The following is a 144,179-nucleotide window of genomic DNA, read 5'->3' on the forward strand; positions in this document are numbered from 1 at the left end:
AAATGTAAATCAAAGCTCCAGAAGTATGGCTTTTCAAAATTTATTTTGTAGAAGAAAACTTACATTGTATGTTTGTTGGCAAAGTAGAGAGTATATTCTTATCTTCCATGAAGGCTAATGGCATTTTTAACTGTTTGATCAAGCTTTTCTGGTAAGAAATTTTACTGCTGTTAGTGTAATAATTCACCTGTTTTACAAAAGTTTAAAAATCTTTTAAGGTTATTATAGATGTCTACCCTTCCAAAGAATAACCAGATTGCAACATGGATATTGTATTTTAGTTTTTGGCTGTTTTAAAGCATCCAGATAAGAAAACAAAAGATGGGAAAAATGTTCACTATAAACTTACTTTGAAAAATATACCAATATAACATGTGGACATTTTTGTATGATGTGTGTGTATGTGTGTGTGTGTGTGTGTGTGTGTGTGTGTGTGTGTGTAGAAAGAGACAGAGAGAGAATATTAAATATGTTACATATACTGTATTACCTCATACAAATGCACACAATTAAATTCCTACTGTAAAATGTAGTGACTAGGCTGGGCTTCCTGGCTCACGCCTGTAATCCCAACACTTTGGGAGACCAAGGAGGGTGTATTACTAGGTCAGGAGTTCAAGACCAGCCTGGCCAAGATGGTGAAACCCCATCTCTACTAAAAATACAAAAAGTAGCTGGGCGTGGTCATGGTCACCTGTAATCCCAGCTACTCGGGAGGCTGAGGCAGAGAATTGCTTGAACCGGGAGGCGGAGGTTGCAGTGAGCTGAGAGCGCACCACGGCACTCAAGTCTGAGCGACAAAGTGAGAAATATGTCTCAAAAAAATAAATAAATAAAAATAAAAAATTGTAGAGACTAGCCTGGCCTGTATAGTATTAAGAAAAGATCAGCAAAATTTACTCAGAGCCCTCTATCACAATGATGATCATTTCATTATATGAGCCATTGTCATTATATGCTAAAAATAATATATGCAATATATGCAAACGTTTTAGTCCCCAATTAAATATGTCTCTGAGGCAACATACTATTATTATACAGTATTTCATATTATCTGAACTTCATGATAAACACGTTTGAGATAATGATCTCAAGCTCTGTTTTAACAATTTAGGAATGGAAGGAAAATGCCCAGAAATGGTGATGTTAATAGTTATTCTTAGAATTGTTGAAGTCTGACTTGATGACTTTGAGTGCCACGTTGAATGCAGGTTTTGAGACAACTTTACATTATACTCTCCTCAAAGGATGCTGTGGTGTTTCCATTTCTCAAAGTAGCTACCAAACTTCCCAGGTGAAACAAATACATTGAAAGGACTTCCACACATAGTGAGGTGCTAGTAGATCCACATGGTGCATACCAGACAGTTCCACATTTTTCACACAAGGACTAAGCAGTTTCTAGCCCCTTTGTTTTTCATATTTAAATTGACTAATTTTAAATTGATAAGAGTATAAAATTAGATAATCAAGTGAAAAATTTTGAAGAGTTACAGTGTAATATAAGATGAGCTCCTAGTTTTTGAAAAAGGTATTTATGAGTCGGGTATGATGGCTTATGCTTGTAATCCCAGCACTTTGGGAGGCTGAGGTTGGTGGATAACTTGAGCCTGGAAGTTCGACCAGCCTGGGCAACATGGAGAAACCCTGTCTCTACAAAAAAACAAAAATTAGCTGGATGGTCATGTGTGCCTGTAGTCCCAGCTACTCAGGAGGCTGAGGTAGGAGGACCATCTGAGCCTGGGAGGCAGAGGCTACAGTGAGTCGTGATTGTGCCACTGCACCCCAGCCTGGGCAATGGAGTCAGAGACCCTATCTCAAAAAAAAAGAAAAAAAAAAAAAAAGAAAAAAAAAGAAATGTTTAAAAAGTGTGAATTCAATCTTCAAATAAAACTTAGAAGTCATTATTTGTGTTGGCTTCTGGTTTCAGTTCAGTATTTCTCAATGAGAAAGTTATTCAAAAGCAAAATGAGACATGGTAGCTAAAACATAAAAAATATATTTTTTTCAAAATGATGCTTTACAGTTAGAAAATAATAATAATAAATAGTAAGCTTACATTTTTCGAAATAACTTCTCTTTCAAAATGGGAAACACTGATGGCTCATTAATTTCTCAAAAATTTAAAAAATAACTTCAGAGAAATGTTTACCTGAAATGTATCAGTAGGCCTAGGGCCAAGGTTAGCTGATTTAGTTCTATAATTGATCAAATATTTATAACTAGCTCTTTGAAGGGGAAATTTTCTTATAGAAACATCTTTGTGTTTGAAAGTGTGAATTCTGGAGTGGACTCCCTAGGTTCAAGTCCTACCTCTGCCATTTGCCAAATGTGCCACCTCGGACAAGCTATAGACTTGTTTGTGCCTCAGTTTACTCATCTTAAATATGGGGATAAAAAGGTCTTACCTCAAGTGGTTATTAGGAGTTTGAAATGAGGTTATACATGTAAAATACTTAGAACAACCCCTGGTGCATAGGAAGTTTTGCATAAGGGTTACCTGTTATTACTATTAAAGCACACAGGTTGCAAACTAGCTACCCTCAGCCTGTGAACAACTTTTAAAAAACATTTAAATATCAAGAATATATGAGATATAGATTTTTAACTTCTCTTGATGAATAAAAAATATCTGACTATATGGTAGCAGGATTAGTGGTCATAACACTTCCCCGTTCCTGGGCCTGTTTCTCTTGTTCTGCCCAAAGTTGCCATCCATCCTTGCAGCCCTGGGTGGAGCCACAGACCTTTCAAGGCCAAAAACCTTTATGGAGCAGAACTGAGGGAGACACCAGGAGTTTGGCATTCCTGCTCTTCCCTCATCTGCTGAAATTAAATAGCTAAAAAAAAGTGTAAAAATGCCAAAGTTCAAGGAAAAGTCAGTAAAGACTAAATGACATTACTTCCACAGGATCTGTAGTAAAATGTCTTGAGAATGTCCCTTTCCTTTTTTCCCTTTATAGTAAGCTTTTCAGCTCATTGAGTTTCAACTGTCTTCGCCTTTGGCCCCATCCTGTGGTCATTCCTTCTTGTACACCAAGTATGTGCTTCTATGAGAACAAGATTTAGCTCTTAAACTAACTTTAAGAGTTAGTTTCAGGTGAACTAACAAACACAAGAATGTTCCCTCCCCACCCCTCTATCCATTTTGAATGCTCCCTTTGTTTCTCTACCTTTGCTGTGCTTAATTAAAGTGACAGTTATTGTTTTCAGGTTCTTTTTCTGCAGACAAGAATCATAAGCCAGCTAGTCCAACAGAAAAAGAATAACTGTAAAAATAAATCCTTTCTGGGAAATGAATCTTTTTGATGTTGAAGCATTTCATTTTCACACCATTACAAATGTTGTTTTAGCCCATGATACTCTGAACATCTAGATTCTATAACGATAAGCACACCATTCATTGATCTGACATCATTTAATTTACCTGAACAAATAAGACAATTTTCAGGCACCTTTCTTGTCATCTGATATAATGGAAGAAATAGTTCAAATATTTGTGGTTACATATGCATTAACACCCTGATGTTAAAGTGATAACAAAATTCTCCAATTTGTCTAACCTTATTCTGTGTGCTTCTTTATTATATATATTATAAGATCTTAACAGAGACAGCATTTCCTTTAAATCTGTGACAAAATGTCACTCAGCCTTATAAGGCTGACTCATTTTAAAACTTACTTTACAAATGTGTTACAGTGTTATGCATTAAATTACAGATTTGGAAGATATTCTTTATGGTTTTTCTGAATTGCAGGAAATAGATGTGATAATAAAATGTTATGAATTTCACTATATTCTGCTTCATGTTGTCAGTTGATCATTTAATGGTACAGTTGCGTCCTTCCCTTTGTATGTGATCTTCAGATTAATTTGAAGTTCGTATTTTTGTATTGCATGGAATATCTTCACTGCTTCAGCTTACCATAAATTGTTTCATCCCTTTATAGTATCCTTTAGAAAAAACATTTTGAATTTATAATTCCTGTCCTGAAATATCATAGGAAACTTAATTTGTTTTGACACATAAAAATAGCATCATACTAGAACTTTAATCAGAGGACCACTTCTCCACTGAATCTCTACAATTTTTCAAACTTTGAGACAGGAAGAAAGATAGCGGAAGATATCACCTGTATTGTTTCACTGCTGTTTTTTCAACTAAATTAATATTATTAAGTTTAGTTGTTTTAAATTAATTTTTAAATTAAATCAATTGAATAGGCAATACAATGTTTCTTTTTTTTTTTTTTGAGACGGAGTCTCGCTCTGTCGCCCAGACTGGAGTGCAGTGGCGCGATCTCGGCTCACTGCAAGCTCCGCCTCCCGGGTTCCCGCCATTCTCCTGCCTCAGCCTCCCCAGTAGCTGGGACTACAGGTGCCCGCCACCACGCCCAGCTAATTTTTTGTATTTTTAGTAGAGACGGGATTTCACCTTGTTAGCCAGGATGGTCTTGATCTTGTGACCTCGTGATCCGCCCGCCTCGGCCTTCCAAAGTACCGGGATTACAGTTGTGAGTCACCGCGCCCGGCCTAAAAGATTTTTAAAAATGTAAATATGTGTAGTCTGCAAAGCCGCCCTTTCCTTGTTCTCTTTTTCCTCATTTACCTCCTGTCCCTTTTTCACACATTGGTAACCACTGTAATTAGCTCATTTTGTATTCTTATTCTCCAAGGGTTTCTTTAGGCAAATACAAACCAATAAATGATATATTCTTTCCCTGCCTTTCACAAAACTCTGTCTCCTACCCATTTCCTCCACAAGTTGCTTTGCTAAATTAACAACACAGGTCCCATATACAGTACTATTATTAACTGGACTCATCATGCTGTACAGTAGGCCTCCCAAATTTATTCATCCCATACAACAAACTTTGTGCCCCTTGACCAGGGCCTCCCATTTCTCCCACTTCTCCATCCCTGGTAACCACCATTCAACTCTCTGTTTCTATAAATTCAACTTTTGAAGATTTCACCTATAAGTGAGATTATGCAGCATTTTTTCGCGTGGGTTTATTTCACTTAGCGTAATGTTCCACAGGTTCATCCATATTGTTGCAAATGGGAGGCTTTCTTTTTTAAGACTGAATAATATTTCACTTGTGTGTGTATAATAATTTATTCATATCTTGGTAATTGTGAATAATGCTGTAGTGTACAGCATAATAGTTAATAATACTGTATTGTACAATAGAAATTTGCTAACAGAGTAGACCTTAAGTGTCCTTCCCACTCTCCCACACACAGAGAAAAGACAACTATATGAAAAGATGGATATATTAATTAGCTTGACTGTAGTAATCCACTCACTATGTATATCAAAACACCACATTGTACATCTTGAATATATATAATTTTCATTAAAAAACCTCAAACAAAAAACATACAATGCATTTCACAGGTCTTTACGTATCAGTATATGGAAAGCTTCCTCATTCTTTTTTTACAGCTGCATAGGATGCTATTGTACAGATATACTTTTTAAAATCGGATCCCTGTTGATAATTTAAAATAGTCCAATTTTTTGCTCTCACAGTGCTGCAATGAATATTGTTCGTTTTCCTATGTGTAAGTTTAATATACATTGTCAGAAATAGAACTGCTGAGTAAACAGTTGTAAATATTTGTAATTTAGAAAAAGTTTTCAAGTTGCCTTCTATAGACCTTGTGCCAATTTATATTCTCATCAGCAATAATTGAAAGTATCTGTTTTTCCATTGCCTTGTCAATGGGCTGTTGTCAAAATTTAAGGGTTTTTGTTAATCTATTAGGTGAAACATAGACTTATAGCTTATTCTAAATTAGTATTTCTTCTATTATCCAATTAAAGTTTTTTGTATTTAATTTTCTATAAACAGTTCTATCATTATCAACTGATAATGTATTTTGACGATTATCTTTTGTGTTGCTATATATTCTTGTGGCTTTCTAGTGTTGTTTTTGTGTTATAAAGATTGGGGCTGGGCAAGGTGGCTCATGCATGTAATGCCAGCACTTTGGGAGGCTGAGGCAAGTGGATCAGCTGAGGTCAGGAGTTCGAGATCAGCCTGGCCAACATGGTGAAACCCTGTCTCTACTAAAAATACAAAAATCAGCCAGATGTAGTAGCGCCTGTAATCCCAGCTACTCAGGAGGTTGAGGCAGGAGAATGGCTTGAACGGTTACAGTGAGCCAAGATTGCACCAGCCTGGGAAGCAAGAGTGAAACTCTGTCTCCAAAAAAAAAAAAAAAAAAAAAAAAAGATTGGCTTGTGATATACATTACAGAGATTATCCTTAGTCTGTCATTAGTCTCTTACTTTTCTAATATGCTTTGCTATACTATAGGAATCAAATATATACTATAAATATTAAATATTTTATTTTCCTTTCTCCTCTCCGTTTTCTTCTCCTTCTTTGTAGATAATATAGAATATCTTTATGAACTTGAGGTCAGGAAGGCCTCTTAGACAAGACACAAAAAAGAAAAATCACAAAGAAAAAGAATGACAACTTGTCTCCATCAAAATTAAAAACAGGTGCACATCAGAAGATACCATATATACAATTAAAAGATAAGCAATGATACAGGAGAAACTAATTGCCTCACACAAAGCAAACCTGGATTACTTTCTAGAAAGTAAAAAGGAATCCTAAAATAATCAATATGAAAAAGACAAACAACCAAATAAAACCAAATAAAAAAGTAGACAAAGATTCAAACAGGCAAATTCACAAAAGAGGGAATTCAAATGGTCAATAAACACATTAAAATATATTTAAACTGCAGTAACCAGAGAAATGCAAATGTAAAACCAGGTGCCGTATTTCTACTAATTTGATTTGCAATTATTAAAAGTGTTGAAAGTATCAATTGCTTGGGCATCAAATACCCTCATAGATGGCCAATGATGGAAGTATGTACACGTTGTAAGGTTTTGTTTCTAGCAGTGTTTGGTAAGAGTTGAAACTTTTGCTCTATTTGAAATTTATCTTTGTGTATAGTGTGAAATATGGATTTGATGTAAACATTTTTTGGATGTTTTCCTAGCTGCTTTAACACCATTTATTAAACAGTACCTCTTTTTCATGCTGACTTGAGATGACATCTTTGCCATATACTAAATTCACGTATGTATTTGGGTCAGCTTCTGAATGTACTAATCTGTTCATCCATCTGTCTACTCTTTTCACCTCCTCCTGTTTTAATTATTACAGCTTCACAATATGATTTAATGAATGTATTATAAGAATTACTTTTTTTCTGTTTGATTTTTTTTCTCCTTGGTCACATTTTTCTGCTGTGTTCTTTTTGTTTTTGATATCTTTTTTCTTTATATTGCCTTGTATTAATTTTGTACTGGCATGCTTCATTTTATTGTGCTTTACTTTACTGTGCTTTGCAGATATTGCATTTTTTTCTAGATTGAAGGTTTGTGGCAACCCTGCATCAAGCAAGGCATCAGTTTTTCCAATAGTATGTGCTCACTTATTGTCTGTCACATTTTAGTAATTCGCACAATATTTCAAGGTATTTCATTATTTGTATATCTATTATGGTGATCTGTGATCAGTAACCTTTGATATTACTATTACATTTCAAATGTTTTGGGACACCATGAACTGGACCCATCTTAACAGAACTTAATCTATAAATGTTCTCTATAGAACTTAATGTATAAAAGTTCTTTATTGAACTAATCTATAAATGTGCATGTTCTGATGGTTCCACTAATCAGCTGCTTTCCATCTCTCTCTCTGTCCTCAGGCCTCCCTATTCCCGAGATACAACAATATTAAATTATGCCAATTAATAATGCCACAATGATGGCCTCTAAAAGTTTGAGTGAAATGAAGAGTTGTCTCTCTATCTGTCTGTCTATCTATCTATCTATCTATCTCTATCTATCTATCTATAATCCATCTATAATCTATTTATTTTTGAGATAGAGTGGATAGGTGGGATTACAGGCGCCCACCACTATGCCAACCAATTTTTTTTTTTTTTTTGTATTTCCAGTAGAGACAGGGTTTCACCATGTTGGTCCAGCTGATCTTGAACTCCTGACCTCAAGTGATCTGCCAGTCCTTGACCTCCCAAAGTTCTGAGGTTACAAGTCACTGCGCCTGACCATATCTCTCACTTTAAACGAAAAGCTAGAAATGACTTACATTATAGAGGAAGGCATGTAGAAAGGTGAGATAACTTTGAAAGCGAGGCCTCTCACACCAATTGGTTAGCCAATTTGTGAATTCAAAGGAAGAGTTCTTGAAGGAAATTAAAATGCTACTTCAGTGAACACATGAATAATAAGAAAGTGATACATCCTTATTACTGATATGAAGAAACTTTTTGTGTCTGAATAGAAGATCAAATCGGCCACAACATTTCCTTAAACCAAAGCCTAATCCACAGCAAGTCTCCAACTCTCTTCAATCCCATGAAGGCTGATAGAGGTGAGGAAGCTAGCAAAGATTAAAACTTAGTAGAGGCTACAGAAGAAGCTGTCTCCATAACATAGAAGTGCAAGGTGAAGCAGCAGCTGCTGCTGTGGAAGCTGTAGCAAGCTGTCCAGAAGATTTAGCTAAGATCATTGATGAAGATGGCTACACTAAACAGCAGATTTTCAGTGTAAACAAAGCAGCCTTCTATTGCAAGAAGATGCCATCTAGGACTTTCGAAGCTAGAGAGAAGTCAATGACTGGCTTCAAAGGATGGGCCAACTCTGTTGTTAGGAGCTAATGCAACTGGTGACTTTAAGTTGAAGCCAATGCTCATTGACCATTCTGAAAATCCTAGGGCCTTCAGAATTATGCTGTCTCTACTCTTCCTGTGCTCTATAAATGAAAATATAAACTCTAGATGAGAGCCTATCTGTTTACAGGATGGTTTACTGAATATTTTAAGTCCACTGTTGAGACCTATTTCTCAGAATAAGAGTCTTTTCAAAATATTACTGCTCATTGACAATGCACTTAGTTACTCAAGAGGTCTGATGGAGATGTACAGAAAATTAATGTTGCTTTCATGGATGCTAATGCAGCATCCATTCTGCAGCTCATGGATCAAGAAGTAATTTTGACTTTCAGATCTTTCTATTTAAGAAATAAATTACATAGTGCTCAGCTGCCCTAGTGATTCCTTTGATGAATCTGAGCAAAGTCAATTGAAAGTCTTTTTAAAATGGTTCACCATTCTAGATGCCATTAACAACATTCACAATTCATGGCAGGAGGTCAAAATATCAACATTAACAGAAGTTTGGAAGAAGATGGTTCCAACCCTAACAGACGATTTTGAGGGGTTCAAGACATCAGTGCAATGGAGTAACTGCAGATGTGTTGGAGATGGAAAGAGGACTAGAATTAGAAGCAGAGCCCGAAGTTGGGACTTAATTGGTGCAATCTCAGGATAAAACTTGAACAAACGAAGAGTGGTTTTTATGGATGTGTAAAGAAAGAGGTTTCTTGAGATGGAATCTACTTCTGGTGAAGATGCTGTGAGCATTGTTGAAACGACAACAAAGGACTTAGAATAGTACATAAACTTAGTTGACAGAGCACTGAGTGGCAGGGCTTGAGAGGATTGACTCCAATTTTGAAGGAAGTTCTACTGTGGGTAAAATGCTCAAACAGCATTGCATACTAGAGAAATATTGCATGAAATGAACAATCAATTGATGCAGCAAACTTCATTGTCTTATTTTAAGAAATTGCCATGGATGCTTCAACATTAGGCAACAACCACTGTAGTCAGTCAGCAGCCATTAAAGTAGAGCAAGACCCTCCACCAGCACAAAGCTTACAACTTATTCAAAGCCAAGATGATTATTAGCATTTTTTAGCAATAAATTATTTTTAAATTATGGCATGTACTTTTTTTTTATACATAATGCTACTGGACACTTAATGGTCTACAGTATAGTATAAACATAACATTTATATGCACTGGGATGCCAAAAAATTTCATGTGACTTGCTTTATTGTGATGATCTGGAACCAAACCTGCAATATCTCCGATTTATGCCTGTACTTGTTTCTTTTTTATTAATTTAGTTATTAAATGTATGTATTTTACTAGACCAGATATTTTCTGTAGAGCTCATTACAGTTATGTAGGGAGAGTCATCACCACACAGAATAATTCTCTACATAGAATATTTCTCCACAAGTTTATGCCACAGAAGCAGATAGCTTCCTGCAAATATGGCTTGTTTGTGTGTGTGTTTTTTTTAGAGCCCCTCATTTTTTGCTACTCTAAATCAAACCATTTCCTGCCTTGCTCAATACAGCTCCTACATCCTTGTAAACAAGAATTACAGTTTTTAGATTTCAGAATAGGTCTTCAATTTTTAGAAAGCTGTGTTTTCATTGGTGCTTTTTGGGATTCAAGGCAACAGTGGACAGGTTCCACTTTCTGTGATTTGACTCTTTTTAACTCCCTTATTAACTTCTTCCCAATCTTAATTGTTTTTAGCAACTCATAGTTATATTTAGGTATCTACAGATGATATGTTTTTTGACTTCATTGAAAATGTTTTTATTTAATTCAAATTTTTCTTTCTTCTTGGTTTTGTATACTTTTTGGAAGAGTAGGTTTGGGAGTGGGGAGAATTCCTGACTGATAGCAGTCACATTCTCATTAGAAGTTGAGGACTTCTAATGAATTTTTTTCATGGTTTTTAAAAATATGATGTTTTCCTGTGATTCCTCAAGCTAATGTAAATGTGATTGTCATTCTGACCATGAAATGCTACTGCACATAGTAAGCCCCTTTGGGCTTTGCTTATACCTGAAAAGTCTTTCTGAAAACCTCACCACTGACTTCTTTCACTTAACTTACTCAGACGTGTCCTTGGAGATCTGTATTGAGTATCTCTTCTCTCTAGAAGCTTTCCCTTACACCCCCTGTACTTGCATCCAACACTTGTACTTTTACTTGGATCTCGCCCTGGGATGCTTCCTTTGCTCTTATTTCCCTAGACCACAATGATCTGCTTACTCCTCTATAGATTCTAGAAGGTACTGTACAAAGTATTCTCAGGAGATGCTTCTCAAGATGCTTTGTGGAAACAGTGTGGTATGATCAAATATTTGGGAAATGCTGCATATTATATTCTTAGTCTTAGAGAGTCATGATGTATATATTAGAATTTGCAAAAGGCCTTAAAAAAGAAGCCTGTTTCTAAGCTGAAACTGGATCCTTTCCTTACCCCTTATACGAAAATTAATTCAAGATGGATTAGAGACTTAAATGTTAGACCTAATACCATAAAAACCCTAGAAGAAAATCTAGGTAGTACCATTCAGGACATAGGCATGGGCAAGGACTTCATGTCTAAAACACCAAAAGCAACGGCAGCAAAAGCCAAAATGACACATGGGATCTAATTAAAGTAAAGAGCTTTTGCACAGCTAAAGAAACTACCATCAGAGTGAACAGGCAACCTACAGAATGGGAAAAAATTTTTGCAACCTACTCATCTGACAAAGGGCTAATATCCAGAATCTACAAAGAACTCAAACAAATATACAAGAAAAAAACAAACAACCCTATCAAAAAGTGGGGAAAGGATATGAACAGACATTTCTCAAAAGAAGACATCCATACCGCCAACAGACACATGAAAAAATGCTCATCATCACTCGCCATCAGAGAAATGCAAATCAAAACCACAATGAGATACCATCTCACACCAGTTAGAATGGCAATCATTAAGAAGTCAGGAAACAACAGGTGTTGGAGAGGATGTGGAGAAATAGGAACACTTTTACACTGTTGGTGGGATTGTAAACTAGTTCAACCATTATGGAAAACAGTATGGCAATTCCTCAAGGATCTAGAACTAGATGTACCATATGACCCAGCCATCCCACTACTGGGTATATACCCAAAGGATTATAAATCATGCTGCTATAAAGACACATGCACACGTATGTTTATTGCGGCACTATTCACAATAGCAAAGACTTGGAATCAACCCAAATGTCCATCTGTGACAGACTGGATTAAGAAAATGTGGCACATATACACCATGGAATACTATGCAGCCATCAAAAAGGATGAGTTTGCGTCCTTTGTAGGGACATGGATGCAGCTGGAAACCATCATTCTTAGCAAACTATCACAAGAAGAGAAAACCAAACACCGCATGTTCTCACTCATAGGTGGGAACTGAACAATGAGATCACTTGGACTCGGGAAGGGGAACATCACACACTGGGGCCTATCATGGGGAGGGGGGAGGAGGGAGGGATTGCATTGGGGAGTTATACATGATATAAACGTCATGCACATGTACCCTAGAACTTAAAGTATAATAAAAAAAATAAAAAAAAAAGAAATAAGTAGTGAAATGCAAAAAAAAAATATATATATATATATATATATATATTTGTACAGGCAAAGAAAAACTGCGTGTCATGAACTGGCATCTATATTAATATTACATATGCAAGAAAATGAATTTTTTATTGTTTCTTGGACACCAACCTTTCATGGTCGCCTTATTACATGCCACCTCTGTGTAAATAAAATAAAAGGATATTTAAACAAGTAGAAAAAAAAAAAAAAAAGAAGCCTGTTAATATTGATATAACCCAGAGCATACCAAAAGTAGTTGTTTATGAAACCCCCATTTATGTGTGACACATGTGTTAATACATGCTGAGAAGCTACACAAGAAACACCTCCTTGATGTGACTATGGTAGGATCCTCAGCTCTTAGTACAGTGCCTGGTACATTGGTGCTACTTAATATATGCCTGTTGAATGACTTTATCTTATACACTATCCCAGATGCTTAGTTCTTTACAGAAACATGTTATAAGTTGGTTTGACATAAAAGGGATAATAATGGCATAAACTCTGGAGAGCTGTGTAGGTCTGCTTCAGATAAATAGATTTGGCTCCAGTGTTGAATGTTATTTCTGAATCATGCGGATATTTACTAAGCAAAGGGCATTCAGGGGAGGGTGGCCAGGTTGTTCAAGGGATTTGGAAAACCTTTATGCAGGGAATGACGAAAAGTAGTGAATATATTTAGTTTGGAGAAGATAATGCTAATAAAAAATTTTATCTTTAAATATTGAACAGTGACTAAGATATCCTTTTACCAGTCAAAAATTTCACAGTACAGTAAAAAAAAACCAAACCAAAACAAAACAAAACAAAACTGATTATAGCTGGATGGTGCTAGCTGGGCCATCAGAATGCAGAGTCCAAAAAATACCTGAATTAACAATCTTAGATTTTACAGTAGTGATGTTATCTACAGAAACAACTGGAAAGAAGTTGGGGGGGCGGAGCAAGATGGCCGAATAGGAACAGCTCCAGTCTCCAACTCCCAGTGCGAGCGACACAGAAGACTGGTGATTTCTGCATTTTCAACTGAGAATCCACCTTTGGGGACAGGGCACAGCTAAACAACAACAAAAAAAGCAGCAGAACCCTGTGCAGACGCAAACGACTCTGTCTGACAGCTTTGAAGAGAGCAGTGGATCTCCCAACATGGAGGTTGAGATCTGAGAACGGACAGACTGCCTGCTCAAGTGGGTCCCTGACCCCTGAGTAGCCTAACTGGGAGACATCCCCCACTAGGGGCAGTCTGACACCCCACACCTCACAGGGTGGAGTACACCCCTGAGAGGAAGCTTCCAAAGGAAGAATCAGACAGGTACACTCGCTGTTCAGCAATATTCTATCTTCTGCAACCTCTGCTGCTGATACCCAGGCAAACAGGGTCTGGAGTGGACCTCAAGCAATCTCCAACAAACCTACAGCTGAGGGTCCTGACTGTTAGAAGGAAAACTATCAAACAGGAAGAACGCCTATACCAAAACCCCATCAGTACATCACCATCATCAAAGACCAGAGGCAGATAAAACCACAAAGATGGGGAAAAAGCAGGGCAGAAAAGCTGGAAATTAAAAAAATAAGAGCGCATCTCCCCCTGCAAAGGAGCGCAGCCCATCGCCAGCAACGGATCAAAGCTGGTCAGAGAATGACTTTGACGAGATGAGAGAAGAAGTCTTCAGTCCATCAAACTTCTCAGAGCTAAAGGAGGAATTACGTACCCAGCGCAAAGAAACTAAAAATCTTGAAAAAAGAGTGGAAGAATTGATAGCTAGAATAATTAATGCAGAGAAGGTCATAAACGAAATGACAGAGATGAAAACCATGACACGAGAAATACGTGACAAATCCACAAGCTTCAGTAACCGACTTGATCAACTGGAAGAAAGAGTATCAGTGATTGAGGATCAAATGAATGAAATGAAGCGAGAAGAGAAACCAGAAGAAAAAAGAAGAAAAAGAAATGAACAAAGCCTGCAAGAAGTATGGGATTATGTAAAAAGACCAAATCTACGTCTGATTGGGGTGCCTGAAAGTGAGGGGGAAAATGGAACCAACTTGGAAAACACTCTTCAGGATATCATCCAGGAGAACTTCCCCAACCTAATAGGGCAGGCCAACATTCAAATTCAGGAAATAGAGAGAACACCACAAAGATACTCCTTGAGAAGAGCAACTCCAAGACACATAATTGCCAGATTCACCAAAGTTGAAATGAAGGAAAAAATCGTAAGGGCAGCCAGAGAGAAAGTTCGGGTTACCCACAAAGGGAAGCCCATCATACTTACAGCAGACCTCTGGGCAGAAACTCTACAAGCCAGAAGAGAGTGGGCGCCAATATTCAACATTCTTAAAGAAAAGAATTTTAAACCCAGAATTTCATATCCAGCCAAACTAAGTTTCATCAGTGAAGGAGAAATAAAATCCTTTACAGATAAGCAAATGCTGAGAGATTTTGTCACCACCAGGCCTGCCTTACAAGAGACCCTGAAGGAAGCCCTAAACATGGAAAGGAACAACCGGTACCAGCCATTGCAAAAACATGCCAAAATGTAAAGACCGTTGAGGCTAGGAAGAAACTGCATCAACTAACGAGCAAAATAACCAGTTAATATCATAATGACAGGATCAAGTTCACACATAACAATATTAACCTTAAATGTCAATGGACTAAATGCTCCAATTAAAAGACACAGACTGGCAAACTGGATAAAGAGTCAAGACCCATCAGTCTGCTGTATTCAGGAGACCCATCTCACATGCAGAGACATACATAGGCTCAAAATAAAGGGATGGAGGAAGATCTACCAAGCAAATGGAGAACAAAAAAAAGCAGGGGTTGCAATCCTAGTCTCTGATAAAACAGACTTTAAACCATCAAAGATCAAAAGAGACAAAGAAGGCCATTACATAATGGTAAAGGGATCAATTCAACAGGAAGAGCTAACTCTCCTAAATATATATGCACCCAATACAGGAGCACCCAGATTCATAAAGCAAGTCCTTAGAGACTTACAAAGAGACTTAGACTCCCATACAATAATAATGGGAGACTTCAACACTCCACTGTCAACATTAGACAGATCAACGAGACAGAAAGTTAACAAGGATATCCAGGAATTGAACTCATCTCTGCACCAAGCGGACCTAATAGACATCTATAGAACTCTCCACCCCAAATCAACAGAATAGACATTCTTCTCAGCACCACATCGCACTTATTCCAAAATTGACCACATAATTGGAAGTAAAGCACTCCTCAGCAAATGTACAAGAACAGAAATTATAACAAACTGTCTCTCAGACCACAGTGCAATCAAACTAGAACTCAGGACTAAGAAACTCAATCAAAACCGCTCAACTACATGGAAACTGAACAACCTGCTCCTGAATGACTACTGGGTACATAACGAAATGAAAGCAGAAATAAAGATGTTCTTTGAAACCAATGAGAACAAAGATACAACGTACCAGAATCTCTGGGACACATTTAAAGCAGTGTGTAGAGGGAAATTTATAGCACTAAATGCCCAGAAGAGAAAGCTGGAAAGATGTAAAATTGACACTCTAACATCACAATTAAAAGAACTAGAGAGGCAAGAGCAAACACATTCAAAAGCTAGCAGAAGGCAAGAAATAACTAAGATCAGAGCAGAACTGAAGGAGATAGAGACACAAAAACCCTCCAAAAAATCAATGAATCCAGGAGTTGGTTTTTTGAAAAAATCAACAAAATTGAGAGACCACTAGCAACACTAATAAAGAAGAAAAGAGAGAAGAATCAAATAGACGCAATAAAAATCATAAAGGGGATATCACCACCGACCCCACAGAAATACAAACTACCATCAGAGAATACTATAAACACCTCTATGCAAATCAACTAGAAAATCTAGAAGAAATGGATAATTTCCTGGACACTTACACTCTTCCAAGACTAAACCAGGAAGAAGTTGAATCCCTGAATAGACCAATAGCAGGCTCTGAAATTGAGGCAATAATTAATAGCCCACCAACCAAAAAACGTCCAGGACCAGATGGATTCACAGCTGAATTCTACCAGAGGTACAAGGAGGAGCTGGTATCATTCCTTCTGAAACTATTCCAATCAATTGAAAAAGAGGGAATCCTCCCTAACTCATTTTATGAGGCCAACATCATCCTGATACCAAAGCCTGGCAGACACACAAAAAAAAGAGAATTTTAGACCAATATCCCTGATGAACATCGATGCAAAAATCCTCAATAAAATACTGGCAAACCGGATTCAGCAGCACATCAAAAAGCTTATCCACCATGATCAAGTGGGCTTCATCCCTGGGATGCAAGGCTGGTTCAACATTTGCAAATCAATAAACGTAATCCAACATATAAACAGAACCAAAGACAAGAACCACATGATTATCTCAATAGATGCAGAAAAGGCTTTTGACAAAATTCAACAGCCCTTCATGCCAAAAGCGCTCAATAAATTAGGTATTGATGGAACATACCTCAAAATAATAAGAGCTATTTATGACAAATCCACAGCCAATATCATACTGAATGGACAAAAACTGGAAAAATTCCCTTTGAAAACTGGCACAAGACAGGGATGCCCTCTCTCACCACTCCTATTCAACATAGTGTTGGAAGTTCTGGCTAGGGCAATCAGGCAAGAGAAAGAAATCAAGGGTATTCAGTTAGGAAAAGAAGAAGTCAAGTTGTCCCTGTTTGCAGATGACATGATTGTATATTTAGAAAACCCCATTGTCTCACCCAAAATCTCCTTAAGCTGATAAGCAACTTCGGCAAAGTCTCAGGATACAAAATTAATGTGCAAAAATCACAAGCATTCTTATACACCAGTAACAGACAAACAGAGAGCCAAATCATGAATGAACTTCCATTCACAATTGCTTCAAAGAGAATAAAATACCTAGGAATCCAACTTACAAGGGATGTAAAGGACCTCTTCAAGGAGAACTACAAACCACTGCTCAGTGAAATCAAAGAGGACACAAACAAATGGAAGAACATAGCATGCTCATGGATAGGAAGAATCAATATCGTGAAAATGGCCATACTGCCCAAGGTTATTTATAGATTCAATGCCATCCCCATCAAGCTACCAATGAGTTTCTTCACAGAATTGGAAAAAACTGCTTTAAAGTTCATATGGAACCAAAAAACAGCCCACATTGCCAAGACAATCCTAAGTCAAAAGGACAAAGCTGGAGGCATCACGCTACCTGACTTCAAACTATACTACAAGGCTACAGTAACCAAAACAGCATGGTACTGGTACCAAAACAGAGATATAGACCAATGGAACAGAACAGAGTCCTCAGAAATAATACCACACATCTACAGCCATCTGATCTTTGACAAACCTGAGAGAAACAAGAAATGGGGAAAGGATTCCCTATTTAATAAATGGTGCTGGGAAAATTGGCTAGCCATAAGTAGAAAGCTGAAACTGGATCCTTTCCTTACTCCTTATATGAAAATTAATTCAAGATGGATTAGAGACTTAAATGTTAGACCTAATACCATAAAAACCCTAGAAGAAAACCTAGGTAGTACCATTCAGGACATAGACATGGGCAAGGACTTCATGTCTAAAACACCAAAAGCAACGGCAGCAAAAGCCAAAATTGACAAATGGGATCTAATTAAAGTAAAGAGCTTCCGCACAGCAAAAGAAACTACCATCAGAGTGAACAGGCAACCTACAGAATGGGAGAAAATTTTTGCAATCTACTCATCTGCCAAAGGGCTAATATCCAGAACCTACAAAGAACTCAAACAAATTTACAAGAAAAAAACAAACAACCCCATCAAAAAGTGGGCAAAGGATATGAACAGACATTTCTCCAAAGAAGACATTCATACAGCCAACAGACACATGAAAAAATGCTCATCATCACTCGCCATCAGAGAAATGCAAATCAAAACCACAATGAGATACCATCTCACACCAGTTAGAATGGCAATCATTCAAAAGTCAGGAAACAACAGGTGCTGGAGAGGATATGGAGAAACAGGAACACTTTTACACTGTTGGTGGGATTGTAAACTAGTTCAACCATTATGGAAAACAGTATGGCAATTCCTCAAGGATCTAGAACTAGATGTACCATATGACCCAGCCATCCCACTACTGGGTATATACCCAAAGGATTATAAATCATGCTGCTATAAAGACACATGCACACGTATGTTTATTGTGGTACTATTCACAATAGCAAAGACTTGGAATCAACCCAAATGTCCATCTGTGACAGACTGGATTAAGAAAATGTGGCACATATACACCATGGAATATTACGCAGCCATCAAAAAGGATGAGTTTGCGTCCTTTGTAGGGACATGGATGCAGCTGGAAACCATCATTCTTAGCAAACTATCACAAGAACAGAAAACCAAACACCACATGTTCTCACTCATAGGTGGGAACTGAACAATGAGATCACTTGGACTCGGAAAGGGGAACATCACACATCGGGGCCTATCATGGTGGGGGGGAGGGGGGAGGGATTGTATTGGGAGTTATACCTGATATAAATGACGAATTGATGGGTGCTGACTAGTTGATGGGTGCAGCACACTAACATGGCATAAGTATACATATGTAACAAACCTGCACGTTATGCACATGTACCCTAGAACTTAAAGTATAATTTAAAAAAAAGACTGATTATAACATAATAAAATAAGTGTCCTGGTATAACATCTTCAGCATCAGAGAAAAGAGTGAATATTTTGCTTGGAGGGCTGGGTGTGCGATGGGTAGTCAGGGAGACTTCTCCAAGGGGATAGCATCTGAATATATTGTAAGGGTGAGCATGTGTGGAGTGCTTCATATCACAACACAGTCTACTCCTGAAGAAAGATCTAGGTGAAAGTTTAGAGTTTATTTCTCTTTAATGGAAAACTGTTATGTTTGGACAAGAGAGCTGTTTCTGTCAATTATTCTATTTTGAACACTTCTAAGTTGTGGCATAATGCAGCATGCAGTGGCTGAAAATATATGAAGCACTTTTTGAATTGCTGACTTAAAAGTGAATCACTGAATAATATTTTTCTTAATTGCTAACTTAAAAGTGAATCATTGAATAATATTTTTCTTATTTAGGTTTAAGCTGTTTTTTTTTTTTTTTTTTTTTTTTGATACAGAATCTCGCTCTGTTGCCCAGGCTGGAGTGCAGTGGTATGATTTTGGCTCACTGTAGCCTCTGCCTCTTGGGTTCAAGTGATTCTCCTGCCTCAGCCTCCCAAGTAGCTGGGACTGCATGTGTATGCCACAATGCCCAGCTAATTTTTGTATTTTTAGTAGAGATGGGGTTTCAGCACGTTGGCCAGGCTGGTCTCAAACTCCTGACCTCAAGTGATCCACCTGCCTTGGCCTCCCAAAGTGCTAGAATTACAGGCGTGAGCCACCTTTCCCAGACTAAGATGATTCTATTTATGATGACCTATTCTTGGTAATGGACTTCTTTTTTTAAAGGAGGTGAGAAATTCTGTGGGCTTCAAAGAAGTGTTGATTTTAGGTGGCTCAGCATATGGCTGAAACACTTGTAGTTTACATTGTAAAATATTGACTTTATAAGTAGATCATTCTGTAAGATAATGAATTCAATACTTATCTTTCTACTTATTGTAGATTTCTATAGTTCTATATCATCAGAAGGGCTAAAATATATTCAGAAAATAGACAGTTTGGGCAGGGCGCAGTGGCTCACACCTGTAATCCCGGCACTTTGGGAGGCCGAGGTGGGTGGATCACAAGGTCAAGAGATCGAGATCATCCTGGTTAACATGGTGAAACCCTGTCCCTACTAAAAATACAAAAATTAGCTGGGCATGGTGGCGTGCGCTTGTAGTCCCATCTACTTGGGAGGCTGACGCAGGAGAATTGCTTGAAACTGGGAGGTGGAGATTGCAGTGAGCCAAGATTGCATCACTGCACTCCAGCCTGGTGACAGGGTGAGACTCCATCTCAAAAGAAAAACAAAAACAAAATAGACTGTTTCACAACCTTGGAGGTAGAGATAATTTCATTAATCCAAATGAAAATACAATGATTTAATAGATTTTTTAAATTTTTTTTTATTTTCGAGATGGAGTTTCACTCTTGTTGCCCAGGCTGGAGTGCAGTGGCGTGATCTCAGTTCACTGCAACCTCCACCTCCCAGGTTCAAGTGATTCTCCTGCCTTAACCTCCCAGGTAGCTTGGGTTACAGGCATGCACCACCACACATGGCTAATTTTGTATTTTTAGTAGAGACAGGGTTTCACCATGTTGGCCAGGCTGGTCTTGAACTCTTAACCTCAGGTGATCCACCCACCTTGGCCTCCCAAAGTGTTGGGATTATAGGCATGAGCCACCACACACAGCCTAAGTTAGATTTTTATTAGAAAAAGGAATCAATGTTAAAGTTTATATTTCTAAGAAATGTTTTCATCTATCCAACTCCGTGTTTTTCTTGTTTGCTTATAAGAGTAAAAGAAATGATTTCACTGTTTTATTTCATACTGAACTAACAGGCTTCACTTGTTTCATAATTTTACCATATAAAGCTCTTGGTGTTAGTTTTGTAGACACTGAAAATTATTTTTTAAAATGAAAATAGTTGGTTGCCAAATGAAATTGTGGTTTATGCTTCCCTAAAGATGTTTTTAAAATGCAGTATTTATATTTATTTAAAATATAAAATATATATTTTATATAAAATATAAAAATCATATTTTTAAAGTTGAGAATGATCTACCTGATTCTGAAGATGAGTTAGTTGAACATTCATTCATTCATTCATTCAGGAAATGTTTTTTGAGTGACTATTAGTAATAAGACACTGGGGGTTCTCATTATCTATAAGATGTTATAAATGTGTATACAGAAAAGGGACTAGTTCTTTCAGCATTTGTTAAACAAGTTACCTTAGAAGGCAACCCAATTTAGGAAACAAGGTGTAGGTTTTAGAGGCAGACTGATCTGAGTTTGAATCTAGGTTCTGCTACATACTAGCCATTGTTATTTTTGACAAGTTAATCAGTGTCCCAATTTTCAGTAATAAATAAGATATTTATAGTATTAAAACAATATATCTGAAACAATGTCTGATACAAGTAGGCATTTAACAAATTGTCAACATCATGGCCATGCAAATAGGCACAATCAACTTAAGTACTAGCTCAATTTGCTCCTGTTCTAATAATGATAGGTCTCAGCCCATCTGGTTACTTCCAAGACTGTTTCAGAAACATTATAGAATCTTGGTTGATAAACAATACAATAGAATGATGATGGTTCATAAGTGTTCATATTTAAACAGTTTGAACAAATGTTCATAATTGTTTTGCAGTTTAAAAAGGAAGTTTTTCTGGGTACAAGGAAAGAAGCCTGCTTTTTGACATTGTGGAAGGAAGCTGTGAATAGTATTAAATCCCATTTGCATTTGTATGCTTTAAAAATTTCTTGTATATAAGCCAGTTCTAATAATTCTTTTTTCTTTCTTTCTTTTTTTTTTTTTTTTTGAGACAGAGTCTCGTTCTTGTCGCCCAGGCTGAACTGTAGTAACGCGATCTCGACTCACTGCAACCTCCGCCTCCCTGGTTCAAGCTTTTCTCCTGCCTCAGCCTCCCAAGTAGCTGGGATTACAGGTGCCTGCCACCTCACCTGGCTAATTTTTGTACTTTTAGTAGAGATGGGGTTTCACTATGTTGACCAGGCTGTTTGTGAACTCCTGACCTCAGGTGATCCACCTGCCTTGGCCTCCCAAAGTGCTGGGATTACAGGTGTGAGCCACCGCACCCAGCCCAGTTCTAGTAATTCTTTATTTTCCACTTGTTTAATGTAAGAAATAAAGAAATACAAGTAAGTATAATAGATTTTTTAACTTTCTTTCCTGTTTCCCGAACTTTAAAACCCATCACTCAATTTGAAGACAATGCATTTTCATATGTGTTAGGAATTGACTTCTTCATACTTCTCAGATGCTCAGACATTGTGGACATCATGTCTTTCATCCTTTACCTTTGGAAACAACTTGTATGGGAGAACATCTTATCAGGGATAATTGTGCTGTGGTCACACATGTCCTTTACTCTCCATGTTGAAAATAGAGGTATGATAAGGAAACAATACCTAGACCAATGTTTTTTTGGCCCAAAGGAGGCTAGTGCAGAATCAGATGAGGTTTTTGAAGTGGTCTAAAGATCTTGGACCACCTGGGTCCTGGTCATTTCAAGACTATAGAATCTTAATGTAAATTGGAGAGACATAATTATTGAAAATAAATCCGAGTATACTCTAACACTGACTTGGACTCATTTCAAAGTCTTAACATGATCTTCAGCCTTCCTTTCAGAGAAACCAATTCTCTAAATATGTATTCCTAGACCCACTCTCATTGTCTTTGTACTGAATGATAATTGATAACTTTTTGGATTTCTAGAGACCTCTCCTGATGGAGCAATATCCTGGTCCCTAGGAAGCATTCCCTGTGATTTTGGTTGGTAAGTATGGCGTGTTTCAGCTTCACATTTTCCATTGGTAACATCTGCTTTTCTCATAAGCATTAGTTATATAGAAAAGATCTCTAGAGGATGTCAAATGCCCTTATTCCTTTCCTGTATATTCTTTTAAGTATATTTTCAAACTTCCCTACTAATTAAATTCTTCCTTTTCCCTTTCCTGTTTAAAAATCTCATTGTGTTATGCAAAATAGAGGCCTTGATTTTAGGGAAATGGGTCACATTATCATTTACTTCTTGAATTGTCAAAATAGGAAGTGATTCCACCAAATAAGAAAAGAAAAATGCATAAAAGTTGTGATCTTTTTGAAAATGTCAGCAAAAGTTAGTACTTAGTAGGTTGGAGGTGGTAGAGAGGTGGGAAGGAGACCACAACACAGAAGGCTGTTACTTACATGGAGATGCCTGATCTTTGCCTACTAATTGAAAAAAATCATGATCCATGTAACCCAAACTGAAGATGACAACCTAGATATTTTATCAGTTTTGTGGTCCACTCAATTCATTTACAGTTGAAATGTTTTGAAAACCTCCTAAAAGTTGAGCTGGATCATTTTTGCCTCCCACATTTGCTGCCTAATGCGCTACCCACAATTCTGATGGGTGTTCACAATCATCCAACTTTAGGGTATACAGCCATGTTTCTCCAAATAGTCTAAGGGTTCATGTTCACTGGTCAAGACTGTGTTTTCTTATAATCTTTATCAGTCATTTAAAAGGAAGATCCTCCATTAAAAGGCCATGCCAAATTTTAAGTTTCAGGATCTAAATAAAATTGTTGTTGCATTTGAATGAATGTTCTTTAGAAATAATTCAACCGCATGTCAACTAGAATATGCCTAAAGGGCAACTTCTTTAAATTTAGGTTTGAGAAACAGAACTGACATGATGTCATTTTAATAACAGATTACATTTTAGCCTTAAGAATCACGTGAGGCACCAGTTAGAATGGCAATCATTAAGAAGTCAGGAAACAACAGGTGTTGGAGAGGATGTGGAGAAATAGGAACACTTTTACACTGTTGGTGGGATTGTAAACTAGTTCAACCATTATGGAAAACAGTATGGCGATTCCTCAAGGATCTAGAACTAGATGTACCATATGACCCAGCCATCCCACTACTGGGTATATACCCAAAGGATTATAAATTACTCTACTACAAAGACACATGCACACGTATGTTTATTGCGGCACTATTCACAATAGCAAAGACTTGGAATCAACCCAAATGTCCATCTGTGACAGACTGGATTAAGAAAATGTGGCACATATACACCATGGAATACTATGCAGCCATCAAAAAGGATGAGTTTGTGTCCTTTGTAGGGACATGGATGCAGCTGGAAACCATCATTCTTAGCAAACTATCACAAGAAGAGAAAACCAAACACCGCATGTTCTCACTCATAGGTGGGAACTGAACAATGAGATCACTTGGACTCGGGAAGGGGAACATCACACACTGGGGCCTATCATGGGGAGGGGGGAGGAGGGAGGGATTGCTTTGGGGAGTTATACATGATATAAACGTTATGCACATGTACCCTAGAACTTAAAGTATAATAAAAAATTAAAAAAAAAAAAAAAAAAAAAGAATCACGTGAGGAATTAGCAAAATCCTAGTGAATTTCATTTTGATATATAAAATACATCAATGATATCTGGTTAGAAAGCTAGCTGAGTATACAAACATGCCATCATTCAAAGTATTTATATAATAATGATATGCTCCTAAATTATTTTTAAAATATTTATTTTAAACTATAAATTTTTGCCAGGCACAGTGGCTCATGACTGTAATCCCAGCACTTTGGAAGGCCAAGGTGGGTGGATCACCTGAGGTTAGGAGTTCAAGACTAGTCTGACCAATATGGTCAAACCCTGTTTCTACAAAAAATACAAAAATTAGCCGGTATGATGGTGCGCACCTGCAATCCCAGCTACTCGGGAGGCTGAGGTGGGAGAATTGCTTGAACCTGGGAGGTAGAGGTTGCAGTGAGCCAAGGTTGCATCACTGCACTCCAGGCTGGGTAACAGAGCAAGACTCCATCTCAAAAATAATAAAATAAAATAAGTAAACTATAAATTTTTACTAAATGATAAATGATATTTATAATTTCTAGCAACAATAACACACAGTGTTTTTGAGAACTTACTATTGGCCAAACTATGCTAATTTAGAGCTTACATAGGCCATCTCATTTAACCATCACTAAAATTCTATAAAGCACATTAATATACTACTACCATTTTACATTTGAGAAGAACGAAAATATAGAGAAATAATTTACTTAAAGTTATCTGGACAGCGGTAAGTCTAGGATTCAAACACAAAACAGTCTGAATTTTAAGTCAGCATTCTTATCCATGTTCCTAAAAGTTGCCAAATAGGTAGAGCAGTGTATGTTTATGTCTCAGAGGTATCTTCCAAGACACCCAGTGGATGCCTGAATCCCCAGATAATACTGAACTGTATATGGACTATGTTCAGTCTTATAACTGAGAGGCTACTCAGTGACTAAAGGGCAGTTCGTGTATATAGTATGAATACACTGAACAAAGAGATTATTCATGTCCTGGGTGGGCTGGAGTGAGACAGTGTGAGATTTCATCATGTTTCACAGAATGATGTGCAATTTAAAACTTAGGAATCATTTCTGAAATTTTTTACTCAATATATTTAGACTATGGTTGACCATGGGTAACCGAAACCACAGAAAGTGAAACTGCAAATAAGGATAAACTTCTATACTGGTGTTCATATTTCTTTTTTTGGGGGGGACCTTAGTTAATCATAATTTTTATTTTATAGAATACATGAACTAAACTGCAGTAAACAATTAGAGAGATCTGAGGCTCTGAATGAAAGAAAGAGCCCAATAGGCTCCCAGTAGTTCTATGGAATTGCACCTTTTTGTCACTGGAAAATTTTTTTTTTTAATCTAAAAAATTTGGCAAATAATAATTGTACATATTCATGGGGTACAAAGTGATACTTCATCATATATAATGTATAGTGATCAGAACAGAGTAATTAGCATATCCATAATCTCAAACATGTATCATTTCTTTGTGTAGGGAATGTTCAATATCTTTTTTCTATCTATTCGAAACTATATAATGTATTATTATTAACTATAGTCATGCTACAGTGGTCTAGAATACTAAAACTTATCCTCCTATCTAACTGTAATTTTGTTTTCCTTAACAAATCTCTCTCTACCTCTCCCTTCCCCCTACCGTTTTAAGCCTCTATTAATCTTTGTTCTATTTTGTGCTTCTATGAGATCAATGTTTTTAACTTCCACATATCAGTGAGAACACACAATATTTAACTTTCTGGTTGCTGGCTTATTTCATTTAATATAATGCCCTCTAGTTCCATCCATGTTGTCATAATGACAGGATTTCATTCTTTTTTATGGCTGAATAGTATTCTATTGTGTATGTATATGTTAGATTTTTAAAAAATCCTTGCATCTGTTGCTTGACACCTATGATGATATCTTATCTTGGCTATTGTAAATAGTGCTGTAATAAACACAGGGGTGCCGATGTCCCTTGTGATACAGATTTTTTAGATAAAATATTTTCTTTAGATAAATGCCCAGTAGTGGGATTGCTGGATCATATGGAAATTCTATTTGTAGTTTTTTGAGGAAGCTCCTTTGTAGTCTCCATAGTAGCTGTACTAGTTTACTTCATACCAGCAGTGTGTTAAGAGTTCCCTTTTCTCCACATTCTCACCAGCATTTGTTATTTTTTGTTTTTGATAATAGCCATTCTAACTGGGGTGAGATGATACCCCACAACATTATTGTGGTTTTGTTTTGCATTTTCCTGATTAGTGACGTTAAGCATTTTTTTCAAATATTTGTTCCCCATTTGCATGTCTTCTTTTGAGAAATATCTGTTCAGATTAATTGGTCACTATTTTTCTGCCATTGACATGTTTGAGTTCCTTGTATATTTTGTATATTAATCCCCTGTTGGATGAGTAGTTCGCAAATATTTTCTCCCATTCCATAGGTTGTCTTTTCACTCTACTGATTTTTTTCTTCTGTGCAGAAGCCTCTTAGCTTAATATAATCTCATTTGCTTATATCTTGCTTTTGTTGCCCGTGCTCTAATAAAATCTTTTTTCAGACCCATGTCTTGAAGCATTTCATTAATGTTTTCTTCTAGTAGTTTTACTGTTTTAAGCCTTACATTTAGGTCTTTGATTCATTTAGAGTTTATTTTTGCATATGGGGAGAGGTAGGGGTCTAGTTTCATTCTTCTGTATTTAGATAGTTTTCCCAGCACCATTTATTTAAGAGAATGTCCTTTCCCCAATTAGTATTCTTGGCACCTCCGTCAAAAATCAATTGGCTGTAGATATATGGTTTAACTAATTTTGGGGTTCTTTATTCTGTTCCATTGGTCTATGTGTTTTTATGCCAGTGCCATGCTGGTTTTGTTACTATAGCATTGTAGTATATTTTGAGGTCTGGTAGTGTGATATCTCCTTCTTTGTTCTGTTTGCTCAGGGTTGCTTTGGCCATTCAGAGTCTTTTGTGCTTCTGTACAAGTTTTAGGGGTTTTTTTTTCTATTTCTATGACGAATGTCATTGATATTTTGATAGGAATTGAATTAAATCTATAGATTGTTTTGGTTAGTGTTGTCATTTAACAATATCAGTCCTTCTGATCTATGAGCATGGATCTATTTGCTTGTATCCTGTTCAATTTCTTTCATCAGTGTTTTTCAGTTTTCCTTGTAGAGGTCTTTCACCTCCTTGGTTAAATTGATTCCTAGGTATTTTATTTTATTTTTTGGTAGCTATTGTAAATGGCACTGCCTTCTTGATTTCTTTTTCAGCTAGTTCTTTATTTATGTATAGAAAGATTTCTTTGAATATTAATTTTGAATTTTGTTTTTTGAATATTAATTTTGTATCCAGGAATTTATTGAATTTGCTTATTAGTTCTAAGAGGTTTTTTTTTGTTTTTGTTTTTTGTAGTCTTCAGGTTTTGCTATATATATGATTGCTATATATATTTGCTACATATATATATATGTTGCCTGCACACAGGAACAATTTGACTTCCTCCTTTCAAATTGGATTCTCTTTATTTCTCTCTCTTGCCTAATTGCTCTGACTAGGACTTCCAGTATATGCTAAGAGTGATAAGAGTAGGCATCATTGTCTACTCCCATTTCTTAGGGGAAAACTTTCAGCTTTTTGTCATTGAATAATATGTTGCTGTACTAGATGTGGTTTCATTGCTTGAGCAAATTAATACATCTCCTGGTACCTGGTATGCAGCCATTAACCTGGCAAATGCCTTTTTCTCCATTCCTGTCCATAAGGCCCACCAGAAGCAATTTGCCTTCAGCTGGCAAGGCCAGCAATATACCTTTACTATCCTACCTCAGGGGTATATCAACTCTCTGGCTTTGTGTCATAATCTTATTTGGAGAGATGTTGATAGCTTTTTGCTTCCTCAAGATATCACACTGGTCCATTAAATTGATGGCATTAAGCTGATTGGATTCAGTGAGCAAGAAGTAGCAAACACACTGGACTTATCGGTGAGACATTTGTATGCAAGAGGATGGGAAATGAATCCAACTAAAATTCAAGGATTTACTTCAGTAAAATGTCTAGGGGTCCAGTGGTGTGGGGCCTGTCAAAATATTCCTTCTAAGGTGAAGGATAAGTTGCTGCATTTGGCCCCTCCTACAACTAAGAAAGAGGCACAACCTCTAGTGGGCCTATTTGGATTTTGGAGGCAACACATTCCTCATTTGGGTGTGTTACTCCAGCCCATTTATCAAGTCACCCAAAAGGCTGCCAGTTTTGAGTGGGGTCCAGAACAGGAGAAGGCTCTGTGATAGGTCCAGGCTGCTGTGCAAGCTGCTCTGCCACTTGGGCCATATGACCCAGCAGACCCAATGGTGCTTGAGGTGTCAGTGGCGGATAGGGATGCTGTTTGGAGTCTTTGACAGGCCTCCATAGGTGAATTACAAGGGAGGTCTCTAGAATTTTGGAGCAAGGCCCTGCCATCTTCTGCAGATAACTACTCTCCTTTTGAGAGACAGCTATTGGTCTGTTACTGGGCTTTGGTGGAAACTGAATGTTTGACTATGGATCCTCAAGTCACCATGTGATCTGAATTGCCTATCATGAACTGGGTGTGTTCTGACCTATCTAGCCATAAAGTGGGTCATGCACAGCAGCATTCCATCATCAAATGAAAGTATACGTGATCGGGCTCGAGAAGGTCCTGAAGGCACAAATACCCATGAAGTGCCTTCATGAAGTTACATGAAGAAGTGGCTCAAATGCCCATGGTCTCCACTCTTGCCACCCTGCCTCCTCTCCCCTAGCCTGCACCAGTGGCCTCATGGGGGCGTTCCCTATGATTAGTTGACAGAGGAAGAGAAGACTAAGGCCTGGTTCACAGATGATTCTGCATGATATGCAAGCACTACCCAAAAGTGGACCACTGCATTACAACCCTTTTCTAAGACATCCCTGAAGGACAGTGGTGAAGGGAAATCTTTCCAGTAGGCAGAATTTCGAGCAGTGCACCTGGTTGTGCACTTTGCCTGGAAGGAGAAATGTCCAGATGTGCTATTATATACTGATTCATGAGCTATAGCCAATGGTTTGACTGTATGGTCAGACACTTGGAAGAAGCATGATTGGAAAATTGGTGACAAAGAAATTTGGGGAAGAGATAAGTGGATGGACCTTTCTGAGTGGTTGAAAACTGTGAAGATGATATTTGTATCCCATGTGAGTGCTCACCAACGAGTGACCTCAGCGGAGGAGGATTTTAATAATCAAGTGGATAAGATGACCCATTCTGTGGACATCACTCAGTCTCTTTTCCCAGCCACCTCTCTTATTGCCCAATGGACCCATGAACTAAGTGGCCATGGTGGCAAGAATGGAGGTTACACATGGGCTTAGCAACATGGACTTCCACTCACCAAGGCTGACCTGGCTACCGCCACTGCTGAGTGCTCAATTTGCCAGCAGCAGATACCAACACTGAACCCTCGATATGGCATCATTCCTCAGAGTGATCAGCCAGCTACCTGGTGGCAGGTTGATTATATTGGACCTCTTCCATCATGGCGAGGGCAGAGGTTTGTGCTCACTGGAAAAGACACTTACTCCGGATATGGGTTTGCCAATCCTGCATGCAATGTTTCTGCCAAGACTCCATCCATGGACTCATGGAATGCCTTATCCACCATCATGGTATTCCACACAGTATTGCCTCTGACCAAGGCACTCACTTTACAGCTAAAACAGTGCAGCAGTAGGCTCATGCTCATGGAATTCACTGGTTTTACCATGTTCCCCATCATCCCGAAACCGCTGGATTGACAGAACAGTGGAATGGCCTTTTAAAGTCACAATTACATTGTCAGCAGTGTACACTGACATTACTTTGCAGGGCTGGGGCAAAGCTCTCCAGAAGGCCATGTATGCTCTGAAAAAGTGTCCAATATATGTTACTGTTCCTCCCATAGATAGGATTCATGGATCCAGGAATGAAGGGATGCAAGTGGAAATGGCACCACTCACCATCACCCCTAGTGTTCCAATAGCAAAATTGTTTCCTGTTCCTGCGATACTACATTCTGCTGGTCTAGAGGTCTTAGTTCTAGATGGAGGAATACTGCCACCAGGAGACACGACAATTATTCCATTAAACTGGAAGTTAAGATTGCCACCTGGACACTTTGGGTTCCTCCTACCTTTAAGTCCACAGGCTAAAAAGGGAGTTACAGTGTTGGCTGGGGTGACTGACCCGGACCATCAAGATGAAATTAGTCTACTGCTCCATAACAGAGGTATGCATGGAATACAGGAGATCCATTAGGGCGTCTCTTAGTATTACCATGCCCTGTGATTAAGGTCAATGGGTCAAACTACAATAGCTCAATCCAGGCAGGACTACAAATGGTCCAGACTCCTCAGGAATGAAGGTTTGGGTCACTACACCAGGAAAAAAACATGATCTGCTGAGGTGCTTGCTGAAGGCAAAGGGAATACAGAATGGGTAGTAGAAGAAGGTAGTCATCAATACCAGCTACAACCACATGACCAGCTTCAGAAATGAGGACTGTAACTGTCATGAGTATTTCCTCCTTTTATTAAAATCATGTTTGTATATGTGTACACTACTTAGTACATGTACTAAGAAAATATCTTCATTTTATTTCCTTTGACTTCATCATGTGACATAAGATTTATTGACTCCATATCAGCATTGAAGTATTGTTAACTTTACGTAATAGTATTTGAGTTGGGGATTGGTGCATTTCTGGTTGTACTAAAGATAATTGTATTATGTTAGGTGTAATTATGACCTTATTATTGTCTTTATTTAAAGATTATGTATGATCTCAGGAGATGTGTACGGGTTTAAGTTGACAAAGGTAGACATGTGAAGGTTAATACTGAGTGTCAACTTGATTGAATTGAAGGATGCAAAATATTGATCCTGGGTGTGTCTGTGAGGGTGTTGCCAAAGAAGATTAACATTTAAGTCAGTGGCTTGGGAAGGCAGACTCACCCTGTGGGCACAATGTAATCAGCTGCCGGCGAATATAAAGCAGGCAGAAAAACGTGAAAAAGTGAAACTGGCCTAGCTTCCCAGTCTTCATCTTTCTCCCATGCTGGATGCCTCCTGCCCTCGAATACAGGACTCCAGGCGCCCAGCCGACTTATCCTTTTAATACCTGCATGACATACGATTTTGTGGAAGCACAAGCCTTCTGCTGATGGTATTCATAGTGGCTCTAAAGTATTGGGACCACAACTAATGTGCAGCAGGGCATTTTCAGGGTAATTATTTTAATTTTTAAGATATATGGTACTAAGATGGCTGTCATAAAAGGATAAAATTTATTTTAAAAATGATTTTCCTGTAGCACTGTTCTTCAGACACTTATTTCTTTCTGTTGATGAGCATGTTTGTTTAAATATTATAAGTCCTTCTGAAATCACAAATGCAAGATGCTTATTCTTTATTAACTATCATTTATGAAAGAATAATATTAGAAAACATTTCTAAGATTGAGTTCCTAAAAAAAGTTTTGTTGAGCATGGCTTAGTGTTTTGTAAATGCATCTATTTGGAATTCATATTTTTATTTTTCATGATTCATTCCACTATTTTTCTAAATTTAGAAGTTACGTTAAGGCTACTATTAGAGAAGAAAGAAAAACCTGAAGAGAAGTTAGATTTTCAGGAATGAAAATGTGGAATGCTAAACAGTTAAGCAGCATTTAGTCTACATCTTTCAAATTTTAAATAGCTCTTCATATTTTATTTCACCACATGACATGTATTCAAGTTGGATGAATGTGCCAGATGCTACATTTATACTTAACTGAAAAATTACCCAGTAGCAATTTAGAATTCAGCCGACTTCATCATATTAGTAACTTTTTATTGTTTGTATGAATTAGCTCATACTTCTCTTCCTAAGTGTCATGGCTTCTCTATGATTGAGGCTCAGTCTGTAGCTATTCTTTGTTTTTAATTGGTCATTTAATCAGAATTTAAGCTTTTATTCCTAATCTTTCATGGATTATTTCACTGACTATAAATAATGCTATTTTATCTTTTCCTTTTTTAAAATCATATCACTTTAAGGCACTTAGGCTTACATTAAATTAAGGGAGACATATTTGGACTGATATAAATGGACTAGACATTTATACATGCAAATTGGCTAACTATACTTCTAACATTCATTTATTTCTGTATCTGGCCTAGAATGTGGAAAAAGATGTAGGAGTAATTATCCCAAATGTTTTAAAAAGTTGGATTATATTGGAACAGTGTCTGACAAATCTGGAGAAGACAATGCAGTTGACATTGATTGACACAATCCCTACTTTGAAAATAACCAGCCAATCTACTTAACAGAAATTGCAAAGGAATACTGTTTAAATCCCGTATTTTTTCAAGGACATCCAATTTTATTATTGTAAACTTTAAAAATAAATGTTCTTTTAGAAAATGGAAAACAAGCATAATAAAATATGGCAATTTCACCAGAGGAAAACTATAGTAACCAAATTTGGACATGTACTGGAACATTCTTCTGAACAAAATGAACTCTCTTAAACTTGACAAAGGGTAGGGTGAGAGCATGTAGACTTATTGAGGAAAGATACTAACAAAATTGTTTGCAATATTAAAAAAACTCAATATACCAATAACAAATTTTACAAATCCAGTCATTAAAAGGCTTATATATGGATTTCCATAAGCTTCAGACTTAATCCTCAACATACTTGAAAGTAATAATACTAAACTTCTTAGCGATAGTTTTATCTTCTGCTCCTTGCTTCTAATACTTATTTAAAAAATGGATTTTTCAACATACTTCTGCCATTTTTAATCATCCAACAATGATAAATATTTATTATGTGCTAACTCCTATATGCTGTATACTTGCAGCACTCAAGCTAGATTTACTTTTTGCTGGGGGGGGCAGTAAATGAAAAATTTCAATTCAATATTAATTGAAGTGCAACAAAATACTTGTTGATTTTTTTTTTTTAATTTAAAAGGTGTGACTGTTCTGCCCTTCTACTAATCTCTTACTAATCAGTTTCTACCCTGATAAAAATCACATAATCTTTTAGACCTGCAGTTGCATCATGTAAAAATTTTGGAACACAAATAATCAAATGATAGAGCTGATGTTGAAAAGCATTCTTTCTTTACAAACACATGGAATTACAGAAAACGTATTACCATTTTATAGCTGCATAAAATCACATAGCTGAGTTTCAAAACAAGAAAGTCAAATCTCTAGGAGCTGGAAATAAAGTGGAAACAAGCAATGGCAAGTGGGAATTGAAGCTGTGTGGCCCATTATGGCAAATGCTTTAGAGGCTAGGAATTTTTTGGCAACACAAAACAGGACTTAAAGTTACAAACCATGTACTGGAGGGGCTGGCTATTCCTCAGCTCTTTGCATAAAACCAGGAGCTGCAAACATACATCCCATTGGATACACTCGTCCTTTTTATCCCAGGGAAGGGTATAAATTATGGTCACTCATCCTGTACCACGTATGGAAATACTACTATCAAGAAGCCTCTGACTTTCATGATACTTTTGGAAACGCTCAGCCAAAAAACTAGGTAAAATATGCTCTGTAATTATGAATACTGTATCTCTTAATAGAGCCAACAATAAAATCATCCCAAAGAAAATGCAGTATCTCTAAAAAGACTGATTACCACGGGGGTGTGCTCTTTTACTTATGAATGAGAAACTACTATGGGTCTTCCTCTCTTGACAAAACAACTAGAAAACAGGAAATATAGCTGAAAAACCTATTTTCATAAATTGTTTAACAGGAATCATAGGACTAGGATTCCTAATAGAAGGGAAGCATATAAAATGAAATCTATAGTTGCCCTTAGCTTTCTGCCTAGGAGAATTTCTAGACTGCAGGGAAGGGAGGAGAAATACAAAGCCCTGTGGTCCTAATGGGTTGAAAAAACCAAGACCAGAGATCAAGAAGCTGAGGTGGCTAGAATTTACTGGGAAGATTTCCAGGGAAGAAGTTGCTATGACAAAAAGTGCTCCAGAGATCTATATAAGGTCCTTGAGTCTTTGGCTGAATACAAATCTGTAAACATAATGGTAGAACTTTATTAAGTCAGGTAAAGAAAAACTACCTGGGAGAGAAAAATTAACAGAGAACCAGAAGCTGAATAACTCACAGAACTTACACAGGGCTAGGAATTATTTGAGTTCCTATTAGTCAAAGTGGAGCAATCTCACTGAATACATAATGCAGTCACTAGAAATCCCAAAAAGGTCATGACTTAGTAGTGGGGGCTGTTACCTCAGTGTAAAGGTAATTCTAGACCCACTCTAAAAAAGCTTTAGAATATGCCTGAAAAACATGCTGATCTGCAAGGAATTTAAATGCCTGCCAGAACAAAGTCCACCATTACTTAAATGAAATCCAGCACTTACCAACATAAAATTCATGTCTGACATTCAAAGAATTACTAGACATTTGAAGAAAGCAGGAAAATGTGATCCTTAACCAGAAGAAAAATATGTCAATAAAAACAGACACAGAAATGAGAATGATCATGGAATTAGCAGGCAAGGCTTTAAAATTATTGTATACATGAACACATATGGAATATGTATGTATAGGTATTAAATATTCTCCATGATGTAAAGAAAAATATAAAATTAATGATGGAAAGAACCAAACAGAACTTCTAGAGATGAAACTTTTATAGGATGGAATAACATGCAGGTTAGACACTGAAGAAGCAAAGATTAAAGATTTTGAAGACAAAATAATATAAACATTAAAAATGAAGCAAAAATGACTGAAAAGAAAAATGAACAGAGGCTCAGTGAACTATGGGAAAGCAGTCACATGCATGCACCTGCATGTGTACACACACACACACACACACACACACACACACACATACACTTGAAGTCCCAGAAAAAGAGGAGAAAAGAAAATATGTAAATACCTAGTGGCCAAAAAATATCCAAAAATGATGAAAACTAAATGCCCACAGATCTAAGAAGCTCAAAGAAACTCAAGCAGGATAAATTCAAAGATGCTCACACCAAAACACATTACAAATTGTGCAAAACTAATAATAAAAAGAAAATATTAAAGACCAGAAGAAAAAATAAAAACACATTTATTCACAGAGGAACCAAGAAAAGAATGACTGTGATTCTCACTAGAAACTGATTAAGCCAAGTTATACTGAAATGATATATGAGTGTGAAGGGTGGGGAAGCAGGATATAGAACTCTATATTTAGTACAAAGATTTTTCTGAGGGAGTTGCCAAGATGGTCGAATAGGAACAGCTCGGGTCTGCAGCTCCCAGCATGATCAACACAGAAGATGGTGATTTCTGCATTTCCAACTGAGGTACCTGGTTCATCTCATTGGGACTGGCTGGACAGTGGGTACAGCCCACAGAGGGCGAGTTGAAGCAGGGCAGGGCATTGCCTCACCCAAGAAGCACAAGAGGTCAGGGGATTTCTCTTTCCTAGCCAAGGAAGCTGTGACAGACTACCTGGAAAAACAAGACACTCCTCGCCCAAATACTGCACTTTTCCCAAGGTATTAGCAACTGGCAGACAAGGTGATTCTCTCCCATGCCTGGCTTGGTGGGTCCCACACCCACGGAGCCTTGCTCACTGCTAGCACAACAGTCTGAGATCCATCTGCGAGGGGTGTGCGCCATTGCTGAGGGTTGAGCAGGTAAAAAAAAAAAATGGCTGGGAAGCTCGAACTGGGCAGAGCCAACCGCAGCTCAACTAGATGTACTGCCTCTAGACTCCACCTCTGTGGGCAGGGCACAGCTGAACAAAAGGCAGCAGACAATTTCTGCAGACTTAAACATCCCCGTCTGACAGCTCTGAAGAGAGCAGTGTTTCTCCCAGCACAGCATTTGAGCTCTGAGAATGAATAGACTGTCTCCTCAAGTGAGTCCCTCACCGCCATGTAGACTAACTGGGAGACGCTTCCCAGTAGGGGCCAACAGACACCTCATATAGGCAGTTGCCTCTCTGGGACAAAGCTTCCAGAGGAAGAATCAGGCAGCAGTATTTACTGTCCTGCAATATTTGCTGATCTGCAGCCTCTGCTGGTGATACCCAGGCAAACAGGGTCTGGAGTGGAACTCCAGCAAACTCCAACAGACCTGCAGCTGAGGGACATACAGAAAGGAATAACATCAACATAAACAAAAAGTTCATCTATACCAAAACCCCATCTGTAGGTCACCAACATCAAAGACCAAAGGTAGATAAAACCACAAAGATAGGGAGAAAACAGCAGAAAAGTTGAAAATTCTAAAAATCATAGTGTGTCTTCTCCTCCAAAGGACTGCAGCTCCTCTCCAGCAATGGAACTAAGCTGGACGGAGAATGACTTTGACGAGTTGACAGAAGTAGGCTTCAGAAGGTCAGCAATAACAAACTTCTCCAAGCTAAAGGAGGATGTTTGAACCCATCACAAGGAAGCTAAAAACCTTGAAAAAAGATTAGACGAATGGCTAACTAGAATAAACAGTGTAGAGAAGACCTTAAATGACCTAACGGAGCTGAAAACCATGGCCTGAGAACTTTGTGACGCAAGCACAAGCTTCAATAGCAGATTCAATCAAGTGGAAGAAAGGGTATCAGTGATTGAAGATCAAATTAATGAAATAAAATGAAAAGACAAAGTTAGAAATAAAAAAGTAAAAACAAACAAACAAAGCCTCCAAAATATATGTGACCATGTGAAAAGACCAAATCTATGTTTGATTGGTGTACCTGAAAGTGACAGGGAGAATGGAACCAAGTTGGAAAACATTCTTCAGAAAATTATCCAGGAGAACTTCCCCAATCTAGCAAGGCAGGCCAACATTCAAACTCAGGAAATACAGAGAACACCACAAAGATATTCCTCGAGAAGAGCAACCCCGAGACACATAATTGTCAAATTCACCAAGGTTGAAATGAAGGAAAAAGTGTTAAGCGCAGCCAGAGAGAAAGGTTGAGTTACCCACAAAGGGAAGTCCTTCAGACTAACAGCAGATCTCTTGGCAGAAACCCTACATGCCAGAAGAGAGTGGGGGCCAATATTCAACATTCTTAAAGAATTTTGAACCCAGAATTTCATATCCAGCCAAACTAAGCTTCATAAGTGAAAGAGAAATAAAATCCTTTACAGACAAGCAAATGCTGAGAGATTTTTGTCACCACCAGTCCTGCCTTACAAGAGCTCCTGAAGGAAGCACTAAACATGCAAAGGAAAAACCAGTACCAGCAACTGCAAAAACATGCCAAATTGTAAAGACTATTGATGCTATGAAGAAACTGCATCAATTAACAGGCAAAATAATCAGTGAACATCATAATGACAGGATCAAATCACACACAACAATATTAACCTTAAGTGTAAATGGGCTAAATGACCCATTTAAAAGACACAGACTGGCAAATTGGATAAAGAGTCAAGATCCATCAGTGTGCTGTATTCAGGAGACCCATCTAAAGTGCAAAGATGCACATAGGCTAATAAAAGAGGATGGAGGAAGATCTACCAAGCAAATGGAAGAAAAAAAAAAAAAAAAAAAGCAAGGGTTGCAATCCTAGTCTCTGATAAAACAGACTTTAAACAAACAAAGATCAACAGAGACAAAGAAGGCCATTACATAATGATAATGGGATCAATTCAACAAGAAGAGCTAACTATCCTAAATATATATGCACCCAGATTCATAAAGGAAGTCCTTAGAGACCTACAAAGAGACTTCCACACAATAATAATGGGATACTTTAACACCCCACTGTCAATATTAGACAGATCAATGAGACAGAAGGTTAACAAGGATATCCAGGACCCAAACTCAGTTCTCCAACAAGCAGACCTAATAGAAATCTACAGAACTCTCCACCCCAATTCAACAGTGTATACATTCTTCTCAGCACCATATCACACTTATTCTAAAATTGACCACATGATTGGAAGTAAAACACTCCTCAGCAAATGTAAAAGAACAGAAATCACAATAAACTGTCCCTTAGACCACAGTGCAATCAAATTAGAACTCAGGATTAAGAAACTCACTCAAAACTGCACAACTACATGGAAACTGAACAACTTGCTCCTGGATGACTACTGGATAAATAATGAAATTAAGGAAGAAACAAAGATATTTTTTCAAACCAATGAGAACAAAGACACAACGTACCAGAAGAATCTCTGGGACACATTTAAAGTAGTGTGTAGAGGGAAATTTATATCACTAAATGCCCACAAGAGAAAGCAGGAAAGATCTAAAATCTACACCTTAACATCACAGTTAAAATAACTAGAGAAGTAAGAGCAAACAAATTCAAAAGCTAGCAGAAGGCAAGAAATAACTAAGATCGGAGCAGAACTGAAAGAGATAGAGACACAAAAACCCTTTCAAAAATCAATGAATCCAGGAGCTGTTTTTTGAAAAGATCAACAAAATTAATAGACTGCTAGCAAGACTAATAAAGAAGAAAAGAGAAGAATCAAATAGACACAATAAAAAACGATAAAGGGGATATCGCCACCGATCCTACAAAAATACAAACTACCATCAGAGAATACTATAAACACATCTACGCAAATAAACCAGAAAATCTAGAAGAAATGGATACATTCCTGCACACATCCACTCTCCCAAGACTAAACCAGGAAGAAGTTGAATCTCTGAATAGACCAATAACAGGCTCTGAAATTGAGGAAGTAATTAATAGCCTACCAACCAAAAAAAGTCCAGGACTAGGTGGATTCAGAGTATAATTCTACCAGAGGTACAAAGAGGACCTGGTACCATTCTTTCTGAAACTATTCCAATCAATAGAAAAAGAGGGAATCCATCCTAACTCATTTTATGAGGCCAGCATCATCCTGATACCAAAGTCTGGCAGACACACAACAAAAACCCCCAGAATTTTAGACTAATATCCCTGAATAAAGATCAATGCAAAAATCCTCAATAAAATACGGCAAAACAAATCCAGAAGCACATCAAAAAGCTTATCCACCACGATCAAGTCGGCTTCATTCCTGGAATGCAAGGCTGGTTCAACGTATGCAAATCAATAAATGTAATCCATCACATAAACAGAACCAATGACAAAAACCACATGATAATCTCAATACATGCAGAAAAGGCCTTCAACAAAATTCAACAGCCCTTCATGCTAAAATCTCTCAATAAACTAGGTATTCATGGAATGTATCTCAAAATAGAGTTATTTATAACAAACCCACAGCCAATATCATACTGAATGGGTAAAAACTGGAAGCATTCCCCTTGAAAACCAGCACAAAACAAGGATGCCCTCTCTCACCCCTCCTAGTCAACACAGTGTTGGAAGTTCTGGCCAGGGAAATCAGGCAAGAGAAAGAAATAAAAGGTATTTAGTTAGGAAATGAGGAAGTCAAATTGTCTCTGCTTGCAGATGACATGATTGTATGTTTAGAAAACCCCATTGTCTCAGCCCAAAAATCTCCTTAAGCTGATAAGCAACTTCAGCAAAAGTCTCAGGATACAAAATCAATGTGCAAAAATCACAAGCATTCTTATACACCATTAACAGACAAACACAGAACCTAATCATGAGTGAACTCCCATTTACAATCGCTACAAAGAGAATACAATACCTAGGAATCCAACTTACAAGGGATGTGAACGACCTCTTCCAGGAGAACTGCAAACCACTGCTCAATGAAATAAAAGAGGACACAAACAAATGTAAGAATATTCCATGCTTATGGATAGGAAGAATCAATATTGTGAAAATGGCCATACTGCCCAAAGTAATTTATGGATTCAATGCCATACCCATCAAGCTACCAGTGACTTTCTTCACAGAATTGGAAAAACTACTTTAACGTTCATATGAACCAAAAAAGAGCCTGCATTGCTGAGACAATCATAAGCAAAAAGAACAAAGCTGGAGGCATCACACTACCTGACTTCAAACTACACTACAAGGCTACAGTAACCAAAACAGCATGGTACTGGTACCAAAACAGAGATATAGACCAATGGAACAGAACAGAGGCCTCAGAAAGAATGTCACACATCTACAACCACCTGATCTTTGACATATCTGACAAAAACAAGAAATAGGGAAAGGATTCCCTGTTTAATAAATGGTGCTGGGAAAACTGGCCAGCCATATGTAGAAAGTTGAAATGATCTCTTCCTTATACCTTATACAAAAATTAATTCAAGATGGATTAAATACTTAAATGTTAGACCTAAAACTGTAAAAGCCCTAGAAGAAAATTTTGGCAATACCATTCAGGACATGGGCATGGACAAGGACTTCATGACTAAAACACCAAAGCAATGTCAACAAAAGCCAAAATAGACAAATGGGATCTAATTAAACTAAAGAGCTTCTGCATGGCAAAAGAAACTATCATCAGAGTGAACAGGCAACCTACAGAATGGGAGAAAATTTTTGCAATCTACCCATCTGACAAAGCGCTAATATCCAGAATCTACAAAGAACTGAAACAAATTTACAAGAAAAAACCAATGACCCCATCAAAAAGCGGGCAAAGGATATGAACAGACACTTATCAAAAGAAGATATCTGTGCAGCCATCAGACACATGAAAAAATGCTCATCATCACTGGTCATCAGAGAAATACAAATCAAAACCACAATGAGATACCATCTCACACCAGTTAGAATGGCAATCATTAAAAAGTCAGGAAATAACAGGTGCTGGAGAGGATGTGGAGAAATAGGAACACTTTTACACTGTTGGTGGAAGTGTAAATTAGTTCAACCATTGTGGAAGACAGTGTGGCAATTCTTCAAGGATTTAGAACTAGAATTACCATTTGATCCAGCAATCCCATAACTGGGTATATAACCAAAGGATTATAAATCATGCTGCTATAAAGACACATGCACAAATATGTTTATTGTGGTACTATTCACAATAGCAAAGACTTGAAACCAACCCAAAAGTCCATCAATGATAGACTGGATTAAGAAAATGTGGCACATATACACCATGGAATACTATGCAGCCATAAAAAAGATAAGTCCATGTCCTTTGAAGGGACATGGATGAAGCTGGAAGCCATCATTCTCAGCAAACTATCACAAGGACAGTAAACCAAACACCACATGTTCTCACTCATAGGTGGAAACTGAACAATGAGATCACTTGGACACAGCGTGGGGAACATCATACACTGGCGTCTGTTGGGAGGTGGGGAGGTTTGGGGAGGGATAGCATTGGGAGAAATGCCTAATGTAAATGATGGGTTGATGAGTACAGCAAACCAACATGGCATATGTATACCTACATATCAAATCTGCACGTTGTGCACATGTACCCTAGAACTTAAAGAATAAAAAAAAATTTCATAAAGGAAGGTGAAAAAAATAATTTTTAGACAAAAATAAATCTTGGAAAATTCATTGCCAGAATAACTTCATTACAGGATATGTTGTAGTGAGTTCTTCGGTCAGAAAGAAACAGACATGATATGGAATCTTGGATCTACACAAAACTCAAGAGTACTCAGAATGGAAAACAGGTCTAACGTAGGTCTAAAACATAACAGTGAAATGTTCTGGGGGTTTTGTAACCTTTCCAGAAGTCAAATAGACATAGATCTAAAAAGCAAAATGACAACAGCACAAAGTACAGAAGGGATAGATGAAAATAAACTGTAAGTTTCTTACATGGAAAGCAGTATATTATTTGAAGATACACTATAATAAATTAAAGATGGATACTGATAACAGAAAAAACACTAAGAAATCATAGAAGTAGATATAATAATAAGCTAACTGTAAAAATAAAATGGAGTAATAATAAAATACTCAATCCCCTCCAAAAAGGAAAAAAGGAATAAGAAAAAATGGGACAAATGAGAAAAAAAAGGGAAGATGGTAGATTTAAACCATATTGAGAACTGCATTAAATATAAATGCCTAACTACTTCATGAGACAAAGAACATCTCACAAGGGGAAATAGAAAAAGTTTTGGAAATGAAAATGACATTTCAGAATATAAAAATTAATGAAGCATTTCTAAAATGTTACTTTGAGGAAAATGCATGGATTTAAATGATTGTATTAATAAAAATAAATGTCAAAAAATGACATTTAAATTTGGATTAAGAAATCACAAAAAGGAGAGGGATAGCAGATAAGGTGACAGAGGATAGGAGACAGGATAATGTACCACTCCCACTTGGACAGACATAATAGCATATGGAGAATTACACTATGATATTTTGCTTCAAGAACCATTGCAGGAATGTACCAGGAAAACCAAAATAATTCACAGGTTCTTTGAAAGAAGTGGCACAACAGTGCAAATTCTGCAAAAACAGGTAAAAAACTGAGTTCCCAAAGTGTGAGGCAGGGAAACCTGCCTCCAAACACAAAGTTCCCCTGGGGAATCTGAACATTCAGATCACAGGAGAAGGATTTAACCTTACCTAGAGCTGAAACAGATTTAGGGAGTCGTGTGGAATGTAAAAGTAGAAAGTAATGGGAGGTGCCTGACAGGCACTCCTAGTCTCCAGCTCAAGTTCCCCCAGGGAAGCCATCCCTGACTATACTTCACAGAGGCTCTCAAGGAAGGCAGCAAGTGGAATTGGGGAGGGGTCACAGGGCAAAGGAAGCTTCCAAGTGAAATTGGTAGTGTTTTCAACTGGGCACAATTTTCTTGAGTGGAATTGAGGAGATGAGCAGGAGTTGCTGTAGACACAAATGCAGGAGTGCAGGAGCTGCCACTTGCTTTCTCAGTAGGGAAGCTCAGGGCCTGGGGCAAGGTCTGAGTGGGGCACTGCAGGAGTGAGACTGGCCCGCCAACTGCAGGGGAGCTCTGTGAGGCCTCTTGCTACTGGCTATCCCCCACTTCCCTGGCAAACTATATGATACAGCAGAAGTGACCAAGATCCCTTCTGGAACATAATCTCGTTGACCTGAGAACCACCTTTTATCCCTCACAGTGGCCACGGCAAGCCCTGCCCAAGGAGAGTTTGAGTCCAGACTTGCCTAACCCTGTCTCTACCTGGTAGTATTTCTCTACCTGCGTTGGTAGCCAAACACAAAAGACAGAAACTCTTGGGAGTTTTACGACCCCACCTATCACCTGAGAAACCAACGTACCTCCCCTGGACAACTTAGGGCAAGCTTAGATCCCCCTACTACTACTGCAGCTGGTGTTCTCTTGAAAGTACCACCTCCTGGCTGGAGGCCAACCAACTCAAGCCATTACAGCAACTCATGACAGAATAACCTTGATCCTAGAAAGGAGACGACAACACCTAATTCCACTGCCTGCAACATATTAGCTAACCAGAGGTCCTGAGTGTGTCCATGTGAAAACTTCACTGTTAATATAATCAGCATTTAAGAAAGCCAGCATACTAAATGTATCTATAATCAAGGAGTCTCACTGTCCACTTCATTTCCCTGCCACTTCTACCAGAGCAGGAGCTGGTATCCATAGCTAGGAGACATGAAGAGGGATCACATCATAGGACTGTTTGCAGACATTCCCTAGCAACAGGCTGGAGCCTAGTGGCCTCTCTGGGTGGCTAGACCCAGAAGTGTGATAACAATCTCTGTAGTCCAGCTCTCAGGATGCCCCATTGCTATGGGAAGGGGGAGAACACCACTTCAAAGGATCACCCCATGGGACAAGATAATCTGAACATCAGGCATTGAGTTTCGGACCTCTCCACAGAAATAGTGTACCCAATTGAGAAGAAAACAGAAAAGTAATTCTGTTAATATGACAAAACAGGGTTCTATTAGTATAACACCCCCCAAAAGATTACACTAGCTCCCCAGCTATGGATGTGAACCAAGAAGAAATCTCAGACTTGCCAGATAAAGAATTCAGAAAGTTGATTATCAAGCTACTTAAGGAAATACCAGCGAAAGGTGAAATCAACTTAAGGAAAATTTTTAAAAAATATTGGTTATAGAAGAAAAACTCTCCAGAGAAATAGGTGTCATAAAGAAAAAACAGTCACAACTTCTGGACACAAAAGATACACTTAGAGAAATGCAAAACACACTGAAAAGTTCAACAGTAGAATAGAACAAGTAGAAGAAAGAACATCAGAGCTTGAAGAAAGGGCTTTCAAATTAACCCAATCTAACAAAGACAAAGATAAAAGAATTTTTAAAAAATGAATGAAACCACCAAGAAATTTGAGATTATATTAAACATCCAAACCTGAGACTAATTCATGTTCCTGAGGAGAAAGAGAAATTTAAAAGTTTGGAAAACTTATTTCAGGGAATAATTGAGGAAAACTCCCTGGCCTTGCTAGAGATCTAGACATCCAAATAAAAGAAGCTCAAAAAACACCCAGGAAATTCATCGCAAAAAGATAATCACCTAGGCACATAGTCATAAGGTTATCTAAAGTCTACACGAACAAAAGAATCTTGAGCTATAAGACGAAAGTGCCTGATAACCTCTAAAAGAAAAACTTATCAGATTAACAGCAGATTTCCCAGCAGAAACCTTAAAAGCCAGAAGGAACTGGGGTCCCATCTTTACTCTCCTAAAACAAAACCATTACCAGCCAAGAACTTTGTATTTGGCAAAACTAAGCTTCATAAATGAAGGAGAGATAAAGTCTTTTTCAAACAAACAAATACTGGGAGAATTTGCCACTATCAAGCCAGTACTACAAGAAATGTTAAAAGGAGTTCTAAATTTTTTTTTTTTTTTTTTTTTTTGAGACAGAGTCTCACTCTGTCACCCATACTGGAGTGCAGTGGCACGATCTTGGCTCACTGCAATGTCTGCCTCCTGGGTTCAAGTGATTCTCCTGCCTCAGCCTCCTGAGTAACGGGGACTACAGGTGCATGCCATCATGCCCAACTAGTTTTTGTATTTTTAGTAGAGACAGGATTTTGCCATGTTGGTCAGGCTGGTCTTGAACTCCTGACCTCAAGTGATCCACCTGCCTTGGCCTCCCAAAGTGCTTGGATTACAGATGTGAGCCACCGCACCTGGCCTAGTTCTAAATCTTGAAACAAATGCTGGAAATATACCAAAATAGAACCTGCTTAAAGCATAAATATCACAGGGCCTACAAAACGATAACACAATGAAAAAAATAACAGAAGGTATAAAGGAAACAACTTGCATAACGAATAGAACAATACCTCACATTTCAATACTAATGTTGAATGTAAATGGCCTAAATGCTCCACTTAAAAGATACAAAATGGATAAATATCAACCAACCAAGTATCTGCTGTCTTCAAGAGACTCACCTAAAACATAAGCACTCACATAAACTTAAGGTATAGGGGTGGAAAAAGATATTCCATGCAAATGGAAACCAGAAGCAAGCAGGAGTAGCTATTCTTCAATTCTTATATCAAACAAAACAGACTTTAAAGCAACAACAGTAAAAAAATAAATAAATAAAAAATAAAAAAAAGACAAAGAGGGACATTAATAATAAAATGACTAGTCCGACAGGAAAATATCACATCCTAAATGTATATGCACCTAACACTGGCACTCCCAAATTTATAAAACGATTACTACTCATCCTAAGAAATGAGATAGATGGCAGCACAGAAATAGTGGGGGACTTCAATGCTCTACTGACAGCACTAGACAGGTGATTAAGACAGAAAGTCAACAAAGAAACAATGGACTTAACAGATATTTACAGAACATTCTATCTAACAACTGCAGAGTATACATTCTTTTCTTCAGCACATGGAACATTCTCCAAGATAGACCATACAATAGGTCACAAAACAAGCCTCAATACATTTAAGAAAATCAAAATTATATAAAGTATCCTCTCAGACCATAGTGGAAAAAACCTGGAAATTAACTCCAAAAGGAACTCTTAAAACTATACAAATACATGGAAATTAAATATTTTCTCTTGAATGATCTTTGGGTCAACAATGAAATCAAGATGGAAATTTAAAAATTCTCTGAGTTGAAGAAATAGTGATACAATGTATCAAAACCTCTGGGATACAGTAAAAGCTGTGCTAAGAGGAAAGTTTATCACATTAAAAGCCCACATCACAAAGTCTGAAACAGTGCAAACAGACAATCTCAACCTCAAGCTCACACCTCAAGGAAGTAGAGAAACAAGAACAAAGCAAACCCAAACCCAGCAGAATAGAAGAAATAATAAAGACCAGAGCAGAACTAAATGAAATTGAAACAAATACAAATACAAAAGACAAATGACACAAAAAGTTGTTTCTTTGGAAAGATAAGCAAAATTTATACACCAATAGTGAGATTAACCAAGAAAAGAAGAGAGAAGATCCAAGAAAACTCAATTAGAAATAAAAGGGAGATATTACAACTGATACCACAGAAATACAAAAGACTATTCAAGGCTGCTATAAATACCTTTACACACAGAAACTAGGGAATCTAGAGGAGATGGATACATTTCTGAAAATATACAACCCTCTTAGATTAAATCAGGAAGAAATAGAAGCTCTGAACAGACCAACAACAAGTAGCAAGACTGAAACAATAATTTAAAAATTGCCAACAAAAAATGTCCAGGACCAGATGGATTCATGGCTGAGTTCTATCCAACATTCAAAGAAGAAATGGTACCAATCTTACTGAAACTACTCCAAAAGATGGAGAGCAAGGCAATCCTCCCTAAATAATTCTATGAAACCAGTGTCATGTTAATACCCAAACCAACAAAGGACATAACAAAAAAGAAAACTACAGACCAATACTGTGATGAACATAGATCCGAAAATCCTCAAGAAAATACTAGCTAACTTAATCCAACAGCATATCAAAAAGATAATACACCATCATCAAGTGGGTTTTATACCAGGGATCAGGGATAGTTTAACAATAAATGTGATACACCATATAAACAGTATTAAAAACAAAAATCATATCATCTCAATAGATACACAAAAAGCATTTGACAAAATCCAGTATCCTTTATGATTGAAACCCTCAGCAAAATTGGCATTGAAGGGACATATCTCAAGATCATAAAAGCCATTTATGACAAACTTATGACCAATATTATATGGAATGGGAAAAGGTTGAAAGCGTTTGCCCTGAGAACTGGGACAAGACAAGGATACCCACTTTCACCACTCGTGTTTAATAGTACGGGAAATCCTAGACAGAGCATCAGATGAGAAAAAGAAATAAAGTTCATTCAAATCAGTAAAGAGGAAGTCAAGCTGCTGCTTTTTACTGATGATATGATCGTATACCTAGAAATCTCTACTCAATGAAAAAGCTCCTACATCTGATAAATGAATTCAGCAAAGTATCAGGATACAAAAATCAATGTAAACAAATCAGCAGCACAGCTATGCACCAACACAAATCAAGCTGAGAAAAAAATCAAGAACTCAACCCCCTTTTACAATATCTGCAAAACAAACAAACAAACAAACAAAAACAACTTAGAAGATGCCAACTGGGAAGGGAAGGGGCCAATACGGCCAAGTAGAAACAGCTCCGGTCTGCAGCTCCCACCGAGAGGAACGTAAACAGCAAGCGAATTCTGCATTTCTAAATGAGATACTGAGATTCTCTCATTGGGACTGACTAGGTGGTTGGTGCGACCCATGGAGTGCAAGGAAAAGCAGGGTAGGGTGATGGTTTACTCAGAAGCTTCATGGGGCAAAGGGACCTCCCTCCCCTAGTGAGGGATTGTGCTACCCACCTGGAGAAGGATGCTTTTCCCACGGAGATTTTCAATCCATGGATTGGAAGATTCCCTCATGTTCCCACATTACCAGAGCCCTGGGACCCAAGAACAAAGCTGTGCAGACCCATGGCAGCTGCTAGGGTAGGCAGCCACTTGGGGCAGGCATTGAGCTGCATTTTTTGCATACTTTGGCAGCTCCTGGAACTCCAGTGAGGCAGGAGATCCATCCACTCTTGTGGAAAGGGGGCTGAAGTTAGGGAGCAAAGCAGACTCACTTAGCAGGTCCCACTTCCACAGAACCCTGCAAGCGAAGACTACTGGCTTGGAATCTCCTCTGGCCAGCACAGCAACCTAGAGTTGGCCTAAGATGACAGAGTTCCCGAGGGGAGGAAGGGGTAACTGCCATTACTGTGGATCTAGTCAGCGGCTTTCCCTTGCCAGTGCTAGGGAGACTGTGAGGTTCGGACTGAGCAGAATTTCCCACAGCGCAGTGCAGTGGCTATGGCAAATCATGGCGGGACTGCTTCTTTAGGTGGGAACCAGATCCATATCTCCTCACTGGGCAGGGCCTCTCTGCAGGAATTCCAGCAACTCCAGTCAGGGGTTTATTAGACAGAACGTTCATCTCCCCAGGTCAGAGGACTTGAGGGGAGGGATGGCCGTGATCTCAGGTTCAGCAGACTTAATCTTTCCTGCCTGCTGGCATTGAAGAGTCCAGGCAATCTGGACTAGGGGGATTCCCCCCGACGCAGTGAAGCCACACTGTTAAGGGGCAGCTAGACTGCCTCCTTAAGTGGGTCCCTGATACTGTGCCTCCTGACTAGGTGAGATCTCCCAAGAGAGGTTGCCAGACACTTCATACAGGAGAGTTCTGGCTGGCATCAGGTCAGTGCCCCTTTGGGATGAAGCTTCCAGATGAAGGAGCAGGCAGCAATCTTTACTGTTCTGCAGCCTCCACCAGTGATACCCAGGAAAACAAAGTTTGGAGTGGACCTTCAGCAAACTGCAACAGACCTGCAGAAGAGGGGCCTGTTAAAAGGAAAACAAACAGCAACGACAACACCACCACCAAGAAAAAAGATGCCACAAAAACACCATCCAAAGGTGAACGCTTCAAAGATCAAAGGTAGATAAATCCACAAAGATGAAGAAAAACCTATATGAAAATGCTGAAAATTCCAAAGGCCAGAATGTCTCTTTTCCTCCAAATGATCACAACACCTCTCCAGCAAGGGCACAGAACGGGGCTGAAGCTGAAATGGATGAACTGACAGAAGCAGGCTTCAGAAAGCAAGTAATAATGAACTTCGCTGAGCTAAAGGATTATCTTCAAACTCAATGCAAAGAAGCTAAGAACCATGATAAAAGATGACAAGAGCTGTTAACTAGAATAACCAGTTTATAGAGGAACATAAATGACCTAATGGAGCTGAAAAACACAGCATGAGAACTTCATGATACAAATGCAAGTACCAATAGCTGAATCAAACAAGTGGAGGAGAGAGTGTCAGAGCTTGAAGACTATCTTTCTGAAATAAGGCAAACAGACAAGATTAGAGAGAAAAGAATGAAAAGGAACAAACCAAAGCTATGAGAACTATAGGAGTATATAAAAAGACCAAACCTATGACTGATTGGAGTACCTGAAAGAGATAGGGAGAATGGAACCAAGATGGAAGACACACTTCAACTATCATCCAGGAGAACTCCCCCAACCTAGCAAGACAGGCCAACATTCAAATCCAGGAAATCCAGAGAACCCCAATAAGATACTCCATGAGAATAACCCCAAGACACATAATCGTCAGGTTCTCCAAGGTTGAAATGAAGGAAAAAATGTTACAGGCACCCAGAGAGAAATGCAAATTCACCTACAAAGGAAAGCCCTTTAGACTAACAATGGACTTCTCAGCAGAAACCCTGTAAGCCAGAAGAGATTGGAGGCCAATATTCAACATTCTTAAGAAAAGGATTTCCAACCCGGAATTTCACATCCAGCCAAACTAAGCTTCATAAGTGAAGGAGAAATAAAATCCTTTATAGACAAGCAAATGCTGAGGAATTTCATCACCACCAGGCCTGCCTTGCAAGAGCCCCTGAAGGAATCACTAAACATGGAAAGGAAAAACCGTTACCAGCCACTACAAAAACACACCAAAGTACATAGACCAATGACACTATGAAGCAACTACATTAACAAGCCTGCAAAATTAACCAGCCAGCATCATGATGACAGGAATGAATTAACACATAACAATATTAACCTTAAATTTAAATGTGCTAAATTCTACAATTAAAAGACAGAGAGTGGAAAAATGGATAAAAAAGACAATACCCATCAGTGTGCTATATTAAAGAGACACATCTGATGTGCAAAGACACACATAGGCTCAGAATAAAGGGAAAATTTACCAAGGAGGTAATTTCCAAAGGAGGAAAATTTACTAAGCCAATGGAAAGCAGAAAAAAGCAGGGGTTGAAATTCTAGATTCTGACAAAACAGACTTCAAGCCAACAAAAGTCAAGAAAGATGAAGAAGGGCATTACATAATGGTAAAGGGCTGAATTCAACAAGAAGAGCTAACTGTCCTAAATATATATGTACCCAATACAGGAGAACACAGATTCATAATACAAATTCTTAAAGACCTTCAAAAGAGACTTAGACTCCCACACAATAACAGTGGGAGACTTTAATGCCCCACTGCCAATATTAGATAGATCATCAAGACAGAAAATTAACAAAGATATTCAGGACTTAACAGCCTGGATCAATGGACCTGAGAGAGATCTACAGAACTCTCCACCCCAAAACAACGGAATATACATTTTTTTCTCAGTGTCACATGACACTGACTCTAAAATCACATAATTGGAAGTAAAACACTCCTCAGCAAACTCAAAAGAACTGAAATCATAACAGTCTCTCAGATTATAGCACAATCAAATTAGAACTCAAGATTAAGAAACTCACTGAAAACCACACAAGTACATGAAAACTGAACAACCTACTTCTGAATGACTCCTGGGTAAATTAATGAAATTAAGGCTGAAATCAATAAGTACTTTGAAACTGATAAGAACAAAGAGACAATGAACCAGAATCTCTGGGATGCAGCTAAAAGAGTGTTAAAAGGGAAATTTATAGCAGTAAATGTTCACATAAAAAAGCTAGAAAGATTCATATCGACATCCTAACATTACAATGAAAAGAACTAGAGAAACAAGAGAAACAAACCCCAGAGCTAGCAAAAGACAAGAAATAACCAAGCTCAGAGTGGAACTGAAGGAGACAGAGACATGAAAAACCCTTCAAGAAACAAAAATAGATGAATCCAGGAGCCAGTTTTTAAAAAATCAATAAAATAGATCAACCACTAGCTAGACTAATAAAGAAGAAAAAAAGAGAAAATATAAATAAACACAATCAGAAATGATAAGGGGGAATGCCACCACTGACCCCATAGAAATACAAACAACCATCAGAGAATACTATAAACAACTCTTTGCATATAAACCAGAAAATCTAGAAGAAATGGATAAATTCCTGGACACCTATGCCCTCTTAAGACTGAACCAGGATGAACTTGAATCCCTGAATAGACCAATAACAGTTCTGAAATTGAGGCAGTAATAAATAGCCCACCGACCAAAAAAGTCCAGGACCAGATGAATTTACAGCTGAATTATTCCAATGGTGCATTTATCTGAAACTATTCCAAACAACTGAAAAGGAGAGACTCCTCCCTAACTCATCTTATGAGGCCAGCTTTATCCTGATACCAAAACTTGGCAGAGATACAACAAAAAAAGAAAAGTTCAGGCCAATATCCCTGATGAACATTGATGCAAAAATAATCAATAAAATACTCACAATCCTCGAAATGATAAAAGCCATTTATGTCAAACCTACAGTCAATATCATACTGAATGGGCAAAAGCTTGAAGCATTCCCCTTGAAAACTGGCACAAGACAAGGATGCCCTCTCTCACCACTTCTATTCAAAATAGTATTGGAAGTTCTGGCCAGGGAAATCAGGCAAGAGAAAGAAATGAAGGGTATTTAAATAGGAAGAGAGGAAGTCAAATTGTCTTTGCTTGCAGATGACATGTTCCTATATCTAGAAAACCACATCAACTCAGCTGCAAAGCTTCTTAAGCTGATAAGCAACTTCAGCAAAGTCTCAGGATACAAAATCAGTGTGCAAAAATCACAAGCATTCCTATACACCAAAAACAGACAAGCAGAGAGCCAAATCATGAATTAACGCTCATTCACAATTGCCACAAAGAGAATAAAATACCTAGGAATACAACTAACAAGGGAAGTGAAGGACATCTTCAAGAATAACTACAAACCACTGATCAAGAAAATCAGAGAAGACACAAACAGATGAAAAAACATTCCATGCTTATAAATATGAATATCAATATAATGAAAATGGCCATACTCCCCAAAGCAACTTATAGATTCAATGCTATTCTCATTAAACTACCATCGATATTCCTCACAGAATCAGAATGAACTATTTTAAAATTCATGTGGAACCAAAAAAGAGCTCATATAGCCAGGACAATCCTAAGCAAAAAGAACAAGGCTGGAGGCATCACGCTACCCAACTTCAAACTATACCTAAAGGCTACAGTAACCAAAATAGCATGGTACTGGTACAAAAACAGGCACATAGACCAGTGGAACAGAACAGAGAACTCAGAAATAAAACTGCACATCTACAACCATCTGATGTTTGACAAACCTGACAAAAACAAGCAATGGGAAAAGAATTCCCTATTTTATAAATTGTGCTGGGAGAACTGGCTAGCCATATGCAGAAAATTGAAACTGGACCCCTTCCTTACACTTTATACAAAAATTAACCCAAGATGTATTAAGAACTTAACTGTAAAACCCAAAACTATAAAAACCCTAGAAGAAAATCTAGGCAATACTATTGGGGGAAACCTCACCCCCGATATTCAACATGGGTTCTTTTCTATTTCCCTAAGTGTTGGCTGTTCTGAGAAATAAAGGGAAAGAGTACAAACGAGAGAAATTTTAAAGCTGGGTGTCCAGGGGAGACATCACATGTCAGCAGGTTCCATGATGCCCCTGAGCCGTAAAACCAGCAAGTTTTTATTAGCGGTTTTCAAAAAGGGAGGAAGTATATGAATAGGGTGTGGGTCAAGAGATCACATGCTTCACAAGATAATAAAATATCATAAAGCAAATGCAGGCAGGGTGAGATCACAGTACCACAGGATGGGGTGAAATTAAAATTACTAATGAAGTTTTGGGCATGCATTGTCATTGATCACATCTTATCAGGAGATGGGGTTTGAGAGCAGACAACAGATCCTACCAAAGTCTATTAGGCGGGAATTTCTTTGTCCTAATAAGCCTGGGAGAGCTACAGGAGACCAGGACTTATTACATCCCTTTGGCTTCTACCATAAAAGACAGCTACCCCTAAAGGGCCATTTCAGAGGACTACCCTCAGGGGTCATTCTCTTTCTCAGGGATGTTCCTTGCTGAGAAAAAGAATTCAGCGATATTTCTCCTATTTGCTTTTGAAAGAGAAACATGACTCTGTTCCGCCCGGCTCATTGGCAGTCAGCGTTTAAGGTTATCTCCCTTGTTCCCTGAACATTGCTGTTATCCTGTTCTTTATTCAAGGTGCCCAGATTTCATATTGTTCAAACACACCTGCTGTACAAACAATTTGTGCAGTTAACGCAATCATCACAGGGTCCTGAGGTGACATACATCCTCCTCAGCTTACAAGGATGACGGGGATTAAGAGATTAAAGTAAAGACAGGCATAGGAAATCACAAGGTTATTGACTGGGGAAATGATAAGTGTCTATGAAATCTTCACAATTTATGTTCAGAGATTGCAGTAAAGATAGGCATAAGAAATTATAAAAGTATTAATTTGGGGAACTAATAAATGTCCATGAAATCTTCACAATTTATGTTCTTCTGCCATGGCTTCAGCTGGTCCCTCCGTTTGGGGTCCCTGACTTCCTGCAACACAATACCACATAGGCATGAGCAAAGATTTTCTGATGAAATCACCAAAAGCATTTGCAACAGGCTGGGCATGGTGGGTCACGCCTATAATACAAGCACTTTGGGAGGCTAAGGTTGACAGATCACTTGAGCTCAGGAGTCTGAGACCAGCCTGGCCAACATGGCAAAACCCTATCTCTACTAAAAACACAAAATTAGCTGGGCATGTTGATGCATGCTTGTAATTTCAGTTACTTGGGAGGCTGAGGCACAAGAATAGCTTGAACTCAGGAAGTGGAGGTTGTAGTGAGCTGAGATCATGCGACTGCACCCCAGCCTGGGGGATGGAGTTACTCTGCCTAAGAAAAACCCAACAATAACAACAATAATAAAAAGCAAGCAATTGGGAAAGGATTCCCTGTTTAATAAATGGTGCTGTGAGAACTGGCTAGCCATATGCCGAAAATTGAAACTGGACCTCTTCCTTATACCTTATACAAAAATTAACTCAAGATAGATTAAAGACTTAAATGTAAAGACCAAAACTATAAAAACTCTAGAAGAAAATACAGGCAATACCATTCAGGACATAGGCATGGGCAAAGATTTTGTGATGAACCTGTCAAAAGCAATTGCAACAAAAGGAAAAATTGACAAATGGAATCTAATTAAAGAGCTTCTGCACAGCAAAAGAAACTATCATTAGAGGGAACAGACAATCTACAGAATGGTAGATATTTTTTTCAATGTATCCATCTGACAAAGGTCTAATATCCAGAATCTACAAGGAACTTAAACAAATTTGTAAGAAAACAACAAATAACCCCATTAAAAAGTGTGCAAAGGACATGAACACACTTCTCAAAAAAAAAAAAAGACATACATGGGGCCAACAAACATGAAAAAATGCCTGACATCACTAATCATCAGGGAAATGCAAATCAAAACCTTGTTCCAGACAGAATAATGATTATTAAAAGTCAAGAAACAACAGATGCTGTCAAGGCTGTGGAGAAATAGGAGTTCTTCTACACTGCTTGTGGGAGTGTAAATTAGTTCAACCATTGTGGAAGACAGTGTGGTAATTCCTCAAAAATCTAGAGTCAGAGATAGCATTTGACCCACCAATCCCATTATTGGGTATGTACCCAAAGGAATAAAATAATTCTATTATAAATATGCACACATGCATTATGTTTATTGCAGCACCATTCACAATAGCAAAGATATAGTATCAACCTAAATGCCCACCAGTGATAGACTGGATAAAGAAAATTTGGTACATATACACCATGAAATACTATACAGCCATAAAAGGAAATGAAATATTGCATAGTATTTCATGGTGTATATGTACCAAATGCAGGGACATGCAGGGACATGGATGAAGCTGCAAGCCATTATTCTCAGCAAACTAATGCAGGAACAGAATACCAAACACCGCTTGGTCTCACTTATAAGTGAAAGCTGAACAATTAGAACACATGGACACAGGGAGGGGAACACCACACACTGGGACCTGTTGGAAGAGGACGGGGGTAGCGAGAGCATCAAGAAAAATAGCTAATGCATGCCAGGCTTAATACCTAGGTGATGGGTTGATAGGTACAGCAAACCACCATGGCACACGTTTACCTATGTAACAAACCTGAACATCCTGCACATGTACCCTGGAACTTAAAAATTAAAAACAAAAACAAACAAACAAACAAAAAACCTTAGGAATATACCTAGTCAAGGAGGTGAAAGATCTCTATAAGGAAAACTACAAAGCACTGCTGAAAGAAATAATTGACAACACAAACAAATGCTCATGGATGGGTAGAATCAATACTGTGAAAATAACTACACTGCCAAAAGCAATCTACAGATTCAATGCAATTCCCATCAAAGTACCATTATCATTCTTCACATCACTAACAATCCTAAAATTCATATGGAACCAAAGCTGAGCCTGCGTGGTGAAAGCAAGACTAAGCAAAAAGAACAAATCTGGGGGCATCACATTACGTGACTTAAAACTATACTACAAGGATATCGTCACCAAAACAGCATGGTACTGGTATAAAAATAGTCATGTAGACCAATGGAACAGAATACAGAACCAAGAAATAAAGCCAAGTGTTTACAGTCAACTGATCCTCAACAAAGCAAACAAAACATAAGTATGGAAAGGACACCCTATTCAACAAAAGGTGCTAAGATAATCGGCAAGCCACATGTAGAAGAATGAAACTGGATCCTCATCTCTCATCTTATACAAAAATCAACTCAAGATGCATCAAATACTTAAGTATAAGACCCAAATCGATAAAAATTCTAGGAGCTGGCATCAGAAAAACTCTTCGAGACATTAGCTTAGGCAAAAAGTTCATGACCAAGAATGCAAAAGCAATGCAACAAAAACAAAAACAAATATATGGGACCTAATTAAACTATAAAGCTCCTGTACAGCAAAAGAAACAATCCACAGAGTAAATGGACAACCCACAGAATGGGGAGAAAATATTAGCAAACTATGCATTTGACAAAGGACTAATATCCAGAATCTACAAGGAACTCAAACAAATCATCAAGAAAAAAAACAAAAAACAAATAATCCCATCAAAAAGGGGCTAAAGACATGAATAGACAATTCTCAAAACAATATATACAAGTGACCAACAAACATAAAAAATGCTCATTATCACTAATTATCAGGGAAATACAAACTGAAACCACAATGAGATACCACTTTACTCCTGCAAGAATGGTCATGATTAAAAAATAAAAAAATAATAGATGTTGGTGTGGAGGGAACACATCCCATGCTCATGGATGAGTAGAATCAATATTGTGAAAATAACTGTTACACTGCTGGTGGGAATGTAAACTACTATAACCACTATGGAAAACAGTATATTGATTCCTTAAAGAACTAAAAGTAGAACTACCATTTGACTCATCAATGCCGTGTTAGCGGTGTCAGATCTGTATGGGTCTGCAGCACCCTCAGTTCTTGCCTCCTCAGAAGAAAGAATTTGACTGAGCAGCATAAGGCAGAAGGAGAGACTGATGCAAGTTTAGAGCAGGAGCAAAAGTTTACTAAAAAGCTTTAGAGCAGGAACAAAAGGAAAGAAAGTATACTTGAAAGAGGGCCAAGAAAGCGACTAGAAAGACAAGAGCATGGTTTGACTTTTTGACTTGGGGTTTTATATGTTGGCATACTTCCAGGGTCTTCTGTTTCTTCTTCCTTGATTCTTCCCTTGGGGTGGGCTGCCTGCATGTGCAGTGGTCTGCTAGCACTTGAGAGGTGAGCATGTGCGGTGTGTTTACTGGAGTCAAATGCATGCTCACTTGAGGTGTTCTTTCCTTACTGGCGGAATGTCTCTGAGTCATATACAGTTAAACTCTACCATTTTGCCTCTTAACTACACACACTCAAGCCCACTCATCCAACTCCTGAGATATTATTGGAGAGCTGCTGATCACCACTTTCAGATTTTTTTCTATCTATAGGGAGACTGGCTTTCCCTGGTGCTGGCTGTGACCAATTATTATTTTCGAGAGATGGTTAACAACTGCCTGACCATCACCTGATGGTCACTTGATATTCCTGGTGGGGTTGCAGGAGCCCTCTCCTGCGCTGCTCATGCCTGTCCCTAGCTACCTACTATAACACCACTACTGGGTATCTACCTAGAGGAAAAGAAGTTATTATATGAAAACGACACTTCAAGATGCATATTTATAGCAGCACAATCTGCAATTGCACAAATATGGAACCAGCCTAAATGCCTATCAACCAATGAGTAGATAAAGAAAATGTGGCATTTATACAATATAAAATACTACTCAGCCATGAAAAGGAACAAAATAATGTCATTTGCAGCAACCTGGATGGAGTTGGAGACCATTATTCTAAGTGAAGTAACTCAGGAATGGAAACCCAAATATCATATGTTCTTACTTATAAGTGGAAGCTAAGCTATATGAATGCAAAGGCATAATAATGGTATAACGAACTTTAGGTACTCAAAGGGAAGGTTGGGAGGAGGGTGAGGGATAAAAGACTACACATTGTGTATCGTTTACATTGCTCAGGTGACAGGTGCACCAAAATATCAGAAATTACCACTGAAGAACTTATCTATGTAACCAAAAACCACCTCTTTTCCAAATAAAAAATACTGAAAAAAAAAAAAGATGTCGACATCTGCCACTGACTCCACTGCTAGATTTCTGTGAATAGATAATGTTTCTGTTACATCTGAGTCAAATCCCTCCCTATTTAATAGTGTGGTGGGTTGAATTGTGTCCATGAAAGACACGTTGAAGTCCTAACTCCTGGTACTTCTGAATGTAGGTCTGCAAATAGGGTCTTTGCAGATGTTATCAAATCAAGATGAAGTTATCTGGATTAGGATGTCACCCAGAGACTGGGATCTTTATCAGAGAAAGGAGAAGGATATTTGGAAACAGAGACAGAGAGACATACAGAAGGAAGAGGGCTATGTGACCACCGAGGTAGAAATTGGAGTGATTTCAGGAGCCATCAGAAATTAGATGTCAAAGAAAAATGCTTCTTTAGAACCTTCAGAGGGAGTACAACACTGCTGACACCTTTACTTTGGACTTACAACCTCCAAAACTGTGAGATCATAAATTTCTGTTGTCCTAAAATAATTAAAAAGAAATCACAAAATGAAAATCAAATTAAATCCAGAGTAAGAAGAAAGAATAAAAATAAAGGAATGGATCTATGAAATTAATAGCAGGAAAATATTAGAGAAAGTTAATGAAGCCAAAACCTGGTTTCCGGAAAAATAGTGAAATTGGTAAATCTTTACTTGTATTGATCAAGAAAAAATCCTGAAAGGAACTAAATTGCCAATATCAGGAATTTTACCCCAAAAAAGGTGGATTAAAGGCTTTTAGCATAGCTTGTCTACTTGCAAATAGCAAAATAGTGCATATAAATTAACACTGTGAGGATTTACTCAAGAAGAAATATTGAGAACTCACCAAAAAAATGAAGGATACCTCAGACACTTGGGAAAGAGAAGTTAGGCAAGCAGCCTGTGTGACAGTGCTTGGCTGAGGAAAGTGAGTGAAGAGAGAGGCAGAGTTTTCCTCTGTGACTCACCTTTCCACTGGCTGTTTATGTAACCCAGGCTATGGGAGAGCACCTTGTCTCTCCCAAACCCTGAAGCTAACTTGGGGAGAGTCTGGGAGACTGTGAGAGAAAAAGGACACTGGAAAAAGCTGCAGGCATTTTCCCAGACCTAGAACTGAGAGGAAGCTTCCGTTTTCAAACTGGGCTCATACTAAGTCAGTCATTATTTGATAACCTGGCAGCGGTGGCCGCTAAAGGCATTTTAGTCTCTGGCCAGAGATTGTAGTACTTGGTTTGCGAAAGGAGACCAGAAGGAGTATGGAATGTACTCCAGCCATTGCAGCTGGAACTGGACTCTCACATCACAGGACTGAAGTGGGAGGAGATTTGCTGAAGCTGCAGTTTCTCCCAGGCAGTCAGATTTGCAGCCAGGTACATCTTTGTGACCTGGGACTAGTCTGCGTGTGACATTGCTGGGTGCCCCAGCCTGCTGCCTTAGTCATTTGAGGGAGTGAGTCCTACTGGTTCTGAGGAGAGGGAGGGAGGTGGTTCCCACTCCACAGACTGGATTGGGAACATGGGCCACCCCTCCGTTCCTGTGCAAAGAGTATAGTGCAGAGGTGGCTTCTCTACTCCTTGCCTGATTATATCTCCAGGCATTTGGTGTACCTGCCCTCACCCCTGCAGGGTTACTTGCCCTCTCTCCAGACTTGATCTGAGGTGGTGGGCACCATACTGGTCCCACTCACTGTGGGACTCTGTCCTGCCTGGGCAGTCTTAGTCCTTGTATTTTTGCATCACGCAATCCCAAACAGACATTCACCAGAGTGTGCTCAGACTGCTCAATTCTGACAACCATAAGAGGCTGACAAGATTCAGGGGAGCTGCAGAATTCCTGGAGGTCTAACAATTAGGGCAGATTGTCCATAGGGGAAGGAAGAGTACAGCACAACAAAGCACCTCTTGGGAAAAAGGAGATCAGAGTGGCACTCTCCTGTGCTCTAAAGCTACTTGCTTGGGAACTGAAAGTGATTTCATACCTCCCAGCAGAGATGCAGGTGCAGCACTGGGCTCTGTATGGGAGGAGCATGGTTCTATCTCAGTGGCCAGGTGGCACCAGTGCTCAGAAACAGATATGAAGAGGGGAACTTCTCCTCCCAGCTTCCCCCACCCACTGCTGCACACATAGCCTTGGCTATTCTTATGAGAGGTTGGCCACCTGTGGATGGCCATTCCAAGGCTATAATGGGCACTGCAACCCTATGGGTGTTGTGCCCACCGGGCTGGGCTTACACAGTGGGCAGGGCCCTTCTCCCTCTCTACATGGAGCGGCTGCAGGAATGCTGATCAGATGAGCTGCAAAGCTATCTATGTTGTGCTGAGGGAAAAGGTCTTTCCTGAGGCCAATCTGGTGGAGAGCCACGGTACAGGTATTTTTCATGACCCTCAGCTGCATGGCAGCCTGGAGATAAATGACAGTGTCTATCTGAACTGAAAGTGACAAGCCCCAGGATAGCGGTGGAGCTGGTACAGCAACGTGCCCCTCATCCCACACCCCCCACGACATACATTGTGGACCTATATCTACTCATATTTGTCCCCCATTCCAGGGCCGGCATGGAATTCAGGGAACTGGGCGTTTCACAGACCACTGCCTGAGATAACAGAGAGCCTCTTCCAGTAAAGAAAGATCAAGCATAGACCCATCAATTTCTGCTGCGACTGGGATAACTGGCTAGCCATATGCAGAAGATTGAAACTAGACCCCTTTCTTATACCATATACAAAAATTAACTCAAGAAGGATTAAAGACTTAAATGTAAAACCCAAAATCTATAAAAACCCTGGATGACCATGTATGCAATACCATTCAGGACATAGGCATGGGCAATGATTTCATGACAAAGACGCCAAAAACAATTGCAACAAAAGCAAAAATTGACAAATGGGATCTAATTAAACTAAAGAGCTTCTGCAATGCAAAAGAAAGTATCAACAGAGTAAACAGACAACCTACAGAATGGGAGAAAATTTTTGCAAACTATGCATCTGACAAAGGCCTAATATCCAGCGTCTATAAGGAACTTAAACACATTTACAAGAGAAAAAACAAACAATCCCATTAAAAAGGGGGCAAATGACATGAACAGACACTTCTCAAAAGAAGACATACATGCTGCCAGCAATCATATGAAAAAAGCTCAACATCACTGATCATTAGGGAAATGCAAATCAAAACCACAGTGAGACAGCCACTGACTGGTGTGAGATAGTATTACTAAAAAGTCAAAAAGTAACAAATGCTGGTGAGGTTGCAGAGAAAAAGGAACTCTTACACACTGTTGGTGGGAGTGTAAATTAGTTCAACCATTGTGGAAGACCATGTGGTGATTCCTTAAAGACCTAAAGACAGAAATGCCATTTGACCCAGCAATCCCATTATCAATGGTTTTGTAGGATGGGATAAGGGACAGCAAGAGATCAAGAAAAAAACTTTTTTGGGGTACTGAAAATGTTCTACATATTAGTTGTCTGGTACTTTTTCCTTTACATAAATTACATCTCGATAGTATTGATTATGGAAAATAAAAAAATATAATTACTGCAGAAGATGTGTTCACAGAAAAAATGTTGCAAAGACTGAAATAAGTCAAATGCCATGAAAGACAGCCAGTAGATGTAAGATGTAGAGTAAATTACACACAATCTCAAACAAATTAGGGATTAGACTGGGTATATGTTATCATTCTGTGGAGTAGAGATTTAAAATTCATTTTTTAAATCTATTAAATTATTTGTCAGCTTTATTTGAGCAAATATGTGTATTTTAGTGGCTTTTGGAACATATGCTCTCTTGAAAAATCTGCTTATGAAACAGAATATAGCATGAGGTTACTTCAAGCATAACTGATAATATGTTTATGTGCCATCCATGCATGTTGGAAAGCTAGGTGTACAACCACTTCATGAACAAATATTGAAGGACATTTTAATGTGTAACATGCCCTCATAAGTAGTTTGGAATAGTAAAAAAATTATGTGGACTTTGCTCTTAAGCAGCGTTTAAGGTTAGTTAAAAACACCAGATTAAAAAAAATACCAAAGATATATTTTGTGTGCAGAATGCATGGGATGTACATGTGACAAAAGTTATAGAAGTTCAGGAAAAGAGAGATCACTAGATGACTGTTTCCCAGAGTGTGAGACATGCACACTGGTGGTTCTCTGGATGAATTTATTTATATAATTTTTTTTAAAGAAACATAGTCTTGCTGTGTCACCCAGGCTAGAGTGTAGTGGCATGATTATAGCTCACTGCAGACTCAGACTCCTGGGCTAAAGCGATCCTCTTGCCTCAGCCTCCGGGATGACAGGGATGAACCACCACGCCCTGCTAATTTTTATTTTTATTTTTTAGATGGGGAGGGGCATCTCAATATGTTGCCCAATGCTGGTCTCAAACTCCTGGCCTCAAATGATTATCCCACCTTGGCCTCCAAAACTGCTGGGATTCTAGGCATGAGCCACCATGCCCAGCTCCCCTGGATGATTTTAGTTGTTTCAACAAATAAGTTTCAAACCAAAGAAGTCATTCCTTTGGTCAATTCTCTTCTAATTCCCCGAAAATATGCCAAGGAAAAAGTCCAAATTTAATGCAATCACACCTTTTACACATCCTTAATATTTTTAAACTTTTTCCTTCTTCTTTCTCTTTTTACAATGAAAAAGCAGAATTAGGATCATGGCCTTTAGTAAGATGTAGTATGTAACAAGAATTTAAGAAAAATAGTTTGCATCTTATTCTCTTTAGAGTTATTTTTTCATTTTTTATCAAATAATTGTTTTTCAGTCACTGTGTTTGTGTCTCATGTATAAACCACCTACTATGTTTTACTTCTTCCTCCTTTCAAAAATCTGTGAGGCCACAAACCAAAGCAGAATTATACAAGAACAACAAAACCAAAACCAAAACTGCCTCAGCAGCTCTTTATAAAAGAAAAACATTATTTGCAGGATTTAAAATCCGTAACTTTAGCATTCTCCAATTTTTATACTGCTTTTATAAAAATGAAGCAAAATGGAACACGAACACACACACACACACACACACACACACAAACACAATGCTTCAGCAAAACAAAAACTCTTCCAACTTCTGCTTTAAAAATACTGACTATACTGGTTTGAGTCTGACTCATTGCTGATATTTTAAATTTAGGAAGTTGAACTTCTTTTGAAATAGTAGGAAAAGGTCAGTTTTTATCTTTGGCAGATTCTGATGTCACTAGGGTTAAATGTCTAAAATTCAAGTATTCATATTAAAGTTATTCAAATTGTAAGAAAAAGAACTAAATGGAACAAGTAGAGTTAATAAATAATATTAAAAGACAGATTACTAAAACCTTGAGAATAAATTACTTTTAAAGTGACCTGTAATTTTTAATATGAATAGTTTATTATAATGGTGATATCTATTTCACTTTTCTCTTTATTCCAAGAAAGTAGTTTTCAAAACCTAATATACTATTATATACTTAATGATGCCTCATAAATATATTTGGTAAAGAAGTGAGATAGTTTCAGAAATTGATAAAGAGTTTTAGGAAATGTAGCTTGGCCCACAAAATATAGCTTTACACTTGTCTCTGAATTCATCTTAGTAGCATTTTTCAAACAAGTCATCCATACAATATTCATTAATATTGTGTTCTATGATATGTACGCCTAACTAGAAACTTTGAGAAATTTCCTCCATTACGTAGTTTAGCTTTCACTTACTATATAAGTTTGAGAAAGAAGGTTCTGATTTAGTAACTTACATTATTAAAAACTTACTTTAATTCCTTGGAAAGATCTTGCTCCTTCTGTTCTGTTCTATGAAAAGTTGTGGATGGGTGTGGATGTCTTCCTCTTCTTTACTCAGCACGATCTTACTTTTCTAATACTTTCTAATGTTTAATTCAATCATTATCCAGGAGAGTTTCTCCCTTCCTGCCACCGGCACCTAACAGGTGAATTTTTCTGGAGAACTTTTTTTGTGGATTTATCTGCATCCATGGGGTAAAGATTTTGTCATAATAAGTTTCAAGAAGAGAAATAGCTCTTATAACTCTAATAACTTTTAGTCTAAAATCAAAGTCTAATAAGAAAGTATTTTAATGCACAAACAAAACTATTTTAGCTCATTTTAGAACAGTCATTGTTACGTTGCCATGTATAATATTGTGCTCACAAATCAGGCATGGTGGCTCATGCGTGTGATACCTGCATTTTGGAGGCCAAGGCAAGAGTATTACTTAAACCCAGAAGTTCAAGTTCAAGTTATGAAGAGATATTGTTCTTTTTTTTTGTATTTAGGTGAGGTATAGTTAATTTCATTGAGAGGCAAATAAACTGAAGAACTTACAGAAGTTAGAGAATCACTTTTTGATTACCAATGAGGACAAATTCAGAAAAAATTTCTTTAAATAGTTGAATAACAGAGTTGGATAGAGTATAAGAAATAATATTTATCAATAATAATTTTCAAAATAAAAATGCTAAATTTTGCTTTATCGTTCCAGGAGGTATTTAAAGTTGTTTTTCTCCTTGAAGGTGAGAATAAACGTTATATACCCCTCTAGGTTTCTATCTAGTTTGCTTGTTAATTTCCTTGTAATTTAATATCCTAATGAAATTGGAAATACAAAGAAGGAAAGGCATAAATCTGATTAACATTAATCATACTTTAAAGGACAATTGTTGAACAAACATAATTACATTTTAAAGCTCAGATGAAAGTGTTTTTATATAGTCTTTATACACCAAATTGAATCCTATACTTTAAAAAACTAGCTTATGCTTTTGACAATTATGTTTTACATTTTTGTATTTTTAGCGACGTATTTTTAGCTTTAAAGGAACATTCTTTTACATGAAGATAAGTAAAACTATTATAAAATGTTTATATATAAAAAACTAGAGAGTAAAAGAAAGTATTTATATATATAAAAGTTATTTAGTTAAAATTTATGCATTGTAATAAATAGTCCCCATAAGTTTTTTGGTAATGTTACATTGTAAGAAAAATAATTTTTATTATTGTGTATTATTTTGCAATGTTCAATTGTATAATGAATCCTGAAATACATTTTAGAATGAAACACCACAAGGTGGCAGTGTTTACTAAGAAATTGCTGAAGTATGGGGTCATCACAGGGTTGAATGTCCTCTATGCTGCTGTACCCTTTTGTGTCTGTAAAATTGGTCGTCTATTTCAACTGTTAAAAATGAATACTGGATTCTTAAAGGTGGAAATGGTAGATATTTTTTATTTATAAACTGTTTTATGTATTCAAAGCCTAGTGTGGTACCTTTCATAGCAGTGAAAAAACATAGACAACATTGGATTTAGTTTGCTGATTTGTATTTTGTACATGTGCTTACAGATAAAAAACAAACAAACAAACAAACACCAGAAGAAAGTGAAGAATAAGTATTAGCTAGAGGTTAGAATTTGCCACCAAGGTGTATTCTAAATATTCAGAACAGTGGTTAGGTGAACAGCAGTGGGATGAACAGCCCAATGAGTATTTTAAAATGGGAAGCCATTTAAGCATGAATATAGAGGACTGATACCCACAAGCCACCGAAAGCTGAAGGATGAGACTGAGGAAATGATGACACAGAACCTCTCTCCTCCTTTCTTGACTATTACACTCCCATCTTTGCCAAATACCCATCACTGAATATTTCCTTGCCTGTTGAAATAATGAGTTCAACTGTTGAGACCTCAAAATGCACATATATTTGGAAACATTTTCTTCGTTTTTCACTTGGTTCTGTAGTAGGATAGCTTATACACCTATCTTGCACAAAGCTGTGACTAAATTGCTACTAGGTTTTCTGATCTTCAGACTCTTAAAATAATGCAAATAATGCCCTTCTGCATTTATGTCATTTGTGCATTTAATTCATCCATAAAACCAGTTACGAACTGCTAGATTTGTTTTAAGAAAAGGCAATTTTTACAAGTAATATAAAATTACTTCTGTGTGAAGGAATTACAGGTGAATGCCCTGGTGGCTAGTACGCAAACTCCAACAGGTCAGGGATCTTCATTTGTTGGGTTCACTGATGTATCCAAGCACCTACAAAGTGTTTGATGTGAAGCAGGTACTCAATAGATATCATGAGTAAATGAAACAGAAATCTGTGAACTTCTAGCAAAGTAACCAAATCAAAAAGCTTTTTTTTGGATGAGGAATATAATGAAAGATGGCATGACATTGAAATAGGACCTAGAAGAATGAATAAATAATTCATTTCATTTATAAAATATAATTCCAATTTCTGGGTCTTCAGTAAATAGAAAACAAAAATTTGTTATAAAATTTTAAAGTCACATAGAGTAGGAGTTAACTGGAAATTGTAATTCAATAATCATCATATGTAAAATAAAGATATTGATCATAACCTCTGTGAAGTTATATTGTAAGAATTATTTGGAGAATTTTTTTTTTTTTTTGCACAAAGAAATAAAGAACAGTACAAGGTTATGGGTAGGAATGAAGAGTGAGTGAATTTTGAACATTAATATTAATATGACCTGAATTGTGCCTTCTGGCTGTTAGAGCTTAAGGACTTGAATGCCCTTACTTCAGTGTTGTTGGACTGATGCCAGTGATAAATGCTGGCATAATACTTAGGGGCTAACTAATGAAAATGTATTGACTTACTTAACTTTAATTATTTACCTTTTATTATTTACTCTATTTTGGTTGCTGTTCAGTTAGGCAGCTGTTTATTTTTATTATTTTTCTCTTTGATGATAAAACCCTCTCACTAATGAATCCCTCTCACTTGGATGGATATACGGAAGCTTTTTGCAAGTGGGTAGGGACAAAAAATTATAGTTTCCAGTCTCTGGCATGATAGTTATAGGTGAGGAGCACGCACACACTTCTTCCTGTTTGCTTTCCCATCCGTTTCTTTCTTTGTCCATTGGTCTCTGTTGACCTCTTGTTCTCATCCACCTCTATAAGCTGGCTCTCATATTCTTCTCCCTTCTTCCTTAGAAATGATAGATTCCAAGGCAGCCTCATTTGAACAATAGCCTTTACATCTTAATGGTAGGAATTCCAAAAACAAAAAGAATAAAATTCTTGTGAGACATACTGCTTAAGAGCACAGACTCGAGCTAACTTTCTGGACTGGACATCCAACTCTACCACTGCCAGCTGTGTAATTTTAGGTAAATTACTTAACCTCTTTGTGCCTTGGTTTTCTCATGTGTAAAATAGTAGCTAACTGATGGCAGAATTGAATGAATTGTATAGGTAAAACTTCTAGAGCAGTGCCTGGTGCATAGCTAGCATTATTTGATTGTTGGCTTTGTTTGGGGCAGGATTTTTAGTACCATTGTGTGGGAGAGGTTGTAAGGACCTTAGAGTTTCCTAACATTTGTGACTTTATATCACTAATAAGGTACTTGCTTTATCTGAGAATATGGCCTCAGGACTATACAAGTATTTGAAAGATTTTTTTTTTCCACAAAGAAATGAGAAGCAGTATAAAGTCATGGTAGGAATGAAGAATCAGTAACTTTTGAACACTAATATTAATATAACCTGAATTGTGCCTTCTGACTTTGGGAGCTAGAGGATTTTGATACTCTGACTCAGTTATCATTTGAATGATGCCAGCAATAAATTCTGGGGTAATACTAAGGGGTTAACTATGCAACTATAACCTGGGTTGGGTTATTATTACTTGCTCTTTCTGGTTTTGAAAGAGTTTAAGAGGTAACAGGTTTTTGGCCAGAAAACTTCCTTTAATTCACAGAAATGAATGTTGTAAAAGTGTTTAAAGTTTTATTATACTGAAGCAATTTCTAATACTAAGAAATTAATCATATATTACTCCTCAAAATATTTTTCTAATAAGCAGTCACAAAATTTGCTACAGATAGATATATACTCACATATGTTTCTGATATTTAAACATAATGCTACAACTTCTCTAGAACATACTGGTGATCAAATATGAATTTTTCTTTTAGGAGAAAAATTGATGCTTAATCTTATTATTCTTATTTGTATTTTTTCTATATTAAAAAAATTTAACTATTTTCAGTTGACATTAACTTGGCCTTTCTGCAAAATATGTTCTGTATTATTAAGATTATTTTATGTCAATTTGCTTATATATATAGTTGCTAAATCTGTAACTTTCTAGTGCTTTTTTTTTTTTTTTTGCAAGAAAAGAGGGTCATGATTCAGGATCTGGGTGAAATTAGAGCAATAATATTCATGGAGAATGTGAAATAGTAGAAAAATAGAGAACAAGGACTTATGCTTATCTATATCCTGGTGGCAAACTAAAACACGGAGACTGTGTCGTAAGTCATAGCCAATCTTCTTCTCAGGACTAATTACATGATTTCTGGGGCCCAGTTCAAAATAAAAATGTAGTGTCCCTTGTTATTGAATTACTAAGAGTTTCAAGATGGCAATGTCAGAGCATTAAGCTCAGTACAGAACAAACATCCATAAAGATGGCCCTTGTCTTCATATTGTACCTGGAAAGTGTGGTAGACTTTGAATTGCTCTTCCTTGCTCCTTCCTCTCAGAGAACAAATATCTTCAAAAATAAATGAGGTTTATTTAAACCAAAGTTTAAAGAAAGTAGACACTGAGAACCTAATCTGTGATTACTTCCTTTGTGGTTTTAAAGTATGTTCTTAATACCAAATAGATGGTGTCTATTTATATTTGAGTAGATTCTGACAATACTCCAAATATTAAGTGTCTGCCATTCAAAAGGGCTTGGGAAAACTAGGAGTTTATTATTTCCTTAACTAACTCATTCACTTCTGTGAATCAGTAAAATGTTGCAGACTACTTACAATTTCATGAAAACATAAACAGTATGGCTAATACTCCAAATCATGAGGCGACCTGTTTTGATTGCTAACAGTTTTATCTGTGCTCTTCATGCCATAGACCAGGCTGTTAGCCATACATGGAAAAGCATATATAAAACTCAAAGTGCTATCTATTTTGGAATTCTTTCAGTGCTATTTTTCTCCATAGGAAACATACTTTCTTCCTTCTTTGCCAAATAGGGAGTATGCTATATCCAGTTGCTTTTTTTGTAGTAACATATTGAACTCATGAACTTTGGAATCATTTCATTAATATAGGCTGAGTGTTATTGGAACTGAAATACATTAAACACAGGAAATGCTGTGTTGTATTTTCAGCATTATTGGTATAAATGAAAACCTTGGTTCTATAGCTTCTCATTTCCATTTTTTCTCATCTTGCTTAATTTCACATGCAAAATGAGAAAATGTAAATTTTTTGTATTATGTAAAAGTTAAAGTACCATTTAATTGTATGCTCATTTATGAATTAATGGTTGTGAATTTAAATCCATACATTATAATTCTGGCTTATAAATAATGATCTCAGATAGAGGTTAGATGCCCCACTTAGGTGGCATGTGTTCTGGACACATTGGATGGACTAGTTCTATGCCAATACCAAGTCATCTCCAGGTGGACTCCTGTGGATATGCATTAAGGCATCCAGGTGGCCAGTGTAATAACTTAGTCCAGAATTGATGTGGGTCACTAAATCAGATAAGAATGACATAAAAGTTGGAAGATTAGAGTTCAGCAAATATAAAGCCCTAGGGAGATCTATCTATCTATCTATCTATCTATCTATCTATCTATCTCAGTCACTTTAGAGAATGATTAACAAATAAATCATAAATGTTTATGATCATGTCCAAATGTACTCTCTCTACTCTGAATGTGTTACAATATTTGTGCTTAATAATTTAATGCAGAAGCAACAGAAACTTTGTAACTAGTAATCTACACAACAGCTTCTATTAATTAAATTATCCATTAACATTTGTGTCATTATTAGAAACTGGAAAATTAAATTAAAGCCAGCAATTTTTAATTGGTACCCCAGGTAAAGTATGTTTGGACTTGTGTTTAATAGGGCAGGGAGAATGAGGTATGCATAACACAAATTAAACAATTGTGCAGTTATTAGGCTAATATGAAGCAAAAGAGTTAATAATAAATACTAGTTTGGGACACTGGTTAATGTTTAGTTCCATGTAAGACAAGAAAAACACAGAGTTGAAATTTGAAAGTAATGCCACATTGTATCTGGTTCACAGTGACCACTTAATACATATTTGTTAAATCTGATGACAGACAAGAATTTCTGAGGTTTTGGTTCACATTTTAAGAGTTAACCAGCAAAATCTCCCTCTTTCCTGCTGTATATTCCCTTACTTACACTAATGCCCCCTCTTTACTTTAATTCTATCAGATTCTAAATTTAATAATTATACATATTAATTTTCACTATATCCATCACAAGGCTTAAAACACAGTTGAGGCTGGGCGTGGTGGTTCACACCTGCAATTCCAACACTTTGGGAGGCTGAGGTGGGTGGATCATTTGAGGTCATGAGTTTGAGACTGGCTTGGCCAACATGGTGAAACCCTGTCTCTACTAAAAATACAAAAAAATTACCTGGGTATGGTGGTGGGCACCTGTAGTCCCATCTATTCATGAGGTTAAGGCAGGAGAATCACTTGAACCCAGGAGGCAGACATTGCAGTGAGCCAAGATTGCGCCATTGCACTCCAGCCTGGGTGACAGAGAGACTCTGCCTCAAAAAACAAAACAAAACAAAACAAAACAAAAAACAAACAAAAAACAACACACACACACACACACACACACACACACACACACACACACAAAACCCAGAAAACCACCACACACAATTGAGTTCCATTCTTAACATTAACTGACAAAATGACCTGAGAAGTTAACCTTTTAGGAGCTTAGGCTGGTAATGAGAAAGTTTTGTGACTCCAATCAGAATATATTACTCATTGTTCATACCACCTTCTTAAGCTATCATAATAGAGTGAATCTCTAAATTTGCCAAAAGGTAAACACAAAACATGAAAAGCATTGAATATTAGGGAAATCTTTGAATCTAACATTTGTTCCTAGATATTTATCATTTTTCACCTGTAAATACCTCAGTTGACTTACTTCATTATGTCTACTTTTTTCCCTAAAAATTAACAGTTTACATTTTTGAGTATTTAGCAGTTTTCATAGAGTAATTAAAATTTATTTATCGGAGAAGAAGATTCACTTTTCTTAACCCCACATTTGTCAAAATGAAGACTTAAAAACTAGCACATAAGTAAATAATGCAACTACATGAAAGTCTCTCTTCCAACTGCCAATTTATAGATTATGGGTTAACTAACACTCCTCAGCTTCCTTATAAAACAAGCTTGACTAATACTCAGGACAAGCAAAATGAGAATAATTAATAGCTACTCCTTTGTAAGTTTATATTTTCTGCTAGCCCCAGTTGTGCTATGAGTCAAATTTGAAGTCACTTATTAATTTGTGAACCAAGAAACATCCACACACAAAAGGAAAGCTATTATTTTTATTAAAATAATTTGAATGTTTTGGAAAACAAGCAATACAAATTGGATGAAAAAATGCTATTGATTTAAGTATGGGAAAACAACTGTAAGGGGTGGGGAAAAATCTGGAAATCTAGAATTTGGAACTCTAATTTTGTGGATTTTTTTCCCCCAAAGTTCTCCTTTCATTTTAAGGAAGCTAAAATTGGAAAACACAGATATGGTGTTATGGCTGTGGAAAAATACAAGAAAAACATTACAGAATTATAATCAGTGGACACATCCTCTAAGGTTCTTCCTTCTCTCTAGCTTTTGGGATCTTAATCTGTTAGAGTGGATACTGTTGTAGAGGGCAGAATAAAACAGTTTTGTCTGACAAATATCCTTTCCAATCTTTTTTTACTATACCTCTGTTAAAGCCTTTCATCTTTAGGGGTTGTACCTGATTGTCTCATAAATATTCTATGTATATATGAAAAATGCATATTCTCTGTTCAAAGGATGAAAAATTCTCTGTATTAAATCAAACTTATTGATTGACTTATTATATTACTCATGACTGTACCCTTTTTTGTTTTCCGCTAGATTTGTTGCATTCTGAAAAGAGTACATTAATCACTATACATTTTGTTTTTAAAAGCAATATATTTAGATTATCTGTTTTATGTTCTATACAAATTTAAGACAAATTGTATTTGCTATTACTACCCAATGTCGCTCTCTCTCTCTCTCTTTTTTCCTGATTACTGGTTTTATTATTTATAAAAGGAAAATTGTGCCCAGCTTGGTCCATGTAAGGTCATTCAAAATCTCTTTCTAGAAAGAAATTTGCATTCTTGAAAATGCTTAAGCAATTTTCTGACAAGTTTTAATAAGATTAAGATCCCTTCTTGAAAACGAATGACCCATGGACCTGGCTGACTGTCCGTCAGGACCCTCACCATCATCAACCAGGTGTTGCTTTCCTTTCTCCCTGTTCCTTCTTTTTCTTTCTTTCTTTTTTTTTTTTTTGAGACGGAGTCTCGCTCTGCCACCCAGACTGGACCTTCTTTTTCTTTCATCATATATGACTCAGTATTTAACCACTCCTTTTTTTTTTCTTAAAAAAGTAAATATCTGTACCAAATAAGAAGTGTTTTAATTGGCCTGTTTTAGGTCTCCTTCCTTATAGAAAGTTTGAGATAAAACTTTGACAAATACTCATATCAAGTTTTCTGAAAAGATTTTTACCGGTTTAAAAGATACCATATCTGATTTTCATATAACCATGCCTGTTGTCTTTTTTTTTTTTTTCCCCATTTGGCTCATAATTATTTGCTCAATGTTTTGTTTTCAATCATTTAAAAATAAATTTAAGTGCCTTATTTTGGTATATAGCTTTTATAGCTGGCATTAGGTTTTGTAGTTTCTGATGGTCTTTGCTGTTAATGTCACATAAATATGTTAATGTTTAGTATTATAACTGATATACTTGATTGTATTCCTTCTATTCTAATTTGTATTTATTTTTTCCTTTTTTTCTTTTTTAGAAAAACTGTCCTTAGAAAAAGATCTGAAAATATGACAAAGGGATTGCTGTGTCCTGTCCATTCTGTGGAGTCTTGAGCCATGTTCTAGCTGGCCCAATCTGCAATTGTCAGCCTCTCTAGGGATGCCATACTTGAATCTCCTTGAGTGCCCTAATGATTTTTCTATTACAGTTGCCACCTATCTCTTTTGGCAGGTCTACGGGCTGGCCATGTGTTCTTTTTGCTCTGACTCTCTAGCACACTCTGGCTGCTAGCTCATTGGTTGGATTGCTATTTTTTCTTTGCTGACTTTTTGGTTGATGAACTTCAAGCACTGGGTGTCCTACAAGTGGTAAGAGGTGAAGTGACCTTCTGCCAAGAGATGGTGGCAGGGAGTCCACTGAGGCATCCCTCTATTCCCTGATCTCTTCATACCTGCTCAGCCTTAGGGAAGCAAAGATTCAGCCAACCCATTGCTCAGTCAACCCACCCATAGATCTCCATAGATTAAACTATTTCACGGGTCTGTTGCTTTGTGATCCTCACTCTCAGGTTTCAAGACTCTTTAGGTGTTCAGTGAGTCACCAGGGCGTGGGGGCAGTAAGGAATACAGCCAATTTTCTTCCACAGGGAGCTCCTCAGAGCCCACAACTTCATTTCATTTCAGCTCTTACAAAACCCAACCGGTTTTTTTTGTTTGTTTTTTTGTAACTGGTCAAAGGTAGATAATTCAGAGCTAGTGCTAGAAACTTGCACTAGAGGCTAGAGGTTTCTAGAGACTTGTTTGGGTCATTATCTTTTCAGAATTTCCTTCTGTACTCAGGTTTTGATTTTAAAAGCCAAGATTTTAGATTATTTTGTTCTCTAGTTTACCTACTGACAATACTCAAACAATAGGTGCCCTCTTGTTCCAAGTTGGTGGAGGGCTACCAGAGAAACAGAAAGGAAAAAATAAGAAGCATATTAATGAACACTTTATAATTAATGAACACTTACTGCCCTGGCATTAATGAATAAATAGGCTGGGGATATTGAGGGATACATTAAAGCAAGGAAAAATAGAACATATAGCTGTAAAGTCAAATGGCAATCAAGAAAAGTGGGAAGATTGTTTTCATCATAGCATTTGGGGAACTCCATTAATCAGTAGAGTGACATCTCCAGAAACTCTGATGGTTATCTGATACCTAAAATCCTAAACTCTGTTTCAGCTCAGCCACAAGCGAACTGGGTGATTTGGGAGTAGATATTTGAAGTTTTTGGTTTAATATTCCATCTCCAAAATAAGGTATTTAATCATATTAGCCTTTGAAATTCTAGCTAAGTCCAAATTCAATGACAATTCTTGATAGATCATATATTCACACACATGGGGAGATGCACGCACACATTTTTCTTTCCTCTGCAACTCAGCTTCCCTGTTGGGGGTGGATTGGTTTCTGGACTGGAAGTGATAAAAAGGAGGTACCCTTCTGGCTCAATATAGTCTAGCTATATATAACTGTACAACAATACATCTAGTAGCACTCCCAAGTGTGAAACAAGCTGCCTCTGGATACACACCTGACCTGTAAAAAAGAGGTCATCATATGTTTATCTGGTGGCAGCATTTTTCACACTTGGGAATGCTGCCAGCTGCTTTTACTGAGTGACATAAACACTGCCAGCTTTGAGTGGGATTCAGAGCAAAGAAGTGCTCTGTAATAGGTCCAGGGTAAGGTGCAAGCAGCCTTGATGTGTGGGCCATATCGCCTGACAGATCCGGTGCTATTAGAGGAACCTGTGGTAGGAAAAGATGCCGTGTAAAATTGCTGGCTAGATCTTGTAGGATAACTGCAATAGACCCCCAGGGTTCAGGAGCAAGGCCATGCTATCTACAGTAGACAGTTATACAGCTTTCAAAAGTATAGTTCCTGTTGTGTTGCTGGACCCTAGTTGAAACAGTACTCCTGACAATGGGACACCAAGTGACCCTATGACCAGAGCTTCCCATTATAAGCTGGTTTCTGTTAGACCCTCTATATGATGAACTGTCAGCATTTTATCCTCAGAAGGAAGCGGTACGTCTGGAGTCAGTCATAAGCAGGGCCAGAGTTCATAAGATGTTTGAATGACTGGCCCAGCCATCCATGATATCCATTGCTGTTCCACTGATGCTTCTCCTTCAATTAACTATTGCAGCTGCTGTACCAGTTAAAGCAGTCTATGACCACTTACACAGAAGGGAGCAGGTGAAGCTTGGTTCATAGATGGACTTACTTATTACGTGGTGCAAGCTAGAAATATATTACCATTGCATTACAAACATATCTGGGGGAGGCCCTGAAATACAGTGAGGGCATGGAAAATTCTCCCAATGAACAAAGCTGTGGGCTTGAGTAAAATATATATGTGAACTCATTAACAGAGGTGAATAGTTTGGCTGTCTGGTCAGGGGCATAGAAAATGGAATATTGGGCTGGAAGCATGTGGCTAGACCTAAGAAACCTTAGAGAGTTTGAGTGTAAATTGTGAAGATCTTTGTATCAAATGGTTGTAATAATCCATCATGGAATAAGCACTAAACAATCAAGCAGATGAACCAGCCATCTTTTTCATCCACCAACCATGTGCTGGCACAATGGACAGCATGAACAATGAACAGCATGACCACGGCAGCAGGGATGAAAGCTATGCATGGGCTCAACAGTGTGGCCTCCCTCTTACCAAGACTGATCTAGCTCCTACTATTGCTGAAGATTCAATCTGCTGGCAACCGAGACCAAAGGTGATTCCCTACTATGGCACCATCTTTCAAGGGGAGATAGCAGTCGCTGGTGTCAACTTAATATATTAGACCCCTTGTATCCTGGAAGGAGAATGAATCATCTTGACAGAAATAGACACATATTATGGTTTTTCGTTCCAGTCTGCAGGACTTCAACCAGAGTCACTCTCTGAGAGTAGGCAGAGTGTTTATTCCATGGCTCAGAATATAGCATGATATTCAAGGATGCACTTTACAGAAGGAAGTGTGACCTTGGGAATATAAACATGGAGTCTACTAGCCCCATCACATACTACTCCGTAGAGAAGCTGATGGCCAGATAGAGTGATAGAATTGTCTTTAAAAAAGTTTTATCAAGAAATAATTCATGTATCATTAAATTCACTCATTTTAAATGTACAATTCAATGAATTTTAGCATATTTATAGGTTATATAACTATGACCACAATCCAATTTAGAATATTTCTATCACTCCAACAAGAAACCTCTTGCTCACTTATAGTCACTACCCATTCCATCCCTGGAAATGCTTTCTGGAGGAATTGTTGATACGTCAGTTTAGTGATGATACCTTGCCCTTGCAAAGATAAGATGTCATTCTCTTAGATGCAGAATACACTCTAAATCAATGACCATGTGTTCTCAGTGGGTATAATACATAGATCTTGGAATCAATGGGTGGAAGTAGGAGTGGATCATATGACCAGCATCTTAGTAATCTACCTGGGAAATTTGTGCTTTCTCTCACTATAACACTAGATTGTATGTTTCTATAAATTTTGGTTCCAAGAAGTGGAATGCTTTCACCAGGAAATACATAAAGATTCTCAGCAAACTTTGAGCTATGGCTGTTATTCTGTTACTTTGGGTGCCTTTTTTTTTTTTCCCCCCCCACCAAACTGGTAGGGCAAATGGACTTGAAAAATCAGGAAGTAGGACTGTTCTTATATAATGGGATCAGTAGAGAATATGATTTAGATCCAAGTGATCCTCTGGGGTACCTATTGGTAGTAATGCCAAATTTTGACAGTAAGTGGACATGTCCAGCAGCCATGACATGAGAACAGCATAATTCCTAGGATTTCAGTTCCCTCAGAGATGAAAGTCTTGGTCATTCCACTAGGTAAGCCACCTAGAACAGCAGAGGCATTTGCTGAGGATGTGATCAACATGGAATGACTACTGCAGGAAGAATGGTGATTACTAGTTGACCCTGAAACTAGCTGAAGCCATGCAGACTATAGTTTGTCCTATTATCATTTTTATTATAATTTTTTTCAGGAAATAGGACCAATCAGAACCATGGAAAACCTGTCTGGAGTAAACTTATATGAAGCAAGTGAATCCAAAAGGGACAATGGTGAACTGCAGTGGATGCTGTAGCTCATTACCCAGAGTCTACCTTCTGGGACAGCAGTCCCTAGCTGCTGGGAATATTGCCTGCTGATGGCTCACAGTTGAATCACTCCCCTGCAATTGCCTTTGAAAGGGAACTGCCATGACCATGGTTATGCTCCATTTCTAGCGGGGAATTTCATATCCAATCAGTGGTCTGTGTGTAGGCACAAAGGTCCAGTCACCTCTACCAATTCAGGATATCTCTGAAACATTATCTCAGCTCTAGAGCTCTCCATGGGAGTGACTGAGACCTCATAACACAGGATAGGTGCTCCCTTTGCCTAATCCTGCTTCCCTCACTTCACTGGAGGTGTTGTTCCCAAGAGGATTTCCATAAAAACATTTGCACTCAATCTCTGATTCAGAGTCTGTTTTCTACAGATCCTGACCATGTATAATAATTAATTTGACTTTTAAAATACCAGGGTATGTTAAAACTCGCTCTACCTAAAAAATTGAAGTGAGCAATTGATTAGTAAATGTAATTATAGTAAGCAGTTGAGTTTATTTAGTCCCTCTAGTCTCCCTTGCTTTTTTTTTTTTAACCTAAGCAAGAGTTCTTTCTTCAAAATATTTTTTAAAAAATGACACATAATAGTTGTACACATTTATGGGGTACACGGTGATGTTGTGATACATATACTGTATAGTGATCAGATCAGGATAATCAGCTATCCATCATCTCAAAAATTTATAATTTCTTTTTGTTGGGAACATTCAATATCCTTCTTTTAGTTATTTGAAACTATACAATATATTCTTGTTAACTATACTTACCTTATACTACTATAGAACACTAGAACTTATTTCTCCTATCTAGTTTTTTTTTTTTTTTTTTTTTTTTTTTACATAGAGTGTTGCTCTGTTGCCCAGGCTGGAGTGCAGTGGTGCAGTCTTGGCTCACTGCCACTTCTGCCTCCCAGGTTCAAGTGATTCTCCTACCTCAGCTTCCCAAACAGCTGAGACTACAGGCATGTGCCACTGTGCGTAATTTTTGTATTTTTCGTGGAGATGAAGTTTCACTATGTTGGCCAGGCTGGTCTCAAACTCCTGACCTCAACGTGATCCATCCAAATCAGCCTCCTAAAGTGCTGGGATTACAAGTGTGAGCCACTGTGCCCAGCCTCCTTTCCTGATTTATTAAAAAATTGACTCAGTTTTCTAAATCCAAACCTACAAAAAAGTGCTTTTCAGATTGGATGTCTTTTACCTAAGAATCCCAATTATCTTATTTTATTATTAGAATTGACACACCACTAGTAGAACATGGGATCATTAGTGGATTGCAATATTTTATATACTGTTGCAAGTTAAAATCTTTTCCATCAAGGTCAGCAGTATAATCAATTATGTGGGCAGTTGCTTTTATTCAGTAGATATATGGCTAGATTTGTTATAAGGGACAAATGTCATCAGTTAACTGGATAAGAAGAAGTCTGCCTCACAAAGAATGTTGTTAGCATTGTGTTCAGAAAAGCTTACAATAGCTGGTCTTACTATTAGGAATCTATTACATTATATGTTTATATGTGGAAGTCCAGCACTCAAAAGTTACTTTCTTCTTCTATATGTATCTTTAAATTTGTTAAAACCATGTGATCTGGCACCTTGATTAGTTCATAATTAAGTTAGTAGTCCATGATTTAAAAAATAAAGCTCATGTAACTCTGTGAAACAGTCACACACATGCACAAACACGCAAATACACATGCACATCCAAACCGCACATGCTCACATTCACCACAGAATTCCTTATCTAAACACACTAACATCATAACTACAAACAAAATGCTTATTAGTATACCTATAAAACATAACAAAGACAGTGTGAGTTTGCTACACAAATAAACTGCAAATGGAACAGGATAAAGTTCAGAAACAGACCACAGTATGTATGTTCAACTGAGTTATGAAAAAAGAACACTGCATATATGGGAAATAATGCTTTATCTTTTCATTAAATGATGCTGGGTTTAATAGATAGCTATAAAAATAAGGACCTTGACTCCTATCTCACCCCATATACAAGAGTCAATTCTAGATTGATTACTGGGCTAAATGTGTAAAGCAAACAAAGGGAATTTTAGAACAAAATATAGGTGTACGTTTTCTGTGGCCTTGGAATAGGCAAAGAAATATTGAATAGAACATAAAAAGCATTAAGGATAAAAGGAAGAATTGAAAACCTGGATTATATTAAGAATTTCTGTTTGCCAAAGACACCGTAAAGTGGATTAAGGGGAAAGATGTGGACTGGAAGAAAATATTCACGCTCCATATATATGACGAAAGACTTCTGTCAAGAATATATAAAGAGAAGGGCTGCAAAGGGGCAGACCAGAGGCATCTGGTGGATGCCTCCTCCAGAAAGAGGAACCAAAATAGCAAGTAAATAATCACACATCGAATAGAGAATCTAAGAGAGAAAACTGGCGTTTAACAGAAGTGACAGGAAACACATGAGACACAGAAGGAGAGGGAAGTGAGGCAGCCAGCTCAGTCAGGGTTGTCTGGGAATCCAGAGAGACTTCCCAGTGTGGGGAAAGGGTAAGTGACAGATCTCAACTGGTTCACATTCCCACAGCAAACTCCTGCAAACCCAGCCATGGGAGAAACACACATGGCCCCTGAGAATAGTATAAGGATCTGTCTGGAGACCACATGACAGCATTGCTCCAGAGAAGGCACTCATGCCAGGTCCCACACACCCTGAATCCTAGGCAGCTGCAGCATGGTGCCATTCTGAGAGCCCAGCCCCCACCAGATTACATCCTTTTCTAGGGCCTAATATTTCCCACATTTCCACAACCCTAGAGCCCTACTGACATACCCCACATCTATTGGGGGGCTCAACAGCCAAAATCATTCTGAGCAAAAAGAACAAAGCTAGAACTTCACATTAACTGACTTCAAACTGTATTACAAGGCTAAAATAAGCAAAACGGCATGGTTTGTGTTAAAAATAGACACACAGATCAACGGAACAAAATAGAGGATCCAGAAATAAATGTATGTATTTATAGTCAATTACTTTTCAACAAAGGTGGCAAGAACATACCTTGGGGAAATGGATGAACTTTTCAATAAATGGTGCTGGGAAAACCGAATTTCTAGATGCAGAAGAATGAACCCAGAACCCTATCTCTCACCATAAAGAAAAATCAACTCAAGACAGATTAAAGACTTAAACATAGGACCCAAAACCATAAAGCTGCCAGAAGAAACACAGAGGAAATAATCCAGAACATTCGTGTAGGCAAATATTTTATGGCTAAGACTTCAAAAGCACAGGCAACAAAAACAAAAATAGAAAAATGGGACTATATTAAACTAAGACGCCTCTGCACAGCACAGGAAACCATCAACAGAGTGGAGACACAACCTATTGGATCAGATAAAATATTTGCCAATTATTCATCTGACAAGGGGTGGATATCCAGATTATACAAGGAACTCAACTAAACAAACAAACAAACAAACAAAAACTAATAATTTCAATAGAAAGTGGGCAAAGGATATAAATAGAAGATTCTCAAAAGAGGGCATACATGTGGCTAACAGTTATATTAAAAAAATACTCAATGTCACTAATCATCAGAAAAATGGAAATCAAACCATGACAGGATACTATCTTACTCCTTTTAGAATGGCTATTATTAAAAACACAAAAATAAGAGGTGCTCATGAGGATGCAGAGAAAAGAGAAATTTCTCTTATACACCGTTGGCTGGAATGTAAATTAGTGTAGCTACTATGGAGAACAGTATGGAGATTTCTCAAAAATCTAAAAATAGAATTACAATATGATCTAGCATTATCACTACTGGGAATTTATTCAAAGGGAAGGAAACAAATTATATTAAAGCAATACTAGCACCCCTATGTTTATTGCAGCACTAGTCACAATAACAAAGATATGGAATCAACCTGTGCCCATCAATGGATGAATAAATAAAGAAAATGGGCATATAAAGAGTGGAATACTATTCAATCATTAAAAAAAGAATGAAATCATTTTTGTAGCAACCTGGATGGAATTGGAGGTCATTATGTAAAGTGATATAAGCCAGACACAGAAAGACAAACTTTACATGTTCTTACTCATATGTGGAAGCTAAAGGAGTTGACCTCATGGAGTTAGGGTAGATTGATAGACGAGAGGCTAGGCAGGTTGTGTGTGTGTTTGTGGGTAGGAGGGATGAAGAGAAGTTGGTTAATGGGTATGAACGTAGAGTTAAACAGAAGGAATAAACTCCAATCTTAGCAGAGTAGAGTTACTGTAATTAACAACAATATATTGAATATTTCAAAAGAGCTAGAAGAGAAAACTTTAAATATTCCCAACACATATAAATTGTAAATACTTGGGGTGATGGATACTCTAAATATTCTAATTTGATCATTATGTGTTCTATACACTTAGTAAAATACCACATGTAGTGCATAAAAATGAACAAATATTATATATCAATAAAAATAATATATATATATAAGAACCTCCACAAATCAATAAGAAAAAGACAGATGACTTAATTGAAAAATGGACAGCATATGAAGAGACTTCATGAATAAGGATATCCCTATGCTGGGTAAACCTATAAATAGATGCTTAAATTCATTATTTATAAAAGAAAGGTGAATTAAATCCAGAATATGGTACAATAATACTTCACACTCATTAGCATGATTAAAAAAGGAAATGTTGGTAAAGGCACAGAGAAACTGGAACTCTCTCATATACTGCTGATGGAACTGTAAATTAGTCCAATAACTCTGTAATAAACAAATACTCTGGTAACAAGTAATTTAACTTCTAGGTTTATTTAATAAAAACTAACAGAAATCAATGCTAAGAAATTCACTCAAAACTACACAATTACATAACAATTGAACAACTTGTTCCTGAATGACTTCTGGGAAAATAATGAAATTAAGGCAGAAATCAAGAAATTCTTTGAAACTAATGAGAACAAAGATACAACATTCCAAAATCTCTGGGACACAGCCAAAGCAGTGTTAAGAGAGAAGTTTATAGAACTACACATCCACATCAAAAAGTTAGAAAGATATTACTTTAACAACCTAATATCATAATTAGAGGAACTAGAGAAACAAAAGCAAACCAACTCCAACTCTAGCAGAAGATAAGAAATAACCAAAATTAGAGCTGAACTGAAGGAAACTGAGACATGAAAAACCATACAAACGATCAATGAATCCAGGAACTGGTTCTCTAAAATAATTAATAAAATAAATTACTAGCTAGACTAATAAAGAAAAAAAGAGAGAAATCTAAATAAATACAATCATAAATGACAAAGGGGACATTACCACTGACCCTACAGAAATACAAAGAACCCTCAGAGACTATTAGGAACACCTCTATGCACACAAGCTAAAACACCTAGAAGAAATGGATAAATTTTTGGATATATACAACATCCCAAGAATGAACCAGGAAGAGATTAAATTCCTGAACAGATCAATAATGAGTTCTAAGATTCAATCAGTAACAAGCCCACCAACCAGAAAAATCCCAGGACCAGATTGATTCACAGTCAAATACTACCAGATATGTAAGGAAGAGCTGGTACCATTCCTTCTGAAACTATTCCAAAAAATTGAGGAGAGGGACTCTTGCCTAAATTATTCTATGAGGACAGCATAATCCTGTTACCAAAGCCTGGCAGAGATAAAACAACAACAAAAAGAAAACTTCAGGTCAATATCCTTGATGAACATAGATGCAAAAATCTCTACAAAATACTAGCAAACTGAATCCAGCAGCTCATCAAAAAGTTAACCCATCATAATCAACTAGGCTTTATCCCTGGGATGCAAGATTGGTTCAACATATGCAAATCAATAAATGTGATTTTTCACATAAACAGAACTAAAAACAGAAACCACATGATCATCTTGATAGATGCAGAAAAGGCTTCCAATAAAAATTCAATATCCCTTCATGTTAAAGGCCCTCAACAAACTAGGCATTGAAGGAACATACCTCAAAATAATAAGAGCCATCTATGACAAATTCACATCCAGCATAATACTGAATGGCAAAAAGCTTGAAGCATTCCCCTTAATGCCAGAACAAGACAAGGATACCCTCTTTCATCACTCCTATTCAACATAGTCCTGGAAGTCCTAGACAGAGCAATCAGGCAGGAGAAAAAAAAGGCATCCAGATAGGAAGAGAGGAAGACAAACTATCCTTGTTTGCAGATGAGAGGATTCTATACCTAGAAAATCCCATAGTATCTGCCCAAGAGCTCCTTGACCTAATAAACAACTACAGCAAAATTTCAGGATACAAAGTCAATGTACAAAAATTAGTAGCATTCCTATACAATAACAACATCCAAGCTTACAGCCAAATCAAGAACTCAACCCCATTCATGATAACTTCAAAAAGAATAGAATACCTAGGAATACCTAACCAAGGAGGTGAAAGACTTCTACAACAAGAATTACAAAACACTGCTCAAATAAATCAAAGAATACACAAATAAAAAACATTTCATGCTCATGGTTAGGAATAATCAATATTGTTACAATGGCCATACTGTTCAAAGCAATGTACAGATACAATGCTATTCCTATCAAACTGCCAATGGTCTTCTTCATGGAGCTAGAAAAAAACGATTTTAAAGTTCATATGGAATCAAAAAAGAGCCTGAATAGCCAAGGCAATCCTAAGCAAAAAGAACAAAGTAGGAAGCATTATATTACCCAGCTTCAAACTATCCTACAGGGCTACAGTAACCACAACAGCATTGTGCTGGTACAAAAACAGACACATAGACAATTGGTACAGAGTAGAGAACCCAGAAATAACGCTGCACACCTACAACCACCTGATCCTCAACAAAGTTGACAAAAACAAACAATACAGTGCTGGGATAACTGGCTAGCAATATGCAAAAGACTGAAATTGGACCTCTTCCTTACACCATATACAAAAATCAACTCAACGTGGATTAAAGACTTAAATGTGAAACCTAAAACTATAAAAAATCTCTGAAAGATAACCTAGGAACTACAATAGGGATGTAGGACTGACAAAGATTTCATGATGAAGACGCCAAAAGCAATGGCAACGAAACCAAAAATTGACAAATGGAGCCTAATTTAACTAAAGAGATTCTGAACAGCAAAAGAAACTATCAACAGAGTAAACAGACAAGCCACAGAATGGGAGAAAATATTTGTAAACTATGCATCCGACAAAGGTCTAATATCCAGAATCTATAAGGAACTTAATTTATAAGAAAAAAAAAACTCTGTTAAAAAGTGGGCAAAATATAAACAGACACTTTTCAAAAGAAGACACACATGTGGCCAACAAACATGAAAAAATGCTTAACATCACTAATCATTAAAGAAATGCAAATCAACACCACAATGAAATACCATTTCACATTAGTAAGAATGGCTATTATTACAAAGTTAAAATATAAGAGATTATAGCGAGATTGTGGAGAAAGGGGAATGCTTATACACTGCTGGTAGGAATGCAAATTAGTTCAGTCACTGCAAAAAGCAGTTTGGAGATTTCTCAAAGAACTTAAAACAGAATGGACTACCACTTACTTGACTTAGCAATCCCATTACTGGGTATGTGTCCAAAGGAATATAAATTGCTCTACCATAAAGACACATGCATGCATATGTTTATCCCAACACTCTTCACAATAGCAAATACATGGAATCAACCTAAATGCCCATCAGTAGTAGATGGGATAAAGAAAATGTGGTACATATACACCATGCAGCCATAAAAAAGAAGAAGATCATGTTCTCTGCAGCAACATGGATGGAGCTAGAGGCCATTATCCCAAGCAAACTAACCCAGCAGCAGAAAACTAAAAACCACATATTCTCACTTATAAGTGGGAGCTAAACTTTGAGCACATATGGACACAAAGAAGAGAACAACAGACACTGGAGCCTACTTGAGGGTGGAGGATGGTAGGAGGGAGAGGATCAAAAAATACCTATCAGGTGCTATGGTTATTACCTAGGTGACAAAAAAATCTGTATACCAATCCCCTGTGACGTGCAATTTACCTACATGACAAACGTTCACATGTACTACTGAACCTAAAATAAAAATTTCAAAAAAGTATACATGTTTTCCAAAATACACATATTAGAATGTTCACAGCATACTATTCATAGTAATCAAAAACAGTAAATGACCAAAATCCCACTCAATAATAGAATTGTGTATTATATGTCAATAAAAATAGAAAATGACAGTTTCTGATCTTTTGAAGAAAAACGTGTTAGGTATATTTCAGTGACACTTTGACTAATTATTAGATGATATCAATTATCTTTTGCCTATCTTTAGCCTTATTGGAATACTTTAGAACACTTCTTGCTCTTACCTTACTGGCAGAATATATAAATATTAGTCCATGTTCATACTACTATAAAGAACTTCCTGAGACTGGGTAGTCTATAAAGGGAAGAGGTTTATTTGGCTCACAGTTCAGCATGGTTAGGGAGGCCTCAGGAAACTTAAAATCATGGTGGAAGGCAAAGGGAAAGCAAGACACCTTCACAAGGTGGCAGGAAGGAGAAGTGCTGAGCAAAGCAGGAAGAGCCCCTTATAAAACCATTAGATTTCATGTGATCTCATTCACTGTAATGAGAACAGAATGGGGGAAACCGCCCCCATCATTCAATTACCTCCACCTGGTCTGTCCCTTGACATGTGGGGATTATAATTCAAGGTGAGATTTGGGTAGTGACACAAAACCTAACCATATCACAAATATTTCTGGGACTTTGCATACAGTATTTCAGGTTAACATGGCCTCAAAATCTTTCTCATTCTCCTCAGTACTTAGCCGTCTGTTCTAAAACGGAGATACTCAGACCTAGGTGTGCATCAGATTCACCTCCAGGTAGTCTGATTTGGTAGGTGTAGGTTGAAGTCTCCAAGGGTCCCTGGTACATCTGATAGGAATCTGGTCGTGGAATCACTGAACTAGACTGTCAAAGATAGCATTAGCATACCTCTATAGCAGTCTTGACAGCAGGAAAGTTAGGGATCGGAATTTTAAAAGTTGGGCCATCTATACTATAATTACTTCCTGCCCCCTGCCCCCACCATGCTCTGATTCATTGCATCTGATTTCATGTGGGCAGTCAGAAATCTAGGTTTTTAAAGCATCACAGATGATTCTTTTATTCACTAACGTTTGAGAAACATTGCTTTTATGCCTATAAACTTCCTCCTTGCTAAAGAGGAAAAATAAATCATTATAGCACATAGAAATGCCATATTTTTGTTTCAAAATACTTTCTCCCAATTTTCCAGAATCTCCTTCCTCTAAGTTATATATCAAGTTGCTACAATTTAGAAAGCATAACTGAGACTATTAGGGATTTAAGTAAAATAGTTACCTAGTAGTTCCTTAGCAATTTGTAATTTACTCAATGTACTTCTGACTAGCTCTTTTCAGTATAAGCAAAAACAAACAAGAAAACATTGGTATGTCTTACCAGAAAATGTAACATCATTTTAAAATAGAGATACAAAATGGCGGTAGCACACACCCAATGCTGTTCTATAGTCAGTAAGCATGAATTACACTCTATGACTGAATGGCAATTTACTTTCCTAAACATCTTTTTATAGGCTGACAATTTATAATAGATGAGAGAAACAAACAAATGCTTTTCCCTCCCTCTTATCAACTATATTTTCATGAAAAATATTTGCTAGCTATTCATAGTCAAATTAGACCAAAATAATTTAAATTTTATAGAGATAAAGAATCTGTATTTTATTTAAGGACTCCTTGTAGTATATAGTAAATGTTTCAAAAAAGGCCCTTACATACAATACTTATTAATGAAATGCCTTGTAATCACTTCTGAAGATACAAGGGTAGAATTTCCAGCCTCATTCTGCTAGACCCAAACATTATAGCTGATAAGGGGCTATACTACTTTAAGGGGGCTTGTAACATGGATAATAAAGCTTGGTTCTTTTCCTGGATTTATGGCAAGGCATTATCTTTACTGTTGAAGGTTTTTTTCCCCCTCATGTTTTGCTTATACAATAAAAAGGAAGCTTAAAAAAACAGCTGCTTGCAACCACCTCCTCTAATGAGAAGATGAGTGAAAATGATTATTCAAGACAGTTTTAACAGTGGACAAAAGATTTTTCAAGTGAAACTCTCCAGTTTCCCAGATAAAAGCTGACTATTGTTTTAATGACTTTGATCTAATACTAATTATTAAATACATAAAACAAATCACCTTCAAAGCAATCCAAGTTTCAGGCTTATGCAAGTTTTTTTTCTTTTTTTCTTTTTTTGGCAAGATATACAAGGTATGCTGTCCAAAGATAACTATGCATTTTATTTTTATCATCATAACCTTCACTTAGATAACTAATCATAACAAATAAGGGTTGCATAGGGTGTGTATGGAACATAAGTGTATATCTCTTTCTTGAAACTCAGGAGTAAATGAAAAAATAAGTATATAAATAACAATTAAAATTTTAACCACCCACTCCCCAAAACCTAAGTGTATATCCCTAAAAATGTCTAAGAATCAGTCAAGTTGATCAACTTGGAGCAGAATTCCATATCATTTAGGGTGTAATTTGAAAACCACTAACATCAAATTCCTTTAATATAGTATTAATAATTGATGACATTTTGGCTGGGCACAGTCACTCAAGCCTGTAATCCCAAGACTTTGGGAGGCCGAGGCAGGTAAATCACTTGAGCCCAGGAATTTAAGACCAGTCTGGCCAACACGGCGAAACCCTGTCTCTACAAAAAATTACAAAAATTAGAGAGGCTTGGCGGTACACACCTGTAATCCCAGCTACTCGGGAGGCTGACGCAGGAGAATTGCTTGAATCCAGGAAGCAGAGGTGGCAGTGAGAGTGAGCCAAGATCGCACCATTGCACTCCAGCCTGGATGACAGAACAAGACTCTGTCTCAAATAATAGAAATAATGGATGATATTTTATTTTATTCCTTTCGTAGAAGAGGATTCTGTTTCTTTTTCTCTGTGTGTGTATAAATGAAATATATAGATATTATATTTATATATTTATGTAAGGGGGGAAACGTGGAAGAAAAATTTTCTAAATGAAATAATGTCGTATGAAGTCCTCAAAGAAACAGGCCATAGCTAAAAACCACTGAATTTATGAGAGGGGAAACTGAGCCACTTTCAGCAGAGACAGAAATAACAGCATGAAGTAAATTTTCTACAGGAATCAATACTTGGGTCTTTTCCCTTTGTGAGACTATGTTTGTCACAGCAGACGAAAGAATAGAAATTTGTCTACATAATACATGATGTTTTTCTTTTTTTTTAAACTATGTACTCTAATTATGAAGATGGAGGTGTCCTTTGACAGATCTTTTAATAAAGACAGTTTAGCAACACTTGAGCTATTCTGTATGCTTGTTAGAAATATTAACACATTTAAATCAAGATCCTAATATAGATTTTGCTGCTGTGTGATCACTTTTTTATTATATTAGTTTTATCTAGGTTAACAGATAACAGGGTAGTATTGAGAGAAGAGAGACAGACGCTCTCATATTGTTTTCTACTCAGAAAAGGAAAGAGAAGCAAAACAAAAGGCAGGTAGCCCAGCACCTAGGAATCAGACCCGAACCAAAGGAACCAGACCCTAAACCAGGCCTGGGCCTGCCTGACCTAAGCATGGCAGTTAAAATTCGACCCCTTACCTAGCAACTGATGTTATCTATAGATTATAGAAAGACATTGTAAAACTTCCCGGTCTGTTCTGTTTCACTCTGACCACCGGTGCATGCAGCGCCTGTCACATACCCTCTGCTTGCTCAATCGATCACGACCCTCTCACACGGACCCTTTCAGAGTTGTGAGCCCTTAAAAAGGACAGGAATTGCTCACGTGGGGAGCTCGGCTCTTGAAACAGGAGTCCTGCCGATGATCCCGGCCGAATAAACCTCTTCCTTCTTTAACTTGGTGTCTGGGGAGTTTTGTCTGCAGCTTGTCCTGCTACAGTATACTCTACAGTATCACCATGGTATTACAAATTATTTCTTCTAAGAAAATAATTATAGAAATCATTTGGGAACAGACTAGCTTTTTAATAAACTAACTTGAGGAAATCTCAAGGTATTGGCAAGTCAGGAATTGTCCAAGTCAGGAAGTTATAACTTTAATGTTTTTAAAGAAGGACAGACGAAAGAACCCCCCCGCCCCCCGGAGTCTATGAAGCGGGGAGGGAGAGGGCAAGAGAGAGAGTGATAAGGAGAGAGAAAGAGAGAGATTTAGAGAGAGGGAGAGAGATGAGAGAGAGAGAGGGAGTGAGCTGACTCACTTGAAGAAGGCTGCTCAGGATGGACAGTGGCTTGGGACTAAGGAATGTGAGTTCAAATGCTGTTTCTGCTGTAAACCAGCGAGGAATGACAACATCCTATCACTCTGGGTTTCAGCATCCTCATCAAGAAAAAGAGATCGTTAATCTTTAAAGTTTCCTCCTCATTTAGAGTCTACTTTTGTAAGACTGTATAAAATTAAGATGTAAGGTTTTTTTACTTTGGTCTCTGTGTGAGGAAAGAGATAATAAGTTATTATGTGATTACCTTTTTGGGCTTGCTAGTTTTGGGAATTCTTTTGTCAAGATTGCAAAAATTCAAGACTAGTGAAGATTTCTGTGTCCTTAATACCTAAAGTGGCAGAAGCTCATGAAATTTAATAAGATACTGGTGACTCTGTGGTAGAGAGCTGAAATCATTTTTTGTTGACCAGAGCATGGATTTTTCAGACTAGTGAAGATTAAAAAGTATGTTTATTAACTTTTAGGTTATTTCTAGGGAATTTTAAATGTCATATTGGCACCATCTATAGCTATTTAAGGTGAAGTGCACCTATGATTTTTTCATATTCTGATAATCTATCGCTCTCTTTTATTTAAGCTAAGTAATATCAGTTTCAGTTAATCGGCAGATATACTCAACTGTTCATTTGAGTCAGTCACAGCTAGCATTTGTCTGCTTGGGCTACAAACCATTCAGGAAGATATTATTCTTTTTATCAATTTATATTCTAGACACATAATATCTATGCTTTTAGTCTTTTTAGAATTTCTACAGCTTCTATAAATATTTAAGCTTCATTTTTAATGATGAGTAGTCAAAGCTCCACCAAGGATATTTTAAGAGTTTTGCATGAGGAATTGTTTTGTTCTTAGTAAAGTTTTGAATTTTTCAATGCTCAGATATTACGTGGACATCATGAGGCACAAAATAAAAAAAAATCAGTTTAAAATAGTGATCTTATTAATGTACAGGAAAAGATATATTGTTTAATCTTTGTTTTGTGGTATTATGTTTCTCAGTAATCCAATTTTTCCAGGTATAATTATTGAATTAATTTGAGTGCATAACAAAGAGCACATTTGTCAAAACATTTTGGTGAAAGTGGAGAATGCTGAGTACCATGGCATACACCTGTGGTCCCAGCTATTCGAGAGGCCGAGGCTGGAGGAACCCTTGAGCCCAGGACTTCCTGGCAGCCTGGGGAACAAAGTGAGACCTCATCTCTAAAAGTGAATAACGACAATTTGCTGTAAACTGAATTTGGAAACGAATGGACAACTCTCAAAAACAAAAGCAAAGTACCTGGACCCATTCTTCTTGCTCTTTCATTTACTAACCCTTTCTTTTATTATTTTACCTGGTTTAAATAGTTACTTTGGAAGAAAAGCAATGAATCACATAATAGCTTTATAAATATTTGTTTCTCTGATAACTGTTTTAGGCTCTGTTGGCTAGTAAACCCTCAAATGTTTTGGGTTTTATTTCTCCTAAATAGACACTTCAGTATTCATGAACTGTGAGAAACTCACATCCATGTAAATGGCTTAAATATTTTTTGGATGCTTCCAAAATAACAAAAAATATAGAAAGGCTTTTCATTGATTTCTATAGTAATTATATTATGCTAAATACGTTGAGCCAGTCAGAAGAAGCCTGGCAACTGAGGCATTCTGATTAATTACATTTTTCTGTTTAACTGAATTTGTGTCTCCAACTCTTTCTGGTTCCTACTCTCACAAAAAATAAAATACAATAATTAATTTTTAGTAAGCAATCTATATTAGATGTTGAAGTAGGGATAGATATTTAGACTAAATATATACTAATTCTCAGATGTGTTCCATTTATTTGTATAAATTCATGATCCTAAAATATGAGCTTATTTTATTAGGCTCTGCTTGTCTTTTCTCGAAGTAACATGTTCACTATTATCATTGTTAAAATTTTAAATTAAGTCTTACAGATACTTTCATCAATAAATAAAAGTGATTTACAAGTATGCTATCAATTGTTTTGCATTCATAATGCGGATTTTTAAAACGTAAAAGATTCTTGAAAGTGTGTATTTATTTAAATACAATGTTCTATAATTTTATTTGAACTACTGACTTATCAAGTGGTCTCTTTAAAATGTGAAACCAACTTTAAAGCTTTAAAATAATAAATCTTGGAAAATTTACTTATAGGCCTAGTTATAGTAAGTCCTAAGTTCTGTTGAAATGATTACAAATGATAAATTTCAGTATTTTTTAAAAATAAGGCCTTACTATTCTGTTCTTAGTAATCTATTTATATGGAATCATGTACATAATATTCCAGTTCTTTTGAATGCTGATGGCAAACAAGCCAGTAAATTGTCTTTCAAAATACAGCATCTCTACTCACATGAGAGATTTCCAGCATTCTTCTAAAAGGCACAATTATATTAGCTGAAGTCCACGTAGGTTTCTGTGGAGGTGGGAAGGAAGACTGGAAGTGAGTTTGACAGGCTTGGGTTTGCAAAGGTCTAGATCAATGCTTTTTGGAACTAGGTAAAGGCTGTCCCCCAGGGGGCAGGTTAAGCGCATCAGGATGCGAATTCTCTTTCCTTTCCTCTACTCTGCTCTCTGTCATCACACATTTATCTACATTTTTTCTTTCTGTACACTCATTTATTGACCAGTAATATATTTTGCTGGAGAATGCAGTATTTTGTGGAAATGGATATCAGGTTCAGACCAACTGGCAGTATCCTCTGAAAATCTCCTAGATGGAGATTTCGTATTAGATTATTCTCATTTAGCACTACTTTTATATATTTGTGTCGCACCAGGAAAAATGAGAAAGATAATTCAATAAAAAAAAAATGTTATTGAGTCATCCAGTGGAGAATTGGATTCCAAACACTTGTTTTAAATGCTAAAACTAAATTTAAAATATTATCATTAAAAAAAGTACTTATATCTTCATTATAGTAACTGTGCTTAATCCCTCCAAAATTTATTCATATATTCCTCTGAATTGGCATTATTATCGTTATCTTGTATATGCCATTCTGTTACAATCTTTTGATGAATTACATTTCCAATTAATTAATTAAGACTTTCTGCATTATCAATTTTTTTCACAGTCTACAAAAGCTGGTACTAGCTGATCAATTATTGCATTTAAAATCCTAAGCTAACCTTATTACATATATTTTCTCATTTGTACAACATAGGTGAGTGATGATTATTATTATACCATTAACTGAGGATTGCAACAAGTAGGTAATTCATCTGATATCACATAGGTAGCAAGTGATGGGTTGAGGATTTATAAGCACATAGTTTAACCTAAGAACTTAGCCTTTAATCAATATGCTGTGCCACTTCTCACAAACAAAAATGCATGCTAAAGTAATAAGGACTGGATAATGTGAAGAAGTACAGTTTTGCAGAATTTATGTTAGAGGTTAAATCAATTTTTTTAACCTGATTACTCTCTGTGATTCTCCCTCCACCCCACCTCAAACTAAGAAATTGCTTTGGGGATGTGGTTTAGTATTCCAGAGCTCTTAGAAGAAATATTCTTGTCTCTGGGTTTGAGAAAACACTAGATAAAAGTAAACCAGATTTAGCTCTATATAAGGCCAGGAATCCAGGACAGATATAGGGAATATTTGTGGGTGAATCTTCAAAACACGCTTAAGTCCATGAAGCTAAATAAATCTACCATACGGTAAGCCAGATTTATAAAAGAAACTAGTGAAAACTGTGGGTGTTAGATATGAAGATAGGAAGGAATTTCATTTTAATAGCAAAAATAACCTATAAGAAAAAACAGAAAATTATTTCAAAATACATCTTTGGAAGACTTCTTTGGCCCTTAGAAAAAGGCAGCTTTCATTTTGAAAGAAATTATTTCCCTAGTCAAAAATGTTTTTATTTCTTCCTAGAGCTTTTTTCTCCCAAACTTTTAAACAGAGAGGAAGCTCAGGTTCTAGTATATGGTAATAAATACATCAAACTAGGGCTATCTAACAAAATAGGTAAATAAAATAGGATTTATCACCTGGGAGTTTAATAAACAGAAAGCAGCCTTAGTTTAAAAAAACAGAAACAAAACTTAGAAAGGGTTCCGAGTACCAATGTTTTGACTACGTTGACAGAAATGGTAGTCTACCTCACCCAAGCAGAAATCTGTAATTAGAGGTGTCTGAGATTGTATGAAGATCCTAAAACAGTTGCTTTAGAGTGACTGAATCCACAGTCTGAAATAAGAATGTGTGTATTTTTTATGCAATTTCCATAAGTGAAATTGTGTACAATAAAGCCTTCCCTTGTGTTTGGGCCCTATAGATGGCTGGTTAATCAAAAGCTTTTTTAAAGTCAGGATTACCTTAACATTTTGTAACTTAAATCATTCACATATGTATGCATTAGCCAACCCTTAGTTGTAAGCTGAGGCCCTTTTCTGTGAGCATATGTCCACTCTTTGGAGTTCTGCCTCTTCTTTCTTGAATAAGCATACCTATAATGCATCTTTAAACATTTCTAGTTTCAGTGTCTTTAATGTGTAGAAAAATCTTCCAGGTACTTGTGAAGCTGAGTGCAGAATCATGATATATATTCATGAATCCCTCATCTCCTATTATTTTTATAATAGTTCTACTCTCAATTCAATGGCTTCTCTTTTTTTTGTCTTAGACTTTATGAAGCCTTTCCAAAGCATTTACCTTAATTTGCATGTGAGTATGAAATGTGAGTATGAAAGAAACAATGACTTTCTTTCATACTCACATTTTTCAATTAATGGAAAATTTATCAAATTATATAATTATAAAGATAATTACACAGTAGGATATAGATTAAAGCTAAAATAACATTGGCCTAGAGAAGAAAGAATTTTTATCTTTCTGACAGAAAAATCTGGAAAGAGATGTGTATTATATAATATATTTCTTTTCTTTCTTTCTTTCTCTTGTTTTTTGAGACAGAGTTTCACTCTTGTTGCCCAGGGTGGAGTGCAATGGAGTGATTTCAGCTCACTGCAACCTCCATCTCCTGGGTTCAAGCGATTCTCCTGCCTCAGCCTCCTGAGTAGCTGAGATTACAGGCACTCGCCATCACACCTGGCTAATATTTTTCTATTTGAGTAGAGATGGGGTTTCACCATGTTGGTCAGGCTGGTCTTGAACTCTTGACTTCAGGTGATCCGCTCACCTCAGTCTCCCAAAGTGATGACATTACAGGTATGAACTACGGCGACTGGCCCTGGTTAGATATTTTTAAGTCTGATATTTTTAATGATAGCTCAACAATAATTAGGGGTAGAACCTACAGCTAACTAGTTGCTCTAGTCATCCAACTAATGTTACAAAATGACTGCTGCCACTCCTGCAATTGCATTCATAATACCAGTCAGCAGCAAAAGGGGAAAGAGGGAGGAAGAATAGGCTCTTCCACTTTAATGGTATGATCCATAATTTGCACACATCACCTCAGAACACTTAGTCACACTGTCATACCTATGTGCAAAGGAAGCTTGGAAATGTAGCCTGTAGCTAGATGACCATGTGCTCACTAAAATGTTTATTGTATATAAGCAGGGGAGAATAGATATTGAGGAACATTGAGCAGTCTCTGATTTATTCAGATCTATTCTTTTGAAACCAGGCAAATGCTTTAGTAGGTTTTGTTTTGAACTTCTCTGGTTATGCCTCTCTACATGTGGTGGGGATTCCACAGAGCCAAGGGGTCTTGCCTAACCAGAATCCATGCCCTTCTTTTAACCTGGCTACTCAAAAGTCTAAAACTCCCTGTCTGAACAGCCTTGGACCTGTATCCAGTGCCTCTTGGGTCCTCTGGATGGTGAACTACATGTACTTCAGGAGTATGAATAGAGGTTGGGTGAGCAGGATGGGAATTCTCACACGTATGTTTGAGGTCCCTTATAGTATCCACAGAGCCAAAGGTGGTAAGAGAATAGAAGAATATATGAGTCATGTTTCCCGGCATTGGAAACTTCTAATGGAGAATTCAGAAGAGCTTGAAATGTATAAAATGGAATTTGGCCTTTCAGCTCATTATGTAGGTATATTTGCCAAAGTAGGAAGATGGTATCATTTATCTGTGTCTATATAACAAACCACACCAAAACTTTATGGTTTAAGACAACAATCATTTTACTGTCCCTGTGGAAACTGTTCCTTAAGTTGTAGGCTGAGGCTGGAGGATGCAAGAAGGCTTAATTCACGTGTTTGGAACTTTGATGCTGTCTGCCAATTATGGTGCCTTTGGTCATCTCTACATTGCCTCTCTTTCCATGTGTTTTCTTCTCATCAAAGAGTTCATTATGGGTTTCTTCGCATGGCAGTTGTCTTCCATTATGGGTAAAAATAGGAAGTTGCAGGCCTTAAAGCCTAGTCACAAAAATCACACTTCTACCATATTCTAGTACTCAAAGTAAGTAATAGAATCAGCCCAGGTAAAAAAGAGGGCAAATAAGTTTAAGCCCTTAATGGAGTGGCAAAGTTACATTGCAAAAAGCCATGCAAGATGGGAGGGATGGCCATTTGAGAAACAATCTATGACAAACATTTTCCATTTAATAGCTTGATATTACGCCTCCGTTTGTATTCTTGTCTCGGGCCCTGCAAATATTAAACATGTGTCTGTTTTTGTTCATCCATTATCCACTTATTCCTGCACATAAATTCCCTTTTCCATACATAAAACACTCTATCCCTAATGAAGACATCCACCAAATCCCATCCACTTCCTTCGTTCAAGTCCAAAGTCTCTGGGTGATGTTCAGTCCTTTCCAACTAGTGTAAAGGTGATGATTAATTGTGTTCTGTTGACCTATAAACTAAAAGGCCAGTTATACTTCTTCCTTTGCGTGTATTATACAATGGTGGATTAGAGTAGGTTCACTTTTCTAGGCATTGAGAAGGATAGAAATTGTTTCTTTTCAAGAAATCTGCTATTATAGTGAATGAAATAAGGGGTATACACTGTCATTATAATATTGTTTCTCAATCTATTCAGTATAATAGAAATTTCCATACAGAACAGGGAAGAGTGGAAAACACATGGAAATTGGGAAGACAAACTCTCAGGGCAATTAAGTAAATTTCTTGGTCAGTCTAGCTGGACGTTAAGGTTTTGTTCCCTGGGAGAATGGCCCTGTCTATTGTTCTCCATGGCCCTGAGCCTTATATCTTATTAATTATTTTTTTAGGAAGTGGGTGATGAATCATGTGCTTTTTGTTTGTTGTCAAACAGACTTTGTGGTCTCCTTGTTGCTGGTGCAAGGGATTTGGGGTTTCAGGGATTGCTGTAAGGTTCAAAAAGTCATGGGAATTTCATTGCTAAAAAGACTACAAGGTCATTTTGCCATCATTCAATTTCCTAAAAATTCTAGTGGTCTCTGATCTTTTTGTTTCTGGTTATTGCCATGTAGTGGTAACCACAGCCAAAGATCTAGACATGGCTTATAAGCTTGGAAAGTCCAGATTTTTATTAACTGGCCTCTGTGCTCTGTCTGTCCTTCCTGCTTCAACATAAGGGTGGTAAATTTGGGACCATCTTCGAGAAGAGTCATGGGTGGGGTGACAATAGGCTTAATCTGGTCTTTGCTGCTGAAGCATTCAGCATACTTTGGGCGTTAGTCATTGTGCTTTATAGAGGAAGTGAGAGTGTAGGCTAATCTGGTGAGTTAGTTGACTGAAGCTTGGCTATGAAATTTCCTTTTACAGAATAAACTGAAAGTAATATAAATGGGTTTCAGACTCTAACTTCCTATTCTTCTTTATTATTTGGTGAAACTATTACCCTGGAGTGGCTGAGACAAATATATCTGTTATGACTAGTTCCAGATATATGTAGTTTTCTTTCTCAAGCATCTACTTCTCACTTTTGTCTTATTTCACTCTGCATTTAGTAAATTAAAGTTCAGATTTTAGATGCAGGATTTTAAACAATTGTAATAATGAGGATTTTTTTTTGTACCTCCAATGCCTTTCCATTGATGCCTCAAAACAGTTTCTCTCTATTTGTGTTACATTTCTGCTCTATGTCCATTTTATTATTTAACGTCTCTTTTGCTTTCAAGGCTCTTTCCCTTGCATGACTTTTCTAAATCAGCACTGGTCAAGAGATATATAACGTAATCCACACATAGAATTAATAAGTGTTCTAGTACCTTATTATAAAGCATAAAAAGAAACAGAGGAAATTAATTTTAATATATCTTTTAAAACTCAACATCAAAATTATTATTTCATGTAACCAATATAATATTATTGAGATATTTTGTTCAAAATCTGGTGTATATCTTATCCTCAAAACACAGGAAGATTTGAATTAGCAATATTTCAACGGCTTAATATATATACAGTGTAGCTCTTGATCTTTGCACTACCTTGGGATGTAACTAGGAAATATTCATTATCAAATGCTCTTTTCTAGGCATTGTGAAGTATACCAGTTGTTTCTTTTAAAGAAATCTGCTATTTAGTGAATGAAATGGAGGGTACACTCCCATATGAATATAATATTGTTTCTCAAACCATACTGTTCTGGAAAACATGAATTTGGGTCATTTTTGTTAGAAATACATAAGTCTCCTTCAATTTTTTCTTTTTCTAAACAGGGAGGCAATATAGGGTAATTATGTTTTTTTCATTTGGAAAAATAACAGCAGATTCATTGAAAAGTCCACCCAGATATTATAGGTACAACTTTCCATCATTTGCAGAGAGTTTTGCTATCCTGAGAGGGGCAGTCCAAGCCAGGTCAGTCTTCTGCTATGTATATCTCTGATGTGAAATTATGTTAGGAAAGGCTAAACGTTAGTCTTAGAAAAAAAAAAATCCTCTCATCTATAATGAACTGAAGTTAAATACTACCCTTGGTTTACTTCCTTGCAGTAAAGCATTTACACCTCTGGGGCTATAATCAGGAAGTCAATAGTCCAAGTCCCTACTTCAAAAAGTATTTGATACTTATATGAGGGTAAGCAAAATGTCTACCTCCTGGAATTCATCAAGTCCTCCAGTTTTTGGAGCTATCTTTTATTCTAACATTTAAATAAAATGGCTCAAATTTCTTTTTATAAAATAGCACTACCTAGCTTCAATCAACTTCATTCTTTTGAGGGCTAACTTTCCCTAAAATACTTGAAAAAAAATCAAGGTTGCTTGAAGTTTGCTCCTTTACTGTCATCTCCAGACCCATTATCATATCTCCTGCTGAGCGTCAGGCTTCTGTTTACTTTGTGGCTGGTCCCCCCAACTTTAGAACTTTGCTTCTCTTTCTCCATTCCCCAAGGTACCATTAATATTAATGACTGAAATTCTGGGCCAAACAGATTTCTGTTGAAGACTTGCAATAAATAGAATTTCCTTACATTGAGAAAACAATTCTCTGCCCTTCCTAAAACGATGTTCCTGAGGGTCCTATCTCTCTAGACCAGAGTTGTTTAACAAAACTTTCTGCACTGTTCAATACAGTAGCCACTGGACACATGTGGCTATTGAGCACTTGAAATGTGGTGAGGCTGAGAAACTAAATATTAAATGTTATTTAAACGTAAACTTAGTCACGTGACTAGTGGCTATCATGTTGCACAACAAAGGTCTGTTCAACTTACTGTGAAGATTGATTCCCTTTCTTTTTCCAAGGTTCTCATCCCATTTGCCAACTACCATTTTGTAGTTATTAGTAAATAATTACAAAATTCCTGTTACTCTATTTCACAGGAGAGATTTCACTCAATTTCCCACACTTGGATTTATCTATCTAGATTATCGTGGGAGCCCCCATTATCTTGTACAATAAAAATGTCTCTTGTGGCCCATCAAGATAATTTCCTAGAAACAAAGAACCATTTATCTTGGTAAATGCTTACACCAAGGATGATTTAAGTAGTTGCAAACCATATTATGTTTTCAAAATCAATATTTTCATTAGGTTACACCTTTCCTTCAGCAAAATATTTTCTGTAGCTGGAAAAGAAAGTTGTCCATAAATTCTTTCCATAGGTCATGTTCTGGAAAAGATAAAAACATATTATCTAATATCTTCTGGACACTTATTTCAGGCTACTCAATCCGTATGACATGCAGACATAGTATGAGAAACTGTTTCAGGCAGAGCTCTCCAAAACTGGAGGAAATCTCTTAAAAATTTGCATAATTGGGGAATGAGAATGAACAGCTGTCTCTCAAGCATGAGGAAATGGGTGTGGTGAGAATATCAACATTATTCTCTATCCTGAGGCTTCAGTCTCTGATTTATAGTTTTGAAAGACATCGCTCATTGCCAAGGTTTTGTCCCTTTGAGAATGGTATGCTCCTGTTTCCATTAAAATAATATTTCCTCCCATTCCTGCTCCTTACGATGGGATTCAGAAAACAGTAAGTTGACCCTGTATCAACTCCCCTTTAAAGTCATATACTGCCTGTGCTTGGCACGACACTCCACCTAGAAATTTGCCTGTTTCCCAAGCCTCTCTATAAAAGGGAAGAGAGCTCTATAGTCAACTAAGCATATTTGCTCATGGGATCTAGAAAGCCCCATTCCTCTTGAAATTTTCTGTAATCTCACTTGTTGCCAGAACGTTTCCAGAAAAGCCTTACTTTCCATTTCATTGAGGGTGGCTTTTTGGTGTGCTTAGTGCTTACAAAGTGCCCGTTCTCACAATCCTAGCTAAGGGGTGGTATTTCCATTTCATGGAATCATGGGTCACGACCCTGGAAATAACTACCACCCTGAGCTTCGCAAGGCCTCTGTGATAGCATTGCACTCCAATTCTTAGACAATCGTTAGAATTGCTTAGTTTCAGATAGCATTTATCTCTACAACCATATGCCTTTCCATGATTTGCTTCATATAGACAGAATGCAGTTTTTGACAAACTGGGTCAAATATATCCTATTTATGTTCATCTGTTCCAAATTGGTAGTAGAATGGTGATATTTATGGTCACTGGCCTACAGTCCTCTAACTAGAAGGAAAAGTACTACCTGCTCCTACTCCCTCAAGCCTTGAATAATAAAATCCCGAAACCAAATTTTGCTGACAACAACTGCTACTACCCAGGTCTGAGCTGGTACTTCCTATACTAGTTTTGTTACATTGAAGGTTTTCTATTGTTTTCCAATTCTACCTTTCTTCCTCCTTATGAATTATTCATATAATTGAGAGGCCCTATTTACTCTGAGATATCACAAATAACATTTTCACTATGAATAAATGTACTATTTATTTTTTCCAATTAAACCCAGTTTATTCTGGTTTAATAAGTACTGCTTTTTGAAATAACATGCCTAACCTAAACTGATTAATGTACTTTTGCCATAAAAATTTATTGAGCATATAGTATGTGATGATATAGTTCTAGATGCTGGCCATATAGCAATGGGAAAAACCCACACAAATCCCTGCTCTCATAGAGTTCATGTTCTAGTTAACTAAGACAGAAAATAAACAAACACATAAAACATGTAGTATGTCAGATGTTACAAGTTCAGTAAGAAAAGTAAAGCATGACAAGGGGGATACTGGAGAGAATTGGTGGGGATAGTTACTATTTTAAATTAGCTAGGCAGGGAGGAACTCACTCATAAGTTAACATTTAACCATAGACTTAAAGGAGACAAGGGAGTGAGCTACGTAGGGATCTAGGGAAGAGTTCTACAGAAAGAAGGAAATAGCAACTGCAAAGCCCTGACATGTACAAGAAATAGCAAGATGGTCAGTGTATCTGGAAGCAAGCTAAGAGGGAGAGCCATAGAAGCTGAAGTCAGTGAGGGTATGGAGCACGAGACTACATTGTCTTGTAGATACATGGGCTTTGCCTTTAATTCTGAATGAGAGCAGACATCATAGGTGAGTTTGGGACAGAAGAATGATTCATATAAACACATATATTTTTCTTTCTTCTTTGTCAAGCATGCTTAAAAATTAAACATCAGAATTATGACCACTCTACAAATTTGTCAAGACCAGCTCCTGTGTAGTATGCGTATGTGGACATGGAGCAAACAGCCATATAGTCAAGGAATTTCCTAACTTCCTTATATCCATAAATTGCCACGGGTATTCATGGATGTTATGTTTGGGATACAATTTGCAAAATTTCAGATGAGTCACCAGTTCCAGGCAAGGAAAGGGAAATACGGTGGAATCGTCACTGAAAGATCTTACAAGCCCACATAAATGAGCAGAAAAGAAGCAGACACGCTTATATCTTGACATACTAGGAAACATCCTTGGGGAAAAATAGTTTAAACCACATTTAGAGGATGATGAACCTGGGGAAAAAAGTATCCAAATATGTAAGAACGACATCTGTGCTTTCCACCATTTTTCAGATGTGAGTGTTAATGGCATATAATTAACTACAATTAATTGAGCTGAAGTTTGGCCACACATCCTGTTTCTGTTACCACACCCAGTACAACCTCCACACATCTGTGGGCCATCATTATGATCACCCTCTTCCAGGAATATTAAGCAATTTGTTAGAGAACGGACATCTGGAAATAAACCTATGTTAGCTTGAGCATGGCCTTTTAGTTCTATAAACCATACTTGTCTTTCTCCAGAAATAATGATGCTGGTCCAATTCCTGTATCTTTTGAAGGAAAACAACATGAGAATAGCATCTTCAAGTTTCAAACACAACACTAACTTCACTGTGAATTTGTAGTGAATAAGGACTACTTTTTAGGATACATTATTCTAGAGTACCAATATTAAATTTTAACACATACTTACAATAAAATAAAAGAGACATAACACTCATTCTAGCTTCCAGCTCTTTACAAAGAAAGCAGTGAAGCTTTAAATCTTTTAGAAATGAAATTTAAATATACATAATATGTGTTTATTGAATTAATTTAACTATAATCCTACACTGCCTAAAATCACTCATTATTTTGATGTGTTTTCTTTTTGTTCAATCTTTTTTGACTTTTGTTTCTGACAATATTGAAAACATCATATTTATAATTTATATATGCACATAATTTTACTTTGCCATTTTACTTAACATGATGTCAAAGCATTCTCCTTGTTGTTTTATAAACTCATGAAAATATTATTTCAGTTTGACATTTCTAAAATACGATATGATCATAAACTTCACTAAAATTCTTTACTATCGCCCCATCTCAAGTATAAAGTTCCAAAATCTTTAGTGAAGGATATTAGGCTGGTTATGATCTGTCCCTTTCTGACTCTGTAGTTTTTGCCTTTTCTCTAATTTCCCAGTCACACTTTTACCACTAGCAATTAGGAATGCCTTTTTGTTTTTCAGTCAATGACCTTTTCTCATTTTTGGCATAATTTCACTATTATTTATGATTTTACTGTTATTACTTGGTATAACAATTCCTACTTATTTTTAAATATTGAAGTTTAAAATCTGCTTTTCTGGGCAGCCATTTTTGACACCCTTCACCCAAACCTCACCAGTTGCACATTTGGTTCTCCCTCCTCTGAGCCCCACAACACCACCAAATTATAAGAAAAACCGGTTTCCTCCTCTAGATCAGGAGCTATGTAAGGGCAGAAGTCTTCTCTTTTTCATATTTATATGAATGGTTCTTAGCATAGCTCCTGGCACATAAGGGGAATTAACTTAATGTATATCAAATGAATTACTAAGTGACCATAAATTACTTCTCTTCTTTTCTCTGTCTTTCATTACTGAGGACTTGTCTTTCCCAATATAAAGACCTTGTCTTCCAAATTCTAAACTGTCCTTATCCACTGCCAATAGTATCCAAGTTAATATGTTTATTGATTCATTCACTTTGGTCACTTTGGGTCTTAGAACTTAGAGTTCCTTGTCTGTACTTTGGAGGGTAAATTGTGCTAATAAAGCTACAAAAAAAATCCACTAAAATAAAATTGAAATTTAAAAAGGACAAAATGCTATTGCGAATAACTCTAAATCTACAAATTAAGTACTGGTATTGAATTTCACATCTGACAAATATTGAAACCTGAATGATGGTATCCATTTCTAATGTGACTACAGTTATAAACTGGGTGGCAGATGTACAGGTTCCCCATGTTTGTTTCTATAATACAAACTGAGGATTGCTGGAGCTACCTCTTAGGAACACAGTAATTATGTATAATTAAACACAGTAATTAAAGTTACAATGAAACATCCTCTTCATTGTAACTTTTCTCTTTGTGGTACTGAATCAGGAGAGGATAGACTTTATATGGATGTGTATTTCGTTTCAGATTCATGAACTTGGGCACGTTATTTAACCTAAGATTCAACTCCATCATCTGTAAAAGGGACAGATTAATAAAGTCTAACTCATGAGACTTTGGGGATTAAATATGCAACTTCATTTAAAAAAACTCTGTATAGTATCAGGCTTATAGTAATACGTATTTTGTGACTTTGGGTCTAGATACCTGAGCAGCCATTTGAGTGTAATCTTTACCTGTTATGCTCCTCCTTTTCATCTAAAGGAATCTATTCTCTTTTTTGTTCCAGTTTTCTTCTAATCACTATTCTCCAAAATGCATAAACTGGGCTAATTTGGCAATCTGTTTCATGATTCAAACTAAAAATTTTCTCTTTCCCTCAAGTCGAGAGGTCTGCATATTCTTAAAATTATGGCCAACTCCATTAGTCTGTATTGGAGGTTAGAGAGGGGTTTTGCTTATTCTTGAATAGTTAAGTACTCAGTTACCTATCCACACATAAATTGTGTGGGGTTGCTACTTACATACTCACCAACACTATCACCTGACATTTGAATATTGCCAATTAACCTATACTTTTTCATGAAATTCAATCTCCTTTTGTAACACAGATTATATGGTTGAAAGCATTTCAGAATAATTCTTTACATTTGAATTCTTCCATGTATTTTGATTTTCATTGAAGTGTCTTAAATTTACTGAAAAAAATAAGTATTTTATAAGATATTTTAACACTTACAATGTGTAAATTACTGTATTAATGTTCCTAGAATGAATATTAATTAATGTTCCTAGAAAAATGCAAACATAAATAAATAATGATTTTTTTTCTCCTCAAATTTCTTACCGCCTAATGTGGAAAAAACACACATGAACATATAACTATAATTTCATTTTAATCTAAGATTTCTAAATAAAAAGATAATAAGAATAGAATTTTATTTCAAGTTTTACATTTTAAAGGTCAGAATGATAAAACACTTTATTTTGAAATGTAAACAGCTTCAAATTATCAGGTTGTAGAAGGGTATGGTGAGCTACTATTTCTAAGAATTATTGGGATATTTTTTGCAATTCTATTATATTTATAGAGTTGAATTTTGTGAAGTCTTATTTTTTTGAAAGTTTGTTTATCTGGGTGGCAGAACATGCTAGTATTGTGGCTAATTTACAGCCTCCTGCAGCTTTTAATTGTACCCTGTTTGATTCACTGGTTTTGCAGAATAGTTTATAGATTTGGTTTTATAAACAGTCATTTTTACTCTCTCTTTCCATTTTAAAATTACCATGTGTAAACTCCTTCAAGTTTAAGAAATAGATTATTGTAAAACTTAGAGTTGGATTTAAATTGGCCTTTTTTTTTTTTTTTAAATAAAGTAAACCAATCTCTTCACATGGTATGTTATTATTACCTTCACTGTGATTATGTTTCCTGGCCAAAGAGATACAGAGATTATTTTGAGAACGTATCCCCTAAATATACAAAAATACCACACTTAAAATTCCTAATCAAATACACCAACATTTAGGATGCCAGAAAATACCTATGTCCAGTGAGAATTCTCTAGTCTCCTTGCCCACTCACTTGGCCAGAAGAGCAAGGGCTGTGCAGTAGTAGGAAAGATGGAATTTCTAGACTGAGAATTGGATGCCAGGAGGAGAGATGAGATGGTCATTGGCATATTGGGGAATGTAGGGCTGGTTGATCAGGGGCACATGAGAAAGTTCCTATCCTCTCTCCTGACCTCCTTTAGTGTTTCTCTATGTCTACTCCACTGAAGACATAAGAACTCTGCTCCTGGAACAAATTAAAACTCCTTCCCCTCTCTCAGTACCACGGAAGAAACAATGGTGTCAAAATGAGAACAGGAAGAAAATGAAGAAGAAGCATTAGAATTGTGAACATTGGTAAAGGTTCATTTTGAGAAATCTCATAATAAAAGGTATTATTGAGAGTCACTGAAAACTAAATAGAGCCAGGCTCTGGCATTTGCCTAGACTTTCCCACCTGTTGTTCTCTTGCACAATTTTAGTCACATGAGCTTCTTTCTTCTCTGTGAGGACACCTAGAATCTGCATTTTTAGATTCCAATAATAAGGTAAAATTTATTTACTATACATGGATCTAATCAGATCTCTGCACTCCTTTTTTTATTCTTATCCCTCTCACAAGGACATACCTGAAATACGTTTCATAGTCCATGGCCGACTGTCAGAAGAGTATGGTTGAGCATGGTTTTGAAGCAATAAATTTGTCCCCTACTGATAGTACGCTACCTTTCATAAATCTCAGTGTCCTTATCAGCAAAAAGAGATGATGACAGTACACTGCCTCCTAAAGTCACTGTGAAAATAAAGTGTGGGTTGGGCACGGTGGCTCACACCTGTAATCCCAGCACTATGGGTGGGTGGATCATTTGAGGTCAGGAGTTTCAGACCAGCCTAACCAATATGGTGAAACCACGTCTCTACTAAATACAAAAAATTAGCCAGGTGTGGTGGCGCATGCCTGTAATCCCAACTACCTGGGAGGCTAAGGCAGGAGAATCGCTTTAACCCGGGAGGTGGAGATTGCAGTAAGTCAAGATTGCTCCACTGCACTCTAGCCTGGGCAACAAGAGTGAAAACTCTATCTCTAAATAAATAAGTAAATAAATAAATATAAAATGTGGCAAGGTATGAGAAGAGCTGAACACAGAACCTAGCACAAGAGAAGCGCTTAATATATGTATTAATATATTGTTTTTACTGAGTCCCCTTCTTTTCTTTTTTCCATGTTTTTCCTTTCATCTTTCCCTTTCTTCACCACTATTGATGTTGCAATCACCACAGCTTTGTCAGTGGCAGTGCAAGGCGCTGAAGTGAGAAGCTGTATATGGAACACATGAGGCAGTTGGATCTGTGACCATGAACTCCATTCACTGAGACCAGACTGCTTTGTGTATCTAAATAAACAGGCATTGGAAAAGGATTGATAAGATACACTTGCAACCATATTTTTCCATTGTTAGCTTCTGATCAACTTCCATTCCAAGTGGACAATTTACCAGAGTGGTTTGTAGTTATGAAGATGAGTGAATTCTTCAATTCATTTTCTTATATGAAACTCTCTGACTGTGGGTTGAATTTGTTTAAAGGAACTTACCTGAGCTTGACAACTAATCACATGTACATTTTTATTTTAAATATTTCATTAAGGACCTTACATGATGGAGTCTCCTATTTTAAGGTGCTTTAGAGCAGCTGTCTCTTTTGAGAAAGGAAAAGAAACATTTAAAATTAAATTTTTAAAATTTACATGAACTGATGAGTTATAACTCAGAATGAAATGCTAATTTGGAGAGAGCAAGAAGAATTAAGTACATTGATAATTTTATTGTATAATTAATTTATCCTTTCTAATAAAATCAGCACAATATAGGAAAAGCTTAGAGAAACACAGAAAGACTTATTATTAACAACATATCTGGTGTGCATTTTACATATTGTTTTCTGGCCTTTGCACATATATTTTTTAAAAATATGATTGTGGTCAGGTGAGGTGGCTCATGCTTGTAATCTCAGCACTTTAGGAGGCCAAGGCAGGAGAATCACTTTAGTCTGGGAGGTCAAGGCTACAACAAGCCATGATCAAATCATTGCATACCAGACTGGTGACACAATGAGACTGTATCTCAAAAAAAAATAAGAATAAAAAAAAGAATTGACTTGTTTTTCTTAATTTTGCTCTTTTCATTTAATACTAATTTTTGCTTAAAAACAATATTCTTAATGATTGCTTAATATTCCATTGCATGAATGTAAAATAATTTTTCTACTTCTGCTAGTAGAAGCATTTATCTCCTTGTCAGTTGGACATTTACTTTGTTTCCAGTCTCATAGTATTATAAATAAAGTGATACTGAACATCTTTAAACCTAATATTTATCTTTGTATGGAGGAGTGCTTTAATGGAAAGAATAATGGTGCCAATGATTTTAAATGTAACTTTTATAGTATTCTTTAATTTTAATTTTTGAATTCAGCAGAAAAGCATGAGTTTTGAAATAAAGTGGAGAAGGATCTGCTTAAAAATAGGTGGCTGGTAAAATAGTTGTAACCTCAGCATAACTTTGAGAAAAATTGAACCAAAGGTTTAGCTAAGGAGGAAAAACAAAGGAAAGATATGATATAGAAAGGACAGTATTATAATATGAAATAAGGAAAGGACCAAGAAGTTAGAATCAGCATGTCTGTAAGATTCTAAATTAGAATTTCAGAAGTAATAATGCTACAAACTTTTATAAAAAGAAAAGATGAGAAACTTTGTTTACGTATTAAGTTTTAAGAAATTATTTGACATTCAGTTACATATATTTGCATGAGTGATACTGAATTTTAGAATGGATTAAGAAGAAAATTAAATTAAAGGCCGGGCGCGGTGGCTCAAGCCTGTAATCCCAGCACTTTGGGAGGCCGAGACGGGCGGATCACGAGGTCAGGAGATCGAGACCATCCTGGCTAACACGGTGAAACCCCCTCTCTACTAAAAAATACAAAAAACTAGCCGGGCGAGGTGGCGGGCGCCTGTAGTCCCAGCTACTCGGGAGGCTGAGGCAGGAGAATGGCGTAAACCCTGGAGGCGGAGCTTGCAGTGAGCTGAGATCCGGCCACTGCACTCCAACCTGGGCGACAGAGCAAGACTCTGTGTCAAAAAAAAAAAAAAAAAAAAAAGAAAATTAAATTAAATTAAAATCCATCATTATATAGACGGTTATTGAAATAGTGAGACTGACAAAGATGGATTCATTTAACACACATCCATACAGCATCCACTCTACAGAAAATGATGTGATAGATGTTCAAAGGAGTAGGAAAATGAAACTTCAGGGGCAAATGATGAGGTGGTGGATAAATATAAATACTTTCACCAGAAAAATGAATTTATTTAAACTATATTTGAACATACTTTAGTTTTAGTCATGGCTATAAAGTAAAACATAAGAATGGGAAATCAAATATTGTCAGCCATCTCTTGTAATAATTAAAAAAGGAGAATAACCATGAGGTGGTGCTATTCAACAAGAAATCAGAAATCACAGCCTAAGCATTTTGATGTTTACATTGGCTTACTAATACTCTAGAAAGGCACACTGAAATTGTTAAATCTTCAGGAAACAAACACTGGGAATTTAAAGGGACAAATTACTAACTGCTCCATCTAACTCATTTCCTTAGGCCATTTGAATTTTTGGAAATATTGCAAATAAACGAATCTGTGGTTTTCTGGAATTGGAACAAGAGCAAGGCTCAAAGACACTCAGACAGAATGCTTCCTGCCTTGGATAAGCGCCTGCCGTGAGGCCATGGGCAGGTTGAAAGGCAGCACACAAGGAATAAGAGAACAAAGGCCCTTCTATTTTCTTGAGTTTACATTTGTCAGTTTCTCCAGAGTGCCAGACACCTCCATGTGTTTGGCAAAGAGTGGTTTTGGACTGAACCATATGGAATCTTTCCTGAGACAGGCATTAGTTGACTTACGTTAATATAAAAGCAAATGATTTCAAAAAAATATAAAATGGGGCAGTGACACTGAAAAAAGAATAGTTGCACTTCAGTAATTCACAGTACTTTTTTTTTTTTTTGAAAAAGCCATTTTGAAATAAGCACCCAATGTGTTGTATTTTTTTCAAAAACTGTAGCTTATAAATTAGATTAACTATATATTTCATAAGACTTATATAAGGCTGAATATGGTCTAAACTAGTATTTAAATTCTACTCTTCCCCTCCTAGACAATTCTTATGGTTTCTTAAATATTACATGTGGCCTCCAGAATTAAACCAACTTACTTTACATTTGAAAATGGGGGTTAGGGAGGGAAGGCCCCATGATAAAGTTTTTCAACTTAGTAAAAAAGTTTACAATGTCAGTTGGAATTTTTCAAAACATTTGGGAAATATCCAACAGAAAGATAGAGGCCAAGAAAATAAATAAAGACTTATAGAAGTAAAAATAAATCAAAATAAGAAAAATGGAAGTGCTTTAGGCTCGCTGCATGTTTGGGTGAAGAATTCTGTGAAGTTTAGTGGCTCTTTTGAATTTAAGAGGGATATTACTATTTGGGTATATTGGGAAAATATAGTTTTCTCTGTAGCTGGCACATCTCTCTCCCCTCAACCCGTAAACTGTCAAACCTGTCTTGACTGTTGCGGACTGCTGGGTTTGTCTAGTGCTGGTAGAATCTCAATCTTTCTTACCTAGACCTCAGAAGGGAAGCACTTACAAGGCAAGGCTAAATCTGAAAAGTGGACAAGGGGATCAAGAAAGAGGAAAAATAAAAAAAATAGGGAGTTAGGATCAAAGACAGATTTTTGCCCCTCTCTGGTCCTTAATCAGGGAACAGAAAGCAGAACTTCCCAGAGACAGAGACATTTCTGGATTCTGGCACTTTTTCAAGCCGCAGGCGGTATCGTGCTCTTTCCTTCACTGCTAACTGCTAGTGATGTACCATTTTCCCTTTACTTTTTTTTTTTCTTCCAGCTTTTGTACTCTGGTTTCCCAATTCAATATGCTGCAATAAGGTCATCAGATGTCTCCAAATTATCCAGTTAAGTGGTAATTTTTTTCAGTCATCTTATTTGATATCTGGTTCAATCGTTCATTGAAATTTGACTTCCTTTGGGTTCTATGAGTAGCTCTCTTCTGTCTCTCTTCCTGACTACCTGAATATTCTCTGTTTCCTCCTCAACTCTTGCTACTTGAATGTCGACTTTTCTGGATTTTCAATTTCAGGCTTTTCCCCTCCAGTTCAACCTACTTTTACAGGATGAGCTACTTATCCTGGGCTCATCTTCTAATTCTTTGTTGATAAATCTCAAATCCATGCCCAGCACAAGTCTTTTCCAGAGTTGCAGATATCAATATTTAATTTCCTAGATGTTTTATGAACATCTTCATAAAAATGTCTGCAGGCACTTCAAACTCAGAAAGTCCCATACAGATATCTGGCCTTTGCTGCCAAATCTTCCATCTCTGTTTGATTTTATTAATAAAGAGAGCTTTACAACTTCCCTAGATAGAAACCTTGGGTTCATCCATGAGTCTTTTGTCTCTTGTAGCCTCCATCTCATATCCATCAGAAGTCTTTGAAATTACATGTTTAAATATATCATAGATTTGTGCCTTATTTATCTTTGTCCATATTTTATTTTACTGCTTTCCTGAACCATTGCAATAGCTTCATAACTTGATTCTTTTCTAGTCTCCATTTGGTCCTTCATACAAACTAGTACGAGACCTAACATTCCAGAAGACAAATCAGATCACAAGTCACACTTGCATTCTTATAAACTTTCTATGGTTTCCCATTTCCCATGATTCATTGATTAAAATTGAAATTTTCTCACATCACACTTAAGATTATTCGTAGTTGGGCCTTAACATACTTTGTGTCTTATGCCTCCTTCCCATACATGTAAGCCACCCAAAATTACTCTTCATCATGCAAATTCTAATATCTCTGCCTCAAAGATCTCTTTCCCCATTTTCCACATTACATCGATCAAGACTCAGATCAAATATCAATTCCTCCATGACATATATTTTTCTAGTGCCTAATAATAATTCTGTGTTTGTTATTTTTCTAAAACTGTAAGTCTGAGACTTATAAAGCATTTTAAGTAATTAATTAAATCACTCATTTATTTTGTATCAACATTTATGAGTAATTAATTTGTGTCAGCTCCCAAGATGGGCCATAGGAAGACAAAAATGGAGACTCAATCTCTGCCCTTGAAGAACTTACAGTGTATTAGGTAATGAAGAATAAGAAATGCATTTTTATGATGCAATTATCCACCTCAGTACATCTTGTCCACCCTTTTGCCTCCATGAATGACTGAAACATTATTTTCTGTTTGGTGCCAAATGTAAATTATGTGCACATGAAACGGGTCTCTTCTCTTAGGCCTCAGGTACATGTATAAGACTCAGCCAACTCCTAGTGTTCTTCTTCTTCTTTTTTTTTTTTTCTTTTTTGCAGCATAAGCAGGGCTTGCAGTACTAAATTTGTTTTCCTCTCTCCTCTAAAACTGCCATACTGTCATTTGATTTACTTGGGCCTGACTTGTTTAACTTTTTTTAAAGAAAATTAAAGACTTTTGTGGGTACATAGTAGGTGCATATATTTATGGGTTACATGAGATGTTTTGATATAGACATGCAATGTGAAGTAAGCACATTATGGGGAATGGGGTATCTGTCCCCTCAAGCATTTATCCTTTGAGTTATAAACAATCTAATTACATGCTTTAAGTTATTTTAAGATGTAACATTAAGTTATTATTGACTTAAGTCACCCTATTGTGCTATCAAATAGTAGGTCTTACTCATTTTTTTTTTTTCTGGACCCTTGCTTTTATTTCTTGTAAACACAAGCAAACAGGTGCTTTCATCAGGTAAGTTTTACTATAATGTGATCACAACTGGGAAACATAGTAGAGAATAAAAATAATACTCAGAGATTATACCAAGTTTAACAGGATCTTCCAAAATTAGTGTTTTGCATATTGTTGGCAAAGTAGCTGGGTGTCCCATTGGTTTTCTGCTTTGTGCTCTTATTCCAAAAAGTAAACTCACCACACTTCCTCCTTCTTTCTAATTCTCATTAAACGGCTTGCTTACCCCATTCTCATTGGAGGTCTCTTTCCAAACAAGGAGGCTGGGAAGATCTACCAGAATAGTATAAAGAGAGCTAAGCTAATCATCAACTGAGGTGCCCCTTCAAATTAAGGAGGTGATTAACATCTCTGTCCATCTTTAGACACAAAGACATCTGAGTCTCTGTGTCCCCCGCCTCACATAAGATGGTTCTTCTTTTGTCTCTACCTGACTGAAACTTATTCTAGTGGTTCAGTTTACACTTTTTCTACCCTAACTTCCTGTCTTATTCTCCCTGGGAACTAACAGTAACCACCTTCCCTCCCCTCTTCCCTTCCTTCATCCCATTTTTAAAAAACTGCTTTATTGAAGTATAATTGATGCACAGAAACGGCACACCAAACTTGGTGAATTTGGACATATAGAAACACCTATGCAACAATCACCACAACCAAGGTAATAGACATATCCATCACCTCCAAAAGTTTCCTTGTGTCTCATTTTTGTTCTTATTGTGAGAATACATGAGGATCTACTCTCTTATTTATTTATTTTTTTTTTTCTGAGATGGAGTCTCACTCTATTGCCAGGCTGGAGTGCAGTGGCACGATCTCAGCTCACTGCAACCTCCGACACTGTGGTTCAAGCGATTCTCCTCCCTCAGCCTCCCGAGTAGCTGGGATTACAGGCACGTGCCACAATGCCCAGCTAATTTTTGTATTTTTAGTAGAGCCAGGGTTTCACCATGTTAGCCAGGATGGTCTCGATCTCCTGACCTCGTGATTCACCTGCTTCGGCCTTCCAAAGTGCTGGGATTACAGGCACCAGCCACCATGCATGGCCCACTCTCTTAAATTTTTAAGTGCACAATACAGTCTTGTTCTCTGTACTTACTATGTTGTGCAACATATCTCTATAAATTATTAATCTTGCATAATTGAAATTTTATATTCAGTGAACAACTTACCTTTTCCCTCTACTCCCAGGTCCTTGTAACTACAATTCTATTACCTGCCTCTGTGGGTTTGACTATATTAGATACCTCATATAAGTGGAATCATGAACTATTTGTCATTCTGTGACTGGTTTATTTTATTTAGCATAACGTCCTCAAGGGTTCTTATTTTAAAGGCTGAATAATATTCCATTTTATGAATATACCATATTTTCTTTATCTATTTATCTGTTGATGTTAGACATTTGGGTAGTTTCCACATTTTTGTTATTGTGAATAGTGCTGCATTGAATATGGGGTGCAGTTGCTCCAAGATCCTGATTTCAATTCCTGTGGCTATATCCCAGAAGTTGAATTGTTGTATAATATGGTAGTTCTAATTTTACTGTCCTGAGGAATCTTCATTTTTCATATAGCTGTACCATTTTTTATTCCTGCTAAACAGTGTACAAGGGTTCCTATTTCTTCACAACCTTGCCAACATACCATCTTGGATGTCCTCAATCTTCTCTGATTTTGGAAACTTCTATAGTTTGAATGTATATGTCCCTCCAAAAATTATATATTGTAACTTAAACCTCAAAATGATGGTATTAAGAGGCGGGGCCCTTGGGAGGTAGTTAGGCCACTAGGACTCTGCTCTCATGGGTGGGATTATAAAAGAAATTGAGGGTGCAAGTTTGTTTCTTTTTGCTCTTCTGCCATGTGAGGACACAGCTACCATGTAAGGATGCAGCAATAAGGTGCCCTCTTGGAAGTAGAGAGAAAGCCCTTACAGACATGAAATCTTGACCTTGGACTTCCCAGCCTCCAGAACTATGAGAAATACATTTCTATTATTTATAAATCATCCAGTCTAAAGTATTCTGTTATAGCAGCACAAGCAGACTAAGACAGAAGCTAAGAAGGGTACGATCTGGTTAGTGCTTAGATAAGAGCAGGCATTTTCTTTTATTGGTACACTATTTTTTTGCATGCCTGAAAGTTTATTGAAAAATGGTCATGGGGAGAGCCGTGGATCTCCTAACGCGGAGGTTGAGATCTGAGAACGGACAGACTGCCTGCTCAGGTGGGTCCCTGACCCCTGAGTAGCCTAGATGGGAGACATCCCCTACTAGGGGCAGTCTGACACCCCACACCTCACAGGGTGGAGTCACCCCGAGAGGAAACTTCCAAAGAAAGAATCAGACAGGTACACTCGCTGTTCAGCAATATTCTATCTTCGGCAACCTCTGCTGCTGATACCCAGGCAAACAGGGTCTGGAGTGGACCTCAAGCAATCTCCAACAGACCAACAGACAGTCCTTCTGACTGTCAGATGGAAAACTATCAAACAGGAAGGACACCTATACCAAAACCCCATCAGTACGTCACCATCATCAAAGACCAGAGACAGATAAAACCACAAAGATGGGGAAGAAGCAGGGCAGAAAAGCTGGAAATTCAAAAAATAAGAGGGCATCTCCCCCTGCAAAGGAGCGCAGCCCATCGCCAGCAACGGATCAAAGCTGGTCAGAGAATGACTTTGACGAGATGAGAGAAGAAGGCTTCAGTCCATCAAACTCTCAGAGCTAAAGAGGAATTACGTACCCAGCGCAAAGAAACTAAAAATCTTGAAAAAAAAGTGGAAGAATTGACAGCTAGACTAATTAATGCAGAGAAGATCATAAACGAAATGACAGAGATGAAAACCATGACACGAGAAATACGTGACAAATGCACAAGCTTCAGTAACGACTCGATCAACTGGAAGAAAGAGTATCAGCGATTGAGGATCAAATGAATGAAATGAAGCGAGAAGAGAAACCAAAAGAAAAAAGAAGAAAAAGAAATGAACAAAGCCTGCAAGAAGTATGGGATTATGTAAAAAGACCAAATCTACGTCTGATTGGGGTGCCTGAAAGTGAGGGGGAAAATGGAACCAACTTGGAAAACACTCTTCAGGATATCATCCAGGAGAACTTCCCCACCTAGTAGGGCAGGCCAACATTCAAATTCAGGAAATACAGAGAATGCCACAAAGATACTCCTCCAGAAGAGCAACTCCAAGACACATAATTGCCAGATTCACCAAAGTTGAAATGAAGGAAAAAATCTTAAGGGCAGCCAGAGAGAAAGGTCGGGTTACCCACAAAGGGAAGCCCATCAGAATAACAGCAGATCTCTCGGCAGAAACTCTACAAGCCAGAAGAGAGTGGGGGCCAATATTCAACGTTCTTAAAGAAAAGAATTTTAAACCCAGAATTTCATATCCAGCCAAACTAAGCTTCATCAGTGAAGGAGAAATAAAATCCTTTACAGATAAACAAATGCTTAGAGATTTTGTCACCACCAGGCCTGCCTTACAAGAGACCCTGAAGGAAGCCCTAAACATGGAAAGGAGCAACCGGTACCAGCCATTGCAAAAACATGCCAAAATATAAAGACCATCGAGGCTAGGAAGAAACTGCATCAACTAACGAGCAAAATAACCAGTTAATATCATAATGACAGGATCAAGTTCACACATAACAATATTAACCTTAAATGTAAATGGACTAAATGCTCCAACTAAAAGACATAGACTGGCAAACTGGATAAAGAGTCAAGACCCATCAGTCTGCTGTATTCAGGAGACACATCTCACATGCAGAGACATACATAGGCTCAAAATAAAGGGATGGAGGAAGATCTACCAAGCAAATGGAGAACAAAAAAAAGCAGGGGTTGCAATCCTAGTCTCTGATAAAACAGACTTTAAACCATCAAAGATCAAAAGAGACAAAGAAGGCCATTACATAATGGTAAAGGGATCAATTCAACAGGAAGAGCTAACTCTCCTAAATATCTATGCACCCAATACAGGAGCACCCAGATTCATAAAGCAAGTCCTTAGAGACCTACAAAGAGACTTAGACTCCCATACAATAATAATGGGAGACTTCAACACTCCACTGTCAACATTAGACAGATCAACGAGACAGAAAGTTAACAAGGATATCCAGGAATTGAACTCATCTCTGCACCAAGCGGACCTAATAGACATCTATAGAACTCTCCACCCCAAATCAACAGAATAGACATTCTTCTCAGCACCACATCGCACTTATTCCAAAATTGACCACATAATTGGAAGTAAAGCACTCCTCAGCAAATGTACAAGAACAGAAATTATAACAAACTGTCTCTCAGACCACAGTGCAATCAAACTAGAACTCAGGACTAAGAAACTCAATCAAAACCACTCAACTACATGGAAACTGAACAACCTGCTCCTGAATGACTACTGGGTACATAACGAAATGAAAGCAGAAATAAAGATGTTCTTTGAAACCAATGAGAACAAAGATACAACATACCAGAATCTCTGGGACACATTTAAAGCAGTGTGTAGAGGAAATTTATAGCACTAAATGCCCACAAGAGAAAGCAGGAGAGATCTAAAATTGACACTCTAACATCACAATTAAAAGAACTAGAGAGGCAAGAGCAAACACATTCAAAAGCTAGCAGAAGGCAAGAAATAACTAAGTTCAGAGCAGAACTGAAGGAGATAGAGACACAAAAAACCCTCCAAAAAATCAATGAATCCAGGAGTTGGTTTTTTGAAAAGATCAACAAAATTGACAGACCGCTAGCTAGACTAATAAAGAAGAAAAGAGAGAGGAATCAAATAGACGCAATAAAAAATGATAAAGGGGATATCACCACCGACCCCACAGAAATACAAACAACCATCAGAGAATACTATAAATGCCTCTACGCAAATCAACTAGAAAATCTAGAAGAAATGGATAATTTCCTGGACACTTACACTCTCCCAAGACTAAACCGGGAAGAAGTTGAATCCCTGAATAGACCAATAGCAGGCTCTGAAATTGAGGCAACAATTAATAGCCTACCCACCAAAAAAAGTCCAGGACCAGATGGATTCACAGCTGAATTCTACCAGAGGTACAAGGAGGAGCTGGTACCATTCCTTCTGAAACTATTTCAATCAATAGAAAAAGAGGGAATCCTCCCTAACTCTTTTTATGAGGCCAACATCATCCTGATACCAAAGCCTGGCAGAGACACAACAAAAAAAGAGAATTTTAGACCAATATCCCTGATGAACATCGATGCAAAAATCCTCAATAAAATACTGGCAAACCGGATTCAGCAGCACATCAAAAAGCTTATCACCATGATCAAGTGGGCTTCATCCCTGGGATGCAAGGCTGGTTCAACATTCGCAAATCAATAAACGTAATCCAGCATATAAACAGAGCCAAGGACAAGAACCACATGATTATCTCAATAGATGCAGAAAAGGCTTTTGACAAAATTCAACAGCCCTTTATGCTAAAAACGCTCAATAAATTCGGTATTGATGGAATGTACCTCAAAATAATAAGAGCTATTTATGACAAACCCACAGCTAATATCATACTGAATGGGCAAAAACTGGAAAAATTCCCTTTGAAAACTGGCACAAGACAGGGATGCCCTCTCTCACCACTCCTATTCAACATAGTGTTGGAAGTTCTGGCTAGGGCAATCAGGCAAGAAAAGAAATAAAGGGTATTCAATTAGGAAAATAAGAAGTCAAATTGTCCCTGTTTGCAGATGACATGATTGTATATTTAGAAAACCCCATTGTCTCAGCCCAAAATCTCCTTAAGCTGATAAGCAACTTCGGCAAAGTCTCAGGATACAAAATTAATGTGCAAAAATCACAAGCATTCTTATACACCAGTAACAGACAAGCAGAGAGCCAAATCAGGAATGAACTTCCATTCACAATTGCTTCAAAGAGAATAAAATACCTAGGAATCCAGCTTACAAGGGATGTAAAGGACCTCTTCAAGGAGAACTACAAACCACTGCTCAGTGAAATCAAAGAGGACACAAACAAATGGAAGAACATACCATGCTCATCGATAGGAAGAATCAATATCGTGAAAATGGCCATACTGCCCAAGGTGATTTATAGATTCAATGCCATCCCCATCAAGCTACCAATGACTTTCTTCACAGAATTGGAAAAAACGGCTTTAAAGTTCATATGGAACCAAAAAAGAGCCCGCATTGCCAAGACAATCCTAAGTCAAAAGGACAAAGCTGGAGGCGTCACGCTACCTGACTTCAACTATACTACAAGGCTACAGTAACCAAAACAGCATGGTACTGGTACCACAACAGAGATATAGACCAATGGAACAGAACAGAGTCCTCAGAAATAATACCACACATCTACAGCCATCTGATCTTTGACAAACCTGAGAGAAACAAGAAATGGGGAAAGGATTCCCTATTTAATCAATGGTGCTGGGAAAATTGGCTAGCCATAAGTAGAAAGCTGAAACTGGATCCTTTCCTTACCCCTTATACGAAAATTAATTCAAGATGGATTAGAGACTTAAATGTTAGACCTAATACCATAAAAACCCTAGAAGAAAATCTAGGTAGTACCATTCAGGACATAGGCATGGGCAAGGACTTCATGTCTAAAACACCAAAAGCAATGGCAGCAAAAGCAAAAATTGACACATGGGATCTAATTAAACTAAAGAGCTTTTGCACAGCTAAAGAAACTACCATCAGAGTGAACAGGCAACCTACAGAATGGGAGAAAATTTTTGCAACCTACTCATCTGACAAGGGCTAATATCCAGAATCTACGAAGAACTCAAACAAATATACAAGAAAAAAACAAACAACCCCATCAAAAAGTGGGGAAAGGATATGAACAGACATTTCTCAAAAGAAGACATCCATACAGCCAACAGACACATGAAAAAATGCTCATCATCACTGGCCATCAGAGAAATGCAAATCAAAACCACAATGAGATACCATCTCACACCAGTTAGAATGGCAATCATTAAGAAGTCAGGAAACAACAGGTGTTGGAGAGGATGTGGAGAAATAGGAACACTTTTACACTGTTGGTGGGATTGTAAACTAGTTCAACCATTATGGAAAACAGTATGGCGATTCCTCAAGGATCTAGACTAGATGTACCATATGACCCAGCCATCCCACTACTGGGTATATACCCAAGGATTATAAATTACTCTACTACAAAGACACATGCACACGTATGTTTATTGTGGCACTATTCACAATAGCAAAGACTTGGAATCAACCCAAATGTCCATCTGTGACAGACTGGATTAAGAAAATGTGGCACATATACACCATGGAATACTATGCAGCCATCAAAAAGGATGAGTTTGCGTCCTTTGTAGGGACATGGATGCAGCTGGAAACCATCATTCTTAGCAAACTATCACAAGAAGAGAAACCAAACACCGCATGTTCTCACTCATAGGTGGGAACTGAACAATGAGATCACTTGGACTCGGGAAGGGGAACATCACACACTGGGGCCTATCATGGGGAGGGGGGAGGAGGGAGGTATTGCATTGGGGAGTTATACATGATATAAACGTCATGCACATGTACCCTAGAACTTAAAGTATAATAAAAAAAAAAAATAAAGAAAAAAATGCATTTTAAAGCAAATTTAAAAAAAAAAAAAAGAAAAAGAAAAAGAAACAGAAACCTACAATGCAGTGGATGATTTTAAAGGCAAGATTCCAAACAGAAAAAAAAAGTCATATTTTTTTTTTTTTTAGCATTTCCTAAAATATTTAAAGCAAAAGTACCTGAAATAAATTAAGTCATTCACCTGCTTGTAGTTTATATAAATGAGTACGTATTCGACTAAGCTGTCCAACATCCAATCAAAATTAGAGCACAAATAAATCTTAAGGATTACAATTCAAATTTAGACACCAACATTGCCAAATTTAAACATAACATGAATACACTAGTCATGTCTTTATCAGCAATGATAAAGTTTTGAATTATAGAAATTCAGGTAGAGAAAATGTACTTGAACCGAGAAACTCTGGTCTTCAGTCAAGGTTGTATTTGGAGCACATGAACTCCTTAGATAGGTCTAGAGATCTCTTGTTAAGTGTTCTTATCACTCAAAGCATGTTTGAAAATTTACTATCTGAAGGAATACATTTATTCAAGCCCTCAAAAATAGGCATAACTACTTTAAATGTATGTTTATATCCACAGAGTAGAAAGATCTCTGGCGCTAAAGGTAAGGCATTCTCTGGGAAACTGATATTAGAGAGATGTCATGTTTATTTATAGAGTATGGAACTTAATATCATGTTATTTTCTCAAATGGTACAATTTTAGACAGCTTGTTAATAAATCCTAGCCACCAAACAAAAAAAAAAAAAAAAAAAAAAAGAAAAATGGTCAAATACTTTAAGGCCAAGAAAGCACAAGACTTGTTAAACAGTAAACTCTAGCAGAAAAGTATTTTTTTCTTTGCTCATAATATTTTGTTGTCTGACTTGTAACTCATGCCTAGAATAATGCCTGGTAAGTATAAGCAAATATTTTTAAAAGAATAAGGACATTTTGTTTTAGTGTGCTTACCTGTGATAATTATAAACTAATTGAATGAAAAATGCATTTTAAAATATTTTAAAATAAAAAATCTCACGAATAATATTGATAACAGAACTCATATTTTTGACTTTCCTAGATGCAGTTAAAGAAAATCATTTCTACAGCTTCAGCTTTTTAAATACAGATAATATAATCAAAATAATTTATCCTATGTTGTCAGTGGTGGTTATTTTGTAACAATGATTTAAGTATCTAACTTCTGTACCAAATTACATATTGTTCATAACTATTGTTTTTATAAGAAAACTTCATCTAGTGAGCTGGTGGGTAGAAGTTAATATTTTTAATCAATGGAGATTAAATTAGTGTAGTTGTTTTTGAGTACTTAAAGATAGTCATTCTAAGTCAGTGCTTGTGCTTAGTTATTGTAAGTTCTATGTTCTTATAAAAACAAAGACAAAATTATAACAACAGCATGAATGCAACACCACAAATTTACTCTTGTTTCCTATTTTTTAGGAAACATTCTCAAACACTAATTGTAAGAATCAAGTGGCATACTTAGTTAAGTCTTGGGTAGGGCTCAAGAATCTGGTTTGGGTGGGTGGTCTATAATTTGAGTGTCTTATTTTCAGGGTCACATTTGCCACATTTGTAATGGGACTATAGTATAGTCATTATCTTTAAAAATGAGTATACATTTTCTTATTAGCTAGTTCTTATATGTAATTGAATATATTATACTTAACATCCAGTTATTTAATTTAATTAATTCTCTTTTAGCATATATTTTCATTTGGAATACGAGCTCTGTATCCAGGCTGTGTGGATTCAAATTTTCACTCTACATTATGTAGTTTTGTGACTCTAGCCACATTTCTTAGCCTCTCTGGGTCACAATTTACCAATTTGTAAGTTGGAAATAGTAATAGCTCCTTACTTGATAAGATTGATGCCAGGATTAAATGAACATTTGGGACATAGTAAACACCAAAAATGTTAGCTATGATTATTTTGATTGCTTCATGGATTATATGAATTTAAATAATTTTCTATTTTTATTTTTATTGTACATACAAATCATAGTATGTATATGTTAAAGTTTGCCCATTGAATTCCCAATGTATGCCCATTGTCCAGGAGTTCTCTTTGTTTTAGCATTTGTCCTGGGCAAAATGTGTCAAGGTTTGGATGATAAACTGTATGGTCACCTTAAGTATGTATAATGAAATCATATATTTTGAGAGCACAAAACTCTTAACTAAATACGTATCAACCAATTATACATAATGGCTACTTTTTTTTTTTTTTCTGTGAGCAGTGTTTTCTTTTTTTCCTTTAGACATGATAAGTTTTGTGGGTATAGTTTTTTGTGTACTATCTGCTAATCTGACCCCTATTAACTGTTTTCATTTCCAGTAGTATCTGAATTAAGCTAAATGTCTCAGAAGGCACTCTACCAGTGAAGTGGATGTGCTTGCCAGTTACTAAGCCCTGCCGCCCTTGAACTCACTCAAGGTTAGGTTTATGAATCAAAGTTAATGATATTACTTGCTCTATCAATGGGATTTGTGACATCTTTCACTTAGAGCCAATCAATTCTGCTAAACAAGTTTCAAGAATTCTATCTGAATTAATTTCAAAAAGTGAGTTTCTCTATCCTTTGACTCTCTGTTTCAGTTTCCTACAAATAATTTAAATAACTACATCTCATATATACCTCATCTAAATGTACCAACTTTTTTTTAATAATAAGCATATTTTAGAATATGTTACCTGAATCTAATCAGAGAGGAGAGGAGATACTCTGACCAATAATTGATAATTCAGGCTCTTAAATTTCTGGTGCAAATCTGTGCAGAGAGTTGATTCCAGTGTAGCAGAAGAGTTCAAATAAATAAGTTTTATTCTTTTTTTTGTTCTTTTTTTTTTTTTGAGGCGGAGTCTCGCTCTGTCGCCCAGGCTGGAGTGCAGTGGCCGGATCTCAGCTCACTGCAAGCTCCATCTCCCGGGTTTACGCCATTCTCCTGCCTCAGCCTCCCGAGTAGCTGGGACTACAGGCGCCCGCCACGTCGCCCGGCTAGTTTTTTGTATTTTTTAGTAGAGACGGGGTTTCACCAGGTTAGCCAGGATGGTCTCGATATCCTGACCTCGTGATCCGCCCGCCTCGGCCTCCCAAAGTGCTGGGATTACAGGCTTGAGCCACCGCGCCCGGCCAATAAGTTTTATTCTTACACACTGCTCCTATTTTCCCAGTTTTTGGCAGAATTACATTTCCCTCTTCTCTTCTCTTCTTTTCTTTCTTTTTTTGAGACAAAGTCTCACTCTATTGCCCAGGCTGGAAAGCAGTGGTGCGATCTCGGCTCACCGCAACCTCCGCCTCCTGGGTTCAAGTGATTCTCCTGCCTCAGCCTCCCGAGTAGCTGGGACTACAGGTGCCCACCACCATGTCTGGCTAATTTTTGTATTTTTTGTAGAGGTGGGGTTTCACCATGTTGGCCAGGCTCGTCTGGAACTCCTGACCTCAGATAATTCACCCACCTTGGCCTCCCGAAGTGCTGGGATTACAGGCGTGAGCCACCACACCCAGCCTCTCTCTTTTTGTGAGCCAAGTTGAAGTTCCAAATGATTGGTTTCTCCTGGAACTGTGGATGTAATAAAGTATGTCAAGGAGCAGATACAGATTTTTCTGCCTGACCCAAAAATGTCAGTGTGTCATGCAACATCAAACAACTTGACTCCGTAAACAGTACACAACATTCTTTTGCCTTTAGAACCTGTGTATATAACCTACAACATAAAATATTTTCTTTATTTAAAAAATTATAGATATTTAACATATGCCAACTGAATCTGATCTATTTTTTATAAGAAGTTGTTTGGGGAACTGAGCGGTGATTTAAAGAGAGAGTACATACATATGCATGAATGCAAACACATTTAATTACAAACAGGCCAAAGCAAGTTTTGGAAATCCTGCAGTCTTCTACTTTTCTTGAAATAAATTTGCATGTAACATCCCAAATCTGTGCATGCTCATTAGTGTTTTGCTTCTTTTCCAGAAACCCTTTGAGGTTCAATTAAAGTTTAATTTTGGGTTATTAACAAATAATTTTTAGTATAAGTATATCCATAAAATATTTAGGATAGAGATTCTGATACATTGTATCTTTGTTATTAGTTTCAAAGAACTTCTTGATTTCTGCCCTAATTTTGTTATTTACCCAGAAGTCATTTAGGAGCAGGTTATTCAGTTTCCATGTAATTGTATAGTTTTGAGTGAATTTCTTAGTCTTGATTTTGAATTTGATTGCCATGTGGTCTAAGAGACTGTTTGTTATGCCTTCAGTTCTTCTGCATTTGCTGAGGAGTGTTTTACTTCCAATTTTGTCATCGATTTTAGGGTGGAGGGTGGGCGGAGGGAGAGGATCAGGAAAAATAACTAACGGGTTCTAGGCTTAATACCTCAGTGATGAAATAATTGGTACAATGAATCCCCATGATACAAATTTACCTAAGTAACAAACCTGCCCTTTTACCCCTTGGACTTAAAAGTTAAAAAAAAGAAAAAAAATTAGGACATATTTATATTAAAAACTATTAAACACTTATTTAAATTTGAATTGCACATAAACAATACTTTAGTATATGTATATCCTAAATATAGATTACACTTGTAAAAAAAACTTTTGATTATCTGAAATTTGAATTTAACTGGGTGTTCTGTATTTTTATTGGCTAAATCTGACAACATTAAACTAAATCTATCTATCTCTTTTAAAATTATACTTTAAGTTCTGGGATACATGTGCAGAATGTGCAGGTCTGTTACATAGGTATACATGTGCCATGGTGGTTTGCTGCACCCATCAACCCGTCATCTAGGTTTTAAGCCCTGTGTGCATTAAGTATTTCTCCTAATGTACTCCCTCCCCTTCTCCCCCACCCCCTAACAGGCCCTGGTGTGTAATGTTCCCCTCCCTGTGTCCTTGTGTTCTCATTGTTCAACTCCCACGAATGAGTGAGAACATGCAGTGTTTGCTTTTCTGTTCCCGTGTTAGTTTACTGAGAATGATGGTTTCCAGCTACATTGATGTCCCTGCAAAGGACATGAATTCATTCTTTTTTACGGCTGCATAGTATTCCATGGTGTATATGTGCCACAGTTTCTTTATCCAGTCTATCATTGATGGGCATTTGGGTTGCTTCCAAGTCTTTGCTATTGTAAATAGTGCTTCAATAAACATATGTGTGCATGTGTCTTTATAGTAGAATGATTTATAATCCTTTGCATATATACCTAGTAATGGGATTGCTGGGTCAAATGGTATTTCTGGTTCTAGATCCTTTAGGAATCACTACACTGTCTTCCACAATGATTGAACAAATTTACACTCCCACCAACAGTGTAAAAGCATTCCTATTTCAACACATCCTCTCCAGCGTCTGTTATTTCCTGACTTTTTAATGATCACCATTCTAAGTGGCATGGGATGGTATCTCATTGTGGTTTTGATTTGCATTTCTCTAATGACCAGTGATGATGAGCTTTTTTTCATATGTTTGTTGGCTGTATAAATGTCTTCTTTTGAGAAGTGTCTTTTCATATATTTTGCCTACTTTTTGATGGGGTTGTTCTTTCTTGTAAATTTGTTTAAGTTCGTTGTAGATTCAGGATATTAGACTTTTGTCAGATGGATAGATTGCAAAAATTTTCTCCCATTCTGTAGGTTGCCTGTTCACTCTGATGAACTAAATCTATCTTTCAACTGAGTCCTTATACTTTAGAAAGGAGGCTAGCTATGGTTTAGCACATTCAGCAATAACGGAGAGAAAATTAAGGGTATTTGGCTGATTAAAGTGATAAAGCAGGACTTGTGGCCTCTTCATACGAGTAATACTGAATCCTGTGTAATGAAACTTTAATACAGTGAAAAAGTGTGGATACCTCTTTAAATTCATTATAATGGAGTTTAGGAATAATGTGTTGACTGTTATTAGCAGTTGTACCTTAGGTAACATGTGAGTAAAATATATTGCATAAAGATCTGCACAGTCCGGCCATGTGAGAGGTCATTTGGTATTGACGAGAGTGCTTTGAGTGATTAAATGGAAATAATGCTCATAAAATGTTTTTTTGCCTACAGGTTCATTAGAGGTCTGGAGAATGGCAGCAAAATGAACAATACGGGAATTAAGAATACAATGGCAACTTGAAAAAGAAAGGATATAGGACACAGTTAAAAATGGAGGATGTAGGATCATTCTATTAGAAGAATAAAATAGTTTGCAAATATACAAGAACATGCAGGCAGATGTACCTAGAAGGGACCTGAGAACCCAAAATGAGAGACCAGTAATGTAAATTTATTTGAAGAGCAAAAAGATGTGTGAAAAAATAAGTGAAACATGGATGAACAGAAATCCTCCTATCTTAATCAGCTTTAATTGATGTCAGAGGAGGACTATGTGCTAAAAATGATAAATTAAGGAAAACTGAAAGAAGGAATGTGATGAAGAGACAACAACATAAATGAGATGGAAAACTGGCAATGAGGAAGAGTAAAGAAATGGTAATGATTTGAACAGTAGGAAAAAAGGCTTCAGAGATATTTACTTACCAAACGAGATTATTAAGAAAATGGAAATTACTCCCACAGAGCCTTACTTTCTTACCACAACATGTCAAGGGAAGGTTTTCTCATGCCTGTTACTTGAGTCATTTTCTGTCAACTTTGTGGGAATAGAGGAGCTCAAATTGATATGCCTTGATGGCCTATGGGCTACTCAGCTATGAATTACCCAACAGGGAGTAATATTCTCATGCTTTTTGGGGTTGGCTTTCTCTATGCACATGTTTGGTCTTCCCTTACTCATCTTAACATAATTAATTTTATTGAACATGTACTGAATTCTATGCTGGGTGCGATGAATATAAAAATGTATAAGTCACACAATCTTTGACCTTGAGGAGTTTACAGCTATAAGTGTGAATGTGTGAGTGTGTGAGTGTGTATGTGTGTGCTGAGAGTGATTTTAAGTAATCTGATATTTCTGAACTATAAATTTTACAGTGGGAGAATTTAAATAAAACACAGGTGTAAGAAGAATACATATTAGTACTCAAAATGAAGACACTAAAATGCATACTAAGTATATAAGTAGAGAGAACAATAGTATGCTAAATGATAGTCCAGAACCTGAGTTTGTTTTTCTCCATCACCTAAGAGACTTCTTTACTAGCAGAAAACATTAAAAAATTCTATATTCTATGCCTCTATGTGTATATGTATGAGAGAGAGGAGGGAAGGTTGACTCATAGTCAGTACTAAAACAATGAAGGAAGGAAAGAGAAATGTTCCTGAAAGTCTTTAAACTGTTGGATGTCATCCCTTTTATGCAGTCCACAAATGCAGCAGATTCTTGTGAGCTCAGGGCAACTTACAACCTTATCCATTCTTTGGATTCCTTACAACTAGATTCTTGTGAGCTCAGGTTCCTTACAACCTAATCCATTCTATGGATTCCCCGTCCACCAAGCTTCTTCTCCTTCTCCTTCTCCTTCTCCTTCTCCTTCTCCTTCTTTCTCCTTCTCCTTCTCCCTCTCCCTCTCCCTCTCCTCTCCCTCTCCCTCTCCCTCTCCCTCTCCCTCTCCCTCTCCCTCTCCCTCTCCCTCTCCCTCTTCTTCTTTCTTCTTTCTTCTTTCTTCTTTCTTCTTAAGACAGAGTCTTACTCTGTCACCCAGGCTGGAGTGCAGTGGCATGATCTCGGCTCACTATAACGTCTGCCTTCCAGGTTCAAGTGATTCTACTGCCTCAGCCTCCCGAGTAGCTGGGACTATAGGCATGTACAACCATGCCCAGCTAATTTTTTTGTGTTTTCAGTAAAGATGGGGTTTCACCATGTTGGCCAGGCTGGTCTCGAACTTCTGACCTCAAGCCATCCACCCCTTCATCCTCCTAGAGTGCTGGGATTACAGGTGGGAGCCACCACCACATCTGGGCCATTATTAATTTCCTATTTCTTTTCCTGTTTTTGCTCCTTTAGTTTGATGCAGTTAGTCAGTTTCTTCTAGCTTCTTGACCTCAATTTTTTTTCCTGGTAATATTTCTCTCTTGTGCTAGTCATTGGAAATGTCCTTCTTGCTTCAGTCCAGTCCATAGAACACCTCCTTATGGGGTTGTTTCCACCTATCATGAGGGTTATGAATTGGGATTTGGTTTGAGTCTCAGGCCTCAGTTTATCCACATAGAGACAAAGCCAGGTGAATAAAGAGTTTGGTTCCAAATTATGATGCTATGTTACATAGGATAAGGCTGAGCCATGAGGCTACATCTAGGGGTTACCATGGGTTCCTAGTATCCTGCCTCTAGGCGCACCCCTTTCAGAAATACTCTGAAAGTTAGGACACACAATGTAAGAACAAATAGAACAAGGAAGAGTGAGGAAGAGTTTTTGTCTTTAGGCCTATGGTCTTCTCAGACCATCTGTCCAAATAGAGCTCCTTCTTTTAGGGTCTATTGCCATAAGCAGCCTCATGAAATGAGAAAAAGGAAAATAGGCATCCCTAAGGAAAGAGGGGTCAAATAGAAAAAACCTGTCATACAGACTTAGAAGGGCAGCTCTAGCGCATTGGCTCAATAAGCATCTGTAAGTCCTCACCCATCAATTTCTGTCCTCTTTCTTTTTGGGCATGAAATAACAGGCTATGTAGGAGAAAATACAGATGTGCCAACAACAATAAACTGGAAGAGTTCTGAGCACTTTATAATTCATATACCAAGTTACCAGGGCATTCATGCATCATTTTTCAAAGAGAGCGTGCTATATGGCAGAAATTGTTCTAGGCACTCTCATGGAGTGTGTATTCTAGATCTAGGGTTGTCTTATGGTTATTTTTACAGTACTGCCAGCCAGATGAAGAATATTGAGTCCTTATATGCTCTGATCTTATCATCCTCAGCTCCAGGAGCTGAATTCCCTCATTCTCCTCCAAACACAGAAAAGGTATTGGCTACACTTTTGCTGTGTCTTATGGACTGCTTGTATTAGTGATGCAGTTTACTTATCTGGACTTTAAAAATACTAAACTCCCAATTATTTTTTTTCTTGATGAACTCCTACTCAAAATTAAAACTTCTTTTATGAAGTTTTTCTTCAAACACCTTCCTCTAACAAAATACAATATGCAAAACAGGCAGAAAGCCACTTGTTCTACCAGGAGGTTGAGTCAACAATGAAATCAAAAATAAAATATTTGTAGATATAAAAGGAAAGATAATTAGAAATGACAAAAACATTGAAAAAATATTATCTTGCAAGATGGGCATACCCTGAACAGAATTGGTGTTCAACAGGGTCAAAATGATTGAATAAATACATTACTAAGTGAATAACTCTTGAGTAGATGAGATTTGTCAATGAATGAGTGCAAAAGCACTTTCAGTTATACAGTGGTTATTGTATTTCTATTGCAGTGAATAATTAGTAAAATTATGTCAGCATGTAGTTTCCACATGCTAAAAAACTGCATAAAGTAGGGGCTTGGGTATTTTTATGCACTATTAACTGTAGTAAATGACAAATTGCAGTCAAAGAAATGCTTAAGTCAGAACCCTGATGAAGTACTGAGCAGGATGAGAGCCAATATGAAAGGTTTTAATACATTTGTAAAGATTGTAAAATTAGCCTGAATGTTGACTCATGTTTTACAGGAGAGAAATATTCTCCAAATGTCTTTGAAATACACATCAAACACATTGAAAATGGAATATAAAGTTTATAATTAGCATACAAAAATTTCAAGTGATATTAGTTGCACACTGTAACAGAATTACCACCCACATAAATGTTTCAATGCCAAATACAGATCTTATTTAATTCCTAATAATATTAAACTTCTTGGCTGGGTGGAGTGGATTACGACTGTAATCCCAGCACTTTGGGTGTCTGGGGGGGGTGGATCACCTAAGGTCAGGAGTTCAAGACCAGCCTGGCCAACATGCTGAAACTCTGCCTCTAATAAAAATGCAAAAATTAGCTGGGCATGTTGGCACATGCCTGTAATCCCAGTTACTTGGGAGGCTGAGGCAGGAGGATCACTTGAACCCAGGAGGCAGAGGTTGCAGTGAGCTGAGATCACGCCATTGTACTCCAGCCTGGGTGACAGAGTGAGACTCCATCTCAACAACAACAACAAAAACGTCTTAACTTTCCGTTATAGAAAATTTGCTCTCCTTGTGTATTAGATTGTTGACAAGTTGGTAAGTCAGTAATGATTCAGACATTTTAGCATCATGGTTAGCCTTTTATTTCTCTTGTCCCAACCTCAACTAACTCTTAGATCCAGGTGACGTAGACACAGTATAGTGTACTGAGTGGAAAGAGCGGGACAGCCCAATGTTCCCATTTCCTCACTCTGTGACCCTGGGACTCTTATCAGTCTAGATTTCCTCATCCATAAAATAGGGCATTACTGTGGAGAGATTTAAATGAAATTATACGTGTAAAATTTTGAGCCCAGTACTAGTTCGTAGGAGGCATTCAATAAATGTGAATTCTTTTGTTTTTGCTCAAACTTGGAATTGGAAGCAGAAGGAAAGAAGAAAGGAAAAGTAGATGGATGCTGCATGATCAATACCTTGATCCCTCCAATACCTCCTGCACATCTTGCATAGAGATAGTGCAAGGAAAAGGCCAACAAATGAGAAATGATGTGGCTGGGGAGTGGGAAAGGCAATGACCACAGTTATAACCTCTGCTCTGAAGGAGAACACTCAATTCCTTAGGAAACTCTGGTTGTGGCAGAAGGAACAGCCTGTATTGATCTCATCTGTGGGAGACCCTACTAAGTACTCAATCAGAAGCCTAATTCTGCCTTTGTATCCAATGTTAATAGTTATAAGTTTTCCAACTATTTTTGTCTTTAACCTTCTAATTCCTAGAAGCCAAGTAGGTGAATCACAGTAATAAATTCAGGGTTTGAATTCTGAATATGTTTTTATACAAGTTCATTGACTTCATTAAAATATCTTTGAAACGGTAAATGTAGAAGCCTAAAATAGATTATTTTATTTAAATATGTCACTTCTCTTGTTGGAGGGGAGCAGAAGGAGGCAATTTGAGAAGACTTTGTCACTTTGATAATTAGGATCTGAGATTTTGACATCAGAAAGGGCAAAACTGTGGCATATCACCATCCTTGCTTAATATAAATCATTTCACTAATTGGGAAACAAATTCTGCTGTGGAAAAATTCAAAATCATTTTTTCCTTTAAAGAAATAGTACAAAATACTATTCTTTAAAAGAAATTATTGCCACACCTCACGGAAGAAAATACTACTTCTATATAGTATTTCCTATAGCCCTAGTAAGTGCTTGAGTAGCCACTTTATACAATTCTTTAAATTTTACAAATAAATCCTGGTTATGCTTCAGAAATGGAAGCAACTATCACAGACTTTATGGCAATGACGAGAGAGGGGACAGAAGCAATAAAAGTTATATAATTTACTAAGTCTCAATTTTGATCAGAAAAAGAAGCAAGGCAGCAAGATGTGTCACTTTATGTAACCCAATTCAATCATTATCAAACATATCTTGAAGTCCTTGTCAATTTTTATAAAAACCCCTGCTCTCTGTCAATATTTCTTACTTCTTCGACTTATCAAACATCTTCTGACTTTTATCACTTTATAAGGTTTTGAAGATTCCTTTTTATTTTGAACAAGATGTCACTGACAATTTGTTGACAGAAGTTGTCAGCCTCTGAAAAGTGTGTTCTCATCTGAAATGCTATTATCCTGTTCTTCTGCTCTCACCGATTACCTGATGCTCTTTGCAAATACTGATTATAAATGTCATTAGCTTTAGTGACTCACCTTCAGTTTGTAATGCTCAAGGAATGGATCATTAACTCATTTTAAAAATTTCCCAAAAAGGTTGTTTCTACCCATTTGTCCTTCATTTAATTACCAGCCTGCAAAAGGGAAGAAATAGAAACCCTGCTAAATGACATCCTGGACCAGAAAAAAGAATCAGGTTGCTAATAGAGCATATTTAAAAGGATGATTAATTTGTCTGAATTTGATAGTCAAAACATTTTGACACGAACTGGCAGTTTTAATGATTACTATAATTTAGCTGATGGGCTCATTAATAAAACTCCAGGACTTCTTTATAACATTTAACACAGTGATCACTACAGTTAAGGTTACAGAGAACAAAGAAGCAGTTCCTTAGGACCTGCATAACATGCTCTCAGTAATCTGGGCAGGAGACTGTGAATAATGATTTCCAGCAAACAAGTAACCAGGAGACTTATCTTGTCTGCTAGTAGTAGCCCCTGGTCTTATCTTACAGGTGAAATATCTGTAGATTTCTCAAATGATTCACTTGCCAAGAGCTTACTCTATAAATTTTAGTTTCCTAGAAAGGAAATTAAAAGATAAGCATTATCAAATCTACAAAGCATAGTAATCCTTTAAAACAAATTAGAGAAATGGGGACTCAATATTGTTGGTTTTGGTGCAGTAATGTAGAATGGTCTGGTCCATCACTTTGGAAGTAAAGTTCAAGAAGCTTCTGTGAGATGGATGTTTCATCTGTGAGACTTTGAGTTTTGTGAGTTATGATTAGTTCATCTCTCTCAAGTAAAAAGTAAGGTCATACACAAAATAACATTCAATTGAATTGACCAGTACCCCACTAACTCTCTGGTGATTTTAGACAACTCCAAGAGTATCAGTTGGACATAAGGAATTCAGTCATTATTACTTTATCAAGATCAGGGTACAGTTTATATAGTGTTCAGGGACTGATAAAGGCTGTAATATCCAAAATCTTAATATGTAGCTAACCAGTCATTGGGACAAAGTAGCCAGTTTGTCTGGATGTGGGAGAACTGGCAAATGATGTAAAAGGGAATAGTAATAACAATAATAGTAAATATTTGTTGAGTGAATGTAGTGTGCTGATTACCTTATATGTAACATCATGGACAAGGTCTGAAATACAAAGAGGTAAAACAAAAGGTAGTAAGTCCATATCCATTTTTCTCTCTGTTTACAGCAATAGAATTTGAAGCTTGAAACATGATATACCAGGATGAAGAATACATTTCCTAGCCTCTCTTTGGTCACAGAACTAGGCTATGGGAGGCAAGTGGAAGTGTTAGGTGACATCTTCTGGAAGCCTTCCCAGGGAGACAATGCTCATGTAATGTTTGTGCTGTGCTTCTTTGTTCTTTACCCTATCCTGCTTCTTGGAATGCACATTACTATTTTGGACCTTGAGATTGAAGCTACATGTGACAGAGAAACAAGACAGAAGGATATATGTTCTCTAACAATGTGAAGTGCTGTTCAGCCCAGGATTGCCTGCCTGGACTTATTTATAAGAAAAAGGAGTAGGCTTAAAAATAGTTTCTAGTACAACTATCATAATTTTTGTCTGCTATTTATAAGTAAACAGAATCCTGAACCACATAAAAACAAATAGGGGCCAATTCCAAATCTGTGCTTAATAACCCTTTATTCTATATGATACATCAGTAAATGGCAGGTTCTATTTATGATTTTTACTTTTTATTTCTGACTTGTATTCTACTTACTGCTTCTATCTGCCTCCCAGCTCCTCAGTTTCCATACAAAGAGTGAGAAAGCACATTTCCATTCCTCTAAAGCAGGCAGTTCCATTCCTCTAAAGCACACGTGCATGCGCACACATAGACACACACACACACACACACACACAAACTACAGAGGGATTCTCTTATTCAACAACATTCAATAAGTGTTTATTCATCATTTACTATTTTTCCAGCTCTTTTGCTCTGTATTGAGATTACTGAGATAAGTGACACTGTGAACCCAATGCCTTCTAATGGATGCATTAATAGAAGTATGTCCTTGGGACAATGGTATAATAGATGAAGCAGTAACTAATTCTAAATAATTAATTAACTATTTCTAAGAGATTAATTCCAATATTTGATGAGAGGTTTAGTGGTTCTTTTGGGGCGGGGTAAGGGGATTACTGAGATCTAGGAAGGAGACAGAATTTCTGGAATCTTCAGCATTTAGGTAAAAGTAGAAGTCATGGAGTATGTCAAGTTTCAGGGAGAATACATAGAGTGGCAGGATACAGGGTTAGGAACAAAACCCTGTGATACCGGTGGAGAAAGAAAGAGCTGCTAAGGAGGTTTTAGGGTAGCAGATAAATTGACAGAGTAATCAAGAAAGCCAAGAAAAAGAGAGAAGAGGCAGTTTGGGGTAAAATGGTAATGATTTATGACATCTGATTAAAACCTGTCTTCCCTATTAGACTGTAGGCATCAGTATGTTTTGTTCACCATTTTATCTTGAGCTTTTAAATGAAGTTCAGTGCCAAACATATTGTAGTTGCTTGTTCAATATGTGCTGAATAAATAGCTTCCCAATTTAGAGACTGAGGCCTAGAAAGAACTTAGAGATAAATTTTTGGGAGGGATTATACCAAGCACAATCCAATGTTAAAAAGAAACAACAAGACTAAAGTTTAACATTTGTGTCCTACCTCTGCTTTATGCAGAGTGGCTCAATTGCATTTGAGACTTCCATCCAGAGATAATGCAGATTTTGTGTCATTATCAGAACACTCGATTTGTCAAATTACACACCCTAATTCTTAGTTCAGAAGCCCTGATCACCTCACCCATAGGGGCAGATTTCTAGAGGAGGCAGAACATGTGACTACCATAGGCAGCGAGAACACCTTGATGAGGAGACTGGAAAGGAATACCCTGTTTAATCTTCAAAACTCCGTTGAAGCAACAGAAAACTGTAAACATGTAAAAAATCAAACACGCTGATGAAACCAAAATATTGTATCTGAGTGGAGAATTACAGTTTAGGGAAGTGGGTTTACATCCTGGGGTATAGAAACATAGGCCCCTTGTGAACATTTGTGCCAAGAAGTACAGAGAGAGAACTGAGATGAAGAAAATGTTCATATGAACTCATGTAGAGATATTATAGAAACAAAAAAATAAACAAATTGAGACTATAAATGTCAGATTTACTGTTACTGAAATCTTTGTTATGAAACTTATTCTATGCCAAAAGATAAAACAATAGTTGAACATTTTTAGGGTGATAAAGGCTTAAAAATTAAATTGCTAGGCATGGAATGTAGAATAAGCATATTTTCATTTAGTTTTTAATTTCTCCCACATAAGTGATCCTCAGATCCAGAGAGTTTTGGAATAAATAAAGCAAAGTGTGTTTATTAAAGTTAGAAAGGTTTTTATTTTCATGCAGTTTTATTTTCATTCTTATTTGCTTAAGCATGCAAGGCCACAAAACTATGTTCAATTTGACCTTCTATAGTTAGATTCATAAAAGTAATGAAATCACAAAATGAAAGTTTTATAGAAAATCTGTTGTTTACTATTTAACAGGGACAGAACATACTATGCTCCAGGCCTACTGAATTATTGATGCTAGGGCTTTCCTTTCTCACATTTACTACCCCTCTGGGAGTCAAAAACCCCATCTGCCTATTCAGGAGCCCTATGAATGCCATTTATGTGATGCTTAATTCTTTTTTTATTTTAAGTTTTGTAGAGATGAGGTCTTGCTGTGCTGCCAGGGCTGGTCTCAAACTCCTGGGTTCACGCAATCCTCCCAGTTTGGCTTTTCAAAGTGCTGAGATTACAGGCATGAGCCACCATGCCCAGCCTGTGATGGTTTACTTTATATGTTAACCTGACTGGGCCATGAGATGTCCAGACAGTTGGCTAAACGTTATTTGAGTGTATCCATGAAGGAGATTTGGAAGAGACTAACATTTAAATTAGTGGACTCAGGAAAGCAGATTGTTCTCTCTAATGTGGGTGACTCTCATCCAATCTGCCAAGGGTTTGAATAGAAAAAAAGACTTACTAAGGGAGTATTTTCTCTTTCTTCCTGTCTTTACACTGTGATATCAGTTTTCCTTACCTTTGGACTTGGACTTAGACTGGAACTTTTGCCATTGGCTCTCCTGATTATCAGGCCTTTGGACTTGAACAGGAGTTTACGCCATCAGTTCTCCTGGGTCTCTAGCTTGCTGACCACAGATCTTGAGACTTGTCAGCTTCTATAACCATGTGAGCCAATTCTTTATAATAAATATCTTTCTGTCTATATATATTATGTTGCTTCTGTTTCTCTGAAGAACCCAGACAAATACAAAACTTAGTGCTAAGAAGTCAGGTGCAACTGTAACAAATACCTAAATATGAACATGGCTTTGAAACTGGGTAATGGGTAGAGGCTGGAAGAGATTTGAAGTACGTATTAGAAATACGGGTATTCAAGGCAATTCTGATGAAAACTCAGATTGGAGTGAGGAACACCAATAATTGGAAACTGGACAAAAAATCCTTACACTTGGCTGAGCTGTGTTTTAGTGTTTCATAGAAGGTAGAACTTGTGAGTGACGAAATTAGATATTTAGCTGAGGAGATTTCTGAGGACGGTGTTGAAATTTCCTCTTGAATGCTTCCAGTAAAATGCAAAAGAAGAGAGATTAATTGATGAAATAATTGTTAATCAAAAAGGAATCAGAACTGGAAGATGTGGAAAATTCTCAGTTTGTTACATAACATAAAAATGGGAAAGATTTTTCTGAAGAGAATGCTAAAGGTGTGACAGAATAACCACTTGGTAAAAGATCATGTTTGGGACTCGTAGACTTAATCAGCCATTTCAACAGAAGCCAGGAATAGAGATGGGATTAATCCAGCAAGAACAGTTTCAAGTAAAGGGAACAGAAAAAGTGAGATAAAATAAAGGAAGGCTGTAAGAAATGCTGGATTTGACAGGACCAGACAACAAAGTATTTGGCTGCAAATTTGCTCTGTTCTACAAGAACAGTGAAAAATGACCCTGAAGTTCATCCAGAGATCAGCAGTGCTACTTTCTCAGTTGCACTGGGATAGACAGCTTCTACAGGAAGCCATGGAGGCCAGAGTACCCTGCAGAGTCACAGAAGCAGAACCACTGCCCCAGTGGGTCCAGAGGCAGAGAATGGATCCAAACAAGTTTATCCTCAGGTTTTAAGATTTGATGGAATTTGTCTTTCTAACTTTCGGACTTGTTTGGTGGCCATCAACTGTTTCTTCTTTCCTATTCTCACTTTTGGAATTGGAATATCTATCTTATGCTCACTTTTGGAATTGGAATATCTATCTTATGCCTGTCCCACCATTGCATTTTGGGAGCACATACTTGTCTGGTTATCTGCTCACCTCAATTTTTCTTCCTTAGCTCATAGATGGAGAAGAATTTTGCATCAAGTTTTAACCATATGTGATTTATATAATATTTAGATGAGACTTTAAAGTTTAGACTTTAGAGTTGGTGCCAGAATGAGTTAAGACTTTGGGGGCTGTTGGAATGTAATCAATGTATTTTGCATGCAAGAAGGACATGGATGTTAGGAGGTCAGGGAATAATGTTATACACTGAATTACATTCCCCTAAAATTCATACATTGAAGCCCCAACTCTCTATTCTGAAATGTGATGGCATTTGGAGATGAAGCCTTTAGAGGTAATCAGGTTTAGGTGAGGTCATGAGGGTGGGGCTCTGATAATAGGATTAGTCCCCTTTTAAGAAGAGATATCAGAGAGCTTACTCTGTCTCTCTATCATGTGAAGATACAGTGAGAAGTTGGCTATAAGACAGGAAGAGAGCCATTCCTGAACTGAAGCAGCCAGTACCTTGATCTTGGACTTCCCAGCCTTCATCACTGTGAGAAATAAATTCCCATTTGTTTAATCTGCCCAGTCTGTGACATTTTGTATTTTCTGAACAGACAAATACAGCTCATACAATTTTGGAGTAAGTGGCAGGAGTATTTATGCTAGAAGTTCTGTCTATAGATGGAAATCCTATTCCACCAACAGAGACATCTTGCTGTGTCCAGATGCTGAGTAGTCTCTACTTGTTGACTTTATTTCCATGTGTTGACTTGATTCCCTGCTGCTGGCCAGTAAGGGTGATGGGCAATCTCCCTATGAGGACACAATATCCCTCCATGCAGTTATTCATCCCCCATGTCTGCCTTTCTCATTGTGTACTCCCTAACTTGCTGTAAGGGTTTGTCCCACCTAGCTCCTCTTTCCCATCTCCCTCTCTTCTCCTCTCCAGCCTAGATGAACCTGTTTTCACTTTGTGTGTGCATGCATATGAAGTGGTGTGTTTCTTCACTATTCTTCATTCTGTTTAACTATTATAGCATAAACTTTATATCCTGCTTCCTTCAGGGCTTCCTTCTGTATTGACTACTTACTGCTTGTTTCATTCATATCCTAAAAATTCCTACTTTGCTTGGAGGCAATATAAACACCTCCGACTCACTGGTGGAAAAATTTTACATAGAGAGGTGAGGAAAACCAAACACAAAGATTAATATTTCAAGATATTACCCTGCAGATGGTAATATAAATGCTATTTATATTTAATACACAAACATGCCTCATATAGATTTTAGATCTCAAGTCTGCATATATATTGAATATGAAAAGTGAGCACTGTGTATAGTCTCTTGGATCTCTCCATATATATTGCTCTCTATATATGTATACACATATCTGTATCTATCTGCTACAAGTCTCAGTCTCTGTTTTCACACTTTCAAACTCTTAAATGAGAAACCTTATTTAACTTCTGTTTTTTTAAGCCAGACAATAAAAGTCGTAATTGCTGGCTAGCTGTGGACATGTCACTTTGTATTAGATTCTCATTCTGGTTTAATTAGGTTGTGAAGTGACATAGTATAAAAGGTGGCAGTCTCAGTAGGGGCTGTCAGTCTGGTAACAATCGACATCTCTGATATAACATTTATCACACTTACCCATATCTTTTAATTCTGATTATTCCCATACCAATTGGAGACTTGGTATATCCTCTTGATTATTATTATAACCTATTAATTGCCCACCCCAACCCCCCATTAGTCTTAGTCTGTTTCATCCATATAGCACATAGCCATGAGATTTTATCTTCCTAAACTCTATGTTTCTCTTGTATTTTTTAGCCTAAACATTTAACTGGGGCTCGTGATTGACCATACTTCCAAAGTATGTTCTACAGGATACAAATAGGGATTTATACACAGAAAAAATTTATTCTGTCTTTAAGTATGATTGGTAAACACAGATTTGACTAATTATCACCAAGTATATTTTCTCAGGATTCCTGAGAGATGTAAGTATGCTAACATGTGTTATAATACTTTCACAGAGAGATATAAGCTGTAGTATTTCTCAAATATATTTAAATAAACCTTTTTCTTTATGAGTCATTAAGTCTTCCTGGAGTACACCTTGGAAGAACATTGGACAACAGCATAAAATAAAAATGTATTACCTGGTGCATATAGACTTTTCACAACCTGCATTCTAAAATTATATGCCTTATATGACCTTTCTGTTTAGTTATATAAAAGAATGTTTTAGCCATATTGCTTTGTCTTTGTTCATATTTTTACTCTGCCATCCATTTCTGCCCTTAAAGGGTCATAAAACGAAAGTGCTGTAACATCTCTATATCTGTCTGTCATCTTTCTTCCTGCTTTTCTCTTTCTAGGCCTCTCTCTGTCTTATTCTCCCACTGTTTCTCTCTTCCTCTCTTCTTTCCATCCTCTTGTCCTTCTACTCTTTTCTTCCCTACTTATCTTACAAAATTGGTCATTTTCTTATATAATCAATGTCTTAGTCCATTTAGGCTGCTATACTAAAATATCTTAGGCTGAGTAATTTATGAACAACAGAAATTTATTATTTTCATTTCTGGAGACTGGGAAGTCCAAGATCAAGGTGCTAGCAGATTTGGTGTTTGGTGAGGACATGCTCCTCACAGATGGTGACTTCTGTGTCCTCACATGGAGGAAGTAGGGAAGGGAGCTCATTTGAGTTTCTTTTAATAAGGACACTAATCTCATTTATTAGGGTTTCACCCTTATAACTTAATAATTTTCTGGTATGATTTGAATATGTGTCCTCTGAAAACACATGTGTTGAATGAACGACTGTACTCCAATAAATGAAAAACTCCTAGGCAAAAATGATACATTCCTAGACTCATAAGACTACCAAGACTGAACCATGAAGAAATGTGAAACCTGAACAGGCCAATAATGAGTAATGAGAAATAAGCAATAGTAAAACATTTCCCATCAAAGAAAATCCCAGGACCTAATGGCTTCATTGCTGGATTCTACCAAATATTTAAAGGCTAACTAATATCAATTTTACTAAAACTCTTTTAAAAATTGAAGTGGAGTTAATACTTCCAAGCTCATTCTACAATTACAGCATTGCCCTCATACCAAAACCAGACAAAGACAAAACAAAACAAAACAAAAATTAAACTATGTCAATATTCTTGATGAATATAGATGCAAAAATCCTCAGCAAAATATGTCAAACTTAATTAAAAAACATGGTGAAGATCACATGTACAAGTGATATTCATCCCAGATATGCAAGAATGGTTCAACATACACAAATAAATAAATATCATATTACTAGAATTAAGGACAAAAACGAAATGATCATGCCAATAGATTATGGAAAAGCATCTATTCAACATCAGTAAAGTTACATGTTGCTTCATGATAAAAACTCTCAAGAAACTGGGTTATAGAAGGAACATGACTCAAAACAATAAAAGCCAAATGTGATAAACCCACAGCTAGCATCATAATGAAGGGGAAAATGGAAAACTTTTCTGCTAAGGACTGAAACAAGACAAAGATGTCCAGTTCTACCACTAATATTCAACGTAGTAATGGAAATCTTGGGGCAATTAGATAAGAGAAAGATATAAAGGGCATCCAAATTGGAAAGGAAGAAGTCAAATTGTTCTTGTTTGCAGATGACATTGTCTTATATTTAGAAAAGCCTAAAGACTCCACCAAAAAACTGTTAGAATGGATATATGAATTCAGTTAAGTTGCAGGACACAAAATCAACATACGAAAATCAGTGATATTTCTATATACCAAAACTGAACAATCTGAAAAAGAAATCAAATAAGTGATCACATTTAAAATAGTTAACAAAAACAATAAACTTGATGAAGGAAGTGAAAGATCTCTATAATAAAAACCATAAAACATTGATGAAAGAAATTGAGGAAGACACAAAAATGAAAAGGTAGCCCGTGTTCATGGATTGGAAGAATTAATATTGTTAAAATGTCCATACTCCCCCAGAGTTATACACATATGTAATGCAGTTCCTATAAAAATATCAATGACATTCTTTACAGCAATAGAAAAAAAAATACTAAAATTTGCAAGGGATCACAAAAGACCTTGAATAGTCAGAGCAATCTTCAGCAGGAAGAACAAAGCTGGAGGCACACATTACCTAATTTCAAAATAAAAATACAGATGCATAGATCAATGGAACAGAATAAAGAAAGCCAAAATAAATTCACATACAGCCAATTCCCTTTTGATAAAGGTGTTAAGAACGTACATTGAGGAAAGGACAGTCTCTTCAATAAATGATGCTGGAAAACTGGGTATCCATATGCAGAAGAATAAAAATAACTCCAATTTCTCACTATATAAAAAAATCAACCCAAAATAGATTAAAAACTTAAATGTAAGACCCCAAATTATAAATCTGCTACAAGAAAGCATTGGGGAAGTGCTTCAGTACACTGGTCTGAACAAATATTTCTTGAGTACTACCCCATAAGCACAGGTAACCAAAGCAAAGTTGTCAAATGGGATTACATCAAGCCAAAAAGCTTCTGCACAGCAAAGAAAACAATCATCAACAAAGTAAAGAGATAACCTACAGAATGGACAAAAATCTTTGCAAACTATTTATTCCATGGGGATTAATAACCAGAATATACAAGGAACTCAAGCAATTCAATGGCAAAAATACAAATAACCCAATTTTAAAATGGGAAAGCTAGGTGTAATGGTGTGTACCATTAGTTCCAACAACAAAGTGACTGAGACAGGAGGATTGCTTTGGTCCAGGAGTATGTGACTGTAGTATCCTAGGATTGCACCTATGAATAACCACCACACTCCAGCTTGGGCAACATAGTAAGATCTCATTACTAAAAGAAAGCAGGGTGGTAAAAGATCTAAATAGACATCTCTCAGAAGACAACATACAAATAGCCAACAGGTATAAGAAAAATGTTCAAAATCATTAAAAATCATCAAGGAAATGCAAGTCAACACCACATTGATATATAGTCTCACCCTAGGGACATTCCAAGATGGCCGAATAGGAACAGTTTTGGTCTGCAGCTCCCAGAGTGATTGATGCAGAAGATGGATGATTTCTGCTTTTCCAACTGAGGTACCTGGTTCATCTCATTGGGACTGGTTGGACAGTGGGTGCAGCCCACAAAGGGCAAGCCAAAGCAGGGCAGGACATTGCCTCACCTGGGAAGTGAAAGGGGTTGGGTGATTTCCCTTTCCCAGCCAAGGGAAGGTGTGACAGACTACCTGGAAAAAAACAGGACACTCCCGCCCAAATACTGTGCATTTCCCAAGTTCTTAGCAATCAGCAGACAAGGCGATTCTCTCCCGTGCATGCCCATGGAGCCTTGCTCACTGCTAGCACAGCAGTCTGAGATTTATCTGTGAGACAGCAGCCTGGCTGTGGGAGGGGCGTCCACCATTGCTGAGGCTTGAGTAGGTAAACAAAGCAGCCGGGAAGCTCAAACTGGGTGCAGTCCACCGCAGCTCAACAAGGCCTACTGCCTCTAGACTCCATCTCTGTGGCAGGGCATAGCTGAACAAAAGGTAACAGACAACTTCTGCAGACGTAAACATTCCTGTCCGACAGCTCTGAAGAGCAGTGCTTCTCCCAGCATGGCGTTTGAGCTCTGAGAATGGAGAGAATGCCTCCTCAAGTGGGTCCCTGAACCCCGTGTAGACTAACTGGGAGACACCTCCCAGTAGGGGCTGACAGACACCTAATATAGGTGACTGCCCCTCTGGGACGAAGCTTCCAGAGGAAGGATCAGGTAGCAATATTTGCTCTTCTGCAACATTTGCTGCTCTGCAGCCTCCTCTGGTAATACCCAGGCAAACAGGGTATGGAGGGGAACTTCAGCAAACTCCAACAGACCTGCAGCTGAGGGACCTGACTGTTAGAAGGAAAACTAACAAACAGAAAGGAATGGCATCAACATCAACAAAAAGGTCATCTACACCAAAACCCCATCTGTAGGTCACCAACATCAAAGACCAAAGGTAGATAAAACCACAAAGATGGGGAGAAACCAGAGAAGAAAAGCTGAAAATTCTAAAATCAGAGCACCTGTTCTCCTCCAAAGGATACTCCTTGAGAAGAGCAATGCCAAGACACATAATTGTCAGATTCACCAAGGTTGAAATGAAGGAGAATGTTAAAGGCAGCCAGAGAGAAAGGTCAAGTTACCCACAATGGGAAGCCTATCAGACTAACAGCGGGTCTCTTGGCAGAAACCCTACAAGCCAGAAAAGAGTGGGGGCCAATATTCAACATTCTTAAAGAAAAGAATTTTCAACCCAGAATTTCATATTCAGCCAAACTAAGCTTCATACGTGAAGGAGAAATAAAATCCTTTGCAGACAAGCAAATGCTGAGAGATTTTGTCACCACCAGGCCTGCCTTACAAGAGCTCCTAAAGGAAGCAGTAAACATGGAAAGGAACAACCGGTACCAGCTGCTGCAAAAACATGCCAAATTGTAAAGACTATTGATGCTATGAAGAAACTGCATCAATTAACAGGCCAAATAACCAGCAAACATCATAACAACAGGATCAAATTCACACATAACAATATTAACCTTAAATGTAAATGGGCTTAATGCCCCAATTAAAAGACACAGACTGGCAAGTTGGATAAAGAGTCAAGACCCATCAGTGTGCTGTATTCAGGAGACCCATCTCACGTGCAAGGACACACATAGGCTCAAAATAAAGGGATGCAGGAAGATCCACCAAGCAAGTGGAAAGCAAAAAAAAGAAAAAAAAAAAAAAAAAAAAAGCAGGGGCTGCAATCCTAGTCACTCATAAAAGAGACTTTAAACCAACAAAAATCTAAAGAGATAAAGAAGGCCATTACATAATGCTAAAGGGATCAATTCAACCAGAAGAGCTAACTATCCTAAATATATATGCACCCAATATAGGAGCACCCAGATTCATAAAGCAAGTCTTCAGAGACTACAAAGAGACTTAGACTCTCAAACAATAATA

General features: G+C 37.1%; 1 long non-coding RNA gene across 1 annotated transcript; it reads left to right on the forward strand.

Moving 5' to 3' along the window:
* The first annotated feature begins 21,927 nt into the window (after positions 1-21,927).
* LOC117064942 lies at positions 21,928-77,743 on the forward strand. The gene is made up of 3 exons (XR_004429755.1): positions 21,928-21,979; positions 22,774-22,834; positions 73,218-77,743. It is a non-coding gene; the product is annotated as an uncharacterized LOC117064942 (long non-coding RNA).
* Positions 77,744-144,179: the final 66,436 nt, after the last annotated feature.

The sequence above is a fragment of the Trachypithecus francoisi genome, unplaced genomic scaffold (genome assembly GCF_009764315.1).
Source record: "Trachypithecus francoisi isolate TF-2019V2 unplaced genomic scaffold, Tfra_2.0 Lachesis_group2, whole genome shotgun sequence".
NCBI classification, from domain to species: Eukaryota; Metazoa; Chordata; class Mammalia; order Primates; family Cercopithecidae; genus Trachypithecus; species Trachypithecus francoisi.